At 34.1% G+C, this 144,179-nt stretch overlaps 6 protein-coding genes across 7 annotated transcripts; 4 read left to right on the top strand and 2 right to left on the bottom strand.

The window, feature by feature from the left end:
* Positions 1-4,199: 4,199 nt before the first annotated feature.
* LOC126886745 (uncharacterized) lies at positions 4,200-7,266 on the top strand. Its single transcript, XM_050653762.1, has 3 exons — positions 4,200-4,418; positions 4,501-4,816; positions 4,932-7,266. The coding sequence occupies exons 2-3, from the start codon at positions 4,507-4,509 to the stop codon at positions 5,015-5,017; spliced, it is 396 nt and encodes a 131-aa protein (XP_050509719.1). The 5' UTR covers positions 4,200-4,418; positions 4,501-4,506; the 3' UTR covers positions 5,018-7,266.
* Positions 7,267-34,357: 27,091 nt separating this feature from the next.
* On the top strand, positions 34,358-71,566 carry LOC126886739 (JNK-interacting protein 1). Its single transcript, XM_050653757.1, has 8 exons — positions 34,358-34,524; positions 41,962-42,188; positions 44,272-44,419; positions 45,466-45,719; positions 48,085-48,201; positions 58,917-59,080; positions 68,589-68,764; positions 71,406-71,566. The coding sequence occupies exons 1-8, from the start codon at positions 34,442-34,444 to the stop codon at positions 71,476-71,478; spliced, it is 1,242 nt and encodes a 413-aa protein (XP_050509714.1). The 5' UTR covers positions 34,358-34,441; the 3' UTR covers positions 71,479-71,566.
* Positions 71,567-80,385: 8,819 nt separating this feature from the next.
* On the top strand, positions 80,386-82,756 carry LOC126886741 (DNA-directed RNA polymerase I subunit RPA43). Its single transcript, XM_050653759.1, has 3 exons — positions 80,386-80,702; positions 81,867-82,202; positions 82,457-82,756. The coding sequence occupies exons 1-3, from the start codon at positions 80,512-80,514 to the stop codon at positions 82,632-82,634; spliced, it is 705 nt and encodes a 234-aa protein (XP_050509716.1). The 5' UTR covers positions 80,386-80,511; the 3' UTR covers positions 82,635-82,756.
* Positions 82,757-85,201: 2,445 nt separating this feature from the next.
* LOC126886743 (TP53-regulated inhibitor of apoptosis 1-like) lies at positions 85,202-86,823 on the bottom strand. The gene is made up of 2 exons (XM_050653761.1): positions 86,549-86,823; positions 85,202-85,536 (listed from the first exon to the last, which is right to left on the bottom strand). The coding sequence occupies exons 1-2, from the start codon at positions 86,693-86,695 to the stop codon at positions 85,447-85,449; spliced, it is 237 nt and encodes a 78-aa protein (XP_050509718.1). The 5' UTR covers positions 86,696-86,823; the 3' UTR covers positions 85,202-85,446.
* A 5,415-nt stretch (positions 86,824-92,238) lies between these two features.
* On the top strand, positions 92,239-141,872 carry LOC126886731 (inositol polyphosphate-4-phosphatase type I A). Its single transcript, XM_050653742.1, has 17 exons — positions 92,239-92,455; positions 97,778-97,926; positions 102,343-102,516; positions 102,619-102,974; positions 107,798-108,109; positions 108,989-109,191; positions 110,380-110,724; positions 113,642-114,101; positions 114,159-114,293; positions 123,013-123,275; positions 123,834-123,976; positions 124,493-124,704; positions 126,234-126,429; positions 127,845-128,042; positions 129,542-129,778; positions 135,521-135,656; positions 137,161-141,872. The coding sequence occupies exons 2-17, from the start codon at positions 97,809-97,811 to the stop codon at positions 137,291-137,293; spliced, it is 3,621 nt and encodes a 1,206-aa protein (XP_050509699.1). The 5' UTR covers positions 92,239-92,455; positions 97,778-97,808; the 3' UTR covers positions 137,294-141,872.
* Positions 98,823-100,603, bottom strand: LOC126886742 (uncharacterized). Of its 2 annotated transcripts, XR_007698758.1 has the most exons (3): positions 100,211-100,603; positions 98,942-99,679; positions 98,823-98,877 (listed from the first exon to the last, which is right to left on the bottom strand). XR_007698758.1 is itself a non-coding variant. In XM_050653760.1 (2 exons), the coding sequence occupies exons 1-2, from the start codon at positions 100,422-100,424 to the stop codon at positions 99,252-99,254; spliced, it is 642 nt and encodes a 213-aa protein (XP_050509717.1). In that variant the 5' UTR covers positions 100,425-100,603; the 3' UTR covers positions 98,838-99,251. The 2 variants fall into 2 exon arrangements, 1 of the variants encoding a protein (XP_050509717.1); XM_050653760.1 differs by having other exon boundaries at positions 98,838-99,679.
* Positions 141,873-144,179: the final 2,307 nt, after the last annotated feature.

Genomic DNA, 144,179 nt, shown 5'->3' with positions numbered 1-144,179 from the left:
ATGCGCGCGGATCGTAGGTTTTAACATATAAAATTCACCCTCATATCGCGCGTAAACAAGTATAACTTCAAAAAGTAACAACATGCAGCCGTCGAAAATTTTGACTTTTCTGTATTGCAGCCTGTGTAACTTGCTCTGGTAATAATTGCCAAAACTGTCCTCCAAATGACAGATCAAGAAGAGAAATACGCAAATGATAGTGGATGATGGAAAGGGTGGTTTTTAAGGGTGAATAAATGCATGATATCACAAAATCAATTTGTAAATAGCAAAATAAATTTAATTTACCATAAATAGACCATTTTTAAAAGTTTGAAGCCTCGAAAATTTTTTTTATAAATTTCAGTATTGAGGGTGTTTATAAGGTTTAAAAATATTAAATAGTTGCGAAATAAAACTATGAATATTTAATTGATTTCAATTCACTGTAAATTTTATTTACAATTTTTTTTAAAGAGTAGTTTTTAAGAGTTAAAAAACTAACTATATACATATAATAAAATGCATTCCCTTATGATTTCCCAGAGCAAAAATTAGAATGGAAAAGGAAGACCTGAACATCATCGGAGTATACGGCCCAGAAAATAACAAGCCTCAAACAACAAGGGAAATCTTTTATGACGAATTACAACAAGTAGTAGATCAAGTTAGAGGGAAGATGATAATACTGGGGGATTTAAACGCTCTAAATACCCGGAATTAAGCAAAAACACAATGAAAATGTTAAGAACGAAAATGGAGAACTGATGATAAACTTCTGCACAAATAACGAACTTAGAATAAACAACACATTTTTTGACCACAAAGACCAACACAAATATACATGCAATAACACCCGTAGACAAACATCTATGATATATTATGTTGTAACCAACAGAGATATACATCCATCAAAAATAACCGACGTAAGATGCGTCAACTCAGCAGATGTAGGTAGCGACCATAGCCTATAGTATTATGTAAAATAGTAATCATGAAATATTTCACACCTAAGAGGGCAACACCAATACAAACAAAGATCAAAGTCGAAGAACTACATACGGAATCCACGGAATACTTATACAGGAAAAGAATATCAGAGAAGATTGCTGAGAATGGAATATTATAAAACGATAACATCGATGAAAGCTGACAAAAACTCAAAGATAACATAATCGACGCTGCAACAGAATCACTTGGAGAGAGAAAAATAACGAATACTCACATATTAAAGAAGAAAACCCCGTGGTTTAGAGAGGAAGTTAAGATAAAATGCGAAGAAAAGAAGAAAGCCTTTTTACAATACAGAACAAAACAAACATAACAGGCATACAACCACTACAAAATGAATCAGAAACGAAACGGATACTTAAGTGAGGCAAAAAAAAGGGAGCACTGGCAGAGTTTCTCAAAACAGATGGAACACGACTTCTACGGAACACAAAAAGAAGTCTGGAGAATGATCAGAGGGCAAAGAAAGGAGATGAACGAATTAATAAAAGCGAAACACATTCAGAAGGAAACATGGGCAGACTACTTCCGATCCTATTTGGTAAAGGCGACCATAATGAACCATCAACACCTGAAGTTACGACAAATGAAGAAATAAACATCGAGGAGGGAGAGGTAAAGGAAGCATTAAGAAAATTAAAAAACAGAAAATCTCCAGGAGAGGATATAATATCGAACGAACTCCTAAAGTACGGAGGACAAGATCTAACTAAACAACTATTAAAACTAATACAAAAAATAATAGAACAAAACAGAATACCACAAGAATGGAGATCAAGCATCCTAATACCTCTCTTCAAAAAGGAGACAAATCAGACCCGGAGAATTACAGAGGTATTAACTTATTAAACACAACATTAAAATTAACAACAAAAGTGATAACAAACAAATTGAATTAAATTATAACATTAGCAGAAGAACAACAAGGTTTTAGGTCATGTACTGACGCTATATTTATAATGAGGCAAGTTCAAGAGAAATCGTTGGAATACAACAAACCGGCATATTTATGTTTCGTGCACCTTAAGAAAGCATTTGACAGGGTCACATTAAAGGACGTTATCCACTTGTTATACTCGAGAGAGGTACCTCTGGGAATAATATTAAAACGATAGAAAACATCTACCAGAACAACACAATAAAAGTAAAAGTGGAAGATGAACTAACTGACCCAATTGAAGCCGCCAATGGGATAAGACAGGGGATTCCTTGAGTCCTTTATTGTTCAAAATGATCATGGACGAAATATTAAAAAAGTAAGAACTAAAAAAGGATACCAAATGGGAGAAAAACAACTTAAAATAATCTGCTATGCGGACGATGCAATACTAATCTCTGAAGAGATTACAACGAAGATGATTTACAACGTATGCTGCGTCAATTCAACATAATCGCCAGAAAATTTAACATGTTAATTTCCTCAAAAAAAACAAAATGCATGGTTATAACAGCAGATCCAATAAGATGTAAATTGGAGCTGGAAGGTCAGATAATAGATAATAGAACAAGTGACGGAGTTTAAATACCTAGGCATCACACTATCTAGCTACGGAAGGCTCGAAACAGAAGTGGAAGATCAAGTGAATAGAGCAAACAGAGCTGCAGGTTGCCTGAATGACACAATATGGAGAAATAAAAATATCGGAAAAGAAATGAAAGGCAGAATTTACAAAACAGTCATCCGACCAATAATGACATACGCGGCAGAAACACGACCCGACACAGAGAGGACAAAGAGATGGCTCGAAACAGCGGAGATGAAAACCCTTCGAAAAATCGATGGTAAGACTCTATGGGACAGAGCTAGAAGTACAGATATACGACGGAGATGCAAGGTGTATAACATTAATAACTGGGTAAGTACCGGCGCAAATTGATCCTAAGCAGACACAACCTGGCACCGGCGAGTTGCGTAGACCGTTCTGCGCATCCTACTATCAGTTCATGCGTTCGCAGGTCGAGCTTGGGAAGGTTTAGGTTTGTCATCGACGTACAGTTTTCTTGAGCTCGGGACGGGTGACTCAGCGCCAGATGTTAATTTTTACGTGTTTTTGTTTTGCGAGATGGAAATATCTGAAATGAATAAGCGGCGATATATTTTACACTATCTTGAATGAATAACATTTTATTGCTCTGTTGTATCAATCAGCACTACTCTACAAGTTTTCGTTTATTTGTTTTAATATGTATTTTATTATATAATATAGTAGGCGCAATAGTAGGGAATATAATATATCTGATTAAAACAGTGAATTTTTTACATGTTAAGTATATAATTTCTTGTGAAGTATCTAGTTAGTGTGGCTTTAGCCAATAAATCAAAGTTATGCGTTTACAAGAGCATATTATTTGAAAAATAAGGAGTACCATAATGTGTCATAATTATAATCTCCTTTATACAGATCAAAAAATGTTTAGTATGTATTTCTAAATCCACACAATCATTGGAAAATGATTCATGGTAAAAATATTTATTAATGACACTGTTATCGACTAAGTCGCTCAATTTTAAACTTGTCATCATATATTTATTAGACTTTTGTTTATCGTTAAAAATTAAATGATGGTTGGGAATTGTATTTTTTGTGTGATTTAATATTTTATCAAAAACATAATCAGCAAAAATCCTATTTAAAACATGCGAACCGTTTTTGCAATCACAATCAATGCAGTGTTTAACTTATGCTTGTTATTATAAAGGTATGTAGAAATAGAATACTCAGTGTAAGATATCTTTTTATGCACCCGCTTATGATCAAATTCGATGTTTTCGAAAGTCATACCGCTACGACTACTAGGGAGATGTAAGATATTTTTAAAACGTTACTAGTTACCAGCGCCGGTTTAACCAGGGGTCTTTTGGGTGCTGTAGCACCGGACGGTTGAAGGTTCTAGGGCGGTACGCGCGAAGCGCGTGCTGTTCCGAAATTATATAATTATGGTAAAATAAAATTTGCATACAAATCCACATGATATATTAATAAAAATTTTACTGTTTTATCATTAACTTGAAAACTTAACAATAATTTATAAATAAATTATTATTATTAACGTCGACGTACCTATATGGTTTATGCACTGTTTTCAGTTTATGTTATCTAAATGTCAGATAACGTACAAACATGCTGCGCAGTAAAATTATATCATTCTACAGCGTTTAAGAACAATGTGCAAACACCGCAAAATACACGTTTGGGTTGGCAGACGGCCTGACGGGCGCCGGCCGGCGCACGGCGCCGAAATAATAAAACAGAAACTGCTTACTACTTGAACATTTGAACCAGAAAATAATAAGGCGTAGGTCGCTAGAGTTGATTAGTAAAATCAACTTGATTAGTAAAATTTGTTCTATCCTATTAATACAGACCAGGCAGTTGTATAAATACGAGTAGAAATAGAAATACCTACAAACGTACAACTAAACTAAGGTAAGATGTTTGACTTACATTTGAAACTGTATAGGTAATTATAATTTGTAAATTAAATATTAATATAATCAATATTCAATAGAAAAATATGGAAGGGCGGAAACAACCTGGATCTTTCTGGCGTAAAAGGAAACAAGAAAAGCAAGAAAGACAAAATAAAATTTTGAAAGGTATACCCAAAATGACAGCATTTTTTATACCTGATGGAAATCAAGAAGACGACACTACAAATATTTGCCAACCCGGTAGTAGTTCTAGTGCTACTAGTGATAAATATATTCATATTCAACCACATGAACTTATTTTGGAGACTTCAGAATTAGTGCCAGAGCCAGAGCACTTAGTATCACCTGTTTCAAAAGTATTAGAATATGAAGAAGCAACCACCAGTAACTCGGGTAAGGCATATTTAAATTTTTTTAACGAGGCTAAAATGCAAAAAGGTAACGATGCCTTTACAAATGGTAAATAAAACAGGACAATGACAAATAATTTTTTTTTATTTCTTTTCAGATCCAAAACAGGATTTACTTAATTTTAAAGATCCGGCACTTTGGCAAGATTCCCATAATTATGCAGAAATGATTCTAGAAAAATGAGTCGAACAGAATCTTACAGATATGGACTTTTCAATGTCAAAAAGAAATTTCGGGGAACAACACAGGTATGCCGGTAAGCAAATATTTTATAAAAGACTTGTTAATGGAGAAGTGGTTCGCCGCGATTGGGCAATTTACTCCGAGAGCACTGGCAATATATTTTGTCTTTATTGTGTATTATTTGGAAATAAAAAAACCAATTTAAAACAGGATTTTCATTATGGAATAAAAGTAAGGAAAGATTAGACGAACATGAAAGATCTAATGATCATATAGATAATCTGAAAATGTATATGACTCGCTTATTAAAGCAAGGAAGAGTTGATGTAGAACTCGAAAAGGAAATTAGCACTGCGAAAGAATATTGGGTGAAAGTACTAGAAAGAATCATAAGTGTAATAAAGTTTCTGGCTACCAGGGAATTGGCATTTAGAGGTACTCATGAAAGAATTGGCGAAAAACGGAATGGAAACTACTTAGGTTTACTGGAACTATTGTCAGAATATGATCCATTTTTGAAAGATCATATTAATAAACGAGCAAATTTAGGTAAGGGCAAAACGTCATATCTATCAAAAGATATATGTAACGAATTACTGAATATTTTATCCAATCGAGTCATTGATGAAATTGTTAGACAAATTAAGGCAAACAAATACTATTCTATAAGTGTAGATTCAACACCTGACATAACACACCATGACCAACTTCAGTGATTTTGAGATATTGTGACAATAAAGGGAATCCCGTGGAAAGATTCGTGGGATTTTATAAAAACACTGGGCATAGCTCACAACAACTTGAGGAAACAGTTATTGGGATGTTAGAGTCTTTGAAATTAGATATTAAGAACTGTAGAGGCCAGTCTTACGACAATGCCAGTAATATGAGTGGAAAGTATTCTGGTTTGCAAGCACGTATTAAAGCTTACAATGATTTAGCTCTCTTTTGTCCGTGTGCTGCTCACTCTTTAAATTTGGTTGTCCAAAATGCAGCAGATTGTTGTTTGGAAGCAACATCTTTTTTCATGTTGGTACAAGCTATCTACAATTTTTTCTCCGTGTCTACACATAGGTGGGAGTTATTGTCTCGTGCACTAAAGGATTCGGCTGAGTCGGGCCAGACACTGTTACCTAAGAGAGTGCTAAGTTACCTAAGCAGCTTCTCTATCGGAAAAACTTAATTTGTTGGAAAACGGAATAATTTTATCATTTTGGCTTGACGTTTTACAAAGGGTTAATGAAGTGAATAAATCAGTACAAAAGGAAAATATGGATTTAAGCACAACCGCTCATCTGTTATCATCTTTAGCAGATTACTTTGATTTCTTACGTGATCGTTTTGATCACTACGAGGCCTTAGGAATGTTGTTAACAGGGAACGAAAATTATGCTGAGAAAAGGATTATCAAAAAAAAAATTGCAATTAGGAGAAATGAATTCGGAGACAAGCTTAAGCCAAAAAGAAAAAATGCGAACACAATGTTATGTTTGTATAATAGACAATCTTAAGTCGGAGATTATTCGCCGATCTGATAGTTATAAATCTTGTTCAAGAGCATTTGAATTTTTGTTTAAACTAAAAGCTACGGAAGATGAAGATATTTTCAGATCGGCAACCGAATTACAACAAAACTACAAGGAGGATTTGGATGAGTATTTTTCCCAAGAATGTGTTCATTTAAATCATTTGTTAACGTCTCTTCCCCAATTAAATTAATAAATTAATATCTTCATTTCCAAACGTTAATATTTGCCTGCGTATTTTTTTCTCCATAATGGTCTCAAATGCAAGTGGCGAACGCTCTCTTTCGACACTAAAAAGGGTAAAGACCTACTTAAGAAATGCAACTTCCCAAGAAAATTTGAACTCCTTAGCAGTCTTATCAATTAACGAGGACCTGCTAAATGAATTAAATATAACTGATATCATCGAAAACTTCGCTTCAGTAAAATCAAGAAAACAAGCTTTTCAATAGTAAAGGTATTTGCTTACCTACCTGAAGTTACCTGTTTGAATGTTATTAAGTAAATTTTTATTTTACTTTGTGAAGTTCGCCCTTAATTTTTTCCTTGTACCTATATTGTTAGTTTTCATTTATGTTTGAAACCAAAAAAAGTTGTAATTGTTTTTTTTTATTTTAATAAACTTGTATTCAAAATATGTTTTGTTGAATTGAAATAAAGTTAAGAAATATTTTTGAGCCTGGGCGCGGCATCCGTATCAGCACCGGGCGGCAGACTGTGTTAAACCGGCACTGCTAGTTACATGTACGGAACTACCGTTTTTTAGTTGCCTAGTCAATTCAGTACAAGGATCAGATACATCAGTATTTTGCAATCAGTATTTGTACTCAGTACCACTGAGAACCGGTATCAATAGTAACCGTTACACGTTTGCACTTATTTTGCCCGTCTCTATTCGTTACGGCGACAGCCGATGGTCGGGTTGGCTTGTGTTTAATATGCGGCACGCTAGAAAAATAACTGCACAGGTCACCCGTCCCACCGGCGCAGGTTGTGACTCGCTTAGGCCGATGCCACATTATGCGTTTTGACCGGATGCGGTGAAAACGCATCCGTTTCCAACGCAACCGGACCGACCTGTCACACTATGCGTTTAGTCTGGTGCAGTTTGTAAGCGCGTACCGATGACTCAAAACGCATCCGTTTCCAACGCAACCGGACCGATCTGTCACTATGCGTTTTCACCGGATGCGGCGGAAACGCATCCGGTCAAAACGCATAATGTGGCATCGGCCTTAGGTTCAATTTGCGCCGCGCCTAAGAAACAGAAGATTAGAATCGAATGACCACATAAGCCGAATGACAACTGACAACAAATAGGGTAGTCAGGACAGCGAGAGACGGTTCCCCAATAGGAAGACGATCAGTGGGAAGACCACGAAAACGATGGAATGGCAACTTACTAGAAGCACATTGAAAAAACAGACAGTCATGTCTATATAAAAAGAAGAAGAAGAGAAGAGAGAAACATTAATAATAATTAAATAAGCATAAATCTGCAGTGTTTTATTTTTGATAAAAAAGGGTAGTTTTCTCCCCTTTAAAACAAAAACTGCACATTTTAAACACATAACTTTTGAAGAGGAAGGTAAGCTAAGCTGACTTGCACAATTTCATCAAAATCGGTGCAGTTCTTTACGATTATGAAACTTCGCCATATTTTATCGGGTAAGAATGGACTAACAATTAATTTTTTTGTTAGTTTGCACAAATTATTAATTAAATAATTGCCATAATCTAGTAACAGTTCAAACGCCATGCATATTTTACAATAATTTTTGCCTCTGAGAGATATCTCATCAAATCAATAATAGGAGGACCTACATATTATAAAAAACATTCAAATAAAAAAATATCAAAACGTTCGTCCTGATAGCTAATACGGTTCTGATATTGCGCAGAAATATAGGATCCTTAGATTGGCAGAATCAACGATTTAACGCTTTCCTTCAAACAGAAAGTATACTGTCTAAAAAACTTAGAATTTTATAAGCCATATTTTTCGATTCAGTGTTCTACTGCCTTGGGCATACAATTTGAAAGAATGAGTTTAAGGGATAAATGAGGAGAAGTTTAAAAATAACTAACGCTGTTCAAAAACATGAACTAAATAATACTAATTGAATAAACGTTGTCATAAGCAAATTTATTATTTTTTTTTATTGGACATATTTATTTAATCTAAATAATTGATATTTTTAAATTTTTATTTACGTTTTTGGTCGAACAATTTTTTTATAGTTGAATATCTGCTTTTAGTACACACGAAACAAAGCTTAAGGTAATATAAAAAACCTGGCAATATTTTCAAAATCTATCGAAACAATTTCCATAAAAATTTAGGATTAGGCTCAACTTATCCTCCACCAAAACTACACTTTATGGCCAAAACCTATAAAACTAATAATATTATAGCTTACACCTAGTAAATCGGCATAATAACTTTGACTCTTTGAAATATTTTAGAATCTTTCAACCCTAAAATCAACCCCTGTTATACACTCACCGGCAAAATTAACTGCCCACCTTAAAAATGGGTCATTTTTGATGTCTCGAATTTCCTAAACCTGTTTTCCGATTTAAGTGATTTTTTTAATATGTTATAGCCTTGTTTTTTAACAATATCGATGTAATTATATTGTTGCTCAACAGGTGAATTTGCATTGTATACCGGGTGTACCAATTAGACTGTGTTTTTTTCTTAACTTTCGCATCACCCTGCGAAATATTCTAGCATTTATAAAATACTGAAATTAAAACCCAACTATGGCCTCATGGTTTATCAACATTCTGTTTTTTATTCATTCGGTTATGTTGGACCTTAAAAAAGTTAGGTACTTTAACAACTAGCTATTTTTTTCATCAATAGGTACAGGGTGTTTTTAAATAAGTATGGCAAACTTTAAGTGGTAATTCTGCATGAAAAAATAATGACAGTTTGCTTTATAAACGTATTTCCGCAAATGCTTCGTTGCCTAGATAGGGGGTGCTGAAATTTTTCTTACAAACTGACGATTTATTTATTGCTCTAAAACCGGTTGAGATATGCAAACGAAATTTGGTGGGTTTTAAGACGTAGTTATTACGCATTTTTGACATATAATTAAGAATTTTATGTTCACCATTGGCGCGTATTCTAGTCCTGTCACCAGGGGGGGTACAACGGCCTCCTTTATTCAGATGGACTTGCCCAAGTTTTTTTTATGTATTTTGACCCGTAGAACACGAATTTTTTGGGTAACAGTTGATCCGGATGTCGATAAGATTGTTATAAACAAAGAACTTAAGGAATTACATAACAGCGATTTCTCGCAAAACAAAACATTTTTTTGTATTTTTTGGGTCATTTAAGCAAAAAATGTTTCTACAAGTTTTTTCATATAATTCATAGTTTTCGAGATAACCGCTGTTAAAATTTCAAAAAATCGAAAAATTGCAATTTTTGAACCCGAATAACTTTTGATTTAAATAAAAAATAGCAATTCTCCTTACCGTATTTGAAAGTTCAAGTCAAATTATATCGGTTTTGATTATTTGCATTGCTAAAAATTTATTTTTTTATTGTCAAACCAAGCTATAAACACATAGTGTTTCCCGTACCTAATACATGCTTTTTAATACATCCTACGTAGATATTGCCTCGCTTGCACTAGTACCTACTCTACCTACTTGTTCGATTTTAAATGAGAAATCATTGAAAACATCACTCACGCACTAGGTGTTTATTACTGTTTTTAGCTTTGTTTAAGAATAAAAAAATTAATTTTTAGCAATGAAAATAATCAAAACCGATGGAATTTGACTTGAACTTTCAAATGCAGTAAGCAGAATTGCTATTTTATTTTTTAATCAAAAGTTATTCTGGTTCAAAAATTGCAATTTTTCGATTTTTTGGAAGTTCAACCGCGCTTATCTCTAAAACTATGCATCCTACGAAAAAACTTGCCAGAACATTTTTTGCTTAGAATGACCCAAAAAATACAAAAACATTTTTTGTTTTGCGAGAAATCGCTGTTATGTAATTCCTCAAGTTCTTCGTCTATAACAATCTTATCGACATTCGGATCAACTGTTACCCAAAAAATTCGTATTCTACGGGTCAAAATACATGAAAAATACTTGGGTAAGTCCATCTGAATTAAGGAGGCCGTTGTACCCTCCCTGGCGACAGGACTATTCATGTCATATTACCCGATTCGTATGTTTGCACATCGATGTAAATACAAATTTTTGATAATACTAAGGTCTTGGTCATCAATTCCTACCTGTTGTGGGCAAGACACCTATCACTTTGTTGTGGTTGAGTTGCTCAAAAGCAAGCCCTTCTTCTCCACTGGACACCTGCCCAGGACCCCGCGATTAATTGGGGCCCCTACCCAAGGGGACTCATTGGATCAATTGGGAGTCTCTACTCTGGATCTGAACAAACAAAAAACCAAAATACTCGTAATAAGTAAACAGAATATGAAACCGTCTATATACAGGGTGTTTCTAAATTCATGCGACAAACTTCAGGAGATAATTGCTCGTATGAAATTAATATGGGTTCTTCCTATAACAAAATTTCCTCAGCCCAACCCTTAAGGGTGATATCACCCATAAAAGGTGGTAACTAAAATTGAGTTTTTATTTTTTTTTAAATTTCAGTAAAGCTAGAAACTTGAAATTCTGTAATTTTCGTGCACTCGCAAAGGACTAACCACGTGTATTTTTTCAATATTCCTGTTACATTATACGGGGGTGAAATTAGCAACCCTTACTTTATTTCATATCAAAACTTTTTTTGCGAGACGAAGTTGTATGAAATAAAATTTAACTTAAAATCCTTGTTTTATTTAAAACTTTTTTTTATTCTTAAATTTTTTTCCCAAAACCAATAGCTGCAGAGAAAAAAAATAAACATCATAATAGCTGCAGAGAAAAAAAATAAACATCATAATTTATAATTTTTTTAATAAATTGAGTGGAAAACAGTAAAGATGTAAAATGAAATACGATTCATAATAAATGCTGGAAATAACCACCTCTAGCCAAAATACATGAACGTAGCCTACGTGTCATGGATTGCCGTACATGTTCAAAGATTTGAGGTGTATTTCTTATGGTGTCACACGGTATTTGAATACGATTCTTCAAATCGTTGATATCAACTATGGGTGTCGTGTAGACTAATGATTTAAGGTAACCCCAAAAACAGAAATCACAAGGATTTAACTCTGGAGATCAAGGAGGCCAATGTTGGGGCCCTCCTCGGCCAATCCAACGGTTGGGATATGTTACATCTAAATGTTGCCTAGCAGTCCGACAGAAGTGTACTGGAGCACCATCGTGCATGAACCACATGTTTTGTCTGATATTCAGTGCGATGTCTTCAAGTAGTTCAGGGAGATCATTTTGTAGAAAACTGGTGTAAGAAATTCCTTTTAATGGCTGAGCCAGAAAATGTGGCCCAATTAAGTTATCCCCTACTATACCAATCCATACGTTCACTGAAAAAACATTTTGAAAATGGTGCTCTATAATCTCATGGGGATTCTCGTCTGCCCATACGTGATTATTGTGAAAATTTATGATAGCTACTCTTGAAAAATGTGCCTCGTCCGTAAACAATACATTATTTAAAAATTGAGGATTTTGTCGCATTTCGTGTGTTAACCATTCACAAAATCTAGCTCGTTGAGGAAAATCTCTAGGTAAAAGAGCTTGAACCCGTTGGATGTGGTAAGGATATAACTGCTGCTCTTTTAAAACTCGCCACATAGATGAATGGCTGATATTTAAGGTGTTGGCAATTATTCTAGTGCTTGTTTCCGGGTGTACATCAATTTCATCTAAAATTGCTTGTTCTACCATTACATTTCTAACTGTCCGGAAACGACCAGTACTGTTTGAATTTCTTTTTAACATACAGTTTCAGATAGCGGTTGTGAATACGTGCAAATACGGAATGATGAGGCGTTATTCGTTGCGGATATTTTTCAGCATAAAGACGTCTAGCTTGTCGACAATTACCATTTGCCATACCATACACAAAATGCATGTCGGCCATTTCAGCGTTTGTATACATGTTATAAAATAAACAATACACAGATAATGCAAAAATAACAACCTACAAACTTACAAGTAAACTCTGCAGCTATTGGTTTTGGGAAAAAAATTTAAGAATAAAAAAAAGTTTTAAATAAAACAGGGATTTTAAGTTAAATTTTATTTCATACAACTTCGTCTCGAAAAAAAAGTTTTGATATGAAATAAAGTAAGGGTTGCTAATTTCACCCCCGTATAATGTAACAGGAATATTGAAAAAATACACGTGGTTAGTCCTTTGCGAGTGCACGAAAATTACAGAATTTCAAGTTTCTAGCTTTACTGAAATTAAAAAAAAAATAATAAAAACTCAATTTTAGTTACCACCTTTTATGGGTGATATCACCCTTAAGGGTTGGGATGAGGAAATTTTGTTATAGGAAGAACCCATATTAATTTCATACGAGCAATCACCTCCTGAAGTTTGTCGCATGAATTTAGAAACACCCTGTATGTAAATAAAACCAACCTTGAGAAAGTTGATCAAACTGTTTACCTTGGTTATCAATTCAATTGTAACGCAGAGACTCACGGCGAAATTAGATCTAGGATAAAGCAGGCCAGAGCAGCTGTTAGAAGGATGTCCAAGGCATTATGTAACAGAGACCTAAAATTGTAGAGTCCTGGACTGTGAATAAAATCGATCTAAATCGCCTTGAGGTTTTCGAAATGTGGTAGATTCGAAACTTGACAATACTATAGTCTAAGAGCTAGAGCCGAAAAATCATCGTCATAAGTATTATGGAGTTTGGCATGTGAAATGTGTCTTTTGTATATTGATAACTATGACCCCTTTCAGGCTGACACCTCAGTGGATACAGGAAGTAGCAATAAGGGTTGAAAGGGGAAAATTAGTGTAGTCTTTAAAGGTTTTCACCTCCTATTTTGTTAAACCTCCCTCGATTTGAATGAAAATTGGTGACTAGTTAGAACATACCTCAGGAAATAAAAATGATTTGGTGTCAACTTGCACTTTTACCCTGGTGGTGGATACCACAAACTTCTCGGGGGTGAAAACGATTTTATTAAAAATAACCCCACAAATCGATAGAGGGACAAATTATTAGTAAAATTTGTTATTTCATGTTATTAAAGTAAATCAATACTTTTTGACTTATTAAAGATCAAAGATTTGTCTGTTTAAGAGGACATGCGTGAAGTTACGGATGATAAAAAAACATATTAATTAATTGTATGTTACTAAAATATTATTTTTATATTATTTCGGTATTATAAATTTAGCAAAAGTGTATTCGAATATGTCAAATGTACCCATTATTGGACACCCCCAGTTTCTGGACATATTCAGTTTATAATGAAAAAAAAAATTCAATTAAATATCGGAATAATATAAAGATAATATGTTACTAACATACAATTAATTAGCATGTTCTTTTTATCATCCGTAACTTCACACATATGCTCTTAAATAGACAAATCTTTGATCTTTAATAACTCAAAAAGTATTGATTTATTTTAATAACATGATATAACAAATTTTACTTAAAATTTGTCCCGGGGTTATTTTTAATAAAATAGTTTTCACCTGCGGGAAGGGGAAGGGGAAGGGTTTTCACCTGATTTTACAAAGAGTTGTCCGATACTATACGCTCCGGACAGTATGAATTGTTTATATTTAAAACCATTAAAATCAATATTTTTCGGAAACGAAACGCTAAATCGCCAGATATCGGATCGGGCTTCCCACTGCAGTGTAGGCACTACACTTTAATACCTTAAGTTTGTTTTCAATCTGACGTCGGATCGGATCTGATCGGATCGGAGAAATACGGAACCAATGTAGGTGCTCACTAAAACAGCGATTAAGTTCATACAAGAACATTAGTCAACGCTTTGGATTATTTTTTCGCTTGAAAACTCTGAATTCCGAAGAGTTGGGACAAAGTTGCAAAGAATTTGCTGAAATCTATTATGAAGACGTAAACAAGAAAGAGTTATACATGAAATGTCTACATTTAACACAATACTTGAAAATTACTCAAAGTAAAAAATGAAGGAACTGGTAGGTAGTATTCTGGAAATATATCATCTTTTAAAAGAGAACAAAATTAAAGATATCTTTCCTAATGTATAAGTGGCACCGAGAATCTTTTTAAGAAGCATGATGGTAACAAACTGCCCCCCCCCCCATTGGGATGAACTTTAAGCTCTATACGCTTAACACCATACCCCTAGAGACTCTTCAGTAGTTATAACTCCCCCCCCCCCTTAGGATCATCCTGGTTACGCCGTTGCAAAGAACAGGTCGCTAATGTCGATAGAATGTAATATGCTCAAAACATAGATTTTGAAGATGCGATTAACGATTTTGCTGAACTCAAATCTAGAAGGGTGCCTCTTCAATCAGCACAGATATGTACTTATAACTACTAATCGTGGATGCTAATTACTTTATTTTATGTGTATTACATTACTTTAATTATATAATCATAATACATAATATCTAATGTTACTGTAAACGAATAAAAATAAAGCTAAAACTTTGCGTACCTATATCTATCTATGTTCTTTTTCTATTCTAACAAAATAGTCCTTTATTATAAGCCAAGGGCTCCATTGTACTAATGTGCCCAAGGCCTCTAATAGGTGAAAGACTGCCCTAGTCAAAAGGCCTTTTTGAAGTCGATAAAACACATATATACGGGTTGTTCTATATCCTTACATCTTTGAACCATGACCTGCAAACTGAATAATGCTTCTCTGGTTGTGGTTCCAAATGTGTTTCTAACGCCAAACTGTGTTTCGATTAGTTGTACGTCTAATTTTGTTGTACTACATTCTATTCCCGACTTCAGTAATCTTACGAAAATTTTCAGTACATGACTCATGCCTTTGTTTATTTACCACCCTGTATATTTCCTATACACTCATATCGATGCAATACTTGAGCAGATATAAAATATTACTCGAAAAATCAAAAGATAAATCGTCTCTTGTTGTCAAGATAAATAAAGGTGCAACAGAACAAAGGCGTCGATGGATTTTTAGCCCAAGCAAGTCGAAAAGTGGAGTAAGTAATTTCGTGCTGAATGGAAACGTGCAGAGATAGAAAGGCCATGGTTTATTCAAGGGGAATTAATATGGGTTTCAATTACATTACCTCAAACCCTGAACGTACGATGGGATGTGCTTACCTACTCTTCTTCCATTTTCATTCCGAAAAACAAAGAGAAATAAGAGCTACTTACAATTCTGATTCTAAACAGGGAAGGATTAAGGTCAATTCGAAAAGAAAAAATCCCTTAATGTTGTTCTGAAGCTATTTTCTTGTGGCATTTTTATAATAAATTACTTCTAATGCGAAATAAGCCACAATTTTACCAAAAAAATGATTTTATTAACGTTTCGAAGCCCAAATCGGGTTTCGTTGTCAAAATACAAAATACTACTAAAATAAACAAAAATGTTGTTGCTAAGTAAAAAAATTCTTCTAATAATTTATTTAATCTGACTCATTTATATTGGCAATTCAGATGTCTATTATACATTTTAAAGTAGAAGACTTTAAAATGATATCGCCAATATTTATGAGTTGCGTTCCTGGGATGACTTTACTAAAAGATAGTTCATTTGATTACATGAAATCAATCCCAACTCAAGAATATCTGTCACAAAAAAAATCATAGCATGTGATCTGTCTTTACAAAGACAACCAAATGCAATGATGACAGTAAAATTCTCGTGTTAGAGATTCCATTGTAAATCACGAGGGAAAACCAGGAAAAAATCCTCGTGATACTATCCCGACATCGTAAGTATTTGGTCTTACATTTAATTTACTTTGAAAAAACTAATACCAAATTCTGACTTTAATATGTTTAAATTATAAATAATTTTAACAATACATAGATATACAATAAGTAATACTAAAATATAAAATTTGTACTAACTCGTATGTTATTGACTTACTAATCGTGGTATTTTCTTTCTATTGACTTCCTCTTTTAGTATGGGTAACCACATCTTACTGCATTCTACCGAGGAATTTGCGACACAATTGGTTTTATTTAGCATAATTAGAGCCGCTTCTTTGATTTTTCTGTTTTTACTATCTGATTCTTTCAGGACTATACTTGAATCTCTCCACTCAACTTTATGTTCATTATCCCATGCATGTTGACATATTTGAGATCTATCAAATTCTCTATTTTTAATATAAGACTGATGTTCACTTATTCTAACGTTTAATGGTCTTGATGTTTCACCTAAACAAAATTGTTCGCATTCACATGGTATTTTATAAATACAATTCTTTGTTCTTTCTTGTTCACTGTTAGGTTTAGTTTTAGATAGAATAGATCTCAATGTGTTTGTTGTTTTGAATGTTGTTGAAATGTTGAATTTATTTCCTATGGTTTTAAGTTTCTCGGATAGTCCTTTTATATATGGTATTGATATTTTCCTCGTATTATTTCTTGTGGATGTTATAGGATCCCGTTCTACGTTGTTCTGTTCTATTCGATCTGGTCTTGACAATTCCTTATTTATAAATGATAATGAATAATCATTTTTTAATAAAACAGATGTTAACAATTGTTTTTCTTCTAACAATGAATTTTCGTTAGAACAAGTAATTTTGGCTCTATCATATAAGGATTTAATGATTCCCATCTTAACGTTGATGTTGTGATTTGATTTGTAATTGAGATATCTGTTGGTGTGTGTTGGTTTTCTATACACTTGAGTTTCATATCCAGTATCCTTCTTTGATATTAAAACATCGAGGAAAAATAGAGTGTTATTATATTCCTTTTCCATTGTAAATTTTATTGTCTCTTCTTGATCGTTTATAATATTTAGGAATGTATCCAACAATTCTGATCTATGAGGCCATATTGAAAACACATCATCTACGTACATATCTCCACCATACTGTGGGTTTTAAATTTTGTTTAGAAATGATATTAGTTTCGAAATCCTCCATAAATATATTAGCCAATAATGGAGATAAAGAAAAGCCCATTGCTAGACCAAAATTTTGTTTATAGAATTCATTATTTAGTTGAAAATAGGTATTATTAGTACATAATGTCAATAACTCCATTATAGCTGATACATTTAGTTTTGTTCTAGTTGTCAATGTATTGTAGCGTGATTAGTGTAATTACTTCTAATTACAATAAAACTAGCGGTTCGTAATTTATATACGACTTTATTTATATAAGTTACAGACGAATTTATCTTATACACTAAACTTATTCACAAAATATGCCCGTATTTATACCCAGTTGTTATTCTGGAACAATCGACTCCCATCTCGAGCTATCGGCTTGTTCCGCCTACGTGACGTACCTTCCAGAATTCTCTGGCGAGGCCTAGCACATCCGATTACGTCATTCTCGAGGTGTTTACTGTTATACGGGGATCGGCCAAGATTTCTCTTCCGCTACACTGCTCCCCTCTTAAGATCTGAGCGTCTCGATCAGCAACTCTAAATGAAGGCCCAGGATGGCGGAATCTACACGACTCTCCAGCTCTGCATACACCCTTCAAGAAGAAATAACAGTCTACTGTCTTTGAAGGGTACGACATCTTCGGGTTCATGCAACACACAGTGATTTGTACACCAGTTCCTCTGAAGACCACTTCAAGCATGCTTCTCACAATCTTCCAATCCAGATTTTCTACTGCATGGCCTATTTTTGGTAAAGCCAAATTTTTGATGTCATAATTACACACGATTTTCTTCAAATTAGTTAGAACACGCCATATGTTCTCGTAGCTTGGCGTGTCCGTATAAGACTTTCTGGTCACCATATACAGCAAAGATCGAGGACCATCTTCCAATCGCAGTACTCTTCCAATTTTAGGCTGCTGATTTCTTAACTCGTCCAGGCGGCCGAACTTTCTATTGAATACGGACGATATTCCTTTAGTCATCTCGAGGTCTTGGGCAACACAGTGGGCCAGAGAGACGTTTTCTGGAACACCAAACAGATCTTGCTGAACTTCTGTGGTCACGCCGAATCTAGCACTCTTTCTCGCTGCGTAATTTGACATAAATTGATTAAAACTTGGCTGTGCGACATCTTTCATCTCCTGTTGGAGGACTCGTGCTTCTTCTGTTTCATTTGAGCCAGCATATGGTGCAAGACGATTTATGTGAATAACTTTTGGTTTACCGTTTGGCAACTTCTTAATTCTATATATTACGTCATTTATTTTCTTCTTAACTTCATATGGACCTTCCCATTGTCTTTGCAGTTTAGGACATAAGCCTCGACGACGTTGCGGATTATAAAGCCAGACAAGATCACCTACTTCGAAGCTTTCATTCTTGCATCGAGAATCATATTGATCTTTCATTCTGTCACTGGCTATCTGGATGTGTTGTCGGGCAAGTTCATGAATGTTGTTCATTCGTAACTTCAGGCGGTCTACGTATTCTTCGCCTGCAACATATTCCTCGGAAGGTCTGCAGCCAAACTCTAGGTCGCAGGGCAAACGAACTTCACGACCCAACATCAGGCAGGTTGGTGTTTGACCTGTAGTTTCATTCACGGCCGAGCGGTAGGCCATCAGGAATAAATGAATGTGTTGGTCCCAATCTCGCTGATGTTCAGATACAACTTTGGACAAGTGTTTACCCATCGTTCGGTTCATCCTCTCGACCATTCCATCTGATTGAGGATGCAGGGGTGTTGTTCTGGTCTTATTGGCACCAATCAATTTACAAACGTTTTGGAAAAGAGCCGACTCAAAGTTTCGCCCTTGGTCGGAGTGGATCTCCAAGGGAACACCAAATCGGCTGAAGAATTCTTTAACAAGTACCTCTGCAACGGTAGCAGCTTCTTGATTCGGTAATGCATAGGCCTCGGTACATTTCGTAAAATAGTCCATGGCTACCAGAATGTATTTATTTCCAGCATCGGTTTCTGGAAATGGACCTGCAATGTCGATTGCTACTCTTTCCATAGGACTTCCAACATTGTACTGTCTCATGGGTGCTCTCTTTTTACCAACTGGACCATTACCGGATGCACACAGTTCACATTTCCGGCACCATCTTCTTACATCATCTTTACAGTTCACCCAATAGAACCGTTCTCGAACCTTTTGCAGAGTCTTCGTAATACCAAAGTGTCCACCTGATGTACCGTCATGCAACTGACGCAATACTTCTGACACTTTACTTTTAGGTACAATCAACTGAAGCTTAGATTCTGTACCATCATCGTTCTCAAAGGTTCTGTACAGAAGATCATCTTTTAGTATCAGGCAATTCCATTGGCTCCAGTAGGCCTTGACTTCCGGACTACATGCACTAATGTTTTGCCAACTAGGTCTCTCACCTCGACGCATCCAATCCAATACTCTTTTTATACATGGATCGTCTTCTTGGGCTTCTTGTAACTGTTGTGGCTGCCATTGCTCATTAACGACGGTAGTTCGTCTCACAGGGCAAAGCTGTTCATCTACTTTAAGCCGGTGATTACAACTTTCACTGCATGGCCGTATCGAGGAAGCATCTGTATTTGAACCAACTCTTCCAGCCCTCTTCATGCGTCTCTTCGGCATCGTGTCACGAATCACCCTCCGTACCATTTCCACCAAACGTTCATCTTTTCTCTTATCGCCTTTTTCCACGGTTATTACTCGATTGTTTCGTGAAGCTTGGCTAGCTGCTTCGTGTTCCAAGGCAGTAGCAAGTGCTTCATCTAAAACTTTCGGCCTTGCTAGTCGTAAAGCTTTCTGTAGTTCATTATCTTTCAGCCCATCGACGAAGGTATCTACTGCAATTTCTTCTAAAACGCTGTCTGGCACCTCTGGATAAGCCAACCGCACCACACGAGCCACATCTGCTTCAAATTCTTGCAGATTCTCACTTGCTCGTTGACTTCTACTTCGCAGTTGTGCTTTGTATACTTGTTGTAGATGGGCATCTCCATAGCGTTTTTCTAGACGAGTGAACAAGGTCTGGTAACAATTTTCTTGACCCTTGGGAATTGACCTTAATATATCTGCAGCATCACCTCGTAAAGCAGCAGTCAAGGAAACAGCCTTTTCTTGTTCGGTCCAATGATTGGCGGTCGCAATAGCTTCAAACTGTCTAAGATATATGGACCAAGAGGACTTTCCATCAAATGGTGGTAATTTGAATCTCATATTATGCGACGTTTCGTCTCTCGGTAGTTCATCTTTCACTAAAGGATCTAACGTTGCTGCATTAACTGATGGTTGTACTTTTGTATCGGTTATCCTGCTCTCTAGCTGTTTGATCTTTTCTTCTACGGTCTCTACACTTTTCTGCATCTTATCGAATGTTCTAGAAACTTCTTCAAATTTCTCATTGTTCTGTTTACAAACTTCTTCTAGTTTTTCGTTGTTTTGCCTACAGACCTCTTTAATTATTTGAGAAGTCTCATCGAATCTTTTAGCAACATTTTCGAATTTCTCGTCGCTTTTTCTACTAACTTCTTCAAGTTTCTCGTCGCTTCTTCTACTAACTTCTTCAAGTTTCTCGTCGCTTCTTCTAGAAGTTTCATCGATCTTTTGAGAAACACTTTCAAATTTCTCGTTGTTCTGTCTACTAACTTCTTCAAGTTTCTCGTCGCTTCTTCTAGAAGTTTCATCGATCGTTTCAGAAACAGTTTTTAATTTCGATAAGATTACTTGTTCTGCTGACTGGAAGTGGAACGTCTTTGGGTCTTCTCCGTTCTTCGTGAGGACATCCTCGAGTCGTGCTTGTAGGACTATCTTGAGCCCACTGCTGTCCAGATCCCGTTCCTCGAGCTGTTCACGGAGCTGTTTTACTGTAAGCTCTTGTAGCACCATCTTTGGTCGGCACACACGTACTTTCCAAAATGTCTTTTAACAGTCTTTCCGAATACCGAACAATCAACGCACTTTAACTATTCCCGACGAATAAAGTCCAAAAGTATTTTAAAGTCTTTCCGAATACCGAACAATTAACGCACTCCGGTTGTTCCCGACGAATAAAGTTCAAAAGTCTTTTAAAGTCTCTCTGTAATTCACTTATTTATATCGCACTAAGTTAACCGAACACCGACACCAACTGTAGCGTGATTAGTGTAATTACTTCTAATTACAATAAAACTAGCGGTTCGTAATTTATATACGACTTTATTTATATAAGTTACAGACGAATTTATCTTATACACTAAACTTATTCACAAAATATGCCCGTATTTATACCCAGTTGTTATTCTGGAACAATCGACTCCCATCTCGAGCTATCGGCTTGTTCCGCCTACGTGACGTACCTTCCAGAATTCTCCGGCGAGGCCTAGCACATCCGATTACGTCATTCTCGAGGTGTTTACTGTTATACGGGGATCGGCCAAGATTTCTCTTCCGCTACAGTATTATCATTTTCTAATTTCGTTTTGATTATATTTAAAATTTTATCTAATGGCACATTTGTAAATAAACTGTTTATGTCAAAACTTACTAAAATATTATTTGGATAAAATTCAATTGATAATTTGTTTAAAAAATGTTGTGTATTTGTATGTGTCATTATTATTTGTAAATGGTTTTATAATATTTAATAAAAATGTTGATAGTTCACTACAAGGAGAATTGATGGTAGTACAAATGGGTCTAAGTGGAATATTCGCTTTATGAATTTTCGGTACTCCATAAAAATGTGGTGTCTTACTGTAATGAGGTGTCATTAATTTTCTTTGATAGTACGTTAGATCATTTTTAAATTTGAATAAAGTTTTATAGATTTTGTTTTCCAGTGTCTTCGTTGGATCCTTCGTTAATTTGGTATACGGTCCATTTGTAATTAGATCTGTAATTTTGTCCTCATATTGTATTTTATCCCTTATTACAGTTGCATTTCCTTTATTGGCTGGTAGAATTGTTATGGAGTCATCATTTTTTAAAGTTTTTAAAGCTTTCATTTCCTCTTTGCTGATGTTCTGTTCAATTTTATTAGATTTTTCCAATTCAAGTTTACATAGTACTCTATATTGTTTTTTTTCATGAGTTGGTAAACACTGGGATATTTTTCAACTGAGCTAATTATGTCTAATTTTGGAATAGATGGATGAGTAACAGCATAGTTTAAACCTTTTGACAATACCAAATTTTCCGTTGCGTTTAAATGTCTATTTGATAGATTGACAACTGTCGCTAATATGTCATTATTTCTATTTAGGTTATCAAAAGTATGTAAACTATTTTGTTCTAAAAGAATATTAAATTTATTTAAATGTATATTTCTTTGTTTTTGATATGAATTTTGATAAATTATTTGTAAACTAAAAATAATTCGATTAAAATTAGAATTTGATATCATTCCGAAAAGCAAATCTTCAATACTTACGATGTCTTGTTCAATAAAAAATAAATTTGACCTATGAAATTGTAACCTTTCCCGGATCATTGATAAACTGGCTCTATGTAGAATATTTTGGAGTCTTTTGCTTGAGTATGCTGGCCGTAATCTCAAGCCCTTTGGTATTAAATTGTTGTCCCTACATCGTCTTAAAAATTTAATTGAATTTCGACAGTGTGCCAGTTTCTCGTACAATGTTTCCAATCTCCTAAAATTTTGACAAACGCTAGGCCCACACCGGTTTCTTAATGTTGTTCTGAAGCTATTTTCTTGGGCATTTTTATAATAAATTACTTTTAATGGGAAATAAGCCACAATTTTACCAAAAAATGATTTTATTAACGTTTTGAAGCCCAAATCGGGTTTCGTTGTCAAAGTACAAAATACTACTAAAATAAACAAAAATGTTGTTGCTAAGTAAAAAAATTTTTCTAATAATTTATTTAATCTGACTCATTTATATTGGCAATTCAGATGTATATTATACATTTTAAAGTAGAAGACTTTAAAATGATATCGCCAATATTTATGAGTTGCGTTCCTGGGACGACTTTACTAAAAGATAGTTCATTTGATTACATGAAATCAATCCCAACTCAAGAATATCTGTCACAAAAAAAAATCATAGCATGTGATCTGTCTTTAAAAAGACAACCAAATGCAACGATGACAGTAAAATTCTCAGTAAAATTCTCGTGTTAGAGATTCCATAGTAAATCATAATAAATAAATCCATAAATATAAATGACTCAGATTAAATAAATTATTAGAAGAATTTTTTTACTTAGCAACAACATTTTTGTTTATTTTAGTAGTATTTTGTAATTTGACAACGAAACCCGATTTGGGCTTCGAAACGTTAATAAAATCATTTTTTTGGTAAAATTGTGGCTTATTTCCCATTAAAAGTAATTTATTAAAAAAATCCCTGTGGACATTCAATAAATATACAAAAAGAATTAGAATCTTATTCGACAGACATTGTTTAAATTAAAAACAATTAACTAAATTTAGTGACATGGACAATGTTCCCTCTAAAGATTTTAAAAAAGTAATTGTTTTATCAGTCCTCTTGATTCAAAAGATACAAAATGTAGTGCTCTGGTCTGCTAGATTTTTCCCATATTTCTAAACCATTTGTTGTGTTTGTCTCCGGTCTCCTATGTGTTTATTTATTCCGTTCTATATCGTTTGTAATCAAATCCAAAAAAACCAAAAAAACCTTTTCAATCTTAAGGGGATGGGTACGTAGTTTCGGCTCTAATGCTATTTAAATGGGATTAATTTTTTTCGAATCCTGAGAAAACTAACAAGTATTTTGGAAAAATTTAAACGCAGAATGAAAGATTACGTTCTTACCGAGGGCCGAAAGTCCATGAAAATTTCTATATTTATTTTAATAAGTTACAGGGGTGAAAAACTAAGAGAAAATGTAGTGTGATTTTTAAATTCAAGTATCTCATTCAAAAGAAAGTTTTTATTTATTCTAAGTGACTTTCGGCCTTGGTTAATAATTCAGTATTTCATTCTGTGTATAATTTTTTTTTAAATATTTATTAGTTTTTTCAGGATTCGAAAAAAATGGACACCATGTCCGTGGTGATATTTTCCAAATCGAACATTCGCTATCTTTGTCATACAACGCACTGAGTTGAATAAAATATGGTGACAAGACAGTGACAATTTTAAATATTTGACATTGCATCGGGAATATTTAAAGTTGCTGATTAAATAATATTGATAGTGCATTTGATAAATAATTGATTTAAGACGTGAACTTAATAAAAAGTTATTTATTGTTTATTATTGATAGAAGATCCAAGCAGAGAATACAGCAGGATATATTCTGTGATCCAAGTATTTTGTTAAAGATGTTCAAAATTGTAAGGGTTCCATAGTAACAATATATTATTATAAAATCACTTTTCCTTTTTTTTTCGATTGAGTATTAGTTTTTGTTGTACAGTATTGGAACCGTGAAAGTTCGAAAAAGCGACACCTGGTTTCTACGCTCTGCAACTTTATTCGCACTTTTAATTGTATTGGCCAATCATATGGTCCTGGTTGCTGGATAATTGTCAAGGCCATAGTCCAAAAAAAAATAATAAGAAGAAAAAATAAGATTCAGGTTATGTTATTAAAACGTAAACAATTGTATGTATTAAATAAAATTAGGTATTAAAATGCACTACTGCAAGCAAAATACAATTAATTAAATTTACCTTTATATAATAATTGCATATCATATCAATATTGTGGAGCAATATATAATTTTCCTTCTTCAATGACAGTAGGTATGAAATATACGTCAATTTGACAATTTCAATTAACCATTGATAATATGAATTATTTAAGAAAGTTGCAAGATTTCTACGCTATTCGCGCACGATCGTTTCTTGTGTTCCTTCCAAGTACTTGCACACCTGCAATATAAATTATTACATTTTATATGGACTGTTTGACTCAACTTTTTATGCAATATGAAAGTCTTAAGGCCATTTTCGCAAAAGCTATAGCAAATTTTTTATTTTGGAAATTTTAGTTTTATTTTGAAATTTCCGAAGCAACAAATGATCGGACCAAAATTTAAAAAGCGATATTTTAAACCTTTGCTCATCTACTAAAAGAAGGATACTATAAATAAGATATTTAATTACCGTATTTTTACCTGTGGCGACTTAAACGAAAAAACTGCCATTTTTGATAGTTATTTGTTAAGAACTAAAATTCTCCTCCGAACTGTGACGGGCATTTTTGTATTTATAATGGATTAGGTATATAGTACCCAGAAAACCTATTTGCAACCTGGTTGCTCAAGTGTAAAAAGGTCACAGAAGATGGACGTGGAAAAGCCCAGATGGTAAGACCAGAAACGAGATAGACTACATAATCAGTGACAAAAGATATATATTCAACGATGTCACAGTCCTTAATAGCTTTACCACAGGAAGCGATCATAGAATGGTAAGAGCCATACTAAAATTAGACTTAATAACAGAAAAATCCAAAATTATTAGGAAGAAAGCCAACCCAATATGGAACGACCCAAAGAATTTAAATGAATATCAATACAATATCAATAAATTCCTACAACAAAATGAATGCATGAATAATGTAAATGCCCTAAACGAAAATATCGTAGAAGCTATTCGAGAAGCTCAAGTAAAATGCTGCCCTAAAAGACGCCAAGACGAAAAATAACCATTGAAACAAAGCAACTAATGGAAACTAGAAGAAAAATCAAAGGAAACGAAAGCATTGACGAAGAAGAACTGCGAAAAATAAACAAAGAAGTATCAAAAGCAATAAGGATAGATTTAAGGAAATTTAAGAATGAAAAAGTCCAGCGAACTATAGAAGAGAATAAAAGTCTGAAAGTCCTGAGAAGACGGCTAAACAATGGAAAATGCGAAATATATAAACTAAAGAACAAATAAGCAGTCCCCACATCAAATAGAGAAGAACTACTACACATAGTTGAAGACTTCTATCAAGAACTATACACAAGTCAAAGAGAAGACCAAAAGAATTTGGAAGCCGCTGCATCACGCAAAATTATCAACCAGGGTTCAGAGCTCATGCCAGAGATCACACTAAGCGAAATTCAGGACGCAATGAAAAAGATGAAAAACAATAAAGCGCCAGGAGAAGCTGGAGTCGTAATAGAAGCTATAAAGATGGGTGGACGTGCCCTTATCAACCAAATAAAAATTTTGTTAAACCTTTGTCTAACAGATTATTGCATACCGGAAACATGGAACAATACAGTAATAATTTTACTTCACAAGAAAGGAGACAAGGTGCACCTAGAAAACTATAGACCAATCAGCTTATTGAACCACATCTATAAAATGTTTACCCGAATAATTGCGACAAGACTAGAAAAAAATTTAGATTTCTACCAACCCCGAGAACAAGCTGGATTCCGCTCAAAATTCGGAACAAACGATCACCTACAAACAGTAAAAACCTTAATAGAAAAGTCGATAGAATATAACAGACCACTGGTACTTATCTTCGTAGACTGAAAGTAGTAGTTGTGAAAGTCTACGAAGATAAGTACCAGTGGTCTGTTATATTCTATCGACTTTTCTATTAAGGTTTTTACTGTTTGTAGGTGATCTTCCGTAATAATCTTTCTTATTCTGGAACATTGTAATATTGTATAAATAGGGGTTTGTGGAATTAGTAAGTCAGTTGTGAAATTGAATACGTCGGTGTACTTTGATATGTATCGGGCGCGGTCTACTTTTGAATTTGTAATTATGTAGATAAAGTATTAGATTTGGGTGTAATAAATAAAATAGATATCGTAGTTAGTAAAATAAAAGGTATAAATTCAGTGTTTTTCATTTGTTTAGTTGTAATTTATTAAAAATAAATAAAGTCAACTAAAATTAAACATTAGTGCCTAAAAGATCGTAGAAAAGAAAAGACAGTTTTGTAACAGTATATTGGTAAAAGCAAAATTAACAAAAGTAACAAAAATCGAAGCAGGTAGACGAGCTTAAACAGTAGATATATGTAGTCTTGGAAACCATAACAACCGAAGACAGAAACTGTTTCAATTATGTGACGATAATGAGTTGTTTGGCAATATTCCCAAATCTTCAAGAAATCAAATAGATGACGGCAATAAATTCTAAGCAAAACTACATATATGTTTTATTACTTTCAAATGAATATACAGAATGGGCGAAACAAAAGACTCCACCTCGATATTTGGCAGTATTTATTAGATTTTAAGGAAATAAAAACAGGACAATTTTTGATCTAAGGGGACACATTTTTACGGTACATACATCAGTCATTTGTCAACCCCTTCCGTTCCACTTCCCCCACCACTTATTTTTAAATAGGGAATAGGGGTCGTGTGCTAGCTCATTTAAAAGATTATTCAATTATCTATTCAGTAATAGCAACATTAACATAATTATTTATATAGGGTGTCCAAGAAAAAAATATTTTAATTAAATTAATTGACATAAAAAGAAGAAATTATGTAATTTATTTAATTCAAAATACATTCTATTGTCACAAAACAGAAAAAAAGTTTTTTGATAAATAGACATTGCTTTTCGCTTAATTTCAATGTTCAAGCCGCCACCCATCTGCCTCTTGGTAGGTTGAATATTGAATTTAAGCAACAAAAAATGTTTATTTGTCAAATAAACATTTTTTTCTGTTTTCTGTCCGCACTACAATCTGATAAATACTGCCAAATATCGAGGTGGACTCTTTTCTTTGGCCCACTCTGTATATCAAATGCAATAAAAATGAAATATTAGTTTTTTATAACACTGACAAAAATTTAATTTTGAAAAAATATATTATATTATGAAATGGAATATACATAACAAACAATAATTGAGTTATATGTTGATAAATATAAATCATCTGTGGAATATGCGAACTACTTTTTAGATTAATTGTTTCATCCGACAGTGACGAATTATTCATACATGTCTAACCCAAATAACGACAAAACGGCAGTTTATACTGGGTCAAAGATGAAAAGCGTCGAATAATATGGAAACAATAGGGCAAATTAAAGGGATGCTCAAAGACCGGATAATCTAATATAGATCTAACGTCTCTTATATCTAAACTTCAATTCAATGCAGAATCTATGTTGATTTTTCGCTTAAATGAGTTATGATGACAGACTCCTAGTTAGTTATCTCCCTCCAGCTCCTCGAAGTATCTCAAAAGACTTCAAACTGACTTTGAGTCGGAGTTGTTCTAGATTTATAGTGGTGGCAGGAGCGGACTCATAGGATGTTTATATGCGAATTAGCCACAATTATTGGTGAAATGAAAATTATATTTTTAATTAACTTTTCACGTTTCTCCACTCAGTGGCGCACCTAGAATTTTGCTCTGAGGGGGGGTGGCCTGGGCACAAATTTCTGTGGGAAACTGTGCACGGGCACAGAAATTTGGAAGACAAGTTACATTTTCCTTCTATTCTTTATATATTTTTATATGTCCTGGGGCAACAGTTAAAGTTAAACCTCCTCTTTATAGATTTCAAACAAGCTTACGATTCTGTGATAAGAAGGCGTTTGTACCAGGCCCTAAGAGTACTTGCAATTCCGGAAAAGATGATCAGACTCGTAAAATGACCTTAGTGAAGACCGACAATAGAGTAAGGATAGAAGGTTGTATCTTCGGCGCCATAGCCCATTTTCATTTACTCCCCAAAAATTTTTGTAAGAATATTTCTCTCAAAAATACCAAGAAGTCTTTCATCACTTTGAGATAAGGTCTACGTTTTTATAATACACACAATAAACACTTTTATAATATTCCTATACGTTAATGGAACAGTTAAAAGATACGAATGTATAATTTACCTGGAGTCTTCGACTTCAGTGGAATTGGCATCATCGTAGGATACAGAAACATTTTTGACTTCTTGCTGTGCTTACCGCATACATTACTTGCATTTTGAACAAACTATGGTTGTCTTTGCCCACTTATTGGCCGTTTTTCTTTTAGATTATGCTAATTTAACACATGAATGATATCGTCCCTTTCCATTTTGGGATGGTGTTGAAGGTATTCAAGGGGATTATTTATAGTGCACTGTCAAGTTTTTATAAAAGTATGAGGAATTGAATTAAATTATAGAAATGCTAATTATGCCATCTAATAGGGCAGTAGTACGCCGACAACTACTAATTAATTATTTTGACATTTTTAGGAACAAAGGTATTTAGAAAATCGGATGTAATGCAATGTTGTGGATACTTTTTAACCCTCCTTGGTCCTTCTAGGGTTAAGCTCGAAGTGACAATAAAAAACGTACGTCCATAATTATTATACACAGAACTTGAAATTATCACATTATTATTAGAACTATTATACACGAAAAATATGTATTCGTTGAAGAGTATTTCCATATTAAAACGACTTATACTAATAGTCCAGAAAGCCACTGCGCATCCGCTAGGAAAAATATTCTAATTCGGATTTTTTGCACAATCTTACTCAAAAAGGACCCCTTTTAACAAATTTGCATGTTGCCAGGACCAAAAGTTGGTCAAAAATTTTTTAAACGTTTTTTTTTGTTTTTTCCCTAAAATTATTTTTTTTGCATGGAACAAATTTTTTTTAGATTTTTTGGATCATTCCAAACAGAAAAGGTACTTGGTGACTTTTCTCTAAAGTTGATAGTTTCTGACATATAAGCGATTAAAAATTGAAAAATTGCGAAATCGGCCTTTTTTAACCCTCAAAAACTATGTGAAAAACTGAAAATTTGAATGTTGCCAAGGTAGGTAGATATTCTTTAAACATCGATTGATGAAATCCCGAAGAGTTTTTTGCAATACAATATTCAAAACTCCTTTGTTTTTTAATTGCTAATCAAGCGTGCGCGACACTATTTTCCACCGTTGCATGTGTGTATGCAGTATGGTGCAAATGAAAGGAATAAATTCGTTATTTCGTAAACCGGCCACTTTAAGGAAAAATCCCGAAACAGGTCGATTTTTATTTTTAAGTTATGATATTATGACATATATGGTATACTAGTGACGTCATCCATCTGGGCGTGATGACGTAATCGATGATTTTTTTAAATGAGAATAGGGGTCGTGTGCTAGCTCATTTGAAAGGTTCTTTAATTCTCTATTCAGTAATATAAACATTTACATAATTATTTATACAGGGTGTCCAATAATTTAATTTTTTTGTCAATTTGCCAAATGATTTAATTTAATAAAAAAATTTTGGACACCCTGTATAAATAATTATATACATGTTTATATTACTGAATAGAGAATTGAAGAACCTTTCAAATGAGCCAGCACACGACCCGTATTCTCATTTAAAAAATCATCGATTACGTCATCACGCCCAGATGGATGACGTCACTAGTATACTATATATGCCACAATATCACAACTTAAAAATAAAAACCGACCTGTTTTGTAATTTTTCCTTAAAGTCACCGGTTTACGAAATAACGAATTTATTCCTTTCATTTGCACCATACTGTATACACATGCAACGGTGGAAAAGAGTGTCGCGCACGCTTGATTGGCAATTAAAAAACAAAGGGGTTTTTGATATTGTATTGCAAAAAACTCTTCGGGATTTCATCAATCGATGTTTAAAGAATATCTACCTACCTTGGCAGCATTCAAATTTTCAGTTTTTCACATAGTTTTTGAGGGTTAAAAATGGCCAATTTCGCAATTTTTCAATTTTTAATCGCTTATGTATGTCAAAAACTATCAACTTTAGAGAAAAGTCACCAAATACCTTTTCTGTTTGGAATGATCCAAAAAATCTAAAAAAATTTTGTTCCATGCAAAAAAAATAATTTTAGGGAAAAAACAAAAAAAAACGTTTAAAAAATTTTTGACCAACTTTTGGTCCTGGCAACATGCAAATTTGTTAAAAGGGGTCCTTTTTGAGTAAGATTGTGCAAAAAATCCAAAATAGAATATTTTTCCTAGCGGATGCGCAGTGGCTTTCTGGACTATAATAGATGTATAATTAGTTGACAATTACAATATTTTAAATAGATAACCAATCCATGATGCGAATAAAGATAATGTGAAACAAAAGTAATATATTCTGACAGTACTTTCACAATATTAACGGATAAAATGACAATTAATCAAACTAGGTTAGACATTAGTCAACGACGTAAATATAAATATTTTATGTCATTGGAATATTCAGACATTGTATAGTGACATTGTATTCATAGACCTAAAAGCAGCATTTGATACGATAGAAAGACAAATTATAGAGGAATTCTCGAGAAAAATAGATGTACCAAATACTTTGATAAAAATTATAAAAAGTACTTACAAAGAGGTAAAAGGAAGATTACAAATAACAGGGGAAAGATCACAAGAATTTAATTGGAAGAGAGGTATTAAACAAGGAGATAGCCTCGGTCCTTTGCTATTCATAATCGTAATGAACGAATTAATAAAAAAAGCTAAAGTAAGAACCAACCAACAACAGACAATAATAGGATACCATAGATTACAACCGGTATCAATACAGTCTTTAACGTATGCGGACGACAATATGAGTATATGGGTAGAGCAAATAGAAGAACTAAACATGAAAATAAACGAGGAAAAAGTAAGATAATGATAATCAACGGCAAAGAAGATAATGAAATAAATATAAAATGTAAAAACTCAGAACTGGAACTAGTTATAACTTACGAATACCTGGGAAGTATCATTACTAACGTCGGAAAAATAGACTGAGAAGCAACAAATAGAGCACAGAAATCAAACAAGTTATACTATGCGTTAGCCCCAATACTGGGAAAAAGAGAACTTACAAGAGAAACAAAAATAAAAATATATAACACAATAGTGATACCGATCTATGCAAGTGAAAACTGGACAATTCTGGAAAAACATAAGAGAAGAACATAAGGATAAATGCAATGGAGTTGAGACATTTAAGAAGGATAGTTGAAAATACAAAACGGGATAGATTAAGCAACGAGACTATTAGGAGAATGCGCCAACCAAGAACCAATAATGAATAAGCTAACAAAGAGACAAATGAACTGGTATGGGCATTTGATGAGGATGCAATCCAACAGAATTACAAGAAAAGTACACGAAGCAAAGAACATCGTACAAAGAAAAAGAGGTAGACCAAGAAAAAAATGGATACAGAAAGTAGCAGAGGCGGGAAAAGTTGAAGAAAAATCACTCGAAGAACTGAAAATAATGGCAGAAAATAGAAAAGAATGAAAGAGATGGGTGAAAGGAAATTAAAATAGCGAGCCCAAAACCGACACCCTCATAGGGTAAAAGTAAGGAGAGAAAGAAAGAAAGAAAGAAAGAGTAGAAAAGAACTTTCCATATAAAAGTATTTGAGTTTTTCGATGTTGTTACAAAGTCAGTTTTCCATAGAAACGTATAACAATGTTCTTACAAGTTTTTTCGTAGGATGCATAGTTTTCGTGATAAACGCGGTTGAACTTTCAAAAAATCGAAAAATTGCAATTTTTGAAACCGAATAACTTTTGATTAAAAAATAAAATAGCAATCCTGCTTACCGCATTTGAAAGTTCAAGTCAAATTATATCGGTTTTGATTATTTGCATTGCTAAAAATTTATTTTTTTATTCTTAAACAAAGCTATAAACACATAGTGTTTCCCGTGCCCAATACATGTGTTTTAACGCATGCTTCGCAGCAATTGCCTCGCTTGCACTTGTATACCTATTCTACCTACTCGTTCGATTTTATGAGAGATCATTGAAACTATCACTCAAGCACTATGTGTTTATAACTTTGTTTAAGAATAAAAAAATAAATTTTTAGCAATGCAAATAATCAAAACCGATATAATTTGACTTGAACTTTCAAATGCGGTAAGCAGAATTGCTATTTTATTTTTTAATCAAAAGTTATTCGGTTTCAAAAATTGCAATTTTTCGATTTTTTGAAAGTTCAACCGCGTTTATCTCGAAAACTATGCATCCTACTTGTACGAAAAAACTTGTAAGAACATTTTTTGCTTAGAATGACCCAAGAAATACAAAAAAATGTTTTGTTTTGCGAGAAATCGCTGTTATGTAATTCCTTCAAGTTTTTTGTTTATAACAATATTATCAATATCCAGATCAACTGTTACCCAAAAAATTCGTATTCTACGGGTCAAAATACATAAAAAAACTTGGGTAAGTCCATCTGAATAAAGGAGGCCGTTGTAGCCCCCCTGGCGACGGGACTAATTGTGGACATTTTGAAAATCATTCTTTTTTAAAGGATAGGAAATATGGCTGTCATTAATTATTTTTTAGGTACACTTTTTGCATTTATAAAGCATTAATTTTTTTGATTGAATTTTTGCTTCGTGTATATTCCATATTTGTCAATAAATTGTTTTTCTTTATATTCGGGTTTTTATTTTCAATTGGCTGCCATGAATCTAAATGCAATACAGAAGTAAGATATGAAGCACAAAAATAGCTCTGAGAGATTCTAATTTCTAAAATTGATTAATTTTTAACTTTTATGAATAAGCAATGAATGAAAATTTTAGTAAATAAATTTTGGATATCACAACAATATTATATTCTGCACTAGGACTTCAAGGACTGTTAAGCTTTCGAGATAAATAATGGCATTGAGAACAGTATCTATTATCTTTACATTGATCTGTTTTAGATGCGCCAATTTTTAAAATCCGCAAATATATATGAATTTTTGGGGAAATTCGTTTTATTACGTTGAATCGCGAAAAAGTTATTTTCACCGCGGAAAATCCATCGGGCCAGACTTTTATACCTTAGCGGCGTCAACAGTCAATGTATTTATCTAATAATCCTATTAATGGCCTCATATATATATCGCATTAATCCACATTTTATTCGAAAACACAATTAAATTGAATTTGCCACCCCCAAGGAGGACGTAAAAGGCCGCCCCTTGCGCACACTCGATGTCCATTGTAGATCAATAGTCAGGGGTGAAAATAAACATGGCTGATACGGAGTTCGAAGAATTTAGGCATAGTTTTGAGAAATTGCCATCGCACACAAAAACAACTGCACCTTTTTATTCGTAAGTACGAAATCTACAGATCTTATTTTATTGTTTGCGAAAATTTTGCCTCCCTTAATGTTCTTATATAGGCTGCACACTTGCGTAGTATGTGATGCTGCGGATAGCTTAATTGTTCAATATATTCACATGTTATATTATTTACATTTGTCTAAATCACTGAACAACAATTATTTGTTGTTGTGTGGGTGGTTCTGCTATATATTTTCCAGAAATTGGTGAAAGGTTTTTTATATCATATGTCATATAGTATCAAGTTTTCTTTATTTACAATAAACAATAAAAGAGAATTTGATACAATAAAATAATTGAACTTAATTAACATAATCAGTAAAGTCATATTTGTTTTTTTACATACGGCATTATTTTTAGATGTCTGGATCTGTGATCGATTTCTGCATCACCTGTCTGTGTTTTCCAAGACATTGCAGCCAATAGTTTCCTTATTACCCACTCGCCAAGAGGTTTTTCCTTTAGGTAGAATACTAAAAGAAAAACATCACAAAATTTATAACAGAACTTGAGTTTTGAATGAAATATTGAAAAAAAAAATTAATTATTTGCTTATAATGTATATGTTACCGGCCAAACCCGATTTCAGGCCAAACTAGTTTGTCCTAAGCGCGTTAGGATAAACTAGTATGGCCTAGGCCAAACTAGTTTGTCCTATCGCACGTAGGCCAAACTAGTATTGAGTTTCCTTTCCTATCTTTATTTTGTTTTTTGTTATATATCTCAGCATAGTGTGAATAATCTTTTGTAAAATAAAATGTTTGCATAAAAAAGGATAATCTCGCTACAATTTTTGCTCCAAAGTTTTAAAAACATCATGCAATACATATATCCAGAGATAGTTTTTATAAATAAAAACAAGTAATTGAACTTCGTAAGTCCTAGGTTTTCACCCAAAGTAATCGAAAGCAGAACTGCAAGTCAATATTTGAACTCTTCGTGTAACTTTGCGACGATTGATATACGATTTTACTAATTTTGAGTCATCTTTATTTACATTCATATCATATTTTGAGTGATTTTAAAACAGTACTTACGGTTGCAACTCTAAAACCGAAGTCTAATGTCAAATTTCTCATCTTTAATACCATCCTTGGGTTATAAGCTTTCATTCGACAGCTCATTTTTCATTATATCTGTATTAATAACGGAGGAGTTGTATTCGCGGACGGAGGGACAGACAGTCATGAAACTGGAAGTATATATAATGTTTGTTCTCGTCTTGCGAAGTCGCGTCGAATAATATATCACTTGTAATATTCCGGTGACTTTAAAACAGTACTTCCGGTCGAATTTTTACAACCGGAAGTCCTAGATCAAATTTAGTACCATCCTTGGATTATAAGCTTTCATTTGACACCACATTTGTCATTCTATCTGGTATACTGCCGTGCTAAGCCCAAAGGCGGTAACTGATTTTTTATCGAAAATGAGATTTTTGTATTTCTATGTAGAAGAGAGTATTTAGAATATATTAACAGAGTCTTTGGAGTTGTAGAACCAATATATTTTAAATAAAATTGCTATTTTGTTAGCGGTATCTACACTTTTCAATTAAAATACTAAGGCATTTGGCGGCAAATGTTAAATACTATGGCGTTTTGACGGTATCTGCTACAGTTGCCGCCCATATACCTTAGCATATTGCACTTACCGCTAATATACTCTCAACCCCGAGCTTTAGAAACCGCCAAATCGCCTTTACGCCAAATTTAAGGAAAAATCCCGAAACAGGTCGACTTTTATTTTTAAATTTCGATGTTTGGCATATATATCATGCTAGTGACGTTATCCATCTGGGCGTGATGACGTAATCGATGATTTTTTTTTAAATGAGATGGGGTCGTGTGATAGTACATAATGTTTATATGAGTGAATAGAGAATTGAATGACCCTTTCAAATAAGCTATCACATAACCCCTATTCTTATTTTAAAAAATCATCGATTACGTCATCACGCCCAGATTTATGACGTCACTAGTAGGATATATATTATGTCAAAAAATTGTAATTTAAAAATCGATTTGTTTCGGGATTTTTCCTCAAAGTCGCCGGTTTACGAAATAATGAATTTATGCGTTACGTTATGGACGCACTGTATATTATTTTTTATAAGAGTACTGTGTACTTATTGTTTCCTTCAAAAAAATCTTGGTAGTTGTAGAATAAATTTCATAGTTTTCCACGTTGAAATGTGAAGGAGTGGTTGATTATAATATTTCTACCCTGGGAACTTTGATAAAGGCGCTTACAATATTTCGCACGACGCGCGACGGCGCCAAAGTTACTTAGCGCGTCCCTGATTCTGGTCAGCAGCCTCTGAAAATCCCTAATATTTTCGGCTAAGATGGCAGTGTCATCCGCATATCTAATGTTGTTGATGGGAACTCCATTTACCTTTATTCCAGCTGTTTCACCCCCGAGAGCTTTTTCAAGATCTCTTCCGACTAGGCATTAAAAAGAATTATTGGCGACAACACGCATCCCTGTCTCACTCCACGTCTGATTTCAATTTCCTCTGACAGCGATCGTTAACACGTACTTTTTCTCTTTGCTTATAATGTAAATTCGATATAATCCTGAGGTCCCTGTAGTCTCTTTAATATATTTTTACCGGTCCCTAAGTGGAAAGTTTGATTTTCCACCGTCGACCCATATGTCACTGAAAAGTGACGGTATAGTGCTCATATGTTTTTTTTTTTGAGTTCTACTATTTAAGTTATGGACTCTTACGGTACCTTAAATGATTAGCAATTTTTTCCTATGCGGCTTTTAGTTTGCAGATTTAGCACATGGAAGATTATTTGCGCGTCGGAAAACCGTCATCGTTTATCAAAAAGCATTATGTTGATTCAACTTTTTTCATACATAATATTTTTGAGTATTTTTTTGCATTCTGTTAACTTTTAGTTAGTGAATTTTGACAGATTATTTAATTCTATAGGCGATACGAAGCTAGTATTAGGGGTCGCCTACTTCTTGAAAATTTCAAGATCTTGTCTTGATCTTGTCTTGATTTCAAGACAAGATCAAGACAAGAAGTAATTTTAGATTTCAAGACAAGACAAGAAATTTTATATGAATACCAAGATTTCTTGTCAAGAAATAAAGAAATCTTGAAATATCTTGACTAATAATAAAAAATCTAAAACGTATTTATTTGTGAAAAAGATAACATTATTTTAACATAACATATTTTAATTTATTGATAGTACGTTCTTTAAATTAAAATATTGCAAAACCTCTAAATTATAAAGAACCATTTGGATTGACATGAAATTTGGCATACACATAGCTAACAAGTCAAACAAAAAAAGTGATATTGTGCCGATGTGTGCTTCTGCCCCAGGGGTGAGTTTGACCCCCTTTTGGGGGTGAAAAATATATGTTCGAAATAAGTCCGTAAATGGATAAAATGACTAATTCCAAGCAACTTTTCTTCCATAAAGTTTTTTCACCAAGTTAATAGTTTTCGAGTTATTTGCGAGTGAATATGTTAATTTTTCTACAAAATAACCACGTTTTCAGACGGTTTTTCGCAAATAACTCAAAAAGTAAGTATTTGGTCCAAAAAAATTCTTATCAAAAATATAGTACGTAAAAAAGTGAAAAACATGGTGTATATAATAGGTCACTATACCTAGTAGAAGCAGAGTTATAGCTAATGAAAAATAGGTTCATATTCGTCAAATTCCAAGTCGAATATTTGAACGTGCCATAACCAGAAAACGGAGCACTTTTTTGGGGAAAACTAATTTTAACTTTTTTATTAAAAAATGCTTATTTTGGTTTTTAAAAAAAATTTTAGCATCAAAAGTAAATAAGCTACGCTCAAAATAAAGTTGGTCCCTTTTTTTTGGTAAGAAATCGGGAAAATCACCCCCTAATTAGCATTTCAAATGAACTTAATTGTAACTACTTCACAAGTTTTTTAGTCCTGTCGCCAGGGGGGTACAACGGCCTCCTTAATTCAGATGGACTTACCCAAGTTTTTTTTATATATTTTGACCCGTAGAATACGAATTTTTTGGGTAACAGTTGATCCGGATGTCGATAAGATTGTTATAGACAAAGAACTTAAGGAATTACATAACAGCGATTTCTCGCAAAATAAAACATATTTTTGTATTTTTTGGGTTATTTTAAGCAAAAAATATTCCTACAAGTTTTTTCGTAGAATGCATAGTTTTCGAGATAACCGCGGCTGAACTTTAAAAAAATCGAAAAATGGCAATTTTTGAACCCGAATAACTTTTGATTAAAAAATAAAGTAGCAATTCTGCTTACCGCATTTGAAAGTTTAAGTCAAATTATATCGGCTTTGATTATTTGCATTGCTAAAAATGAATTTTTTTACTGCTGAACAAAGCTATAAACACATAGTGTTTACCGTGCCTAATACACGCGTTTTAACGCATGCTACGTAGAAATTGCCTCGCTTGCACTTGTAGCTACTCTACCTACTCGTTAGATTTTAAATGAGAAATCATTGAAAACATCACTCACGCACTAGGTGTTTATAGCTTTGTTTACCAATAAAATAATAAATTTTTAGCAATGCAAATAATCAAAACCGATATAATTTGACTTAAACTTTCAAATGCGGTAAGCAGAATTGCTACTTTATTTTTTAATCAAAAGTTATTCGGGTTCAAAAATTGCAATTTTTCGATTTTTTGAAAGTTCAACCGCGGTTATCTCGAAAACTATGCATCCTACGAAAAAACTTGTCAGAACATTTTTTGCCTACAATGACCCAAAAAATACAAAAAGATGTTTTGTTTTGCGAGAAATCACTGTTATGTAATTCCTCAAGTTCTTTGTCTATAACAATCTTATCGACATCCGGATCAACTGTTACCCAAAAAATTCGTATTCTACGGGTCAAAATAAATAAAAAAAACTTGGGTAACTCCATCTGAATTAAGGAGGCCGTTGTACCCTCCCTGGCGACAGGACTATTTTACTCACGTATGTATTCATCATATTATCTGTAAGTTTCATCGTTTCAAGGTCTTTATTTTAATATACTTTAACGTGAAATAACCAAAAATGAAGCACATTTTGGGGAAAACTTATTACAACTTATTTAAAGTGTTTAAAAAAGCTTCATTTTTGTTTTATAAAAAAATTTCTAGCATCAAAAGTAAACAAGTTGCGCTCAAAATAAAGTTAGTTCCTTTTTTTTTGGTAAAAAAATCGGGAAAATCACCCCCTAATTAGTATCTCAAATGAACTTAATCGTTACGACTTCACAAGTTTCTTGACTCGTGTATGTATTGTTTATATGATCTGTAAGTTTCATCGGTTCAAAGTTCTTATTTTTGAAAGGGCTGTAGTTAAAATGGGTTGAACGGGTCACTGATCACCAATGTATGCAAATTTAGAAACATCAAATCTTAATCAATTTTTGTCTAACAGAAAAACAAAAAAATACATGATATTCAGAAAAGTAAAGCCGACGTTTTTTATTAATTAAGATTTTTGGTATCTCTAATAATTTTTAAGTTATTTTGAAAAAAGCATTTTTTTCAAAATTAAAATTTTTAAAAATTTTACTTTAAAACCAAATTTTTTCAAAAATAAGCACTTTGAATCGATGAAACTTACAGATCATATAAAATCAACATAAGTAAAGTAACTTGTGAAGCGGTAACGATTAATTTCATTTAAATTACTAATTGGGGGGTGATCTTCCTGATTATTTTTGCCAAAATAAAAGGGACCAACTTTATTTTGAGCGTAACTTGCTGACATTTGATGCTAGAATTTTTTTTATAAAAACAGCCATATTTTTTTAAACGCTTTAAAAAAGTTGTAATTTGTTTTCCCCAAGAATGCTTCATTATTTGGATATTTCACATTGAATTATTCTATTTGGAATTTTTCAAATATGAACCTATTTTTCATTAACTATAACTCTGCTTTTGCTATGTATAGACCTAATATATACACCGTTTTTTTTACTTTTTTATAGGCTATAGTTTTGATAAGAATATTTTTTCGACAAAATGCTTACGTTTTGAGTTATTTGCGAAAAACCGTCTAAAAACGTGGTTATTTTGATGAAAAATGAACATATTCACTTGCAAATAACTCGAAAAGTATTGATTTGGTGAAAAAACTCTATAGAACAAAAGTTGCTTAAAATTAGTCAGTTTATCCATTTCGGGACTTGCCTTGGATATATTTTTCACCCCCTAGATGGGGTGAAACTTACCCTCAGGGCAAAAGCACACATCGGCACCATATCACTTTTTTTTTCTTTGACATGTTAGCTATGCGTATGCCAAATTTCATGTCAATCCAAGCGGTTCTTTAAAATTTACAGCAAAAACCGAGAAAGAATGTAGGTACTATGAACACATTGTTTGCTAAAACGATTTACAAAAATGTAAATTAAAAATAATAATTAATGATATCTAATCCTGTTGAAAATAAAATTGCAAACTAGATTTTATTTTCAATAACAAATTTAGCACATTTTAAATCGGAATTTATAAGCCATGAATTAAGGCAGATAACACTTCCTCTGATAGAAAAGTTGCTCTGTTGTTAAAGCTGCTCTTGAAAATATATATTTTTCAATTTCATACTTCCAAGATTGTAAGTTATCATTGTCAGCGTTCTTAAATGGGAAAGTAGTATCTGAATCAAATTCGTTATCTTCTTTTTTCAGACTAAGCGCTGGCTCTGGTATTGGATTCTGTAGATCATTCCGGAATTAATTAAAATAGTAAGCTTTAAATATTTCTTCAAATTTTTGTACTGTCTCTGATTGTGAAAGCTTTCTCCAAGATGAAGAGGAAAATGCCTCTACTTTATTCCCAGGATCCAAAATAAGAGCTATACAGTGCAATTAATTTTGTTATAGTGTTTCAGTATTTTATCTCTCGCAGCTTGAATGAAGTAAATTAATTACTCGTCGGTAGTGTCTCTATCAATTTAATTATCAAGTTAATGAGCCCAATATTTCCATTTTGTCTAACAGAAAGTTTACTCCAATTACCACCAATGGGAATGTGCAATATTTTTTCCCTTCGAGCCTTCGAGTATTGAAGAAAGTGTTTTAAAGCTTCTCAGGTACTGACAAAATTTACTGATCAGAACCCATTATTTATCTAATATTTTACATTTATTTAGATTTTCGATCGGGACTCCCTCCAGTGGCCTTGTTAGCACGCAACGCAATAAAAAGGTCGCCGGGGGCCGGGGAATCACCGGACCGGGTATTCAAGAAATTTCAAGATCTTGAAATTTCTTGAGTCAAGACAAGATATAAAATGTCAAGAAAACGTCAAGACAAGATTTTTTAAATTTCCTAATTTTTCTCAAGACAAGACAAGATATATTTCTTGTTGTCAAGACAAGAATTCTTGTCTTGTCGACCCCTAGCTAGTAGGTATGTGTATATATTTTTTCTAGCCTTGTTCATGATGTCGCTGTCGACGAAGACTCGCCTACGTCTTCCAAGAGTGACCTAGACAATTACTGTGATATCAACGGAGATGGTTTGGACAGCAACACCAGCGAACCTCTATCGTTCGGTAGTAAAAAGGACAGTGCAATCACAGTCGGCGCATCGACCTCGATACCTTGGTCTGGTGAAAGAAGACGTAGAAAACTTCCTGAGATTCCTAAAAATAAAAAATGTAAGTTTTTACAAGATATATAGCCTTGACGAACATCTGAACTTTATTAACATTCCAAACACATTAATTATTTCTTTCCCACAAACCGAATTTTATTTTAATCGAAAAAATATAAAAATTTACCCAAAGTTTACCCCAGGTACCTGATTTATAATAATTTTTCAACAAATAATTTTTTTTATTTAAAACCAATTTATTTTTTGTTTATAATAGTGCAGTCAGTGAGGGTATTTGGCTCCGAATTCCATCCTACTGCATGGATTTTAATGAAATTTTGGGAATATCTACTTATCTCCTAATTAAAAGTCTACCCTATATCGATGTGTGCTTTTATCTTGGGAGTGGTTCCCACCCCTCCTCGGGGTTGAAAATTTTTTCGTTCAAATAACCACGGAATTGGCTAGAGAACGTAATTCTAAGCAAAAACTGTTCTACAATTTTTTTTTTGAAAATTCAATACTTTTTGAGTTATTCGTGGTTGAAAATTTGCTATTTTCATTGAAAAATATCACCTTTTCGGACGGTTTTTTTGCGAATGGATTAAAATTTATGCATCTACCGAAAAAAAACTATGTAAAACATTTTTGTAGCTCATGAAAAATCAAAGAGATTTGTTTCTTTATAAATCTTCTAGTTATAATATAAAAAGAGATGTGGTAGGCGAAAATGATTTTTTTGGTGCATGCTGAAATCGGTGTGTTCAACTTAAAATAACAGAGAAATGGTTGATTTTAGGGGTATAACGCTACAAGTACAAATACCTTTTGTAGTGGTTGAAAAGACCTTTAAAATGAGTACCTACTGTTACTCCATTACCCTCATACTGAGGTTAAAGTATATTTATCCCCTCATCCACTAGAATTTAAATGCATCGTTTTCCTTTTACAATGCCTTTTATTATAGTGTTATTTCTATGTTGAAAAAGTTGGACGGGTTTAGAATGAATGGTTTTTGAAAAAAAAAATAAGATCAAATTATAGAGCGAATTTTTATTATTTTTTAATCTTCTTTTTCTCCATGTAACTCGAAAATGATAAGAGATGAATAAAAGATACAGTACAAAAATGTAGAATTTTTTCAGATAACAATTTTGTTTTTTCTTTCATTACTGTATCTCTTTATCATTTGCGAGTTACATAGAGAAAAAGGAGATTTTTAAGAAAATCTAAAAATGCGCTCTATAACTTAATCTTATTTTTTCAAAAACCATGCATTTTAAACCGGTCCAACTTTTTGAACATAGAAATAACACTATAATAACAGGTATTGTAGAAGTAAAACGATTCATTTAAATCTGGTGGATGAGGGATTAATATACTTCGCATATTATTTTAAAATAAATTAGTCATCAATTTGTTTGCACCATATCTCGCTTAGTTTGAATGTAATCGCACATTTAACAATGCTCGTTTTGAAGGTCTTTTCAAGCACTACAAAAGATATTGGTAGCATTATTCCTTTAAAATCGACCACTTCTCTGTTATTTTAATATCTCTTTTCGTATTATAACTAGATAATTTATGAAGAAACGAGTCTCTTTGATTTTCAATACGCTAAAAAAATAATTATTTATATACTCAATTAGATTTATTTTCATTAGATGCGCAATTTTTAAGTTATTCGCAAAAAACCGCCCGAAAAGGTGATATTTTTCAATGAAAATGGCAAATTTTCAACCACGAATAACTCAAAAAGTATTAAGTTTTCGAAAAAAAAATATAGAACAGTTTTTGCTTAGAATTAGGTTCTATAGATACCTACTTCCGTGGTTATTTTGAACAAAAATTTTTTCGAGAAGAGGTGGGAACCATCCCCAAGATAAAAGCACACATCGACATTGGGTAGACTTTGAATTATAAGATAAGTAGCTATTCAAAAAATTTCATTAAAATCCATGTAGTAGAATAGAATTCGGAGGTAATATCTTGTTTTTCCTCACATTGACTGGCGTATAATAAGAAGGTTCCCCTGGTAGTCAATACTCTCACAATCTAAATACACTCAATAAGTTTTCAAAGCGACAAGTCAACGATTCCATGATCAAATCGATACCCAGCATTTTGATTTTGGTATTTTATTCCAGCTGCTGTAGTTACAATGTACAACGCTCAATTACAGTTATCCAGAGAAATGTCTCTGGCTGACGAACTAGGAAGTAGCAACAGTGGACCAAGCTCAATCCTAGTATTAAAATGCGGGTATCTATGGGATGACTCGCCAGAATCTGATAGGTAAGTCTTATATAAATATGCCGATAAATCTAGATCACAAATATATATTTTCTTTACTGCTTGATGTTTTTCCAGATCGTTCTTTAATTGTATAAGATATAGTCGTTGTGAAATGATACTTCCTCGTTACATTGTATTCGTTCTTTACATCCCAGTATAACAGTAATGACACTATGCAACCTTGATGAAGTCACGCATTTTTTTCCGCGCAGAGAGATTGCGGTGAAAAGTCGCAGAACCCACTGCTCTTCTGCATACTATCAATCTTGAAGGTTTGACTAGCAACTTAGATGCTTAGTAGCACAGTTGCTGCTGGTTTAACCTTGTACATTCGCTTTAATACGTTGCCTCTTGAAGCTGTTGGAACTACTGAAATCATTCAAAGATTTGATAATTTATTTGACCTATTTAATACGTCTAATATTTCTAACCCTAAGCCCTACAATAGGGCTTTTAGTAATTCTAATTACCGGAAAGATTTTTCATTCAGCCAGTCCGGTCGTAACATTTTGCCTCAGATGATAGATAACAAGATAGCTGCCTCTACAAAACGAGACTTCAAAACTGCCGACGAGAGTGTCACTACTATTTGTTTTTAATATTGTCTACTGTGATTATCTGTCATCTTGCACATACCTGTCATACATACCTGCACCTGCGTATACGTTAAGTAGTTTGGCCCCTAAATGAATAAGGCCCCTTTGGCATGACGAGCAACCTCTTTTCAACAACCCCTCATACGTCACGATCTGACGAGCCGTTCTAACCCCACCACAAAAAGCGCCAAAAACAAGCAGAATGGACCTTAGACTTTTTTCAAAATTTCCCTAGAATCCGGAAATCCGGGAAAAATTTATTTCATATCTCGCTTTTACACAAGGCCATTATGGAAGGCGCTGTTGCCAGATGTGAAATGTCCAGTTTTTTTAGCCGGCGAAGGAAGCTACGTATCAGACCACCAGATTGATATCTTTGATGATATAATAGGCTATCTCTAATAAAATTTCCTTTACGTGTGTCACTAAAATAGTGAATGCTGTTTTCAGACTTTTAACTGACGCCGACAGCGGTCACAGTACAGCACATTCGCCGACAGGGACGGACGGGCCTAAATCGATGTCTCCAATTTTGGGCATTTCCCCTTCCGTGATTGGAGGAGTAGTTTATAACGACGTAGACATGCTAGAAGCCACGCATAGAGCACTTCATAAGTTTATTCCAAGACACGAAGACGAAATAGAAATTGAAATAGGCGATCCAATCTACGTACAAAAGGAAGCTGATGATCTTTGGTGCGAAGGTAATTGGTTTACTGTTACTCTTTTTTTTATCGGTGATTTTGTTGAAATTGCTTATGGCGGCACCACACTTCGCTATATGTTATTTGTTATGCGCCTTATTCGGCCGTACGCAGTGCCGGTTTAACCTAACTTCGGGCCCTGGGTGCTGGAGGTTTAGGGGCCCCATTCATTGCTATTCGTTGTCAGTTTTTTAACAAGAAAACACATGCATTAACTATAAAGGTTTATTGTAAAATCCATAAAATAATTTTTTTAAACAAGCAAGAAGAATAGCCAACATAAAAAATAATCCCGGGCCGGCGTAGCTCAGGCGGTAGTATGCTTGACTCGCGTGCTGGTAGGCCGTGGTTCAAATCTCAGCGTCGACAAGAACAACTAGACATTTTTAAAATGTCTATAGGCCCCAGGTCGACTCAGCCTGAATAAAAATGAGTACCTTGGGTAAAACCAGGGGTAATAATAGGCGGTTGAAGTGGAGCACTGGTCCTGTTACCCTCCTTGTATACCGTAGGCCCTAGATATAGCAGACTACCCTGCTATAATCCCAAAGGCGCGTCAGCGGTATAAAACGGGAGACTATTATTAAAAAAAATATTCCAAAAAATACATTTGAAAACATAAATCAAAAACAGAAAGTTTCACAAAACAACATATGACAAACAAAAAACATATTTGAAAAAATACATAAAGACAAAAATTAGATCACTTTTTTTCTTGACTTGGGATTCGCAAACTGTCATATAATATTATCCCAATTCAGTTTCTTCAGTTCTTCATTCTCTATATACAATAGTGATAATGTGTCTAGGTTTTCTTGACCCAAATTTGACCGCAAAAATGTTTCTTTTTAAAGCCGAAAAAGAGCGCTCGCCTGAAGCATTAGAAATTAGTATCGTCAAATAAATGTGCAGTTAAAATATGGGGAAAAGTTGCCTATACATCCTGGATGACATCAAATTTTTCAGAAAATGTATGTTTATTTAAATTTTGGCATAACGTTACAAAATGGGTAATTTCATTATGCAAGTTCTCTTTGGTTTCATCAATATCTTTTTTATATTTCTCGCAAAAAGTATTATTTGACGTCTTGACTTCTTCTTTATCTAGCGTAAAAGAACATCTAAAAGCTGATGTTACATTCTTGTAGCTTGTAGTATTCAATTCTCTTTAAAAGATCTTGAGTAATATTGTCGCATATAACATTAAATACTTCAATTCTGAATATCTCTTGCCCCTTTAAAATTATTTGACTTTCAGCTGCTTCTTCGAAAAAAATTTTATTTTTTTATTCTTTGAAGGTCAGTTGTATGGTAAATGTTTGAGATATCCTCGCCTTCGCAAAAGAAAGTTTTCGCTTCTTGTTCAATTTCGCTAAACGTATTTCTTACGTCTCCAACAAAGCTCAAAAGAGATGTCATTAATTCTACTCAAATTGACACGTCTAAGTCCACAGTTTCTAACGTTTCGCTTGTTGCATTCACTGCTTCCAAAATTCTTGCCCAAATCAGTGTCAATAGAGCTGTCTCAAAGGTATCCATTTTATTGTACAGTGACTTGGCTTCACTTCTATCTGCTGATTTTTCATCTCTATTATTGTTTAACTGGAAAAAATATGTTTGATGGATCCGTAGTTTTTAAATAATGCATTTGCAGTGTCAAATCGGGCGGACCATCTAGTTTCAATTAATCTTTTTACACAACATTTGCCGCTTTCTTTCAGTAAATTCCACCTTTGAGGAGAAGCCGAAAAAAACGTGTAGATACTTTGAACAGTTCTGAAATAACTAGTTGCTTTCAAGCTGGATTCACATGCAAAATTCACTACAATTCGAGACATCTTTCTGACAACTTTCTGTTGCTTTTGGAAAAGGGCCCCGCCACAAACATTGACACGGGGCCTCTGTGGGGCTAGGCTACGCCAGTGTGTATAGGCGTGAAGAGATGTAACAATAGAACATAGTCGTTTGCAGTGTATTTGCGTATGAGATTATTTTTGGAAAATATGTAGATTGTAGATTATTTAGCGAATTTACTTTTTTATAATTAAAAGGAACGGGTCCCTGGGCGCCCGCCCCATGCGCCCAGTGGATAAACCGGCACTGGCCGTACGGGACGAATTATGGAGGGTTCATTCGTCAATATTCGCTTGATGCGCGCGCATAGTGAGTAAGCACGCATAGCAAATACGCCTATCCGTCTAGTTGTCGGTTTTTACACACTTCAAAGGAAAATGTTGGGGCGCATAGAGCGTAGCCGCCTAACAAATAACATATAGCGAAGTGTGGTGCAGCCATTTTACAATGGAATTTAGAAATGTTGAGTAAGATACCCATTTATGATTACTTAAAAAGTTTTCTTTTATAGGAGTAAATTTACGGACAGGTCGAATGGGTATTTTTCCTTCAGCTTATGCTGTTGACTGTGATTATAGTGACTGGGATACATCTTGTGAACATGGGCGTCGAGAACGTTATCTGTTAGGTAAGTATACAGGGTGAGGCAAATAAAGGGCCAATTAGAAATATCTCGAGAAGTAAAGGCAACAGAATCATGAAAATCGGAATGAAGGAGTTTTAAAGAGTGGTCTGTTTAATGAAAATATTTTTATCTATTGCTACTTCCGTTTATAGGTAACGGAAGTTGCTTATAACTTCGTTTTTTTTAATGGGATACCCTGTATATTTTTACATTTTTGGATTCTCCTCGATGTCTTCTTTCTTAAAATGTGAGGTTTTGTAATGTTATACAGTGTAGCCTAAAAGATAATTACGTTTTTTTATTAATTTCGAAACAACTTTCACACCCTGTAGAATTGTAGTAGTTTGACATCAAAAACTGTGTTTATGTTTATATGATTTTTAATATATTCTACTAACGTTAAGAATTTTTAGTAGAGCTAAATTTTTAATTTTAGTATACAGGGTTGGTCGAAACTCGGAATGAGTATTTTCTGAGTTTTCTTAAATGGAACACCCTATATTTTAGTATTGTAGTGAAATGATATTTTGTGGTACTTGTTTATTTCTTGAGCATTCCTTATAGCTAACTGGGCCGTGAAAATATTCAATCACAAATAATTTTTCGGAAATAAATACATAATAATGGTTGAGTTGTCAAAATACTTACGTAGTTAAGATTGTTGGTGCGATTAATAATTAAGCCCAAATTAAAGCAGTTAGGTATAGGGAACCTTAAGAAATAAAAAAGTACCATAAAATATCGTTTCAATACAATATTAAAATACACGGTGTTCCATTTAAGAAAACTCAGAAAATACTAATTCCGAGTTTTGACCAACCCTGTATACTAAAATTCAAAATTTAGCTATACGCTGTGAGCTTCGCTGGTGTCGCTCCTAGCGGACTACTAATTCAACTTTCACCGGTAATTTTTAAATTTATTATTTAATTGTTATCACTTAATATTTACAACGCAAAAAAGTAATTAAATTGTAATCGATTTTTTTAAGATTTTGCTAATCATTTTGACGTTCTATTAACAAAATATGAATTTCTTACTTCGGATACTTTCACAATTATCGTATAGATGGCGCTAAGATTAATAGATTAATAGATTAATAGAACATTAATAAACTTAAATTCAGTATTTAAAACGTAAGTATATTTAAGGTAAAAATATATACCACAGCTTTGACCAACAGATATTTTTTATAATTAATGTTTTTAAATTTAATTTTAAATTAATCACTTTGACATTTATGTCAAATTTCCGGTAAAGGTTTACAGACTTGTCACTACTGGCGCTCGCGAATTTGTAAATATCCCCTCTACGTACGAACTCACAGTGTATACTATAGTTGATTTTTTTACCAAGAGGAGTAAACTAGAAAGACAGATTCACACCCAAAAAAGTTAGTAGAAAAGTCACCAAATTCATCTTCTTTTTTCGTTGATCATATATATCAGCTTTCGATGATAAATCCTTACATATTGTAGCGGAAGAGAAATCTTGGCCGATCCCCGTATAACAGTAAACACCTCGAGAATGACGTAATCGGATGTGCTAGGCCTCGCCGGAGAATTCTGGAAGGTACGTCACGTAGGCGGAACAAGCCGATAGCTCGAGATGGGAGTCGATTGTTCCAGAATAACAACTGGGTATAAATACGGGCATATTTTGTGAATAAGTTTAGTGTATAAGATAAATTCGTCTGTAACTTATATAAATAAAGTCGTATATAAATTACGAACCGCTAGTTTTATTGTAATTAGAAGTAATTACACTAATCACGCTACAGTTGGTGTCGGTGTTCGGTTAACTTAGTGCGATATAAATAAGTGAATTACAGAGAGACTTTAAAAGACTTTTGAACTTTATTCGTCGGGAACAACCGGAGTGCGTTAATTGTTCGGTATTCGGAAAGACTTTAAAATACTTTTGGACTTTATTCGTCGGGAATAGTTAAAGTGCGTTGATTGTTCGGTATTCGGAAAGACTGTTAAAAGACATTTTGGAAAGTACGTGTGTGCCGACCAAAGATGTTGCTACAAGAACTTACAGTAAAACAGCTCCGTGAACAGCTCGAGGAACGGGATCTGGACAGCAGTGGGCTCAAGATAGTCCTACAAGCACGACTCGAGGATGTCCTCACGAAGAACGGAGAAGACCCAAAGACGTTCCACTTCCAGTCAGCAGAACAAGTAATCTTATCGAAATTAAAAACTGTTTCTGAAACGATCGATGAAACTTCTAGAAGAAGCGACGAGAAACTTGAAGAAGTTAGTAGACAGAACAACGAGAAATTTGAAAGTGTTTCTCAAAAGATCGATGAAACTTCTAGAAGAAGCGACGAGAAACTTGAAGAAGTTAGTAGAAGAAGCGACGAGAAACTTGAAGAAGTTAGTAGAAAAAGCGACGAGAAATTCGAAAATGTTGCTAAAAGATTCGATGAGACTTCTCAAATAATTAAAGAGGTCTGTAGGCAAAACAACGAAAAACTAGAAGAAGTTTGTAAACAGAACAATGAGAAATTTGAAGAAGTTTCTAGAACATTCGATAAGATGCAGAAAAGTGTAGAGACCGTAGAAGAAAAGATCAAACAGCTAGAGAGCAGGATAACCGATACAAAAGTACAACCATCAGTTAATGCAGCAACGTTAGATCCTTTAGTGAAAGATGAACTACCGAGAGACGAAACGTCGCATAATATGAGATTCAAATTACCACCATTTGATGGAAAGTCCTCTTGGTCCATATATCTTAGACAGTTTGAAGCTATTGCGACCGCCAATCATTGGACCGAACAAGAAAAGGCTGTTTCCTTGACTGCTGCTTTACGAGGTGATGCTGCAGATATATTAAGGTCAATTCCCAAGGGTCAAGAAAATTGTTACCAGACCTTGTTCACTCGTCTAGAAAAACGCTATGGAGATGCCCATCTACAACAAGTATACAAAGCACAACTGCGAAGTAGAAGTCAACGAGCAAGTGAGAATCTTCAAGAATTTGAAGCAGATGTGGCTCGTGTGGTGCGGTTGGCTTATCCAGAGGTGCCAGACAGCGTTTTAGAAGAAATTGCAGTAGATACCTTCGTCAAAGGGCTGAAAGATAATGAACTACAGAAAGCTTTACGACTAGCAAGACCGAAAGTTTTAGATGAAGCACTTGCTATTGCATTGGAACACGAAACGGCTAGTCAAACTTCACGAGGCCATAGAGTAAGAACCATTGAAGAAAGTGACGAACACAACGATGAACGTCTGGAGGAAATGATACGGAGAGTATTAAGTAATCAGATGCCAAAGAGACGCGAGCCTAGATGTTGGAATTGTGGAGACGTAGGCCACATTCGTCGTAATTGTAAGAAGATCGTACAGCCGTCGGAAAACTAGAGCGGGTCGACACCAAGGGGCAACTGCCGACCTCGAGAACTAGAGCCCCCATAGTAACTGTCAACCTTACGTCCTCCGGTGGAATCCACAACTTATACATCGAAGGTCGTATCAGTAATAGATGTAGATCATTTTTGGTGGATACAGGTGCAACGAGAACTATCGCACGTCCAGATGTAGTACGAGACCATAATAAATTATCACCTGCAACAGTAAAGCTTAGAACAGCGACTGGTGAGCTAATTAATACATATGGCGAGGCTAATATGTCAGTATCCATTGGCCAGACCACAGTTGAACATCAAGTATTAATTGCCGAGATCTCCGACGAATTCATATTGGGGATGGACGTACTAAGGAAAGTGGGGGCAATATTGGATGTTCAAAATGGAGTTCTCAGGATCAACGGTGAAGAGTTGCCCTTTCACGACGACAAAGAAGATGTCATCCGCTTACTAACTACATGCGACGTAACCATACCCGGTAATAGTGAGAAAATTCTGATGACCATGCTTGATGGACACTGCCGAGAGGGAAGTTTAAGGATGGTCGAAGATGTAGAAAATGTCGAGTTCCTAACGGCGAAAACTTTGGTAAAAGTTCGAGATGTCATCCCTGTAAGAGTTATGAATTTAAGGGAAACTGCTATTAAGTTAAGTAGAGGAGCTTTGATTGGACAGTGTGTTCCCGTGGCTTCAATTTGCTCTATGAATACCAATGAGAAATCATCAAAGTCAAAGTATCCAAAAGACCTTGTCGAGATGATCATTGAAAGATGCCAAGACCTTGACTATGAACGAACGGAAAAAGTAAGGTCTATGCTGATAGAGTATCAAGATGTTTTTGCTATTGATAAGAAGGATAAGGGCAAAACAAGCATAGTAACGCATAAAATAAATACCGGAGACGCTCAGCCAATCAGACAACGGCCTAGACGACTTCCATTTGCGAAAAGAGATGAAGCCGAAGAGATTATCAAGGATATGGACAAACAAGGGGTAATTGAACCATCGAACAGTCCATGGACATCACCAGTAGTTCTGGTAAAGAAGAAAGATGGTTCAACGCGTTTTTGTATCGACTACCGCCAGCTCAATGCGGTAACAAAAAAAGATAGTTATCCTTTGCCCAGAATAGACGATACATTGGATACTCTCTCCGGTTCTCGTTGGTTTTCCACACTCGATTTAAAAAGTGGATATTGGCAAGTAGACATGGAGCCAGCCGATCGGGAGAAAACCGCATTTTCGATAGGATCAGGGCTTTGGCAGTTTACGGCTATGCCGTTTGGTTTATGTAATGCCCCTGCCACATTTGAAAGATTAATGGAGGCAGTTTTAAGAGGTCTAACATGGAAAACATGCCTGGTTTACTTGGATGATGTAATTGTGGTTGGAAGGTCCTTTGATGAACATGCCAAGAATCTAATAGACGTCTTTCAACGATTGAGGGCAGCGAACTTGAAGTTAAGTCCGAAGAAATGTCACATGTTTCGACGAGAAGTTAAGTACTTAGGACATATTGTATCGAGTAATGGTGTAACAGCTGATCCTGAAAAGATTGATGCAATTAAAGATTGGCCAGTACCAAAAGATAAACATGAAATTAGAAGTTTCCTTGGCCTATGTACATATTACCGACGATTTGTCAAAGGATTTGCCAATATCTCCAAGCCCCTAACAAAGTTGACGGAGGAGGGCAAAGAATATACATGGAGTGAGGAGTGTCAAAAAGCTTTCGAACAACTACAAAGGGCTCTGATCAGTGCACCGATATTAAGCTACCCGGGACAGGCAGGAAAATTTGTTTTGGATACCGATGCTAGCAACAGTGCCATAGAAGCTGTTCTCTCACAAATCCAGGATGGACAGGAAAAAGTCATCGCTTATTTCAGCAAAGTCCTGTCGAAACCAGAAAGAAACTATTGCGTTACCAGAAGAGAACTGCTGGGTGTAGTGAAGGCTTGCGAACATTTCCATAAATACTTGTACGGCAGAAAGTTCCTTCTTCGAACAGATCACGCTGCTCTAAAATGGCTCATACAATTCCGTAATCCAGAGGGCCAGATGGCAAGATGGTTAGAACGATTACAAGAATATGATTACGAGATAGAACACAGGGCCGGAAGAGTTCACTCAAATGCTGATGCCCTTTCGAGACGACCATGCAGTGCGAATTGTAATCACTGTGCCAAATTAGAGGAACGATTTTGCCCCGTGAGACGAACCACCGTAATTAATGAGCAATGGCAGCCCCAACAGTTACAAGACGCCCAAGAAGATGATCCATGTATAAAAAGAGTATTGGATTGGATGCGGCAAGGTGAGAGACCTAGTTGGCAGAACATTAGTGCATGTAGTCCAGAAGTCAAGGCCTACTGGAGCCAATGGAATTGCCTGGTACTAAAAGATGATCTTCTGTACAGAACCTTTGAGAACGATGATGGTACAGAATCTAAGCTTCAGTTAATTGTACCTAAAAGTAAAGTGTCAGAAGTATTGCGTCAGTTGCATGACGGTACATCAGGTGGACACTTTGGTATTACGAAGACTCTGCAAAAGGTTCGAGAACGGTTCTATTGGGTGAACTGTAAAGATGATGTAAGAAGATGGTGCCGAAAATGTGAACCGTGTGCATCCGGTAATGGTCCGGTTGGTAAAAAGAGAGCACCCATGAGACAGTACAATGTTGGAAGTCCTATGGAAAGAGTAGCTATCGACATTGCAGGTCCATTTCCAGAAACCGATGCTGGAAATAAATACATCCTGGTAGCCATGGATTATTTTACAAAATGGACTGAGGCCTATGCATTACCAAATCAAGAAGCTGCTACCGTTGCAGAGGTACTTGTTAAAGAATTCTTTAGCCGATTTGGTGTTCCCTTGGAGATCCACTCCGACCAAGGGCGAAACTTTGAGTCAGCTCTTTTCCAAAACGTTTGTAAATTGATTGGTGCCAATAAGACCAGAACAACACCCCTGCATCCTCAATCAGATGGGATGGTCGAGAGGATGAACCGAACGATGGGTAAACACTTGTCCAAAGTTGTATCTGAACATCAGCGAGATTGGGACCAACACATTCATTTATTCCTGATGGCCTACCGCTCGGCCGTAAATGAAACTACAGGTCAAACACCAACCTGCCTGATGTTGGGTCGTGAAGTTCGGTTGCCCTGCGACCTAGAGTTTGGCTGCGGACCTTCCGAGGAACATGTTGCAGGCGAAGACTACGTTGACCGCCTGAAATTACGAATGAACAACATTCATGAACTTGCCCGACAACACATCCAGATAGCCAGTGACAGAATGAAAGATCAATATGATTCTCGATGCAAGAATGAAAGCTTCGAAGTAGGTGATCTTGTCTGGCTTTATAATCCGCAACGTCGTCGAGGCTTATGTCCTAAACTGCAAAGACAATGTGAAGGTCCATATGAAGTTAAGAAGAAAATAAATGACGTAATATATAGAATTAAGAAGTTGCCAAACGGTAAACCAAAAGTTATTCACATAAATCGTCTTGCACCATATGCTGGCTCAAATGAAACAGAAGAAGCACGAGTCCTCCAACAGGAGATGAAAGATGTCGCACAGCCAAGTTTTAATCAATTTATGTCAAATTACGCAGCGAGAAAGAGTGCTAGATTCGGCGTGACCACAGAAGTTCAGCAAGATCTGTTTGGTGTTCCAGAAAACGTCTCTCTGGCCCACTGTGTTGCCCAAGACCTCGAGATGACTAAAGGAATATCGTCCGTATTCAATAGAAAGTTCGGCCGCCTGGACGAGTTAAGAAATCAGCAGCCTAAAATTGGAAGAGTACTGCGATTGGAAGATGGTCCTCGATCTTTGCTGTATATGGTGACCAGAAAGTCTTATACGGACACGCCAAGCTACGAGAACATATGGCGTGTTCTAACTAATTTGAAGAAAATCGTGTGTAATTATGACATCAAAAATTTGGCTTTACCAAAAATAGGCCATGCAGTAGAAAATCTGGATTGGAAGATTGTGAGAAGCATGCTTGAAGTGGTCTTCAGAGGAACTGGTGTACAAATCACTGTGTGTTGCATGAACCCGAAGATGTCGTACCCTTCAAAGACAGTAGACTGTTATTTCTTCTTGAAGGGTGTATGCAGAGCTGGAGAGTCGTGTAGATTCCGCCATCCTGGGCCTTCATTTAGAGTTGCTGATCGAGACGCTCAGATCTTAAGAGGGGAGCAGTGTAGCGGAAGAGAAATCTTGGCCGATCCCCGTATAACAGTAAACACCTCGAGAATGACGTAATCGGATGTGCTAGGCCTCGCCGGAGAATTCTGGAAGGTACGTCACGTAGGCGGAACAAGCCGATAGCTCGAGATGGGAGTCGATTGTTCCAGAATAACAACTGGGTATAAATACGGGCATATTTTGTGAATAAGTTTAGTGTATAAGATAAATTCTTCTGTAACTTATATAAATAAAGTCGTATATAAATTACGAACCGCTAGTTTTATTGTAATTAGAAGTAATTACACTAATCACGCTACAATATTATATTATACTAAACATCGCTAAAGAGTTCTAAAAACAACTGTTTTTATATAAAAATAGACTAAAAATCTAAAAATTAAAGGAATAATGCAGAAAACACAAAAAATCGCCGATATACTTAATTAACCTATAAAATGACAGAAGTGCCAAAATTTCATAAATGTCACTAGTGTCAAATTTTAATAACAGTGGAGTAAACTCACGAGTAAACTTGCCTGCGGTTGGACCAATTAGAAACAAACATTACGGCGCGGTAAATTTGAATCACTCCTCTTGGTTAAAAAACAAACAATAGTAATTTTCAACAATATTAGACTATATTAAAAATAATTTGAACATAAATAGAGTTTTGGATCTACAGGATCTACAGGATCTACAGGATCTACAGAAATTACAATTCTATAGGGTGTGAAAGTTGCTACGAAATAAATTAAAAAACGTAATTATCTTTTGAACTACCCTGTGTAACATTACAAAACCTTATATTTTAAGAAAGGATACATCGAAGAGGATCCAAAAATGTAAAAATATACAGGGCGTACCATTTAAAAAACGAAGTTATAAGCAACTTTCGGTATAACCGAAAGTAGAAAATAGATGAAAATATTTTCATTAAAAACATCACTCTTCAAAACTCCTTCATTCCAATTTTCATGATTCTGTTGCCTTTAGTTCTCGAGATATTTCTGATGTTTATTTGCCTTACCCTAGATAAGTAGGTAAATATCTAATGTACATATACAGGATGTTTCATTAAGAATGTCCAATTACTGAGTTGTAGATTCTAGACCTTAAAATATTAAGATTTAACCCAAATCACTTAAATAAAATATGGCTCCTTGCTGCGTTACAGGGTGTTTTATTTGTAAATTTAAAATAAATTTGTACCCAGTAATTTAAAACTATTTGACGTATCCTTGTCATGCTTGACAGGAAGTGTAGGTACTATACATTCTACTAAATTATGATAAATAAACAACCCTGGCTACTAGTGATGTTGAAAAAGTAACTATTCGTTACAAAGTACTTGTTACTTACGAATACCGAAAGTAACGATTACTATACAGAGAGGTAAATCGTTACTATGATTACTCTGATTACTTCGTTACTTCGTACCAATCGTATCAGAGCGAGTAACGACTACTATATCTACTTTGATTACTTTTATTACTCTGATTACTTCGTTACTTCATAACAATCGTATTAGAGCGAATAACGACTATTGTATCTACTTTGATTACTCTGATTACTTCATTACTTCGAACCAATCGTATCAGAGTGAGTAACGACTATTGTATCTAATTTGATTACTCTGATTACTTCGTACCAATCGTATCAGAGCGAGTAACGACAATTGTATCTACTTTGATTACTTTGATTACTCTGATTACTTCGTACTTCGTGAAGGTCGTTATTATATCGGAATACCTATACAAAATACCTACCTACTGAGAAATACGATTCTCGATATGATTACCGGTACCCAAATACAAAAGTAATCATAGTTATCAAATCATTTTTATCTCTTAAACAGATTGGTGAAGGTCGTTGTTATATCGGAATACCTACATATACAGACCTACCTACTGAGAAATACGATTCTCGATATGATCACCGGTACTCAAATACAAAAGTAACAAAAGTAATCATAGTAATCAAATTATTTTTATCCCTTTAACAGATCGGTGAAGGTCGTTGTTATACCGGAATACCTATATAAAATACCTACCTACTGAGAAATTCGATTCTCGATATGATTACCGGTACTCAAATACAAAAGTAACCATAGTATTTAAAGTAACGAATACTGTAAATGATTACTTTATACAAAATACCTACCTACTGAGAAATACGATTTTCGATATGATTACCGGTACTCAAATACAAAAGTAACCATTGTAATCAAAGTAACGAATACTGTACATGATTACTTTATAGAAACTACCTACCTACTGAGAAATACGATTTTCGATATGATTACCGGTACTCAAATACAAAAGTAACAAAAGTAATCAAAGTAACGAATACTGTAAATGATTATATACTTTATAGAAAAGTAACGATTTGTAACGAATACTCGAAAGTAACTATAATCAACATCACTACTGGCTACTACCAGAGGCGTAGGTACGACAGCGGACAGTGAATGGTTGGCCCTTCCCAAATTCTACGCCACTGGCCGAATTGCTATTTTGTCTATGTAAATAATATACCTATTTGAAGTTTAACATATAACGGCACAGATATTTTGATTTATGTATTATGCCGCTTAATTTTAAACTTCAAATATCTCGAAAACTTATGACTTTATTGTTAAGAATGAAGAGTATATTATTCATTCTTAACAATAAAATCATTAGTTTTCGAAATATTTGAAGTTAAAAATTAAGCGACACAACACATTAACCAAAATAACCGTGCCGTTACATTATTTTGCATCTTTTTTGGGGTCCCAAAAATTGACATTCTCAGCAAAATTTAACTTGTTCGTATCATTTTTAAAGTGTAGAGTAACTGTACGATTACGACTTTGTGCCTTGTCCAAACATTCAAAAGGCAGACCTGGACAATACAATACTTTTTGTCTTGTAATGGGAATAAAATCCACAACATTCGGCAGCAAATCGAATATACTCACGCTCCCTATATATGCAATCTATATTTTTCTGAATTGTTTTTATAATATTTAATTAACATCTTAACAATCCTCGTCTTTTCCTTTTGAAATTCCTTTTAATAATTATAAATCACTTTTTAACCCCATAAAAAATCTTCATGTATTGATTTACTAACGAGTTGTTTATTTCCTTAGGTTATATTGGGTCTGTGGAAACGTTGGCCCATAAGGGCACATCAGTGGTGTGTCAGGCCGTTAGGAGAGTTATTGGAAATTCAGGAAATGACCCGGAACTACACCCTTGCACTCTAGAAGTTTCCGATCAAGGTCTTCGAATGGTAGATAGGAGGAAAAGAAATGTAGGTTACTTTCCACATAACTTTATTAATTTTCATTAGATGCTAAATTAGAGTGTACGATTTAAAGGTGTTTATTTAAAAGGATCTGAACGACGATTTTTTGTTAAAAATTAAATATCTATAATATATAATTACTAATAACTAGAAACTTTGATGTAACCGCCAGAAAATATAACATGTTAATTTATCCAAAAAATACAAAATGCATGATTATAACAGCAAATCTAGTCTAAAAAGTAAATTAAAGCAGAAGGATCAGATAATAGGTACAATTATCTAGCTACGGAAAGCTCAAAACAGAAGTGGAAGATCAAGTGAACAGAGCAAACAGAGTCGAAGGTTACATGAATGAAACACTATGTAGAAATAAAAATATAGGTAAAGAAATGAAAGGCAGAATTTACAAAACGGCCATCAGACCAATAATGAGATACGCGACAGATACACGAGCTGGTACAGACAGGATAAAAAGAACGCTAGAAACAGCAGAAATGAAAACCCTTGGAAAAATAGATGGTAAGACAATATGGGACAGAGGTAGAAGTACAGATATACGACGGAGATGCAACATGGAGAACATTAAGAACTGTGTAAGAAACAGAAAAGTAGAATGGAACGACCACATAAGCCGAATGACAATAAATAGAGTGGTAAGGACGGCGAGAGACGGTTCCCCAATAGGAAGACTGTTAGTGGGAAAACCACGAAAACGGTTGCTCGTTCAGCAACCCTGTTAGCAATTACCTTTTTGTGTCCAAGACAAAAAAAGATTGTCAGAGATATCAAAAATATGTACAATGGTGTTACATACTGGTTATATTTATTAATAGCTGAATTATAAATGACAATCTTCTGCTGACAATCTTCACGCAGATTTAATAGAACAAAAAGGCAATAATTATATTTTAATTTCGAGGGTCTCATACAAAAATATGAAAAATATAACCCAGATGCACTAGGATATTTTAACACTACCATTAACCACTGACACGATTTTATTATTTGTAAAAATGAGGTTTTTTCATAGAAAATTTTAGCTTCCAGTGTTTTATCAAAAAGAAAAACGAAACAAAAAATATTATAACTATCAGTTTCTCCTGCTTTCATCAAAACTTCATAGACTTCAAAAACACTTTTTACCGGCATACTGCAACTAGATCTCTACAGAATAACTTGCCGGCAAATATTTGACTACCTGCTCGTATTATTTTAATGACTGAATACTATCACCCAACAACGCTACTGCCAAAGATACCTTTAATCTAAAAAAAAAATTCTCAAACATCGTCCTACTGGCGAAAAAGGCGGACACCGGCTAACTAGCAGACCCTATTTGATCCCTTTCATATGCAATTATTTGATCTCCTGCGAAGAGTTGAGTACGAGAGCAATAAAGTTGGTCTGAAAATCAATAAAGCTAAGACAAAAATAATGGTGATCGACAGATCCGACACTATTCAACTAACTAACATGTTACAGGAATACTAGATAGTAAATACCTTTGTCTATCTCGGGTCTAGTATAACTAACGATGGTAGATAACTCTGAAGCAGAAGTTCGGAGACGTATATTGGTATGGCAAAAAATGCAAACAGTCGCCTAACTAAAGTTTGAAAAGACAGATCTATCTCTTAAAATATCAAGATGAGAATGGTGAATGCTCTTGTATTCTCAATATTTCTATATGGGGCAGAGATTTGGACTCTTCGCGCACGCGAGTGCCAAAAAATTGATGCCTTTGAGATGTGGTGCTGGAGAAGAATGTTGCGCATACCTTAGACAGCTCATAAGACAAACGTTTCCATTCTAAAGCAACTCGAGATTAAAAAAGGCTGTCCACAATATGTCTGCAACGAATTTTGCAATTCTTCGGTCACGTGGTTCGCAGAGGTGACGATAGTATGGAGAGATTAATTGTTTCTGGAAATGGAATGACCAATGAAAACAGACCAATGGAAGACCAATGGAAAAATTCGGTAACAGTAATGGGGAAACGACAATAGAGTAAGATGTAAGATATCCAATTCGGAAATGTATTCAATTCATTTATCAGTCGAAATAATAATATAGTAAAATAATCGAAAAAATCATAAAATCTAGTTTAAATAATTTTTTAAAGAAACATAATATATTATCTGAAAATCAATATGGATTTAGAGAGGGACGGTCTACAGAAGATGCAATTGGTAAATTGACCAAAAATATTTATAATTCTTTAGACAACAAAAAAGCTTCCTTATGTATATTTGTAGATCTTTCTAAAGCATTTGACACTGTACACCACAAGATATTGGTAAACAAACTAAATAATTACGGCCTAAGAGGTGTGGCATTAAATTTGTTAGAGAGCTACTTAAGTCACAAACAGCAACAGGTAACTGTGGATGGTAAAATGAGCGAGACCAGAACTGTGACTTACGGGGTCCCTCAGGGAACGGTTTTGGAGCCGCTTTTGTTTACTGTCTACATAAACACCTTACTTGCATTACAGACCTCAGGCCAAATCATATGTTTCGCTGATGATACAGCAGTAACAACTGGGAAAATTTGAAGAGAAATGTCGAAATAGACTTTGTAAAAATAATAAAATGGTTTCAACATAACCAGTTAAAAAGACTAAGTTTTCACTCTAATGGCATATAAAACAACATAATGCTATTCTACATCCCACCAGAATGAAAACAATGGGAACCTTCTCTGGTTACACCTCCGAGGCTTCTACAATTTGCAAGCCATACGGATGCTGAGACTAAGGAAGATGAGGGAATTCTACAATTTACAATTCACGTCCCATCTGCTCAGCGCGGTAAAATTCCAACGAGAATGGTTCCCTTCATACTCCACACAGAGTAAATGTAAATAAAAAAATGAATAACCATTTTCAATTTCGTAGCAAAACGAAAAAACACAGCCGAACCATATTCTAGTAAAATCAGAGAGTGCTGCAAGCACCCCTACCGGTTTCGAAACTTATTAGTCTCTCATCAGGAGGCACATATGCTGCTCTCCCTGATCCAACCAAAACAGACCCCAGCGTGCAGTCCCGGATTGCAACGAACGAAATGGCATAGATGCCCTAGCGGCAACTGCTAGCAAAAAGACTAGGTTTTCACTCTAATGGCATATAAAACAACATAATGCTACTCTACATCCCACGAGAATGAAAACAATGGGAACCTTCTCTGATTGGACTAGAATATGGTTCGGCTGTGTTTTTTCGTTTTGCAACAAAATTGAAAATGGTTATTCATTTTTTTTTATAACCAGTTAACTTTAAACGTTGAAAAAACTAAATATTTGCCATTTTCATCATATACCACTGGGTTGCCAAGCTTCAACCAACTGGAAATTGACAACCATACAAAAATTCCACATGCAGAAAGCATTAAGTACCTTGGCATTATAATAGACAGGCACCTAAAATGGGATAACCATATAAAATATGTAGTCCAAAAAATACGAGGATTATTATCAAAATTTAAATATCTTCGCGACTTCCTGGATGTTCACCACTTGAAGACTTTATACTTTTCTCTAGTACAATCACAATTGGTATATGGGATTATTGGTTGGGGTAGTGGAGCCTACAATGCTCACTTTAAAAATCTAAACATTATACAAAATTGGATTATTAGAGTAATATATAGAAGCATAGGCGCCCATACACACGGGCAGGGGGGGGGCCGTGGCCTCCCCCTAGCTTTTCGGGAAAGAAAAAAATTAAATTTATATTACATAAACGCATTTTTGTCAAAACATTATTGGATAATTTTGAGAGATAAATTGGAAACAACATATTTATTAATAAAAAAAATTCACATATTGGGTAGTTATTAATAGTTTAACAGAAAATCTTTGTGTCTGCGACAGTGGTCTATATGGAATGTGCATAATACACATTTCCCACAATCACGGTATGCTACTAACGAAAACATTGACAGAGATTAGAGGAGTGGGAAACATATACACTGTAATCGACACCCAAAATTACAAATTAAATGAATCATTTATACTGCAAAAAAACCATATCAGCAAGAATTCCGATCTCTGATCGATAATCACTAATGAGCCATTTGTCTTTAACAACTGGTATAAAGTAATTATATTTTATATTTTGAAAAAATTCATACTGAAAAATAATTTTTTAAATTTATTGAACATAGTCAAATTTTAGTTTGCAAAAGTATTTTTTTAGTAAGTAGATTATTTTTAAAGTGTGCATATTATGATGAACAGAACAATTTTATTTAAATGAAAAACAGGTGATCTTTCATGATGAATGAGTGTTATATACAGGGTGTCCCAAAAGTAGCGGCGAATGATTCGCGAAATGAACATCGGATCGAAAAACTGAAAAATACGTGTTCAATAATTTTCAAAAATCTATGCGATGACACTAAAGAAGTCCACCACTTCAACCCCTGGGTGTGGAGCGGGGGGTAACTTTAAAATCTTAAATGGAACCCCTAACTTTTGTTGCAGATTTGGATTTTCCTTGTAAAAATAACCAAATTTTATTCGAGCCATTTTGCGAATTGTGCATACCTAGATAGCGCTATAATCGGAAAAAACGGTATATCGTGATACCACAGCAAAATTATAGAAACGGTCTAATATCTCGAGAAATATATGTACTTCCAAATAAAACTAAAAAACACGTGTTTAATATTTTTCAAAAATCTATAGAATGACACCAAACAGGATTTTTCATTCCACACTCTGGAGGTGGGGTGAGAGTTAACTTTAAAATCTTAAATAGGAACACCTGTTTTTTCTTGCAGATTGAGTTTCCTCCTAAAAAAATAAGTAACATTTATTCGAACTTTTTTAGAATTGTTGACGGATGGCGCTATATTCGGAAAATGCGATTTATTTGCGCCATCTATCAACAATTCTAAAAATGTTTGGAATATGTGTGCCTTATTTTTCATAAGGATTCTATATCTGCAAAAATAAAGGGGGCTCCTTTTTAAGATCTTAAAGTAAAAACTTGGTTCGACACATACTCTTGGTTAGTCTGCTCGCCAAAGTTGAAGGGAAGGCTTTGCAAGCATTGTATTCTTTTCAAACGGGTTTTAAAGAGAGGCTCAACTTTTGTGGTAACCATGATATTTCCATTTAAAAACTTGGTCTAGTGTTTAAATGTATGAATAATTCCTCACATCAGGGTTCAAACTAGGTTTTTTAGGTGGTTTAAACTACAGTAGACTCCCTCTATAACGAGAACTGAAATGGTGAATTAATTATCTCGTTATAAGCGGATCTCGTTATATCAAACAATAATAATATTGAAATCTTTTGATGCCTCTTACGTAGTTTATTATGTGTCGATGGTCAACCTGAACAGTGATCAATGAGACTTCGCCGCCATAAATTGTAAATTTCCTATAGTATTCAATATCGGTCGATAAACAGGCAGATGTTTATTACAGGTGGCCGAGTTTATTATAGCACTGGCCTCGATAATAAGACAGATGTTGGGCATTTCTATGTACAGGTAGTTGGGGCATTTATTTATTTATGACCATTACAACGCTAAAAACAGGTAAAGACAAGTATTCTTCGATTTAAATTTTCCTCGTTATAACCAAATATGCCTCGTTATAGAGCGTTATAGTTCAATAGGAATTTCATGGGACACCTAATGTACCTCGTTATAAGCGAAACCTCGTTATATCCGTGTTCGTTATAGAGAGAGTCTACTGTATATATTGTCATCCGAAATATACAAAATGTAATGTGCAACATCTTCACGTTTAGCCCCCCCCTAAAAATTTTTATATGGGCGCCCTTGTATAGAAGGGGTATAAGGTCTTCAGTGGACCAATAATTATTTACAGACAGTCATTTCATAGATCTGAACCAGTTGTACTCCTACAAATCTTTGTTGTATTTACACAGCGAGAAATCATTTCTGGATTGTACCCACTACACATACCAAACCAGAAGTAGAAATTTAACGACATTATTACCAAAAAAAGAAAAACAATCGGCCAACGTTGCGGTAATTTTTTGGGACCAAAAATTTTCAGTAACCTACCTTCTACCATTAAAGTAATACACAATTATAAAGAATTAAAAAAAAAAAAAGAGTTAAAAAAGTGGATCCATGGTAACAGATATACATTACATGAATTAATGAATAGGTAGTAATGAGCTGAAATGTTAGATAAATAATTTTGTGTTTTACTAGTTTTAATCTGTCAAAAGATTCCATATTTCTATTTTAAAGTTGTAAAATTGTTGAAATTTGTAATTGTTGTATGTTGTAAAAAGTAAAAAAGTAAGGAACTGAAATGTTAGATAAATAATTCTTTTTTAAAGTTATACTTCTTTAGGCGCGATAGGGAGTGACTTTTTGATTAATTATTTATATGGGAAATAAGCCACAATTAAAATGAAAAAAATAATTTTATTAACGTTTCGACGCCCAAATCGGGTGCCTTTTTTTTCATTTTAATTGTGGCTTATTTCCCATATAAATAATTAATCATAAAAATGCCACAAGGAAATAGCTTCAGAACAACAATGAGTGAATTTTTATTATTCTGCGCGCATGCGCACAGAGACAGTATGTTGTTCGTTGCTAAATCTTCTAAGTTACATGTATCAGTCCAAAAAAGGTGTGGAAAAAATATATTAGTGTTTTTAGTAAATATATTTATTATAATTTTTGTGTCTTTGGATTTGTCTTCCTCGGGAGTAAGGTAATACGTATTATTAAAACATTTTTATTTAATACCTACTTCACTTTGTTTATTTGTTATCGTGGTTTGTCATAATGTCCGAGAAACCGTCAAAACAATGCCTTCGTAGCCTCATTGGTACAGCATTCGACTACGGATCGAGAGGTCCCGGGTTCAAATGCGGACAATTGCTCTCTTTTTTTTAATTTTTGGATATTTGGAAAGTGGTAAATAACTATTAAAATCAGTTTAATATTTAATAAAATAAAATAAACTGTTAAAAGTATTTTATTTCGCTGAAATCATATAATAGAAGTATAACTTCTTAGGTGCGTACAAAGTACACACACATTCATTTTTTTTTACTAATTTTAATTTGAATTTGTCAAAAGTTTCCATATTTGTATTTTAAAGTTGTAAAATTGTTGTAAAAAGTGTTACAATTTGTACTTTTCTATCAAAAACAGTGTTAAAAAAAAACAAAAAAAAATACAAACCTCACGTACAAGTTGTACAGCCGGTTCCTAAAAAAACTGATACGACTCTTAGTAAGATTTCATGATGTTGAGCAGTGTATTTGATTGATCTGACATTATATTTATTATGACAGACAAATAATAAAATAAACAAACAACAAACAACTGATTCATGAAAAAACTAATAAGTATTTTAGAAAAATTTAAACGCAGGATGAAAGATTACATTATTACCGAGGGCGGAAAGCCCCTTAGAATAAACAAGCAGTTTCTATTGAATGAAATATTTGAAATTAAATATCACACTTTTTTTTATTTTCAGCCCTGTTTATTAAAATAAATATTATAGAAGTTTTCAGGGACTTTCAGCCCTCGGTAATAATGTAGTCTTTCATTCTGAGTTTAAATTTTTCAAAAATATTTATTAGCTTTCTCAGGATTCGAAAAAAAAATGAATACAATTAAAATACATTGAGAATTTTGACATGCGTCACAATTTTGCATTAACTCAATGTAAAATTCTAAACTGTTGAATTCCAGCTTCCCTAATTATTTGACATCAAAAGACATTAGAAACTATTTGTAGATGATTCAAATCTGTATTGAAAACAACTGTTAAAATTGGTCTACGTAATTAAACATATTCCAAAATTTTGTAAAAATGTAATACATTTTAGTTTTCAGCCCAAACTTAGGCCACACACAATGCAATAATGTTCACATTTTTGAACTGTCAATATTTTTATTTTATCATCTATTGTTTAAAAACAATACAGTTGATAAGATATCCTCAGTTGCGGAGAAAATAATAATAAAGATTAATAATAAAGTCTAATAACCGTGGAACATAATAAGCTATCTGACAAATTTTAAGATTTGGCAGTGACATTGACAGTATGTAAATATTAAGTATTTATCCTTCAAAATACACTGCTCAATTTTCTACAAAATACGCGTCAAGAGTCGTATACTACATTCGCTCTCGCGAGATTTTTTTTGACACTGACGTTAGTAATTTCTTTTTTGAAAAATTCAGTTGTCAGAAGTGACTGGAAATTACTGCAAAACCAACGCACCTGCTCATATCCAATATTATTAATAGTAAACAGACATAAAAATAACATAAACCTTACGCCAATCAATATTTATTTATTTAAACCATTATAATGTATTGATAGCAAATGAGAAAATTATTGATTGTACAAAATAAAAATATTTTGTAGAAATAAACTTCACAAAATTTTATGAGATTAGTAGACACTCCCACTATTTCTAATAATTCTTCTTTTTTTAATGAAAGATTAAGTTGATTTGAGTTGATTTTAGCAGTTAATAGTGTGAGGTAGGAATTTTTGTGTTGTACGTTTCCTATTCCGAATGTCTCAAAAAAAATCTCGCGAGAGCGAATGTAGTATATCAGTTTTTTTTGGAACCAGGTGTACCTAGTCCATGTGGCTCACAACTTCTGTGAGAAACTGGGTTTATTTATATTTTATATATTTTTTGTATTGTACAATTTTTTTGCCATAAATAAACTCTATATTATTTAAAAAAAAAACAAAACTCTTAGCCGGCGGTTGGATTGGAAAACGAGCTTACGAGAAAAGGAGAAAAGCAAGTGAAGATTCAAAAGCACGAAACTGAAATTAGAAATTCGTATTTGTCGATTACATTTAGCGAATTGTAATACTCATGAAAGACATTAAATACAGAGGCGAATATGCCTGACCTGGGCAGCTTTTTGCAAACTTAGCTATATTTTAAAATGTTCAATTCCCATATGTCTCAAGTGAAAGGTTTATAACCAATGTGTTTTGCTGTACAAACTTATGGAGCAGAGACTTTAACACTGACTCAAAAATCCTCGAATAAACTCGACAGTTACACAATAAGCCATGGAACGTGCAATGCTGAACGTGAGCCTTCGAGACCACATAACAAACCAACAAATCTAGCAAAGATCAAGAGTTCAAGACCTCATCGAAAGAGCTACGACGCTTAAGTGGAACTGGGCAGGGCACTTAGCTAGATCACAAGATGCACTATGGACAAGACGAATCATGGAATGGAGGACCAGAAACTATAAAAGAAGCCGAGGACGACCACCAACTAGAGGGATGGATGATATAAAAAGTGTAGCGGGAAACTGGCTACAAGCGGCCCAGTGTAGAGAACACTGGAAAGAACTGAAGGAGGCCTATGTCTAGCAGTGGACGCGGTTGGCTGATTGATGATGAATACACACGCTAAAATATTACAGGTTATTACATTATAAGGTTTTTTAACCATTATTACAATGTTGTCATCTTTACATAATACATATTGTATTCTTTTTTGTTTTTTTAGCAAAACGAACCCTGCATAGACTATTTTTATTCCTTGAAAAACGTATCTTTTTGTGCATTTCATCCCCGAGACCATCGCTATTTAGGTTTTATAACGAAACATCCGACGTTACAAAGGTTTGCTTGTCATGTATTTAGAGGCCCAGATTCAACTAGGCCTGTTGCGGAAGCTGTTGGGTAAGTTATTATCATAGACATTATAAGAGTAGACTAGATAAGGCATGGACACTCTGTGAATAGAAGTCGTTTCATCTCTATTCACATAGTGGCTATATATGGTTCGTACAGTATAACTACCGTTGCACGTCATCCGGATGATAGCAAGTGACGTCACATGATACCAACACAAAATATTTAAATCGTAAGTATGTCACTTCTTAGAATCTATTAACCAAGTACACTGGAATTACAGCCACTTGACATATTTTTATATATATCCCAGGCCACCAACTGACGTCATATAACGTCGAGAAAACGTCAGTTTTGGTTGAATATATACACGTATTTGAAAATTACGTCATATAGACGTCTTTTGTAGGTGACTTTAAATACGTAAGATTAATGACGTTAAAGTAACGTTTAAAAAACGTTTTCTTTTCAGACAGTTTAAGTCTGACGTCACAAAATTGGGAGGAGCTTGTTTGTATTACTCCAAACAATGTCGTTAAATAATTTTCATAAGAAATTTCTCATTTATTGTTTACGTGGTTTGTGTCTTGTGTGATAAAATAAGACTTTTCGTTTAGATATTTAGTTGAAGAAACGTGTTAATTAAGAGATTTGTATTCGTTTTTGCTCAGTGAGTTAGTTTAATGCAGTATTCTTCTTGACAACTGTTTGAGGTTATGTTTATTTTCTGTTAATGAACTAATTATGTGTTATCGACTTTTATCGAGTAATTTGTTAATAAATTATTTATTAGTTTGTATGTTTTTTCAGTTTTGACACAGTAAGTAGGTATACTTATATAAATAGTGAAAATTCTATAATGCGAGGGCTGGTACAATCATGCAGAATCAATGTTAGATTACTTCTAATGCACAAGCGATCTTAAACAAATAGTAGTATATCTTCATCTACACCTGAGACGAAGACCTATAGCTTTCATGTTACCTATTTTTTATACTACCTATTTTGAAACACCTGAAAGAGGTCACTTTTTGAAAGTATTAAAGACGTGAATATTACCGACGTATAAAAGACGTCACTTTTTAGACGTTTTAAAATCGTCACAATTATGACGTCAAATCGATGAGACAAATACACGTGATTTTCAACGTCGATACTACGTCATAGAAACACGTCAATTGGTCATTTTTATGACGTGTTATCTACGTTATAAAAACGTCGTTTGGTTGCCTGGGATACGAGTAGAAATAATGTTTGAAGATTTCAATTAACGTAACCTTAAAGAAATACACCATAACTTGTTTCATTTAATTTGTATAAGTCGATTATAAAACGTTTTTATGAAGCACACTTGTCCGGATCACGCTTAACTGCAATCAAACGCAGGTGACATGTTGGCATACATTGGTAACACTTAAGGCCGCGTCTCACCATCAAATAATTTGATCAAACAGTTTGAACAAACTTGACGTACTTGAGGAAGTACGTCAAAGTGACGTCACAATTGCAGTTTTTTGAAATTCTAAAAATCTGTGCTCTCACTATCAGTCTAGTTTGATCAAATTTTTTGTATTGAGTTGTCTAACTTGTTTGTACTTTATTTAAAATTAAAATTTTTCATTATTATTCACAATGAACACTCAGGATGTGACGTCACTAACTGTCACTTTCAGTTTGCTCAAACCAGTTTGATCAAATTATTTGATGGTGGGACGCGGTCTTTATTTGACAGTTTCGGTGTTCACATTTCAGATTTGTTTTTATTATTTACATACTACATTGAATATTTTATATATTGTTTTATAGTTTATTGTTTTTAACGCGTCCTAATGGGGATTTTGAATTATCTTTCAGATTCCCTTTAAATTGATGATCCAGCTATTTTTCGATTCAGAGGAGTGCACGCCAACGAACGCTGCTGATGACGCCTGCAATGGTAGAAACAGCCTGTCCAGCGGGTGTGCATCCCTCTGAATCGAAAACAAGCAAAACCATCATTTATTATTTATTGTTTTTAATTATTTGCATTGAATATTAATGCGTTTTGTTGTATAATTCACTTCTGCAATAATTATTGTATAGGTATTTCATTTAAAATGAATTCAGGATTTTTTTGTAATTTGGCAACAATGTCAACTTAGATCTCTGACGTAGATAATGACGTGAAACGGTATTTATACTGTACCAACCATAGCTATACAAGCCTGATATATTCAGGTGTCATAAAGACCTATCGATGGGAGGTGGAAGGTATGTTTCCCACAAAAATGGCGTGCTCGTTTATTTTATAATGAGTTTATTTTGTCTTTGTCAAAAGGAAATCTATGAACAAAAAAACTAGTTTGTTATAATAGGTATTTATATTTAAATGATTTTAATAAAAAAACCAAATATTTAATTGAAATTATTATGTATTCAGTATAAAGTATAATCAATGTATAATTTATTTAGTAATGTATAATTTAATTTACATTTCAAAAATGACTTACTTGAAAAGTGATAATATTTCGCTTTTCGAACTTCTGCTACAAACAAAACATTTAAATGGCATTTTACTAAAATATTAAGTAATTGAATCTCAAAGATTAAACAAAATTATTTTTATAGCGTTAGCTAGGTCTACGTATATATTCTACGTTTATTCTTTTAATAATTTGTCTGAATAACTAAAGATATTTTTCTTTTTTAGTCGTGCCTTTCAAAGGTTCTACCAGAAGTTTATCGAGACTGCTTATCCAGTTGAAGATATTTACATTGAGTAAATGTGTTAGTGCAATAAATAAATTCATCTATAATAATGTATATATACTATAAAACGCTGTCATCAATAAAGAAACTATCTACTTTTAATTTAATAATTATTTTTATAACCGATATAAGAACCGTATAAATTCACTGCAAACCAGTGGCGGATTTGCTGTCCCACATCAAGACATCTGCTTAAGAACACTAAGTAGCTAACGCCGTTTACATAAGTAAAACAACGTGTAACGAACTTATTTCATGCTGTGCAACAGCATGAAATGCAACAGTAAGAAACTCACTTGGTACTATTGGCTCCGTGCGTCTCCCCTCTACGTACAGTCACGTGATACGCTGTCAGATTTTGTAAGGACGTTTTAACATTGAGTCTTATGGGATTATTTTGTTAAACTTGAATATTTTATTTTGTAGTGATAATAACCGAATACAATTGTTAGAATTCATTAGTTATTAATTTATACTGTAATTTATAGTGCAACAAAATATTGTCTTTTTCGTTAATAAATATTTATTGACATAAACTGCGATAGTGAGGTTATGCATACAAAATCAAACTGATAATCAATATTGGAAAGTGAAGAATTTATAGTGCGTTTTTATTTTCTGTTTATATTAATACATAATATCACTAGCGTGACACGACATTTTTTTAAATGTCTCATTTAAACATACACAAAACGTCCTTATAAAATTTCAAAAAACCGCCACCATGAGCAGGTCGGTCGATTTTGCTTTGACACTTTGTTAACGCTCGGAGCGAATTGAAGAAGTAGTATCGTTTTTTACAACGTCTAACAAGCGGTTCGTAACATTGCAGACTCACATAAAAGACTCCTTGCAGTCAGAGGTGTTACCAGGATGATCCTAAAGGGAGGGGGGGTTACAACTACTGAATGGTCTCTGGGGATATGGAATAGTAATGGTTTTAAGCGTATATAGAGCTCAAAGTACAACAAAATGGGAGAGGGGGTTACAACCCCCAAAATCACCCCCTGGTTACGCCTATGTTTGCAGTCACATTGTCAAACGAGATAGGTTGAGCGACTTGATGTTGTTATTAAATTTTCAACTGATGTCGGAACTGTTTGCAAAGTTCTTAAAGCAATACAGTGTGTTGGAGGGATAGAACAATGGCTGCCAAAGCCAATATATTCTCATTCGAGCTGCCTGTAATTGCGAGTTTTTTATTACGCTGTTTACAATGAGTGACATTATGAGTATAACATATCCAGTCAGCTCTAGCTTGGACGTCGAGATGGCAAAGACAAAATTAGATTCGACGCTCAAAGTGTACGACGCGCGACGGCATGAGAGCTAATAATGCTGATAGTCACTTCCTCACTTCACTCGTATTGTTGAAGAGGCGAAGGCAGTTATGGATGGAAGAGTCAGACGTGTAGATAAGTGTTCCCTGTGTTTTCGTCTTACAGGCAGACAAAGACACCGGGAAAACTGCGATCATAATAATGATGCTATAACATATTGGAAAAGACTTGGTTTTATTCCAATATTAGACGATGTCACCTACTACTGATAGGAGAGAACGTTTTGCTGAAGAAAATATTTATTTAAGGTAAAGGTATGTAGTTCAAGATATTTTTAGCGCCCCCTCCTTGAGTTTTTTCTGTATCCGCCACTGCTGCAAACTAAACAAAAGATTTTACTACAAACATCGATGATTATAACTCCCTATTAGCACAAAATACTATCAAAATATAAAAGAAGCAGATATAAGAACGTATCTACATATCTTCTTCTTCTTCTTTGAGTGCCTCTCCTATCGGAGATTGGATATCATTAGGGCGATTCTAATTTTATTTACTGCTGTTTTGAACAATTCGTTAGTGGTACAGCCAAACCACTCTCTCAAATTTCTCATCCAGGACATTCTTCTACGGCCTGGATTTCTTCGTCCTTGGATTTTTCCTTGCATTATGTTTTGTAGGAATGTGTACTTTTGTCCCCTCATCAGGTGGCCTGATGAGGGGACATATTATTATGAGGGGACATATTATGAGGGGATAAGTATTCAAGTTTTCTCTTTTTTATATTCAGTAGAACTTCTGGCTTGTTATTTATTCTACGTATTACTTCTTAATTTGTAATTTTATCCACCCAACTTATTCTTAGTATACGGCGGTAGCACCACATCTCAAAGCTTTCAAGATTTTTAATATTCCTCTGTTTAAGAGTCCATGACTCAACACCGTAGAGCAAAGTACTGAATACATAGCATTTTAACAAAATACAAAATATTTTTTTCATTTTTATAAAAGTAGACCTGGCAATTTCAATACGTCTTTTTATCTCGTGATTTTGGTCACCTGTTTCATTGATAAGGGTTCCCAAGTATTTGTATTCGTTTACTTTTTCAAGTTGGGTACTGTTTATTGTGATACTAGTGTCATTTATTGGATTCTTACTGAAGGTCATATATTTGGTTTTTTTGACGTTCATCCTTATGCCGTAGTTATTACATATCTCATTCATACTTTCAACTAGATGTTGTAGATCTTCCGCTGTTCTTGCCATTATCACAGTATCGTCAGCATATCGAATGTTATTGATAACTTCTCCATTGACTATTGTCCCTTCGTTTGCATATGAGAGAGCTTCTTGGCATATTTGTTCGCTGTAGATATTAAACAAGAGCGGTGACAATATACAACCCTGTCGTACCCCTCTACGTATTTCTATTTCGTCCGATGTTTGGTCTTCTATTTTTATATTAGCTCGCTGATTCCAGTACAGATTTAATATTATTTGTATGTCTCTGGTGTCAATGTTCTTACTCTCCAGGATTTCTTTGAGTTTACTGTGGCGTACTTTGTCAAAGGCCTTTTCAAAGTCTATAAAGCAGGCGTGTACCTCTTGGTTAACATCTAGGCATCTCTGTGTTAGAACGTTCAGGGCAAAGAGAGCATCCCTTGTACCTAATCCTTTTCTGAATCCCATCTGTGTATCGTTAATATCGATGTCTAGATTTTGATAGATTCGGTTGTGGATGACTCTAAGAAATATTTTAAGCAGGTGACTCATCAAGGAGATTGTTCGATGATCTGAACATTGCACTGCCTTAGTTTTCTTCGGTATGGTGACAAACGTAGACAGCAACCATTCTTGTGGTATTATACCAGTACTGTATATTGTATTGAATATATGCAATATTATGGTTACGGATTGAACATTCAAAAGCTTCAGCAGTTCTGTAGGGATTTCATCAGGTCCGTTTGCTTTTCCATTTTTAGCGTTTCTTATTGCGTATTCTACTTCTTCTTTCAATATGTCTGGCCCAGTTGCATTGATTATCTGAGTTAAGTTGTTTCTATCGTCTTCAAATAATTCATTCAGGTATTCTGTCCATCTTTTTATTTTATTCTCTAGATCTACAATAAGGTTTCCATCTTTGTCTTTAAGTTTACCTATTTGGCATTTCTTTATGCTTCCTGTTATCTCTTTTACTTTTTTGTGCATATTGAACGCATCGTACTTTTTCTCATATGTTTCCATTTCTTCACACTGTTCTTTAATCCACGCCTCTTTGGCTTCTTTTATTCTCTTTTTTATGTGTTTGTTTATTTCTTTGTATTTGTCTAGGTAATTCTTCATATTTATTTTTTGTTCCATCAAGTCTAGTATGTCCTGTGTCATCCACCCCTTGTTCTTTGTTGTCGTTTTTGTCAGATGTTTCTTTCCTGCTGTTTGTATAGCTGTATTTATGTACTTTAATTTTTGGTTAACGTTATCTGTATCGTTAATTTCTTGTTGCACTGAACTGAGGTTTTCATTTATTTCTTCTCCTGTTTCTTGTTTTATATTTTTGTTTCTAAGTTTAACTAAATCTAGTGTCTTTCTTTGTGGTCTCCTTATCTTTTTTGGTCTCGCCTCTATCACAGTAACTACCGGATTATGATCTGAGCCTATATCAGCTCCTGGGTACGTCTTAGTACATTTAACAGCATTACGATACCTCCTTGCTATCAGAATGTAGTCTATTTGATTTCTCACTATTTTTTCTTTGGTATGTTGTAGAGATGTCCATGTATATAATCGCCGAGGAGGTAATTTAAGAAGGGTGTTTGTTATTACGAAGTCTTCGCTCTGGCAAAATTGAATCAATCGATCTCCTCTGTCGTTTCTGTTTCCAAGTCCATAGTTTCCTACATGTTCTCCTACCTTACTTTGACCGACCTTGGCATTAAGATCGCCCATTATTATGTTAATGTGTTGCTTTTTTATTGCTTTCAGCATTTCTTCTAAGTCGTTGTAGAATTGTTCTATTTCATCGTCATCTTTATCTGCTGTTGGTGTATAGGCTTGAATAAGATTTATAAAGTTATGTCTTTCTTTAATTTGTATTAATATTAAGCGTTCTGAGTAAGGAGTACAGGTAATCAGAGAATTTTTCCATTTCTTTGAAATGATGATTCCAACTCCGTACCGATGGGTGTTGTTGTCGATTCCGGAGTAATAAAATACGCCATCATTTCGTGTTGAACATTTCCCGGATCCTGGCCATTGTGTATCGCTGATTCCTAAAACATCGATGTTTAGTCTATTCATTTCTTGTTCAACATTATCCAGTTTTCCTGCAGAGAACAAACTTCTCACATTCCACGTTGCAACTCTTAAAGTTGTTGGTTTCTGCATTTTTGTACAAGGATTTTGCAGGTTTACGACCGAGTGAGCCTTGTAGTCTTGTGCTTTTCTCTCTCTGCCGGATCTTGGTATCCGATTCCCATGATCAGTAGAGTTTCCACTATTTTTGGTGTACACCATAATGACTTAACTAGGGGTACTCTATGAGTCTTTCTGAGTCTATCTACATATCAAATCACATCAAATCTAAGATAAAACTGGGATAAACCTCTAAGACGTTCAGACCTATGATTTTGATCTTCACGAGCTCTAAGGGAACATCCCGAGTGGATGCAGAAAAGGGAACTGAAAAATAAAACAACTGAATCAACCAAAACTTATGAAAAAAATAGCGACATTATCACGTGACATAAAAATAGATGGAAAGGTCAACGGAGCTATAATGTGAAATATAGGTTGCTAAAACGTTATGTTATCAGTAACTGGATGCAAGCCGCACAAGACAGAGACAGATGGAAAGAGCTGAGGGAGGCCTACATCCAGCAGTGAACGGGTACAGGTTGATGATGATACGTTCATTATTAACGAAGATACGATATATTTGGCAGTCATTGTACCTATATTTTCTAGTTATTAGCGTTGATTGAATACACGAATACACGATTGAATACTTCGTGTATTCAATTAACGTTAGTCGCCCGCTTTCCGACCTTTTCAACATGACTGGTGAGAAAAATGATTGCTTTATGCCTGGTTGCACCAAAAAATCTTAAGCCGGTTACTCACGGTACTGCGGCGTCGTTCAATTTTGTCGAATTCGACTAATTGACAAAAATGTTGATCATGTGTGACCGTGCATTCAACAAAATCTTACAATTTAACCACAAAGAGACTGGTCTATCTGCTGCAGTACTGCATAATTGGTATCATCGACGATCTTGTTGAACGACACCGCAGTATCTTGAGTGGCCGGCTTTAAGCGCCAACTTAGCTCAGCTCAACTTATAGATAGGGCCGCTTTAACTCTCATTATACGCATAAGGGTGGCTTTTATACCCAAACCTGGCAAAATCGGACAGGAAAAGGCCAAGTCTCTGCGGCCATTAAGTCTCTTGTCATTCGTACTGAAGACCTTAGAAAAACTGCTCGATAGGCATATCAGGGATGGTGTATTGGTTGAAAGTCCAATACATCAGGGACAATATGCGTATCGAGCGGGAGTCTCCACAGAAACGGCACTGCACCATCTTGTACAGAGAGTGGAGTACGTTCTAGAAAACCAAGAGGTGATGTGGAGTGCATTTTTCGATATTGAGGGAGCATTTGACAACACCTCTTACGAAGCGATCACAAGGGCGATCCGTCTAAAAAGAATAGACGAAACTAGCTGTAGATGGATAGACTGCATGCTGAGAAGCCGTGTGATATATGCTACGTTGCTAGGGGATACAGTGTCAGCTCAGGTAGCCAGAGGCTGCCCACAGGGAGGAGTCTTATCTCCTCTATTGTGGAATCTGGTCATGGATGGCCTGATAGCTAGACTCGACAACGATAGGCATCACGTCCTGGGCTATGCACATGACCTAGTCATCTTAGCCCACGGAAAATATAATGATACAGTCAGAGATCGAATGCAACAGGCTCTGACCGTAGTTACAGAATGGACTTCAAATGTAGGGCTTAACATCAATCCTCTAACGTCCACAATCATGAAATTTACTAAAAGAAGGAATTCAGAGTAATTGGGTCCTCTAATTCTAAATGGTATACATTAAAATCTGGTGAGTGAAGTAAAGTATCTCGGGATAATATTAGACTCAAGACTTACTTGGAATGAGTAGATAGAAAGAATAACGAAGAGAGCGGTATCTACGTTAATGGTAGCCAGACGTACTCATGGAAAAATGTGGGGTTTGAGACCAGACATGGTACATTAGACTTATAACATGGTAGTAAACCCCACAATTACATATGCATCAGTGGTATGGTGGCCAAAAGTGCAGCAAAAAAGTGCCATCATCAAATTAAGCAAGGTGCAAAGACTTGCTTGTCTCGGGATCACGGGGGCTATGAGGGGCACACCTACGGCAGCTATGGAGGCACTACTGGATCTCCCTCCTTTATATATAACAATAAGAGGTGAGGCGAGAATGGGATATTATAGACTGCGAGAAAACCTGAGCAACGTACCAGTTAAATCAGGACATAGTAGAATAACGAATGAAACTAATGATGCCGAATGGATGATGATTTCTGACCATATGACATCAAGATACAAGCCTGAAGTACTTTTTCAAGTGGACATTTGCCCACGAGACGAATGGGACAGAGGAAACTCTCGACCCAGACTGCAGGGTTGCACCTAGTATACGGACAGGTCTAAAACTACAAACGGTTCGGGCGCAGGAATATTCTGTAGTGGTGGAGATTTCAACATTTCTATTCCACTGGGAGAATGTACCTCCGTATTTCAGGCAGAGATTTTTGCAATCTTGCAGTGTGCAAGAGAAAACAGCCTGAGGGCATTCGAACTGCAGCGGGTTAACATATGCACAGATAGCCAAGCAGCCATTGGGGCTCTTATAAGCCCTAATGTGAACTCTAGGCTGGTGTGGGAATGTCGACAAGAACTTGATAGACTGGCACAACATAACAGTGTTATACTGGTATGGGTTCCAGGTCATCGGGGCATATACAGCAATGAAAGAGCTGATGCACTTGCCAAGAGAGCATCAGCTACAAAATACCTGGGTCCAGAGCCGGCCGTGGGAGTGCCAAAAAGCACCGTCCGTGAACGAAAAAAAGCCTGGATCCGAAGCCAACACAACTCACACTGGGAGAGTGTACCCGGTCAAACACATGGCAAGATGTATATCAGACGGACATGTGCTAGTAGAGCTGAGTTACTGCTGAAAACAAGCAGGAATCAGCTCAGAGTCATAACAGGTTTCCTCAATGGACATGCGCCAGTTAAAGGGTCACCTACATAAAATGGGGCTGTTTCATGGAGACTTGAGCTGCAGACTCTGTAACAGAGAACCTGAAACTGTCAACCATATTTTGCATGACTGTGAGGCATTGGATCGGAAGCGGCAAACACTTTTCAGAGACATCGAAGTGACTCCAAATTTATAAGGCATTCACCCACTAGACCTGTACAAGCTGGTACAGGGTTCCAGAATTCTGGAATAAGTTTCATAAACGAATGGAAGACGTACAATAAGCCAAGTGGCTGCAGTATAACCGGTTCACAACAGACGGCTTCCAGGGAAAAAACCATCATGACATGACTAGTGAGAAAAATGATTGCTGTATGCCTGGTTGCACCAAAAAATCTTAAGCCGGCTACTCACGGTACTGCGGGCGTCGTTCAATTTTGTCGAATTCGACTAATATTGGCAAAAATTTCGATCATGTGTGACCGTGCATTTAACAAAATCTTACAATTTAACCACAAAGAGACTGGTCTATCTGCTGCAGTACTGCATATAATTGGTATCATCGACTATCTTGTTGAACTACACCGCAGAATCTTGAGTGGCCGGCTTTAAGCGCCAACTTAGCTCAGCTCAACTTATAGATAGGGCCGCTTTAAGTCTCATTATACCTACGCACAATACTTTTCGATTCTTATCTAAGCACGTCTTAACTGAGACGAAGTTTAAGATGCAATCCACTGTGGCAAGCTGAAAATTGATCTAAGACTCAATGGTGCAAAGCGTATGTTTCGTAAGCTCAGCTTAAGCCTTAAGCTGCGTTGCCTTAAGTGTTGGCTTAAGGTCAGCTTATGAAACATACGCGTTGCACTATTGAGTCTTAAATCAATTTTCAGCTTGCGAATGGATTACCAAGTGGTTTGCATCTTGCATCTTAAACTTATCAGTTAAGCCGTGCTAAGATAGACGAACCCTATCTATAAGCTTAGCTAGGCTAAGCTGGAGCTTAAGATTTGTTGTTGCAACCAGGCATTCTATTTTTTGACTCTATTGGCAAATTTATCCGCTACTCTATCAAAGTTCAAGTGCCAAATTTTCTAATAATTAACTGCAATTAATATCTAAAAAAAAACAAATAGGCATTCTTTCGTGTTTTATATATATTTAAAAAATGTAGAATCCATATATAAAACAAAAATGTGCTTTTTAAAAGCTCTCTATTACTCTATTTATAGTTGAAGCATAAATCATATACATTTTCAGGATATGGCAACATTGTCAAACACAAATATTTCGTGTAATTTCGTTCTGTGAACCTTCATTTGGAGCTATCTTCACTCTACACTATTTTGAATGACGTTTAGCCATTTCTCTTTTTTTTTTCTAACGGGAACGGAAAAGAGGACAGAAGAATAAATAAGGTTATGTTCAACAACTTAAGGATTTTAAATTTAAAATGTGTATAAATTAAATTTATTTTAATTTTCGTTGGACAAGATGGTGAAACTATCTAATGCACGTGTTAATTTTAATCCAAAATTACTGAAAAAGCTTACACAGAAGGAAAACTCTGGAGTGGAAGTTCATACAACAGTTCAACATTTAGCAATATACCCACATCAATTAAATAATTTCAATGATTCTGTTAAAGGACTGTTGAATGCGAAAATAGCTAAATACAATAAAACGTAAGTACCGTCGTAACATTGTTTTAATTCAAACGTTTATTACATTTTTATCATTCATTTTCAATTAAAATGAAAAGGTTATTTTGTAACACTAGCATTAATATGTCTTAGATGTAGTTTTCTGCATTGCTATATATGGTCAATAATGTTGTATGGAACGGAGGCCTGGGCGCTCAACATAATGCTGATGAACAAATCAAAAGCCTTTGAACTTTAGCTTTATAGAAGGATCTTGAAAATACCTTGGATAGCTCACACCACCAACCAAAATGTCCTATGATAATAGGTACAGATAGAAAGCTGATAAATTAAAGATAAGCGCATGACAAACATTGCAGAGCTAAGGGATGTAAAAAAAATCATTTCAAAAGCTGCTAGGAAACAGTAACACTAAAAAAGCCTAGAAGTTCTAAAACGAAAGTTGAAGAGAGGAACGAGGAGTATTTTTAAGTTAAAAAATAAACAAGGACTTTCCATATATGAAAAACAAAAAATCCTGAAAATCATCAATGAGTACTATACTCAAGTCGCTTAAAAGATGGAATCCAAGGACACGTGGTCACTGCTGTTCGAAGCCAGACCTTCTAACAACTGTTTACACTGTCATTATTTGTGTTTCGCACTTCCGCTGGTGAATTTCGTTAGGCAGTGCTCTAAATTCGGTTTTGTTGAGCAGTGTAAATGTGGTGACATCAGGAGAGGAATGTTTAAGAGTGGGTGCCATTCACTTGATCAGTCCATCTTTTCAGCGACTACACGATATTATATAACATTATTTAGTCGAGATGCTCAAATTCCAGAGGTTGAAATCCCAGCAATACAAAATCAAGGATCAGAGGAACTTCCAAATATAACCGAAGAGCAAGTTTAATCAGTGTTAAAAGGTATGAAGAACAACAAAACATATGGAGAAGATGGCCTTGTATGTGGAATGATAAAACTAGAAGATGAATTAAATATTCTTTATAATGCCTGCCTCTTTGAAGGAATTACATCAGAAAAATGGAATAATACTGTTATGATAATAACAGTCAGGAGTTCTTAGTTTTAGGAAAATAATCTTCAAAAATGTTTTATATTTCTTGATTCTATAAATTATCTAGTTATACAATTACTTGTTAAGTTTTCTATTCTATTAACTACTATCTTTGTGCATTTTTTTAGATTTAACGGTATTTTGCTTGGCTACAAAAACATTAAACTACTAAAAGATGGTGGAGTTATTCAAGATGATTCATACTACATCCACTTCGACTTGCAAGCTGATTTCTATATTTTCAAACCTGAAATAGGCAAAATTATGGAAGGTGTTGTGAAAAGAAAAAGTAAAGACCATATTGGAGCTCTTGTATATGAAGCATTCAATGTCTCAATCCCATTAACAAGTGATGATGATGAAGAAGAATTAGGGAATACAGTGAAGGTGGGAGATACAGTTACTTTTCAGATAATATATATCAATCTTACCTCACGTTTGCCGTATATTCGTGGAAGACTTATGTAAGTAATAATTTATTTTTGACACATTTTGCCTGATTTTTTGTAAGAAATAAAGATGGTAGTGGTGAATGAGATCTATGTCCTCGTTCCCTTGTTAATTTTCTAATGACTTCAATTAAAATGGTATGAGTTGCCATTTTTTTACTATTTGAAGAGACTTCAGATATTATATATCTTGTATTTGTGAAGTTATATAGATATTTATGTCTTCAATAGTGTTCTAATATTTTTCATTTATTAAATAAATGTTGTAGGTCAGAAACAACTGAAACAGAAACAAATGAAATATCAGAAATAAAAATAAAGAAAAGGAAGAAGAAATCTAAAACGGAAACAACTGAAACAGAAACAAATGAAACAACAGAAACAAAAGTAAAGAAAAAGAAATCTAAAACCAAAGAGAAAAAAGTTGAAGAAATGGAAGATGATTAGTATGTGTTTTATATACAATAAGAAAAATAAACATTTTGCTGTGATTTACTTTCTACACTCTTGCATTTAATTTTTGTATATGATCAATAAGAACATTCTTAATATAATTAATTTTCTATTTACCTGTAAATAATTTTTATTTAATTTGTATTCTGTTTTAAAATTCCTTTAACACTTTCAGCTCTGGGACAATATCAGATATTTGTCTAGTGTGCCTATTTATACAGTATTTGGAATATTGTTAAAATATAAACATGGTAGCTGTATCAGCAGCACCTGATTGATAACAGTGTGAACACATGAGCCGTGTCGGTGAACTTAAAGTGTTTAAATCCCCAGTCTATATGTGAGAAAATAATCAGTTTCATGTAAAAAACAGGTAATCAGTTTCATGTTCCAAAAGGTATATGAGGGATAGCTATTGACAAATTCTTGAAACAAGTTTTCTTTCAATTGCTTTGGTCAGAGTCCATATCTCTCACCCATACATGAGCACCTGTCTAATCACTATCTTATATACAGGGCGTAACAAAAATACAGGTCATAAATTAAATCACATATTCTGGGACCAAAAATAGTTCGATTGAACCTAACTTACCTTAGTACAAATGTGCTCATAAAAAAAGTTACAGCCCTTTGAAGTTACAAAATAAAAATCGATTTTTTCCAATATATCGAAAACTATTTGTGGTTTCTTATTGAAAACCGACATGTGGCATTCTTATGACAGGAGCATCTTAAAATAAAATTATAATGAAATTTGTGCACCCATATAAAATTTTATGGGGGTTTTGTTCCCTTAAACCCCCCCCCAAACTTTTGTGTACGTTCTATTCAAATTATCATTGTAGCACCATTAGTTAACAACAATATTTCTTAAACTTTTTTGCCTTAGTACTTTTTCGAAAAGCTAGTTTTTATTGAAATATTTTGAATATTTGTCAAATCCACCACATATTTGTATATGTACTGTTTTGTATGATTATACAGACCTGGTAATATGAAAATGTATTTATAATAATATAGTTAATATATATTATATTATATTATATAATAATATATAATAATACAGTTTGAGGTATATTTTGAACCATATTAGAAAAGAAGCCACATTTCGATAAAAGGTGCCTTATCGGAAAAATACTAAGAGGCAAAAAAGTTTTAAAAACACTGTGTTTAACTAATGTTACCGCATTAATAGTTTAATTGGAACGTACACAAACTGTTGGGGGGTTTAAAGGCACAAAACCCCCACAAAATGTTTATGTAAATATATTAAAAATAATTAATTATTTATATGGGAAATAAGCCACAATTAAAATGAAAAAAATAATTTTATTAACGTTTCGACGCCCAAATCGGGTGCCGTTTTCAAAATACAAAATATTACTGTAATATTTTGTATTTTGACAACGGCACCCGATTTGGGCGTCGAAACGTTAATAAAATTATTTTTTTTTTTCATTTTAATTGTGGCTTATTTCCCATATAAATAATTAATCATAAAAATGCCACAAGGAAATAGCTTCAGAAAAACAATATTAAAAAGAAGCTGCATCTCGATTAAAACTGATTTATCGAAAAATTACTAAGAGGCAAAAAAGTTTTAAAAATACCGTGTTTAACAAATGGTACCACAATAATAATTTAATTGGAACATACATAAAAGTTGGGTGCGGGGGGGGGGGGGTTTAATGGAACAAATCTTCCATAAAATTTTTATGGCGTGCACAAATTTCACTATAATTTCTTTTTAAGATGTTCCTGCCACAAGAATACCACATGTTTATTTTCATTTTGTAACTCCAAAGGGCTGTAACTTTTTTTGTGCTTATTTGTACTAAGGTAAGTTAGGTTCAATGGAACTAATTTTGGTCCCAGAATATGTGATGTAACTTATGACCTGTATTTTTGGTACAGCCTGTATATTCTGATCTTTAATGTTCATGTTAGGCTCTTAGATTTATTAGTATTGTGGAGGCTATACATACATCTGTTTGCTGCCTGAATTTTATTAATCTCTTGCGTGATATCATTATCTGCAGTGATTGTGGCTCCGAGATATTTAAAACTCTCCACCCTTTCAAGGTTGTATGGGTCTATTGTAACATTTTTTCCTATTATATCTCATCCATTTTGTCTGTTGATGCACATGTATTTGGTTTTCTCTTCATTTGCCCTTAAACCAATTTTCTATGCCTCTACCTCCAATTTATTGAAAGTGAAAGTACTTTTACTGCTTATGCACCCCACTCAGTATTTAATGTAAGTTTTTGACCATGGGTTTATGAAGATGTCTTATTCCCGAGAAAGACAAATCCAAAGACACAAAAATTATAATAAATATATTTACTAAAAACACTAAATATATTCTTTTCACACACACCTTATTTGCACTACATAAAGATGTAGCGACTAACATACTGTCGTTGTGCGCATGCGCCGGGAATGTAAAAAATTCACCCTCGTGCCTAAAGAAGTATAACTTCAAAAAGCGCAAATATTAAACTTTAAGACTTTTGTGATCAAAACATACTTCAAAAAACATGATAAATTAAAACAAATAATCTCAATATCTAAATAAATTATTTATTAGTGTATAAAGGTGTTATATAACATGTTTTCATCTCTCTAATCAATTTCCCAAATAACATCACATTTTTCCTAACAGTGAACAATGATTGCCCTATCTAAATGTAGTGAAATCCTAGCGAAGAGCTTGTTCATCTTGATGGTGAGTTTATAATTCTTGAATATTTTGTGATTCCCTGTTCAAAGGATTTTAAGGTGATCAATAGTGCATACAAGTGCATTATGGGGTTTCTATTTTCTTTTCCTTAGCACCACCAAGAACATCGGCACTAACTTCTTGGAGGTCAATTTTCTGATCTTTCATAGCTTTCTACAACAAAAAAATACTCATTCAGAATATTAAAAACAACAAAAATATTTCTCATTCTACACTTTATAGTCTTTAACTGAATAAGTTGAAAAGTGGGGAGCTGTTTGTCTCTAGTTGGTCATTCAGAATTATATCTGTATTTTTTAATTTATTAATTTTCATAGATTATATAAGGATACCTAAACCACATTCAAATAGAAAATTCCCAACTATAAACAAACGCATGCGTTACTATTCGCCCGCTCATTTGTCAAGAGGCTATTAAATCTAATTTATTGCCCTAAATGAGGCGGATTCTCATTTTACAGGTCCAAACTGGTCAGTCTGCAAATTGAAATTGTAGGCAGAGTGTTGGTTTTTAAGATACACTTCAGGACGACCCTGTTTAGCTTCCATGTGTGTTTGTTTACAGTTGGGAATCTGTAAAATGAATGGACTTTATCTTAAATCTAGAGAATTTGAAATTGGTAGTTAAAATAATAATAATTATGAACTAGTAATATCTCAATATTATTATTGAAAACCCCTTTTTGTATCTACCGGCAATAGTGAATGCTTAGTAAATCTTCCAGAGATGTCACCTGAACCCTACCGCTTACTCAGCCGCTGAGGTCGTCTGAACTTAACCTATGTAATGGTTGGTTTTTCTATGGGAACTTGTTTGTAAATAGAAAATTTTGGTAGTTGTAAAATACAAAATGGTAAGGATCGTGTCAATCAAGGATTCTGTAAGAGGAGGATTCTCATCATCCAGTAAGAATTTGTTAAATGTTCTGTCATAAGTAAAACTATTTTGTGAACCATAGTTGTATTAAACTATTTTATTACACAGTTGTTGGCGAACATTTGCCTATGTATGTACCTATAAAGGTGGTTTTTCAGCTTCTACTTCTACTTTGTGAGAACATCCTAGCTCCTAGACAAATTTTCATTAATTTAATTTTATTTTGAGGAAATGTGGGGTGTGTTTTTCGAATTGATATAAGTTAAGATATTCTATAGACCTACTGACCTTAACACATTGCTGATATACTCTAAATAAAGGTGCACACATAGAATCATTAGTTTTGCCTCTCAAGAAATGATCTGAAAACCAACTGTTGAAACAGGCGTCGTATTCCTTTTTAAGATCATTGCAAGCCTCTCCTATGCTGTTCATTGCAGTTTATTTAAGTTAAATGCTTTTCCACGTGCGATGTATACATGACCTAAATGAGTCGTAAATTTAATTACGATTACGAGAACGAAACGAGGGTCTTCTTATCAATTAATCATTAATCATAAATCAGCTGTCAATTATCACATTATAGATTTAAAAATGTCAAAATACCTTTCATTATAGCCCCGTAAAACACGATAATTTGGCAATACTGAATAGAAGGCCTATAAAAATATCTGTGCTAGGAACACTTCTATGATCCTATGAAACATTTTCTTTTATACCTTTTATTGAAGATGATTAATTTTCCCTAACTATTAAGATCTTAGAACACTAAAGTTATCTAAAGGAATATGGTAGGTGTTCTGAAAATTAATCCAGGATACTTTTCCAAATTGAAGAAGTCCTTTCACAAACCATACATACTCATAGACGTTTCACGACCATGTTAATCTTTCGGATCGAATTAACGCCATCTCTTGATTGGAATGGGAACTAAATTGACAAATTTTAGTTACGTGGGAATTTCAAATTATAAATTTTGCGGGATTTTTGATGAAATTTCGCAGAAAATTAAAACAACAGAAAGACAATTCAATGTTTTATTCAATATTTTACTGAAAACTTCAAATATTCCAATTTGTTTTCAAAATGCTAAACACTACTGCCATGTGTCACGTGAAAGCACTGATGTGTAATATTGAGTTAAATGAAAATTTTTGAAAGAATCTTGTAGGATGATTGTTTAGATAAATATTACCTTATAATCTTTTACAACCTTCCAAAAATATATAGGCCCGAAATGTTGATGACACACTTGTCTATTAAAATAAACTGTTTCAGGATCTATTATATTGTTTTTTTTAATGTGGAGAAACACAACACGGGATGATCAATGTAAACTAAAAATTCTACTCATTAAAACGGAGAGGAGATTAATACAATTGATTAAAATTGTGATTAAACCTAATTAAAAACGTAACACCACTATAATAAAATAATTAAGCCACAAACTGTAAAATTAAAAGTAAATAACAAATTAATTTAATTGTCAACTGTCAGTTGTTAAATTTGACAACAGAATTGACTGACAGCGACATCTCTGGATTGGAATGGTAACTAATTTGCTGTCTTGACCTTGACAATTTACGTGAAACGTCTATGAGTATGTATGGTTTGTGAGCATAGATATAACAGAATAGATTAGGCCAGTTCGAAAAATAGCGTAACGCGGAACAGTTCGGGTCGGTGGTCTATCTATCTCTCTCTACCGGCGCTTAGCTTTCTCTCTCTAGCATATGATGGCCGCCGCCTGTGTGTCACTGTTGTTCCGTTATTCCCACCTCTTGGTAGATACGCTCACACTCGCACGACAGACAAAGATAGCTAGACCACCGTACTTGATATCGGCGTTACACCCCGATGCATTGAGTGGCATATGACTAGCCTGATCTATTTTCTTTCGCTGTGTCTAGGTACACGCTAACGTGTACGCAAATAAAAAAGTTAGGTACACGCTTAAACGTCATTAAGTCAGTGACGTCATTATTTAGCGTGTACTATGACTGGGCTTTTTGGTACACGCTAATTTGAGCCGCGTGTATGCTGTGGTATTAAGTATCTGTAAGTATCGCGAGTCTCAGAGTGTGGTTAGAATTTGTCTAATCGCGTTTATGGCCCTGATTCTAAATCAAATTTCGACACTAAACAAGTCGCTTTCAATATGGCGATGGCGACTGTCGAAATTATTTGACACGGAGATGAATGAATGGCCAAAAGCGAGGTTAGGTTTAGTTTAGATGTGTTTTGTTTATTTCTTGCAAGGAAAACTAAATCAAAAGGTATTATAATATAGCTGGGTTTAATTGAAATTTGCTTGTTTTGAGGAATTAGATAGAATAGTATTAAATTAGAAATATAATAATTGAGAATGTCCACAACATGAATCATCAACTCAATGAAAGATGTGAGGTAATAATCTGGGAAAATTAGTAAAAAACAAGGAAAATTAATTACCAGCTATTTTATTGCTGGACATGCTGAAATAAAATCTTCAAGATTTCCTATATTAGTAATATAGCTGTGCAAAGTCCACAGAAAGTGTGCTATTTTGTTTATAAACAAATTAGCGCTCCGAAATCTTTTTTTTTATTATTGCTCTAAAACTCCGAAAATTTTAACTTTAAACCAAAACACTCACATAAAAATTGACAGTAATTTAATTCTGCACATTAATAATTTATTCCAATTTCCTTCGACGGAAATTTTCTTCGGAAAATTCGGGTTTTCCAAACAAAATCTTTAATTTTCAACTAAAATTTGAGGGAAGTAATTATTTATCAATAATTAAATAATTTGGTGACAGTGACATAAATCTTTTTTGTTATGAGTGTCTTGAAGATATGAAAATTTGTATGTACAAAGAAGACCGGAATTAAAAGGTATCTAATGGTTCAAAGATTAAAATCCTGTTGTTTATAACTCTGTCGCAAATGCCGGTCAAATTTGACCGGTTATACCTGGAATCACTCCTCGCAATTCAATTTGTTTTTCTTCGAAAAGGACACAGAAGCCGTGCTCTTTTCAACAGCGTTAACTTAATTTAATTTAATCTAATATTTTCTGAGGGGTTCTATTTGCTTATAAGCCAAAAAATTGTTTCTTTATAACATTCCCGAGACCGCTCAAATGGTCCAATTTCAATCCTGTAAGGTACGTTGAATAGGTATAGTGCTTTTTTATATGAAAATCATAGTTATTCTGGTGTATCATAATCTTTCTGGTTATTATTTCGACCGAAATTTTTTAATTAACATTTTAATTATTGCTAAACTATTGGTTAGATTGTCGCCGGTCTCCTGATATACAGAGAGGGGCTAAATTATGGAATAAATTCATTTTCTCTAAAATGGACGATTTTAGAGAAAAATCCCGAAACAGGTCGATTTTTATTTTTAAATTAAATTTCTTGGCATATATTTCAAACTAGTGACGTCATCCATCCGAGCGTGATGACGTAATTATTTTTTTAAATAGGAATATGGGTTCGTGTTGTAGCTCATTTACAAAGGCGTTCAATTCTCTATTCAGTATTATAAACATTAGTTTCATTATTTATACAGGGAGGCCAAGAAAAATTTTGAATTAAATTAATTGACGCAAGAAGAAGAATGCATGTAATTTATTTAACTCAAAATACATTGTATTGCTGTCAGAAAATAGAAAAAAATGTTTATTTTGCAAATAAACATTGCTTTTAGCTTAAATTAAAAGTTCAAACTGCCAATAGGTAGGAGGGAGTCTGTTTGTGATTTAATTTAAGCGAAAAGAAATGTTTATTTGTGAAATAAACCTTTTTTTCTATTTTCTGACAGCAGTACAATGTATTTTGAGTTAAATAAATTACATACATTCTTCTTTTTGCGCCAATTAATTTAATTCAAAATTTTTTTTTGGCAACCATGTATAAATACCTAATGATATTAATGTTTATATTACTGAATAGAGAATTAAACGCCCTTTCAAATGACCTACCACACGACCCCTATTCCCATTAACAAAATTATCGATTACGTCATCACGCTCAGATGGATGACGTCACTAGTATGAAATATATGCCAAAAAATTGTAATTTAAAAATAAAAATCGACCTCTTTCGGGATTTTGCTCCAAAATCGTCCGTTTTAAAGAAATGAATTTATTCCATAATTTAGCCCCTCTGTATAATCTACTATAATAAATCTTTCATGTCTTCAATTATTTAATTATTGATAAATAATTAGGTACTTCCCTAAAATTTTAATTGAAAATGGCAGATTTTTTGGGAAAACTCGGATTTTCTGAGTAAAATTTTTGTTGAAGGAAATCGGAAAAAAAATAACTTTGTGCAGAACTAAATTACGGTGAATTTTTATTTGAGTGTTTTTGGCTCAAAGGAAAAAATATAGGAGTTACAGACCACTAATTGAAAAAAAAAGAAGATTTAGGAGTGCTAATTTGTTTATAAATAAAATAACACACTTTCTGCGGACTTGTCATACCCCATATTACTAATATATGCAATCTTAAGATTCGATTTTAGCAATAAAATAGCTGGTAAATAATTTTTCCCAAAAATGGTATTTTTTCGATAATTTTCCCAGACTATCAACAAAATCCAAGAAACCGAAGCGCCAACCCAAATTCTGAGCAGTCTCAACATAATAAGGTTAATATCCCCAAGAATCGCGCGGTGTCGAAATGAAATTGCGACTGTCGAAATGAATTAGAATCAGGCCCTATGTTTACACTTTAATATTGATTTATAAAGAGTTTCCTTATTTTTTACTTGTTTAGTGTGTTTTAATTAACTATGGAGTGTGGACAATTATTTAGTTCTTTTAATGAGTTTAACAACATTCTAAAACAGTATGAAAAAGATAAAAGACAAAAATGCGTGATTAACGGTAGCAGAAGTAATAAGATAAAATATACGGGGCGATTGATTAGTGTGATGAAACTCAGTAGATCCGCTAGAGTAATAGATAGCAATAAAAGTTAGTAACAAAAATTTTAGCAAACTTTAAGCTTCATATTACAAAATTACTAAAATTAGTTAAAATGTTACAGGGCGTTCGATAATATAGTGACAGATCAAACTTATGTTTTTTAAATGGAACACCCTATATTTTATTTTATCTCCGAAATCTTCTTAACTTTCATATCCATATCACCAAAATATAATGGTTTATTATGTTATACAGGGTATTTACAAAGTTATAACCAATTTTCTATTAAAATCGTAACAAGTTCAACTCTCTGTATAAATAAAAATAAACACCACAGGAAAATAAACACCAATATAAACTGGTATAATTAACTTACGTATAAAAATTATTTTAGCAGTATTTTTTATATATCATGTTAACTAATATTTATTTTGCTAACCTGAATATATACTTTTATATACATATATACATATTGTTTTATTACAATTAAGTTTAAAACATCTGAATAGTTTTGCTTCCCTTCCACTTCCCTTAATAAAAATATTTTCTATCAAACAAACAACAAACACTAAACATATCAAAATAGCGTGTACCCAAATATTAAGTCATTGGACACGCTAAATAATGACGTCACTGGCTTGATGAATTTTAATTCGCGTGTACCTAACTTTTTTATTTGCGTACACGTTAGCGTGTACCTAGACACAGCGATTTTCTTTACATATCTCTGTTTGTGAGTCCTTTCTTGTGGCATAGCACAATGGACCGTGATAGTCGTGACGTCAAAACGTCAAAAAAAAGTTTTCCAAACACGTTGTGTCTAGGTACACGCTAAAATGTACGCAAATAAAAAAGTTAAACTTCATCAAGCTAGTGACTATTTAGCGTGGGCAGTGACTGTATATTTTGATACACGCTATTTTGATATGTTTAGTGTTTGTTTGATAGAAAAATATTTGTTATGACGTTTAATTCTACCTAACCTTTTTATTTGCGTACACGTTAGCATATACCTAGACACAACGTATTTGGAAAATTTAGATTTTTTGACGTCACACTATCACGGTCCATTGGCTCAAACTTCATTTAGTGTCCGTTTTAAAAATATAGGCGTCAAAATTGACACTGACATTGGACCGGCTGTTTTCTGTCAAAAATGAAAATGTCAATTCTGGTGTATGTGTAAATATGTTTTAATAAATAGTTTAAATAAAGTGAAAATTTCTTCCAATATAAAAACAAAAACTTTATGAATAGCATGTGAACCATTCAAGTAAGTAAATTATGGTTATATATTACAAGGTTCTCAATAATTGATGTTAACAAATTATCTATTATGTATGGACCCCCTGGAAGTATGTTTACTTGAAATAGGAATTATAAACATATACAGACTTTTATAAGTTTTATAGCATCTATTTTAGATCCTTTAAGGCATATTACTGTCTTGCTAAACCTTTCTCCAAAGACATGTAGTTTGTTAATTTGGGTCACATGTAAATAATGTTTTTAACATGTAGGTATAATTAGTGTTTATGTAATTTTTAATAATTGCGCATGATGATGTTATTAAAATGTTATTTACTTTCATAGAAAATCGTAGCTTCTACTTTAAATGAACTAAAATCCATATGAGCTATCCAATGTAATAAGATTTAATAAGTTAGTAATTTGCCCTCTGACAGACAAAAATCCTAATCTTATTGATTTTGCTATAGTAAAAGCAATATCACATACCTACCTCCAAATTTCTCCTTCATTTGACCTCTCATCATATACTACTCTTCATTGAACTACAAAGCTAAACCGCAGTTATTGTCCTAAACTTTTAACACTTTCTCATAAAAGAACAAACTGGAGCAGATATAGAGAAGAAATAAAATCATCCATTAAGGAAGTCTCATCCATGCTGAGGGAAGTCTCAGTTGAAGAAGAGGAAGCTATTCGTAAAGTTGTAAATGCACCATACCCAATGGCTCTGTCTATTAAAACTGTTAAGAAATATAAAATCAAAGAAGTAATTGATAACCTGGGAATTAAAAAGTCACCTGAATATGATATAATTTCTAGTTTAGTACTAAAAAATCTACCCAATGAAGACGTAAGTTAAATCACTTATATATTTCATTCAATATCAAAAACAGGTTATCTTCCATTGCAATGGAATTGTTCTTCTTCCAGAACCTAATGGCTCCAGTACACGTTGGGCCAACTAGTTGGCCAATGAGTTGGGCCAATAAGTTGGGCCAAGTAAGAACAGTGAATACATGGAGATTACACGTTGGTGGAGTTATCAGTCTGCATTAACCTTTCTTAGTGGATAAACAAAAAACAAACTGATTATGGATATGGATGTGGAGACTGTAGCAGCTGCCGCAATTAATTTGTACAATGCGTTCAATGCTTATAGAAAAGTGTACCAAACAAGAGTGATTAAAAAACAATAGCGCAAACGACGGTGCTTTTACACCGAAAAAAGTATTCATATTAAAACACAACCTTAAAATTAATACAGTATTATATAAATTATAAACAGTATCAGTATTATGAGAAGAGAAAACAAATATTTTAAACTCAACGACAACAACGTGTTTAGTGTTCATAACCAAACAGCTGTTTGGCAGATCGCGCAAGTCCCAAAAATCCTTTGATTTGTGCACCAAATACCGACAAGATTCGGTTTGTAGACCAACGCTGACCGCCAATCGCAAACTCATGCCAAGTGGTCCTGTACACGTTAAACCCAACTCCTTCGCCCAACTGATTGGCCCAACGTGTACTAGCCCCATAATAAGGATCATACAGAAATATCTTCATATCGCCCAATTAGCTTGTTGCCTATAAAGTATTTGACAGCCTTTTCTGGGAAGACTGGAATTTATTTTATATAATAGTACTTAATGCTTTGTTTTACCAGTAGCTTTACCGAATTATCAGTTTGGATTTAGTAGAAGTGAAGAAAATAGAAGGTACAAAATGGGTGATGAGAGATAAAAATACTCTGTTACACTGATGACATTATGTTAGTAGTAGAGTGTAAAGACAACCTACAACCTTACTGCATGAATTCCACATTAACGCAAAAGAAATGAATATGAAATATCAGCCCAAAAAACAAAAAGCTTAGTAATAGCCAAAGAACCAATAAAATGCAAATTGAAGTTAGAGAATCAAAGTATACAACAAGTAATGACTTTAAAATACCTGGGAATTAATCTATCAGCCGATAACAATTATCGAAGAAGAAATAAAAGACTAAATAATTAAAGAATATAAAAGATTAAATAAACACCTAAGAGTGGAAACAAAGGCCCGAATATATAAGTTAGTTACTAAGCCAGTTATGACTTACATGGCCGAAACAAGACCAGACAAAAGCAAAACACAAAGACATCTGAAGACCAATGAAATGAAGATCTTTAGGATTGCTAGAAAAGGACTACAGGACAAGGTAAGAAGTGAGGAAATCATATGCATATGTGGGGTAGACAATACAAATACCTGGGCAAAGAACAGAAAAGAAGACTGGAATCAACACATAAGCAGGATGTCTGAATCAAGAATAGTAAGAATAGCCAGGGACAAGTCACTAATAGACAAAAGAAATATAGGACGCCCAAGGAAAAGATGGAACAACAATTTAGGGGCATATATAAAAGGCACCTTTGAAGAAAAACAGGCAGTACTGCCTACATAAAAGAAGAAGAATATTTAGGAAACAACATGGTACCATTGAGGAAATTCTTGGGGCAATAAAGACTATCAGAAATTTGCTTGAACACAAAAATTTCTGTACAGTGTAGTCGAATTGTTCCAGTTTCCTATTTTTATATTTATTTTTGTATATGTAAATATGTCAAGTAAATATTATGTTCTATTCAACATCCTTAATGTGTCTAATGTGTTTATTAAGGGCCGGTATTTCCAACCTCACTTAAGCCAAAGCTTACTTTAAGCCTTTGCTTAAGCTTAAATGCCTGTATTTCCACTTTAATTTGAGGCTTAAGCCTATGCTTAAACCAAATAATTGTAAGCTCGCATGGGAGTTGGTTTAAGCCTTTGCTTAAAATTTGTTTTCTGTTTTTGGAGGTTATTTCTATAGATTATCAATTATAGTTAAGTTATTTTGAGTTATTTTGAAAACCAACTTTTGAGTAGTAACGTTATTATTAGATTATTAAATAATAATCTAATGATCTATTACAGTGGTTTTCAATGTTTTTGAGCCATGTACCACCAAAATTCTTATAATTATTTTTGGTACCACCTAACTGAAGTATCTACGGAGGTAGATAATCTAATTAACAGAGTCAGGCAAATATGCAATAGTGCATATGCATATTTTGGTAGTTTCTTTTGAATTTTGCATATACTGGTATATTTAAAAATAAAGTGCATATAATAGGTTTTCAAAGCGAATTTATTTGTTTATTCATGGTTCAAATACCTTCGTACCTAATATTTCTGTGTGGATCAAGGCATCCAGAATTGGTCATTGATATGGGAAAATTATTATGCTCAGCATGCAGTAAGTAAATACAAAGTAAACCTAAATATTTTAAATTGCATGAAAATAATCAGAAAACCAAAAAATATACATTTTTAATTTAAAATGCTTTAAATAACCCCCGATCTAAAAATTATTTAGTTTACTGTAGGGATTTTTTGCAGGTTCCCTGCGAAAAAAAAATCCAGATAGTCCAGCATTGCAAAATTGCTTTACTCAAGTAGAATACATCCTGCTTCTCCTGCTCATCGTAAAAGGCAACAAATTGAAGCAGTTTAAAAACAGCCTTGGAGGGGCAAGGGCGCACTGGCCCATGAACCGATCAGCACGAACCAACTCATGGAAAGAAAAATGGGACAAAAAAAGAAAAACAATAAAGGTGGAAGAGAAAGTTAAAAAAAATAAATTAGAATCGGGAGAGAAAAAGCAAGATTCGATATCTAGGTGCTTAAAATCAACTAATCGGAAATCAAGTGAGCAAGAGACATTTAACCATGATTTTTTCGAAGCATTGTTAAGCTAAAATATATCTTTGTCCAAATTATCAAAAGAAAATTTGAGAATATTTCTTGGAAAATACTGCAAATGGAATATTTCAAGTGAAAGAAGCTTAAGAAGAAATGAGGTTGATTCTGTAGATATATTCTGCAGTACTGAGTAACATAAAATTAGAGACAATAGGAGACGATTATTTTTATGTATGTGTGGATGAAACAATTGATTCTTCTGGACATTACATCGCACATTTATTAATCGGATCTCTTAAAAATGGGCAAGCTTGTAAATCGCATGTAATTTCTTCCAAGAAGTTGAATAAAACCAACGCACTAGTTAACAGTTTTAAGGTTTTTGCAAGATAGTTTAGCAATTTGTTTTCTTCCTTTAGCTGTTCCCAACGAAAATTTTTTATTTTTCTTTCAGATGCTGCACCTTACATGGTTAAAGTAGGAAGCAATTTGAAAATTTTTATCCTCGTTTAGTACATACAACTTGCCTAGCACATGGTTTAAATATGGTTGCAGAAGAAATTAGAAATAAATTTCCTCTTGTTAATAATTTTATTTCAAATATGAACAAAATATTTCTTAAGTCACCTATAAGGTATCAGTTGTATAAAGAACATTTGCCGAATGTTCCTCTTCCACCAAAACCTATTGTTACTGGATGAGAACTTGATTAGAGGCTGCAATGTTTTATGCAGAAATTTTTGCTGAATTAAAGCCAGTAGATTCTTCCGAACCACTTATACTTTTCAAAGAATGGGTGAAAAATAAAATAGTACCACAGCAACTTTCATACTTAAAATATGATGTACATACAATACATGCATTTTTGACACAAATAATACATGCATATTTGACATAAATAAATGCATATAATTGCATATTTGATACAAATAATATGCATATATATGCGCATATATCTTCCTTTTCAGCCTGCATATTTGCCTGACTTTGCTAATTAACTACAAATATGCTGAATTTTGGCTGTGGTTTTGCGTTTTGTCTACCACCGCTCTTAATGAAATGTACCACAGATTGAGAACCCCTGATCTATTAATTTATTAATCGTAATAAAGCTAAATAACATTCTTACTACTTTTGAAAGGTGTGGGCACATAAAAATTATTTTTTCTACCATGCTTGGTAGGTATATTTATTTTACAAAAATAAACTTTCCAATTTGACATTTCCTATATATGCAATAAACAAAATTACAAAGACGGATCTATTGATTTGCAACATAACAATAAAAATATAACCAGAGAAAATATAGACAATAAACTAACAGCACATGTACCATGCACACAAAATTAAGTGAAGTAAATGACATTGATACAGATGACAAGATAAAATTAAATGTCAACAGTAGTGGTTTTTACCTCAGAACAGTTAGTTATGGCATTTTGACGTATTCAGAGGTACCAAACCAATTAACTTTACAGTTGAGCATCAGTTTAGTTAAGGAAGTGATGGAAATACGGCACCCAGCTTAAGCTTCTCCTTAACTTTTGACATAGACTTAGCTAAGCAAAAGCTTAAGTAGCTATTGAAATACCGGCCCTTACTGTATTATGTTTTTTTTCAGGTTTTTCAATTAAGGACATCCCAGTTTATCAATGCGTTTCAACAAGCAAGAACTGGTCACATTGGCCACACAACCATCTACCAAATTTGAAAAAGAAGGAGTTTTAATCCTGCGTGAGAAACAGGAGGGCTTTTTCAGAAAAACAGAAAGTAAGTAGTAGTAGTGATGTAACCAATAAAAAACGGTACGGTTTTTTTTTTAAACCGTTTTTATTGCAAAAAAAAACGAAGCCTTCGTTTTTTTTTGTTTTTTTTTCGTTTTTTTTTATTTTAATTTTTTAAGTGGGTACAGTTTATTTAATGACAAAAACATATAATAAATATAATATTCTGTATAATTTTATAACAAAATAAGTATTATTTCGTTTCATAATTAATTTCGTATAAATCCTTTAAATAAAAAGACCATGGGTATAAACAAAATAAGAAGAGTTTATTCGTTAACTTGCAAAATCAAAGCAAAAATAAGTAATAAAAATTTATCAAATAAAAAAAACAACGTCTTAATGATTGAAAAGGTTCAATTAATTAACCGAATCCCTTAAATGAACACTGATCCGTCCCGTCGCTATCTGCATTTTCTTCAGACTCTGAAGCTTCCTCTTCATCACTTTCAAAGACAGACTCCGACTGATCTGAATTGGATATTATCATTGGTTCCGGTTCAGATTCTAATGCAGGATTGACTGTGAAGCTAGGGCCAGCAATTGATTCTGAACTGGATGATTCACTTGGCTGTAGTTCAGCCATTAATTTTAAATTATGAGCCACATACACGATTTTTGACGCTCGAGTATTGGTCAGCCTGTTTCTCTTGTTGGTGTGAATTCCCGAATATGAAGAAAAGGATCTTTCACATGCTGCTGATGTCGCTGGCAACTCTAGAAAACGAATCGCCAACTTGGAGAGTGCGGTATTTGAGCAAAGACCACTCCACCAGGCAATAGGGCTGATAGCTGCAATTGTGTCCTCATTCCATAGAAAAGCCTTTTTGAATAGTCCTTCTTTTGCAATAAAATTGACAACGTCAGCTAAGACGGCTGCTTCATCAACATCTGGCATCTTCTGTGCTACCTTGTATATGACTTCTGTCGCATCAGTCTACATTAAATAAAAAAATTAATATAAATATAAATAAAACCCACTATAACCTAAAAAAATTTACCATCTCATCTGAGCTAAGTTCGCAGCCACGATATTTTGGATCCAAAAGGTTAGCTACAAAATGAACACTATAAATAGCAAACTTCTTCCGATTTTCAAAAATTGCCCTTGTATCTGCTTCCTCTTTGGATAACAATGGACTTTTATGACATTTTCTAATGAGGTGTTAACCATTTTTTTAAATAAATGCAGACATTTTGAAATCGTTGGTGTGTCACCTTCTACAGAGGTAATTGTGTTAGCAATTGGTTCCAGAAGCATAATGTATCCTTGTACCCGGTCCCAAAATATATCGCTTAGAGCATTTTTTTTTAAGATGGGTGTTTGCTTACTGCCTTTTCAACTTCTTCATTGATAGCCATCCTTTTTATTATTTGTTTGTTAACAAGCAATGATTGTAGACAAAGAACTAATGATCCCCATCTGGTAGGCACTGGGAGTTTAAGACTGCAACTTATTTTTAATTCGTTTTGTTTTTCCTTTTCATTTTCAATCAAGGCCCAAGCAGCTTTCATGTTTGCTGCATTGTCTGTGACTATACCAAATACCTTTCGGGGACCGATTTCACGTATTACTGCACCAAGGGTTTTTGCCATATATTCTGCAGTATGAGGTGCAGTGCCTGTGGGCATAATTTTAAAAAGGAATGGCTTTGGAGTTGTTACAACAAAGTTTGGGACAGCCTCGTTCCTAATATTGGACCATCCATCCACCATTAGTCCAACAGAATGTGCTCCAGCTTAAAGTAAAGAGATAATTATTTTTAACCTACTAGCATAATGTAGGTTTACTTATATTAAAGTCGGGCCGTTCTAAAATTACTGAAATATATACGACGGACGGTGTGGTACAACACTATACCGCATCTGGTTGCTGTTCAAGGTCTTTCCTGTTAAACTTCGTCCGTAGTACGTTGTTCAGTGGTAATTTTACAGCGGCCCGCCTATATATTGTCAATGTTTTAATAAATATAATAACAGTAAATTAAATATTTTTTTAAAAATTCCAAAATTCCCCAAAGTACATTAGTTTTAATGAACGAATACGGTTCCAACCGAAGTCGATGCCAAATTACATCATTTTGTACAACACTCCTTGGTAATGATGCAATGGCATCGAAACCGGTTGGAACCGTATTAGATTATTATTAAAACTAATGTAATTTGTGGATTTTCTAAAAAATATTTAATTTATTGTTATTACGCAGAATTTCACAGAGTAAGGGCCGAAACAATAAATTTTAATAAATATGGTAAAACTTAAATCTTACCAATGTTTTCCGAAACCATAGCCTTTACACGTAGGTGCTCACTGTCTAATAGTGGGCCTGATACAAGGTGTCGGGTTGGTATCTGATAAGCAGGTCTGAGAAATTTAAACAACTTCTGCCACTGTATATTTTCTACTAAAGCCAGTGGTGCTTGACTTGAATAGATAGCCCGGCTAAGCAGTTCATCGGCTTTTACTTTTTGTTCAGGTGTCATTTTATCCAAAAAACACCTCTTTAGATTGTGATTTCGGTTTTTCTGTAAATAAAATTCCCAAATTTATTAAATTTAAAAATAAGTCTGTAAAGTAAGGTTATCTTTAGGAATTTCTACTAAATAAAGAAGAGGGAAATTTGGAAATACTTTTAGAGCTTTGGTACATACCTTTAACTTTTTCCTCCCTTTTTTCATGTATTGTTTGTAATAGTCTAATGTTTCGTTGTTTTCTCTCCGTCACTCCATACTTTATTTTAACTTCCTCTGGACATTTTAGGCATTTTTTAATATGTTCCAACAAACGTGTCCCATTTTTTGATAGTTGAAGTGTACAAAAAGTACACTCTACTTGAGGAGTTTTTTTCTGTGTTTTTAGCATTTTAAACAGGGAACTTACTTTGCAACTTTTCCTTCCCCGTGATTCCCGCGAAGAACAAGAACTCGAATTCGAAGACATTATAAACATTCAGTTTTTGTCACTAATGTCACTACAGTAGGTAACAAATAATTTATTATCATAAAACACAGAAAATATAATTAACAATAATTAATTTATTTAAACACACTTAAATAAGCACTAAACACAAATATTTCCGGCACAAGGCAAGTAAATCACAAAATAACAACAGAACACCTGCAAAAGCTAATCGGTAATTCCCCGGTTTTCTCAGCGCCAACGAATACGAGCGTCCTGCTAAATTTCGGTGATTCCCAAAAGCAACGACGTAAAAAAATAATAGATAAAGGCAGTAAGGGTTTAATGTTTCAATATTTTTTAAAAAGGAACGTCAAACACTGAGTTTCTAGATGTTTTGGATATAATATTGAAATATTGGGTTATTTTTAGGCTTAAAAACAACTCCTAATATTGATATTGTTAATATTACGTTGAGAAACTAATAAAAAACAATTAAAAACAAAAAAAACACGTTTTTTATTGTTTTTTTTTTCGTTTTTTTAGAATTAAAAAAAACACGTTTTTTTACATCACTAAGTAGTAGCATTGAAGTATTGATTTACAGTATTTTTTTGTTATTTTTAATTTGATCTTGAGAAACAGGCCTTGAAGATCTGTTGAGAGTCTCTTCAATCATCCAATGTTTTTCCTATCTATTTTTTTCTTTTTAGGTTTGTGTTGCTGATGGTCAGTGATTCACTTCTTTGTGTATTAGTGTATTCCCACATTTTGTCAGGGTCTCTAGTAGTCATTGCTAGGTCAGCTTTTGCTAATGCTTCTCTAAAATTTTCTGGATGTTTTGGAACCAACTTTTGTCTTTTATTTGTAATTGTCATAACTCTGTGTAGCTTAATGCAGAGTTCTGCTTGTAACATTTTGTGGTCAGAACTACAGTCTGCAGCTGTTTTTTTTTATCTTTAAGTTTATTACTGAGCTCCTCCATCGTTTAGTGGCAAGAATATAATCTATTTGGTTTTTGTAGCATCCTTCAAGTGAAGTTCATGTTGATGGACTTATTATATTATGTTCATATCTCTGTTAAGATATAAGATGTAGTATGTGGTGGTACACATGGCGCTAAAAATCCACTGTGTTCGTATATGGTACACATGGCAGTTCCAAGTGTTAAGGTTCTCAGCATTATAATAATCATTCCAGCCTTGAGCTGGAAGTGATGTGACATTCCAGATGGATTTAGACTGTTTTAAAACTCTGTAGAATATTTTCTCTGCAAGATTTTCAACGAATATTCCCTGTTTGATCTTGTGATGAATTAACCCTTTTGGTTTTCTTCATTATCCTTAAACACTGTTTTTTTAAAGTGACACCTTTGTTTTTATTTCTCATTCACTGGATTTTAGTGGTTCTTAGACGGATGTGTTTTGAAAAAAGTTATATTTTGAACAGTTTAAAAAAACATAAATAGTATTACATTATGATAAATTTTGTCTTTCGTTTCAGTTAGTTTAGAAAGATGGTGTCGCCTGAGAGGAAATTTGTTGTTTTACTTCAAAAATCGAGATCCGTGGTCAGAGCCATTAGGGGTGATTGTACTCGAACAGTGCCAAGTTAGAATAGATCCACCAATGTCAGGTTCAGCTTTTACCATTGAAGGATATTTTCCATTTTATCTGGGTAAGTTTGTAAACATTGAACTTTATACAAAAAGCTGCTTCCAAGCCATCTTCTCGCATACACACATGCATTTAGCCAAACTCTATTTCACATCTGTTTCAGCTTTTGATGGAGGTCTTAGCCAGGCTTTAGCGTCAGTATCAGATGCTGAACGATCGAGTTGGATAGACGCCATCAGACATGCCAGTTACGAGGGAATAAGAGCCGAGTTAGGCGCTCTGAGACAGTGTATAGAAAGAAGAAGAAGTCACAAACCAGTAGTCGATCTTCAGACGTGGAGATTACAGCACACACATACGCTTGATGTCACTGAAATACCATTGTGTGAAGTATCCTTTTCATGTGATAATTTACTCTGTGATGGACATGGTAGACCTCCAAATCCTTCTCTAGTCGTAGATGTTTTTATACCTTCTTCCAAGTTTTGGGTGCAGTATGGCAGGACCGAAGTTATAGAGGTAAGTTTGTTAAAGTTGACATTTATAATTTTTGTAGAATTAAGGCATTTATGTACCGGGTGTCCCAATAAGAATGGCTCTTGGCCATATCTCAGGAACCGTTTATAGTACAGCTTTGAGAAAAAAATATTTATTACAAAAGTTGCCTCGGAAAAAGCCTGGAAATTATTTTCATAATTGTAGGTCCACCGCTAGAGGGCGTAATTGAATATCAAAATTTTACAAAATTTACCTAATGAAGGGGAACTGGAAATCCAATCATCGTATTCTTCATAAAATTCTGCGCATATTTGATTTCACAAGTTTAAGTCTACCTTTGCAAATAAGAGGTAGGGGTGAGTGGGAATCTTCTTATGAAAAAGTGGCTGTAAGTCCGGTTCTGCTAAATCGAATTTTACCTACTTGGTCTTGTTGAAAACAACTCTTTTTCGTCAATTTAATAGTCTTATTTTCGAAATAGCCTAATAAGTATATGCTAGCTAGTAGGCGTTATTTAATTATTTTCGAAAATCTAGTTTTCTTTGGAAAATATTAAATACAAGTATGCATTTTTATTCCTGTATTACAAAATTAGACCAAATTAGCAACATAATACCAAAAACCGCATGTCGATACATTTTTTCTATCTCGAGATATCTTAAGAAACGTGTAAATTTTAAACAACTGGTAATGTCACCGGTAAACGACGTTAAGAAAAAGTAGTGTGCTATGGAAAAAACGAAACATTTTCCAGATGTAAACGTATATAATTAATTATGATAACTACAATAAGACAAACAGCACTATAAAATATAAGAAAGAAATAAAAGCAACTACTTACTTATTGACGACCTAAATGTTCAAATTGTTGCCCATCATTTTCGATGCAAGCGTTTACTCTTTCAAGAGTAGATTGAACAGCAGTCTCAATTTCTGCTTTCGCAATGCTTTGAATGGCGTTTCGTATTCTCTAGATTCTAGATCATGTTTTCTCGAGTAGTGGGCCTAGCGGCAAGAACAAGGTCTTTAATCCGTCCCCATAAATAAAAGTCTAAAACAGTTAAATCTGTTGCTATTCAATCTATTCTTGAAAGAGTAAATGCTTGCATTGAAAATGATGGGCAACAATTTGAACATTTAGGCAGTCACTAAGACTAAGTAAGTAGTTGCTTTTATTTCTTTGTTATGTTTTATAGTGTTGTTTGTCTTATTGTTGTTTTAATTATTTATATACGTTTACATCTGGAAAATGTTTATTTGTTTTTTCCATAGCACACTACTTTTCCTTAACCTCGTTTACCGGTGACAGTAACAGTTATGTTTAAAATTTACACATTTCTTAAGATATCTCGAGATAGAAAAAAGGTATCAACATGCGGTTTTCGGTATTATGTTGCTAATTCGGTCTAATTTTGTAATTCAGGATTAAAATGCATACGTGTATTTAATATTTTCCAAAGGAAACTAGATTTCTGAAAATAATTAAATAACGCCTCCTAGCTTGCACATTACTTATTAGGCTATTTCGAAAATAAGACACTTACATTGACGAAAAAGAGCTATTTTCAACAAGACCAAATATGCAAAATTCGATTTAGCAGAACCGGACTTACAGCCATTTTTTCATAAGACGGTTCCCACTCACCTCTAATTTGCAAAGGGAGACTTAAACTTGTGAAATCAAATATGGCAAGAATTTTATGAAGAAAACGATTATTGTATTTCCAGTGCCCTTTCATTGGGTAAATTTTGTAAAATTTTGATTTTTTAATTTTTGATATTTAATTACGCCCTCTAGCAGTGGACCTACAGTTATGAAAATAATTTCCAGGCTTTTTCCGAGGCAACTTTTGTTATAAATATTTTTTTCTCAAAGCTGTACTATACCCTATTCCACGAACATACGCCTGTTTTGGATTACTTCGACAACGAATATTTTACTGTGCAAAATAAGAAGAACGAAAGTAAATTGCAAATTACATTGTTGTTTATTGGTATAATTATTAGCGCCATTTACTTTCGTACTTCTTATGTTGCACAGTAAAATATTCGTTGTAGAAGTAATCCAAAACAGGCGTATGCTCGTGGAATGGCCTATATAAAAGGGTTCCTGAGATATGGCCGAGAGCCATTCTTATTGGGACACCCGGTACATATGAAATTATTAAAATAATTTAAGAGTTTGCAGATTGTTGATTGTTAATTCAAAATTATTTTTGCTCAATACAGACACGCAGTTAGGCCTGAATCCTCCTTGACACCGATTTGTAGAATGCTTGACTATTTTACTGTTGTTTATTCCTTTCCATTTCTTAATATTGCTGTTGTTCATATTTTCGTTTTTCTCTCTAATCAGTTTTCTTGCTTCTTGTCATGATGTTTTATAGTCTTCTTTGCTTTCTGTTATTTCTTGTTGAAGTATAATGTTTAGCTTTTTCTGTTTTTCTTGTAGTTTTTCTTGGCATTATTTATCAAACCATTTTCGTGTTCTCATCCTACTGTTTCCTATTATTATTTTTGCTGTCTCTTCAGTCCTGCTGTCTCTGCAATTGATTTTTCCATTTGTTGCCATAGCCTTTAGACATGATTGCTCTGGTCTACTATATTTAGATGTTTCATTTCCTTGTACGTAATTTTCTCAGGTTTCCTCATTTTTCATTTTCTTGATGTTCCACTATCCCATTGCTTCGTTCGTTTTATGTTTCTGCGATGATATTCTCAACCTGATTTTTGCTCTCACTAGGCAATGTTCTGTATCTCTATCTTTTCCCCTGAGGCTTCTTACATCCTGAACATACTTCCATGTCTAGCATTGACAATTACATGGTCAATTTGGTTTCGTGTGGAGTTGTCATTAGAGACCAAGTCTCTTCGCCCATTATCGTTTGAGATATCGTGGAGGCTATTTTGTCCTATTATCGGTCTTAGGTTAGGCTTTTTGACTATTTTTGCATTGAAGCCTCGACACATATTATTTTCATGTCTTGTTTGGAGATTCTCTCCAGCATTCTTTCGAGTTGTTCATAGAAGTGATCTGTGATTGTCGCATATTTTAATGTAGAAATTAATGAGTTCGAATTAAATGTATATACAAACAAGCTGAAAATGCGAGCAATATCATAACGAAAACTTTGTTTATTTACGTATTTAAATTCATAATATGGAAAATTACTATTACGAAAAGTTGTTTAGAATTAAAAATTATGTTTCAATTTGCAATTATATCATTATAATTTAAATTTTGTGAACTATAAAGATACTTCACTCAAAATTCATATTTTTTATATACCTCGTATAAAATTAATAAAATTTTATATGTGATGGTTGCATCATAAATCTTAGACCATGAAGAATATTTTATGAAGAATAACGTTTCTTCGTCAAAATAAAAATGCAAGAGTTATAAATGAAAATGATGATTTAAAAAATAAACCTTATTTTCGTTTTCAGCACCATCAAAACCTTGGTTAGACGAAAATTAGCCATTCACCACACCGTGGTCAGTATCTTGAGAAATAAGCGTTATTTTAAGAGTGCCACTTGTCTATAAAGCCACATAACTTTTTTCTTATTGCATACTTTGACTTGAAATTTTCCAAAAAACTTCTTCATGAATTATATTTTATTCCTGTGTTTGTGAAAATTATAAACTAAAAAGTTTGTCACTCAACTTTTTTAAGTAAACATGAAACTAACGAAATCTGACGACAAAATGTTTAAAAATTAACAACTCCTCTTTTAATTTGTTTAAACAGTTTGAATAAAGCACATTGTTATTTAAATACTTCAAAGATGACACAGTAAAATTTTCAAAAGGAAATATTTACAGCGACCAAAGATACAGCGAGGTAAAGTCGAAAAATCATTAAAATTGATTTTTCGCATTTTTGCGTAAAATTTTATTTTTTAACATGTACCACCAAGTCTAGATAAAAATAAACTTCATATTCAGATTCAGCGGTATCGAAAATATAAAGAATCACCAAAATTGGTCATTCATCTTAAAGTTGATTTTCGTGGTCGGTATAACATAATTTTAGGAGTTGCTACCGCTCGCCTAAAAATGGAACAGTCTATTTATCATTAAAGAGGAGGCCGTATACTCGTACAAACCTTTGTTGTTAAAATACATTATTTCTTTCAAAATATACTCAAATTGTATTTTTAAACATCTTATTTATTTTATATAATAATTAAATTCACTATAAAATGTCATTTATATTTTATTAATACCTAATTTAAAATTTAGTTTGACATTCACGAAGTGTCAAACTTAAATGTAAATACCAAGTATCATATGCTTTGCTTAACAAATTCAGATTAAAACTAGCCTACTTACTAATAGCAACGATTTCAGATGACCTTTAGTGTGTCGGACGAAAATAAAAGGATTGTGACGTCACATTTTAGACTTTGAGGTCGGTTATCTCGAAGATAGTTAGAGATATCGAAATGCCGTTTTCAGATTTGAATTCAGAAGACCAAACTACATAAGAGTCCATCGGTAAATCGGCTCTAGGTATTACAGGAGCGGCGACGCTATAACACACAGACTTTGCGAATTTATAAACGAAAAGTTTTCGTTGAAAAAGTATATTATATTTCACTATAATCTACTTGCTTATTTCTTTTATATTTCGTAATATACATACTCAATTCTGAGCTGAGGGGAGAAGCCAGCGTTTTTCTAGATTGAACATATATACCCAAACTCCCTTTCTGGTGTCCTTATATATTATATAGAGACCATCGTATGTACAGAACGCAACAAGGGATCTTTTAAGACATACGCACTGAAGAAAAGTTGTTAATAGTAGAAAATAATATTATATTGTCTATTTCAGAGATGTAGTAACCCAATATTTCTTTCAACCGTGAGCTTCCGCGCCTCTGACGGCCTTTCTAGAGACACTAGAGTCAGATTCACTGTTTTTGACGTACGAGAAAGAGTGTCTGATACAGCCGTGCCTCTAGGATCAGCTTGTATTCTTCTGAGTGTCATGCAAGATTCAACCAGACTGCGAATACCCGTATTATCCAGGTCGCAAAGCACAGTAGGATTTTTAACGATCAACGCTTGGTTTTTGGAAGGTGAGGATAAGGGGAGTAGCACTGAACATACGCCATGCAAGAAACCTCTACATAATCCCACCCAGGTATATTACAACTATTTTGTATAGATAGATATAGCTAAATAAACATAGTTTCAAAAGTTATGTATTACCCAAAATTTTCGTCGCGCATACGGGCCATATTACCCGTATGCACGCCAATGGTGAATATAAAATTCTTAATTGTATGTCAAACAATGCGCAATAACTACCTCTTAAAACCTACCAAATTTCAATTTCATATCTCAACCGGTTTTAGTGCAATAAACAAATCGTCATTTTGTAAGAAAAATTTCAACATTCCGTATCTCGGAAACGAAGCATTTGCGGACATGTTTATAAAGCAAGCTGTCATTTCTTTTTCATGGAGTTGTTCATGTTCATGGAGTTTCATGGCTAGTTGTTAAAGTACCTAACTTTTTTATTATCCAACATACGCAATTAAATCAAAAAACAGAATGTTAAGAAAATCTGAGGCTAGAGTTGGGTTTTAATTTCAGTATTTTATAAATGCTAGAATATTCCACAGGGTGTGGTGAACTTTGAGAAAAACACAGGTTGATTGGTACACCCGGTATACAATGACAATTTACCTGTCTAGCAACAATATTATTACAGCGATATTGTTAAAGAATATGGCTATAACATATTTAAAAAAATCACTTAAATCCAACAACAGGTTTAGAAAATTCGAGACATCAAAAATGACCCATTTTTAAGGTGGTGCGTTAATTTCTTGGAGTAGTGTATTTTATATAAAAAAAAGGCCCATTAAATGTGTAATAAGGATACGGATTTATAAAAGTGTAAAAATAGTGAATACGAGGGATGATGCATAACTTTTGAAACTATATGTAGTAAAAGAGGACCCAACGAGCCCCTTATAAACTATATATTGATATATTTTGCTTTTTTTTCTTTCAGGCTTTTGCCCATCGCAGATCCCAATCTCTACCTCCAAGACTAGGTGTTAAAATGAAGCTTCCTAATCAGTCTGAATTAAAGTTAATATTTTCGTCGCCATATTTGCAAACTTACCGTTTTCATTCGGGATTAGGAGGGGATATTTGCGTGCACGAATACATGGCTGAGAGTAGGGTGTGTTTCTCTTTACCTCGTCAAGTTTTGTAAGTATTTATACCAATTTTGTTTTATTATTTATTAAATTAACAATGCACCTAATCCTAATACTAACCAGCATTTTACATTTAACTTAACCTACTACTGTACTGTCCTAGGTATTCCCAACGGTTCACCTTAGAATCTAATAATTATTGAAGTTATACTTCTTTAGGCGCGATTGGGAGTGAATTTTTATTATTCTGCGCGCATGCGCACACAGACAGTATGGCGTTAGATGCTAAATCTTTCAAGTTATGTATAAATTTATCATATATCAGTGCAAAAAAAGGTGCGAAAAGAATATATTAGTAAATTAGGAAATGGTTGAATGCTCGAATAAATGAATTTTAAAGTCAAAAGGCAGATATCGAGCACTGAATTTAATTAAATCTTGCCCAAGTATACTTTCGCTCACAAGAGCATCCTCAGGGGCATTTCGTCAATAAAAAGAAGGTATCCTCGAATGTCATTTTATTAATAAATAATTTTGGTGGCAAACTTAAATTAACATCTAACTAAACACTGAACAAGGGACAAAACAGATAAATTAAATTGCCAGTAGGTTCTACATTTTACAATATGGAGGCAGAATGAAGAATGAAGTGGCACTTCTGCCACTTTAACTTGCTATCCAAATGTAACCCTAGGTATTTAACTGTTTAATTGTACGGAACGATTTTATTGTTTATTCTAACTGGGTAATTATTTATTTTTTTGTAAGTGAAATCAATATGGGCAGATTTCCCTTCATTAATTTTTATGCGCCATTTATTATTCCAAGTGTTCACTTCATTTTGGAGGTGTCTAGTTGTTTCTTCGAATGTTTCACCGACTGCGAGTATTGCAGTATCGTCTGCAAATATGCCCGGTTTAATATATTCAGCAACATGATGTCACAGGTATGTAATAAATATAGTATGGGTGGGTCCCAGAACACTCCCATATGGGATTCCTGCTGTGATTAGTCGTAATTCGGAATATTCGCCTTCCTGTTTAACTCTAAAAGTTCTGTCTTTCAAATATAATTTTGGCAATTATAGCAATTTTGTAATGTCATTAATGGCCACCAAAAAAATGTTGGTCTTTCGATTCAAAACCCAATTCTTTATGGGTCTATGATTGTTTTTGTCTTAAATTGATAATGATTTCTGTAATAATAAATTGTATGTGAAATAAACCAAGTCGCGTTTTAGAGATATCTGGATCCAGCAAGAAAAAGAACTTCTCCAAGAAGTGGCCGGTATGGGGGAGCTGCGCGAACCGTGGCACTCTAGACAAGTAGAACTACTAGATCGACACTTGCATCTGTTACGTCTCTATTCGCAAGCGAGGGAGAACTTACAAGCTCACAAGGGAAGCCTGTTCAAAGCCAGTAGCCGCAAGGGGGACAGGAGTTTGGAGTTCGCTCCCGTTAACTTACATTTACAACGAATGTGGGTGCACAACGATACGCTTAACAAGTCCGGGTTTTACGATTGGATCACCGTTGGAGCTTTTACGGCGCATTCCCATAAGTCCAAGAATGGAGGATTGATCAAGTAAGTAAAAATATAGTTTCTTAAATATAATACGATATTTTTTTGACTTAACTAGATTGTAAATTTTAAAGGGTTTGTTTGTCTAGTAGATCTTTCCACACTGCCACCTGAAGAATCGTTTTTATACGATAGATCTATCTTTGTGAATTTCGGATAGGTCTTAGCACCTACTGTCAAGTGCGGCAAATGCGGTACAGTTTTCCAGGTATTGGTAAAGTTATCTCAGTAATCCGGTTAGGGATCATCCATTAATCACGTGATGTTTTTTTGGCATTTTTTAACCCCCCCTCCCTCTTGGTGATAGACGGTGAGGTTTAAGACCGTTCATATCACGTGTACTGTGACCTTTCGTGATTTTTTTTATGGACCCCTTCCACCCTTTCGAGCATTATGTGATTAATGGACAGTCCTTTACTACTTCATTAATCCTTCTCTTCGGAGGGTAAACGTCACATGTGTTGATTTCAATCCATTTGCTTTAATACGCCATCTTTTTAGCCAGTTTTGGATCTTGTTTAGACTCGTTTGCAGGTTCCTAGAGGCTGATGTTGGGTCAGTGTGGGACGCCAAAATGGCTGTATCATCGGCAAATGTCGCAATAGTGCTAAGTCGTGTTGATGGCACGTCTGCAGTATACAATAGGTACAGAATCGGTCCAAGTACGCTACCTTGTGGAACTCCTGAATTTATTGGATGTAGCTCTGTATATTCACTTCCATGTTTTATTTGGAAGTGCCTATCTGTCAGGTATGATTTTAGAAGTTGAAAGTGGGAATGGGGCAGTAGCTTCTTTAGTTTAACTTGCAATCCTTCATGCCACACCTTGTCGAAAGCCTGAGATATATCGAGGAAAGCTGCTGAACAGTATCTTTTGCTATTCAGGTCCTTATTGATTTGATTTACCACTCTATGAACTTGTTCTACTGTCCCGTGTTTATTGCGGAATCCGAATTGGTGATCTGGAATTATCTTCTTATCGTCGTCTATTATAGTTTTTAGCCTTTTAACATATAGCTTCTCAAAAACCTTGGAAAGAATTGGCAGTAGACTTATCGGTCTGTAGGAAGACAACTCTTCTGTTTTCTTCCCGGGCTTGGCTATCATAACGATCTGGGCCCAGATGCTAGGGAAATAATTTAGTCGTAGTATAGAATTAAAAATGTAAGTAATAAGTCTATAGCACTTTTCGGATAGTTCTTGAAGAATTTTTCCAGTTACCAAATCGAAACCAGGAGCTTTTTTATGGTAATTTCTTCCATAATTGTTTGTTTGACTTCTCTAATAGTGAAGTTGTTATGAAGCAGGTCCATTTGGAAGGGTACATTTAGATAGTCGGTGATTTCGTGTTCTTTTTCAGCAGATAATTCTGAAGGAAAGGGCATGAAGACTTTTTTCAGATATTTGCCAAAAGCTTCAGATTTTTCTTTATCATTTCTGGCCCAGGTGTTATCATTTCTGATTGGTGGATTAGGCAAGTAAGACCTTTTTAATTTTTTCGTAGCTTTCCACATCGAATAATATGTGGCCTCTGTAGGTGTAAAGCTTTCCAGGTGCCCACCTGTTCAATTTATTGATTGTCAACTTCCACAATTTGATAGCGCCAAATACCTCGGAATGCACTTGGATCGACGACTGACTTGGACAAAACACATATTCACTAAGCGCAAGCAACTTGGCCTCAAATTAAGAAACATGTATTGGCTCATCGGTCGCAGATCAAAACTCTTCATAGACAATAAAATATTATACAAGACAATCTTAAAACCTCTGTGGACCTACGGCATCCAGCTATGGGGAACTGCTAGCAACTCAAACATATCCATCTTGCAGAGGTTCCAAAATAAAGTACTACGAAATATTGTTGATGCTCCCTACTACGTCAGTAACGAAATCATTCAGCATGATATCCCTTTAGAATCCATCAAAGATGCCATACATCGTTTTAGTGTCAACTATAGTGAAAAAGTGTCAGTGCACCCGAATCGGTTAGCGGCCCAACTAAACGTGCGCGATGCCAATGAAATCCGTAGGCTGAAACGTCTACTGCCATCCGATCTATCTGTATCACACAGACTTTAGTTTAGTTTTTTTTAAGGCAAATTATTGTAAATTCATACCAACAATGTTTAACTTAGGTTTAGATATATTTAAGAGATATTATTCATTGGAATAATACTCTACATGTCATCAGCTTCATTGTCAAAAAAAACGCTTATTGCCTAAATAGGCAGATTGCAGATCTCTCAAGGAGTTAATAAAAAAAAATAATCCTTAGTACAGAAAATATCTAATAACACTCAATTTTCATGCTGTCACTGACGGTATTAGAATACGATTTAGACCTCGTTTGTCAGCATCAAGTTTACCTGTCAGCGCTAAGTTGAAGTTAATTTTTGTATAACTGGTCCTTCGAGCCGTATAACTATATATATAGCCAAATTACGTTCTTTTCCTGTAAGGGAAATTAAAGGGCTAATTTGTAACGAGTAAATTTGAAGCTAGTTCAAATTGGCAAGGAGGAAAAGTCCTGAGCCCTAAGTTAAACTAACATTAGATTTCAAGGAATAAAGTAATTTCAGTAAATGAATTATTTAAGAAATATGCTAAGACAGTTACAAAATTTCTCCGCTACTCGCGCACGATCGTTTCTTGTACTCCTCCAAGTACTTGCACACAGCGAATACGAATACACCTACAACTTGAATGATTCCCGCTTTCTCATAGACACCGCATTCAAGGTCCAAGCTTCCATTTCATAAACCAAAGTCGAGAAGACATAGTACCTCGCCAAGCTAACTCTTAGTTCCAACTTTAAATCTCTTGTGCAGAGCACTCTTCTCGTTTTATTGAAATATGAATACAAAAAAATAAAACTAAATTAGCAGTGTACATTAATTATTTGTATTTTTTTATTTAGATTAGTGCAACAGTTAAAAGAATCTCCAATAAAGAGTGCGAATTGCCAAATAACAACAAAAATTTCTATGGCGAACGACGCCATACAAGCGATCAAACAGCTGCGAAAAGAAGTGGTGGAAGCCATGAGAAACCTAATGCGATTAGCTAAAGAAAAACAAACCAACGGCATGTTACCCATATGCGAAGACATGATTAACAAAACTCGGATACTCCTTAGTCTCTGGGACTCAGGTCTGGTCGAAGAGGCGCTGAATTTTATCGAGGAATACAAGTTATTGCCGAACGAGGATTCAGGAGTAGGAGACGATGACTCCAGTATGGATAGTTTGGGGAGACCAAACGTTTTGTCGCCGTTCAAGAGAATCACTCAACAACTTACATCGCTAGATCTAAGAAGTCCGGAGTTGGAAGACTTTGCGACTCCCTGTACGCCAATTAATGATGATGACATATGGAAGGTTTGTTTTAAAGACAGTTAATCAGTTGGTGGTTATTATGCGTGCAATTTTTTGTAGGTGCAAAATCACAGCGACACAAATTGCAATTCGTTGAATTCCAGTGAGGTAGTGAAAAGTCTTTGTTCCAATATGCAGACACCTGACGAAACCAATTTTGTTCTATTTCCTGAGTGTGAGGATAGTCAAAACGAGGTAAGAGTTTTCGTAATTCAGAAAATTTGTAGAGTTTTACAATCATTTCTAGTTTTTTAAGGTAAGGGAAAGTTAAAAATAAGAAGGACAAATAATAATCATTAAGGGCATAGGCGCAAAATTTCGGCTCCAGTGCTTTTTAAACGCACTAATTTTTTTTCGAATCCTGAGAAAACTAATAAATATTTTTGAAACATTTAAACGCAGAATTACATTATTACCGGGCCGAAAGTCCCTTAGAATGAACAAAAAGTTTCTTTTGAATGAAATATTTGCAATTAAAAATCACACTAAATTTTCTCCTTTTTTTTCACCCCTGTAACTTATTAAAATAAACGCTATAGAAGTTTTCAGGGACTTTCGGCCCTCGGTAATAACGTAATCTTTTATTCTGCATTCAAATTTTTCAAAAATAATTATTAGCTTTTTCAGCATTCGAAAAAAATGAATGTATTTAAATAGCATCAGTGACGAAATTTTGCGCCTACGCCCTTAAAAAACAGATTCATTAGGTTGTGTCATTATTTCTTTAATTAACACATTGATCGTCAACTCGGACTTATATGGCCGACATCCACAATGCTTATTAGACCACGCTCATATTATATGAAGACTCTATGAGTGACCAAAAGTAAATTTTGAGTAAACGCCGTTCAAAATTGAGCCTTCACTCTAATTGCCATAATTTTTTAATTCTAGTTTTTCTTTTCCGGTTTAGTAACTGTTAGACATTATTATGATTATTTGTAACCATTATGTTATTGACGACTCGTTTTGAAGCTATTTTTAGGTTACTTAGTAGCACTTGTACCCTTTTACTTCTAATAAATGCAACATAAAGGTTATAAATGAAAAAAGATCATAACGTTTTTGTAAAAATTTATTCTTCACCATAACCTCCTCCTCCTCAGTCGTTTCCTCATTGCTGAGTGTCGTGATTCCCTATAATACGAGCAACTATCTCTTTCCATCGGCTTCTGTCCTGAGCTTCCCTCATGGATTCAGAGAATGTTTTTCCACTGGCTTTCTGTACTTGATCCGTCCATCGAGTAGGTGAGCGACCTCTACTTCTGCGCCCTTCAACGTTTCCCGAAATTATAAGTCTCTCAAGATTATCATCACTTCTTGCAATATGGCCGAAAAATTTTAAGACGGTGGAGAAGCAAATAGATGAAAGTCGAGTCTGAATATTAAGCTCTTGTAGGATTGAGTGATTTGTTCTGTGTTCCGTCCATGAGATCCGAAGCATTCTTCTCCAGCACCACATTTTAAAGGCGTCAATCCTTTTTCTGTCGTCCGATTTCATTGTCCATGTTTCGGATCCGTAATTAAATATGGGAAAAATTAAGGCACGTACTAATCTTATTTTGGTGTTCTTCGACAAGGAGCGATCTTTCCAGATTTTCGATAATCGACTCATAGCGTTTTTGGCCATGCCTATTCTCCTACGTATTTCTGTTTCACAAGATCCTGTATTACTGATGTAGGATCCTAGATAATTCAACTCGTTAACCACTTCAAACTGGTCTAAGGCTCCTGTTGTCTGAAGTGAATTTGAATAATCTACTATCATAATTTTTGTTTTTTGTTTATTGATTTTGAGACCACGTCTATTGCTTTCGGCTTCCACTAGCTGCAGCAGGCTGGACATTTCTTCTTCGGATGCAGTTATTAATGTTGTATCATCTGCATATCTGAGATTTGAGATCTTCTTTCCTGCGATAGAAATACCGCCATTCCATTTGTCGAGTGCTTTTCTCATTATATATTCCCCATAGAAATTAAAAAGACTTGGAGATAGAATACATCCTTGTCGGACTCCTCTACCTATTTTAAAAGGATCGGACTTATAGTTTTCAATTCTAATTCTGGTTTCACTGTTCTCATATAGGCTTTTCACCAGAGCTGACAGATGATCAGGAACCCCCATCTCATGTAGAACTTTCCACAAAACTGTCCAGTCTACACAGTCAAATGCCTTGTGATAATCCAGAAAGCAGATGATCATCGGAATTTTAAATTCTCGTGCTTTCTCAATGATTTGTCGCATATTAAGAATTTGCTCCCTTGTGCCTTTACCCTTTACGAAGCCTACCTGTTCTTGTGGTATTTGTCTATCCAGGTATGTCTGCATGCGACACTTGATGATTCTCAACAGAATTTTACTTGGGTGTGAAATTAGTGAGATGGTTCGGTAGTTACTACATTTTGTGGTTACGCCTTTCTTATGAATGGGAGTAAATAGTGCGGTACACCAATCACTGGGCCATTTGCTGAATCTCCATACATGATTGCATGTATGGAGAATGGTCTCCACATTAATTGGAGACCATGTTCTGTAAATGTTCTGCCGTGATGTCATCGCAACCAGATGATTTATTTTTTTTAAGGTGTTTTATGGCTTCATCGACTTCAGACCTTAGAATATCTGGTTCTAAGGTTGTTGTTGAGACTTGCAGTGCTGTTATATAATTAATGTTAGAGGTTTCAGCTTTATAGAGTTCTGTGCAGTATTCCTTCGAAGTCTCCAGAACCGCATCCATATCGCTTACCATATTACCTGTCTCATCCTCTATAGCGTAATTTCTGGGTTTGAATTCCCAAGCCAGTAACTTTACTTTCTGAACGAGATCTCTTGTTTCATTTCGATGTAAGTGGATTTCTACTTCCTGGCAAATGTTAGACACATATTTGTCTTTATCTTTCCGGTAATTTCTTTGGATTTCTCTTGATAAGCTTCGATAGTCGTTTAAATCAAAACTGCCAACTTTAAGTTGCCTTCTTTGTTCTATAATTTTCCATGTTTGGTCACTGATCCATGGTTTACGACTGTTGTTTCTTATGGGTTGGCGACTTTGCTTAGCTGTATCTAATATATCTCTTTTAAAACCTCCCCAGAAAGTCTTGATATCATATATGGGGGTAGTACTTGTCCCAGTTAACACTGGGTTTATTCTTTCTTTGAAAGTTAAAAGTTCAGTCTCTGTAAACCAGGGAGTTCTAGGAGTGGGCTTGTGTTTGTTTCTAAAACGTATTCGGAATACAGCTACAAGGAGTTGGTGGTCGCTTCCACAATCTGAACCTGGATAAGTTTTTGAAATGATCATTATGAAATCTATCTGATTTCTGGTTCTGTCGCCCGGGGATTTCCAAGTGTAGAGTCTTCGTGGGTGGTGTTGGAAGTAGGTATCCATTACAGACAATTTTCTTTGGCCACAGAACTCTATTAATCTATCGTCTGGTTCATTTCTTTCCCCAAGACCAAAGGTGAATCTCATATGATGATCAAGCTGAGTTCTACCATTTTTGGCATTGAAGTCGCCTATTATCATCACAAGTCTTTGTTTGATATTTTGTCGAGTGTTGTCTCCAAAGTTGTGTAAAAATTTTCCACAGCTATGTCGTCTGATGTTGATGTAGGGGCATATACTTGTATAATGTGTAAGACCCAAGTTGAGCCTAGAATCCTAAGGTGAATGATTCTATCATTAATTGTATCGTATCCACAAACAGAGTTTTGGAGTTTTGAGGAAACTATTATTGCGACAACATTTTTGCCTTCATTTTCATTACCCGAGAAATATACGATGTTTCCGGAAATGCTACGAAAGTGTCCTGTTCCCTTCCAGTGGGTTTCACTTATACCATTGATTATAAACTTACCCATAGATAGCTCACCTCCTGGTAACCGAAAGACGTATCGGCAACTAGATGGCGCTACTCGAAAACCGTATCGAGATTTCTCAGTCGCTGTCTGACTTGCGAGTAGTTAACAGTGGCGTCAGAGCCGAACTTACCCTATAGGTGTATTACCTTCTATTAGCTGCGTATTGTGCTGTGATAAGTTAAAGCGGAATTTAAGACAACAACCACAAATTTAGAAACGTGTGCTGTTACATGTGCATGTTACTGGCTATATTTACTATAAGATTATAAAGAATTCGAATTGGATTAAATGCCATGAAGATTTGCAAGACACTAAAACTCTTAATGTTGTTCTGAAGCTATTTCCTTGTGGCATTTTTATGATTAATTATTTATATGGGAAATAAGCCACAATTAAAATGAAAAAAATAATTTTATTAACGTTTCGACGCCCAAATCGGGTGCCGTTGTCAAAATACAAAATATTACTAAAATAAACTAAAGTGTTGTTGCTAAGCAAAAAAATTCTTCTAATAATTTATTTAATCTCACTCATTTATATTGGCAATTCAGACATATATTATACATTTTAAAGTAGAAGACTTTAAAATGATATTGCCAATATTTATGAGTTGCGTTCCTGGGACGACTTACTGAAAGATAGTTCATTCGATTACATGAAATTAACCCCAACTCAAGAATATCCGTCATAAAAAATTATAGCATGTGATATGTCTTTAAAAAGACAACCAAATGCAACGACAGTAAAATTCTCGCGTTAGAGACTTCATAGTAAATCACAAGGGAAAACCAGGAAAAACCCTGTGATACTATCCCGACATCGTAAGTATTTGGTCTTACATTAATTTACTCTCAAAAAATAATACCAAATTCTGACTTGTAACATGTTTAAATTATAAATATTATTAATAATACTAGATATATAAGTAATACTAAAATATAAAATATGTACTAGCTCGATATTATTGACTTACTAATCTTGGTATTTTCTTTCTATTGACTTCCTCTTTCAGTATGGGTAACCACATCCTACTGCATTCTACCGAGGAATTTGCGACACAATTGGTTTCATTTAGCATAATTAGAGCCGCTTCTTTGATTTTTCTCTTTTTACTATCTGATTCTTTCAGGACTATACTTGAATCTCTCCACTGAATTCTATGTTCATTATCCCATGCGTGTTGACATATTTGAGATCTCTCAAATTCTCTATTTTTAATATAAGATTGATGTTCACTTATTCTAACGTCTAATGGTCTTGATGTCTCACCTAAATAAAATTGTTCGCATTCACAAGGTATTTTATAAATGCAATTTTTTGTTCTTTCTTGATCATTGTTAGGTTTAGTTTTAGATAGAATAGATCTCAATGTGTTTGTTGTTTTGAATGTTGTTGAAATGTTGAATTTATTTCCTATTGTTTTAAGTTTCTCGGATAGTCCTTTTATATATGGTATTGATATTTTCCTCGTATTATTTCTGGTGAATGTTGTAGGATCCCGTTCTAAGTTGTTCTGTTCCATTCGATCCAATCTTGACAATTCCTTATTTATAAACGATAAAGGATAATCATTTTTTAATAAAACAGATGTTAACAATTGTTTTTCTGCTAAAAAGGAATTTTCGTTAGAACAAGTAATTTTGGCTCTATCATATAAGGATTTAATGATTCCCTTTTTAACGTTGATGTTGTGATTTGACTTGTAATTGAATTGCCAATATAAATGAATGAGATTAAATAAATTATTAGAAGAATTTTTTTTGCTTAGCAACAACACTTTAGTTTATTTTAGTAATATTTTGTATTTTGACAACGGCACCCGATTTGGGCGTCGAAACGTTAATAAAATTATTTTTTTCATTTTAATTGTGGCTTATTTCCCATATAAATAATTAATCACTAAAACTCTATTACAGAAATACGAATTAATTTAACTTCTTAGAGAATATGGTGCAAATGAATAAAGATTCTTCACAGATAATCAGATTTGTTTGTTACTATTACTACAATAATGTTAGAAAAAGTTTCGCGGGGCCTTTAATTCATTTAAAGTAGGTAATGCACTTTTTGACAATATTGAAACCTATTTGGCTAAGCATATTTTATTAACTAAAAATTGGCTTGAAAACTGTAAAGACCATAAAAGAAAAAATATAAAATTCTTGGTGAAAATCAAACTTTTAAAAACTTGTCAGTGGTATAACATTAATGAAAGCAAACAAAAAACAGAAAATTACTTATTTTCGATAAAAGTAAAGTTAAACAAACATGAATATAATACAATAAATAGTCAATTTAACAAGATCTGGAATTATGCATTTTTTGAGTTCTGTTACTTTTCTTCCCGGTGAGCGATTATTGAAAACTTTTTTATAAAATTTAGGGAAAAAATGCATTCTTGATAAAAACCTATTTAAAACCTATGCATATTTTAAAACTCAAAATGAAAGAATTAGATGTCCTCGGCTATTTATATTTTGGAAATTCCCTGTCATTTTATCAATATTATTCATTTAAACGTTGACAACTTGTGGTGTTTTGTCAAAGAAAAATATAATCCATTGTATTTGGTACACATCACTATCTGCTTTTAATAACCTCTTTGAAGTAATTCCATCAAAAAGGTCCTCAGAAATTGTTAAATGAAATAATAATAATATCGTAGGGCATTTTTGCCGGAGGGATCCTTTCGGATTGTTCCGGCGCCATTTACATCTCAGTATCTTTTTTAAAATGTTTAAAAAAAGTTTTATTTTTGTTTCTTTTTTAAGTTACTAGCATCAAAAGTAAGTAAGTTACGCTCAGAATAAAATGGTTCCTTTTTTTTTGTAAAAATAGATCGTAAAAATCACCCCATAATTAGCGTCTAAAATTAAATTAATCGTCACCGCTTGATAAATTAATTTACGTATGTAGTGTTTATATGATCTGTAAGTTTTGGAAAATTTTTAACAGCCATATTTTAACCTATTTTGTCTTAAAAAGAACAAAAAATATAAAATATTCAGAAAAGCACAACCCCCTTTGTAGTCTAAAAAATTCTTTTTTCAGAATTTCAAAAACTTGTTTTTTACTTTAAAACCAATTTTTTCAAAAATAGGCGCTTTGATTAGATGGAACTTACAGACAATATAAAAAAATAAACAAGTTAAGTAAGTTGTAAGGCCGTTTCGATTCATTTAATTTCGGATGCTAATTAGGGGGTGATTTTCACGACTTTTGTACCAAAAATAAAAATAGGGGCCAAATTTATTTTGATCATATCTTGCTTACTTCGATGCTAGAAACTTAAACAAAAATAAAGATAAACTTTTTTTTTAAACACTAAAAAAAGTTGTAGTTTTTCCCGAAAAGTTCTTCATTTTTTGGTAATTTCACGTTGAAATATTCAATTTGGAATTTGACGAATAAGGACCCACTTTTCATTACCTACTACTCTGTTTCTGCTGGATCTACAGACTTCATACGTATACCACTTTTTTACTTTTTTAAAAACTATAGGTATTTCTGCTACATATACCTTTTTTCGATTAAATACTTATTGAGTAATTTGCGAAAATCATATTTACCCGAAAATAACTCGAAAAGTATTGACTTATTGAAAAAACTCTATGGACCAAAAGTTGTTAGTATTAATCAGTTTATCCAATTCTGGACTTATCTTGAACGTATATTTTTTCACTCCCGAGAAGGAGTGATACTTAACCCCAGTGCAAGAGCACACAGTGGCACAATATTACTTTTTTCTTTGATATTTTAGCTATGTGTATACCAAATTTCATGCCAATAAAATGGATTCTTTAAAATTCGGAGGTTTTGCAATATTTTAATTTGAGTGAATGGGTTAGATCTGGAAAGAAATTCTGTATATCAACTTCAAATATTTTATTTCGCATTAGTTCTGAAAATTAATTTCTTTTACAAATTGCAAAAAATAATTTACATGTGAATTATCACTGCTAATTTTATTATGTATTTTCTATTTTGTTGTTTTTTTTTTGTAGTGTATTAATAATTAAATCATTTTTAGGAAACCTCTTCACTATTTTTATTAATCAATATTTAGCGTTTTATCTGAAGTAAAATAGGAATTCCAAAATAGAGATTACAAGCGCGTTAAAATTATTTGTGAAAATGCTGAATACTACCCTTATATCGTTGTCTATTACGCCAGCTAAGCACCTCAAATTTATTTTTCAATCTTGGCAAAAATTTCAATAAATGTCGCCACCGTCCAGTCAGGTAGTACTTAGACTTGAGGGGCAAAGAGGTGTAAGTGGGCGGAGTTTAACACTGAATTCGGTTATACCTTAAGGTGAGGTATCTATGTGTTTATTAATCAATGCTTATACCAAGAATCGAAACGCCATGATCTTTCATTTCTTTCTCGACTATATGTAGTTTTCCAGGATGCTGTACTAAACCTTGTATGTTCCAGGTTCCTATTTTGTGGGTCTTTCGGAAAATCATCTTGTTATAATTGGATGTTCCAGTAGCATATTTCGCACTTGCGACCTGGTCCCCTATCGTATTGTGCCCGGTAGCACATTTCACATCTCCCACCCCGGACGTGGGATAACGCCGATTGTCAATCGGATCGCCTGACTGCACACATCTATTCCGTCTATCACTCATATACACAGGGAATTCTCTTAGGAAGGAATAGTGCAGTGGTTTCCTCTTGCCTTCTGCACCGCAGTATCAACAGCCGGTTAAATCATTATTTGATTGCCGCCTGTGAATATGTGTAGTCAAACCTGAAAGAAGGTTATTTTCCTTCAGCCTTGAATCACTAATGACATAGCTGCTGCCCTATGCCATATCCTCGGTTGATCCGCGGGTGCTTATTTGGTAAGACCTTATTCACACCTGTCCTATATATCTATAGGAGCTTTCCTTTGCAGGTTTTCGGGTTTTTCCTCCTTACAGAAATCACAATAAAGTTTGTAGGTACTTGGCTTATTGCTAACTATTTAAAGAGAGTGGGGAAACAGATCCGCCCTGATCTAGATATGTCTCTTATGTATACTATAATTTACATTATATTTACAGAGTTCCTTAGAAACAACAGCAGAACTAAATAACGTTACGCCAGTACCTACGATTAATATAAACGATAGTGATAGCACCAACCAACCTCACTCTTTGGAACCGGACACGGGACGTACCTTTCTCGATACCAACATCATGTGCAGTTCTCCTTCGGCTAATTATTATAAACCAACGGACGAACCCGAACCTTGGGACATCACTCAGTTAAATATCGAGGCCAGCGTCATGTGCCTTGTTAGCAAAGTCAAGTTTTTGTGTGGAAGGTGAGTTTATGACCTTCTATGACATTTTTATTTGTTAATAATCCTATATTATTTGTTTGCTAATCCAGGGCCTTCGGCCTTCGATAACGTAAAATGGGATAAAATGTGGCATATACTTACAGAAATGGGTACGCCAGAACATCTAATCTTTTTATTACAAGAACTTTATGTAAATAACACTGCTAATATAACAGTTAATAATGCCGTTTCGAAAAACTTCAAATTATAATCTGGAGTTCGATTAAAATCAGGGATGTATAATATCCCCCATTCTATTCAATATACAGGGTGTCCAGAAACTCTACCGACAAACGAAGACAGGAGATTCCTCAGATAATTTTAAGACAATTTAACCCAATTCACCTAGTCCGAAAATCCTTCCTGAGGGAGCTAGAGCTCTTTGAAGATGGCGTATACATCAGTGAAAAAAGTGCCGTTAAAGGGGAGAATAAAATTTTAGATGCATTTGTATAGAAGAAGAGGAATTTGTATATTTACAAACTATATCTTTATTTGATAATATAATATCACTTATTGATTTCCAATTTTTGATTATAGATGTAATAGTCCTGCTGTCAGATTGAAGCCGAACATGAGGAATAACAAAAAGACCGTCATCGTTGACCAACCTACAAGAGGAAACATCATCGATAAAGAAGCTGAGGCTGTGACAAAGGTTGTGAATAAAATTGTTAAGAACGGTAAGTCTAAGTAATACTAACAATTTATTCGCTGTGTTTCGCCGGTAGCGCTCTCTCTTGGTTTGAAACTTATACTTTTTTAGTAAAATTGGTGTATGTGAAATATGTGTATTACAAAACGAGAAAAATAGATATTTATCTAGAAAAACACAAATTATGAACTGAAATATTATTGTAAACTGATTACTGAACGAATACACAGAATTAATAGTAATAGTAATTATGCTTTCTCATTTTATTCATAATTGTAATATTTAATATATAAATCCCTGCCACTGGATGACTGCTAAAAATAAAATGTTAATTTGTAAGAGATGTAAGATGTAAAATTGTTCAAATTAAATGCGCAAAACTGCAAAACTAACAGTGCTGGCGAAATCTATTATATTCCTTCTGCTCATTGGCTCACAACGAATAGTGTCCCTATAATGGTATATGATGTGACTGTACCAATTTTCCCATCATAGCGATATTCCAAGATACTTTTCCACTGTTTTAGCTTATTTTTAATTGCAGGCAACAAATTCACCGACGGTTTGGACATCAACAAAATCAGTGATTGGGTCGCAGAGCTAAGACCCAGCATGCGGAAGCTACGATTAGCCATGGACGGTTTACTGAAGACAGCACGATTGACACACTCTGTTTTCAGGGTTCAAGAAAGTCCAAAAGTTGCTCAAAGGTTCTGTAATGTGCGGTACAGAAGGGATGTGTGCTTCTCACAAGCGGTAAGTATACTCCTTCTCAGAGGCATCTTTCAGTGCGTCACAAGTGACAGAAAAAAAGGTAGGTCCATGATACATACACATTTATAATATTTATTCCAATTGTTGATAGATGGCGCTATAATCGGAAAAAATTTTATAAGTATTTACCCATTATTATTACCTATTACATCTATACGAATATAATTTAAAGTTCTTCTCAGGCTTTCAGTCTGTCATTAATGATTTAATATATGATTTTGAGAATTTAGGAATCATAGCATGACATTTTAGTTAAATCTGACAGTTGTCAGAATCGTAATCGTAATTTGGTATAAAAACAAATCAATTGTGTTTATTTCATTTATAAATAGGAACGTTCTTTGATTTGTATAGTCTTATAAATTGTACAGATTATACTCGTTTAGATAATACATAAATCATTTTTTGTTCGATTACAGCGCCTTCTATCAACAACTAGAATAAATGTTATAAATTACTTTAATCACGGACGTACCTTTTTTTGTCACTTACAACTTACTGAGTTAGAAAGAAATAGAAAAACTGTGACGCACTGAAAGATGCCTCTGAGAAGGAGCATACGAAGAAATGTTGTTATAAATTAAATACTTTCACGTATTCTTTAATTGCACTACTACGTTAATGATTTTATTGTAAATTAGATCGAACTGTTCATGTATGTTACTCAAATTTCACACAATTTCATTATCGGTGTTAGGATTTGATGGGTCTATGAGGTCAGAATTAATTACAAGCTTAAAAACTGTGAGTAATTTCATTCTCTAAAGCTAGTCATCCTTCTACCAGACAAATTTTTCTTATCTTCTTCGTCAACCATTTTCCATCCACTCCCTCAATGTAGGTCTCCGTCAATTGTTTCCATCTTTCTCTATCTTCCTCCAATCTAACCCACTGTTTGTCTGTCACTACACTTATATCATCTACCTATCTCTTTTGAGGTCTTCCCTTGATTCTTGTCGTCCTCCTGGCTCCATTCTAGGATTCTCCGTGCCCACGTGTTATCATCATTTCTGACTTTATGACATATTTGTAATTTCTTCCACGATATACTAGATCTTTGTTCTAGTCTCTTCTCGGTGTTTCTAATCTTGCCTCTTAGTGATATTCCTCTCATGTTTTGTTCTATTCCCTTTACGGTATTTCTAATTTTTTAGCAATTTTAAGAAAAAACTATCTGATATACAAACAATTTTGATATCTGCAACTTGGTTTAAAGTATGATCCGTCGAATGAAGCTTTGAGGAGACCGATTATTAATCTTAATGGATCATTAAAGTGAAAAACAGCTATAACTTCCACGGGAGTGTACAGCTTATATACATATTATACATGATCCGTCGATGTTTATACCCTTGTTGTTCCATTCTAATTGCTTAAAAATGTCTTCTACTCTAGAGCAAGGGTGAGTAGTTTGGGAGAAAAGGTGTCTCCTTGTCTCACTCCCCGTTGTTGTTATATATGATTCGTTTTTGTGCTTTCATCCAGCTTTATTGTGTTTTTTTCTTTTGTAGTTAACTTCCCTGGTCACAGCTCTGATGGCAAAGCTTTGGTGCCATAAACCAGATCCGAATTACGTTACGATGTTGAATGGACTGGGACCTTTGGCGCACTTCGAAGGGCTTCTCAGCTATTACGGTAATGAAATTGACATGTGGGGAGATATGTCAGTTGCTATCGAAGATTTACGAACCGTGCTCTTCATACTAGGTAAGTTTCAAGCTCCAATATAAAACAAAAAATAATACAAAATAATAAATAAAAAATATGAAAGGCTAAAGTAAAGTGGATGCCGGATCGATGTTCAGGAATAGAAGAATTAAAAAAAAGCATGACATGTTCAATGTGCACACGAAAGTTAGTGAAGTGGCTGACCTGTATAATAAGAAAAATACCAATGTTCTAGTGGATAAGGTAGGGAAAGTTATTATTGATGAACGAGAAACGTTTGAAACACGGAATAATTATATAAATGAATTGTTCTAAGATGACAGGCCAAATATACAGATTAATATAAATCAAGAAGGACCTGAAATGTTAAAATCTAAAATTCTTCTTTTAATAAAATCAGCGAAAACCAAGAAAGCTACTGGACCAGATAACATTTCTGTTGAACTCTTAAACATTATTGGGACCGTGCAAGTTCGGCAAAGCGACCTCTATTTCTACGCTCTGTACTTTTATTCGCACTTTTAATTATATTGGCCAATTATATTAGTCCTGGTTGCTGGATAATTGTCAAGGCCATAGTCCAAAAAAATAATAAGAAGAAAAAATAAGATGCAGGTTATGTTATGCAAACGTAAACAATAGTATGTAGTAAATAAAATAAGTTATTAAAATGCAGTACTGCAAGCAAAATACAATTAATTAAATTTACCTTTATATAATAATTGCATATCATATCAATATTGTGGAGCAATATATAATTTTTCTGCTTCAATGACAGAAGGTATGAAATATACGTCAATTTGACAATTTCAATTGACAATATGAATTATTTAAGATAGTTGCAATATTTCTCCGCGACTCGCGCACGGTCGTTTCTCGTTTCCCTTCCAAATACTTGCACACCGCGAATACAAAAAGGTCACATCAGTCCTCTACTTAAATTTTTTAATGACGTTTATACTACTGGTTAAATACCTGAGGAATGGCATAAGTCTGTTTTTATAGCAATTTCGAAGAAGCAGCGGACAAAAAGATGCGACGAATACAGGTTAATTAATCTAATGAGCCACATATTCAAAATTGTTCTTCGCATTATACATGGAAATTGCGAAAAAGACTTAGATGAAACCCAGTTTGGATTTAGGAATGCGCTGGGTACACGTGAGACTCTTTTTAGCTTAAATGTAGGTACTTCTTCAAAAATGCCGCGACCAACGTAAAGATATTTATGTGTCTTTCATCGATTACGAAAATGCTCTTCACAGGGTACAGCATGGAACGTTTTTGAACATATTACGAACCAAAAGCAGTCGTACTTGTCGATGGGAGATTAATCGATGAATGTTACAGACAGCGATGCATTATTTCTCTGCTGTTATTTAATATCTACTCCGATATAATTTTCAAACAAGCTTTGCAAGATAAAGACTTTATTAATATTATTAATGTTTCAGTGAGGAGTCCTAGTCCATCAACAGAACCATATCCAACTCCCAGGGTGACAGGTACAAGAAATTCTCTGGTGGTATCTTTACCTGTACCAGATTCTCTGCACAGTCTGATACCCTCCCGCCAAACGGTATCTTTCCACGTTACGCCAGTATTTTTTAACATAGGAATTAATGAAATGGCCACCTTGGCTGAAAGTTTGGGTAAGTTTTCGAAAATTGAACGTAAGATGAACGCACACTGTAAGACCAAACACAGAACAGTCAGTTTTTAACTAAATATATTGTCAATAATATTGTTAATAATATTGTTCCGTGTAGATCGACCCATATTATTATACAGATAGGCGAAGCAACGAAGCACTAAAAAGCCCAAAACCTAGGAATTTTGTGCAGTAAAATAAATCATTACGCAATTTTTTGCATTCGATTCAGGAGAGTGTCAGGAAATTTTGTGAACTAAATTAATCTCCAGGAGATGAATCTCCTGGTGCCCAGGGTGGAACTCGTCGCCTGGAGTTCTATGTGATAATCATTTAAAATCAGTCAATAACCATTACTCTGGGGGTTTTGGGAGTCGCCGAGCACGAATTTCATGACGGCAATGGTTTCCGAGGTACCTGGTATCCAGAGTGGAACTCATCGTCTGGAGATTTGTGTTATAATCATTAAAAATCAGTCAATAACCATTACTCGTAGAGTTTTGGTAGTCGCTGAGCACGAATTTCATGACGGCGATAGTCTCCGAGGTACCTGGTGCCTATGTTGGAACTCGTCGCCTGGAGTTTTATGATATAATCATTAAAAATCAGTCAATAACCATTACTCGGGGGGGTTTTGGTGGTCGCTGAGCACGAATTTCATGACGGCGATGGTCTCCCAGGTGCCCAGGGTGGAACTCGTAGCCTGAAGGTTTATGTTATAAACATTCAAAATATAAAAATATAACCATCGCCGTCATGAAATTCGTCCTCAGCGACCCCCAAAACCCCTGAGTAATAGTTATTGACTAATTTTGAATGATTATAACACAAAACTTCTGGCAACGAGTTCCACCTGGGCACCAGGTACCTCGGAGACTATCGCTGTCATGAAATTCGTGCTCAGCGACCACTAAAACCCCCCTAGTAATGGTTATTGACTGATTTTGAATGATTTTATCATAAAACTCCAGGCGACAAGTTCCACCATAGGCACCAGGTACCTCGGAGACCATCGCCGTCATGGAATTCGTGCTCAGCGACGCCGAAAACCCCTCAAGTAATGGCTATTGACTGATTTTGAATGATGATAAAATAAAACTTTAGGCGACGAGTTCCACCATGGGCACCAAGTACCACGGAGACCATCGCCGTCATGAAATTCATGCTCAGCAACCCCCAAAACCCCTGAGTAATAGTTATTGACTGATTTTGAATACCTGAATGAAAACACCAGTCGACGAGTTTCGTGTTTCGAAATTCGTGTTTAATGATCTCCAAAACCCCTGAGTACAAAATTTGAACTCATTTCCGTCAGTATTTCCTGAGTTCTAAATTTTTCATTTTCCATCTCTTCGAGATGCACTTTGAATGCATTTTCTTATGGCAATTTTCATCTCCCGTAGATCAATTTAGTTCACAAAATTCCTAGGTGTAATGTTTCATTTCCTCGCCTAAGAGTATAATCACCCGCTAATATTATTATTATTAATAATATTTTAGGTTCCACAAAGCCGCAAGAACGATCTAATATCGATAATTTCGAAAGACTAAACGAATATTATTTAAGATACAAGAAATTGAAAATTTTAGACAACGCCCGAAGAATATCTTCCAGCGCCAGTCAATCGAGACCTGTCAGTGCCATTATAGAGGATCTTCGATTATCTGTACATAGTTCCAAGGCCAAAAACGTTGAAATCCTCCATTTAGCAGCACAAATATGTAGACAATTGAATGGTGAGTCAAAATAGTTCAGGGGCCAGGGTTGTTTCGTGGCCGATCAAAATCCACGGAATTTCAGAGTGTATTCTTCTTCTTCTCTATATTATATAATGTTCTTGAACTCCTAAGTGGAGCATAGAGCTTCAGTGAAAACGCGCCATCGGGTTCTATTTTGCGTTAGGACCTTCACCTCATTTCAAGACTTTCCTTGGCTTCTTATCTCGTCCATGCTGGATCTTCTCCAAGTTTGTGCTAGGCGACCTCTTTTTCTTTTTCCTTGGGGATTCCACTCTAGGGCAGTTTTTGCAATACTGGAACTATCTTTTCGGAGTGTGTGACCTATCCAGCCCCACTTTCTGGACTTTATTTAATTTTCTATCCTCGTCTGTTGGGTCAGGTGTAGCAGATCTTCGTTTGTGATGGTGTTTGGCCAGAAAATACGGACAATTCTTCGTAGACATTTGTTAACAAAGACCTGCAATTTGTCTGTAAGGGATTTTGTCACTTTCCAGGTTTCACATCCATAGAGTAGAACAGACATAACATTTGACTGGAATATTCGGATATTTGTCCTTGTAGTATATTCCCCAGACCTCCAAACAGGGTTAAGCATGCTGAATGCTTGTTGAGCTTTTCGTATCCTCATACGAACATCCTTTTCGTATCCTCAATCTGCATGTTGTCGATATTAAATAGCGTGTTATTCCTTGCATTTATTCTCATGAATTTGGTTTTACTAATATTGATTTTCAAACCTATTTTATTGGCCTCAGTGGAAAGTGTTTCCAATTGGTTGGCCACATCCTGGAACCTTTGTCTCAACAGGCAGATATCGTTGGCGTATTCTAGATCACTTAGGCGTGTGGTTAATGTCCATTATATCTCTTCTGTGTCGAAGTCTAGTTTGGAGAGAACATTATCTAGAGCTATGTTAAACAGAAACGGAGAAAGCACGCATCCCTGACTCCAGTAAGTACGTCAAATTCGTCACTGTTGATCCCATTGTGTGTCACGCTGCATGTCGCCTCAGTTTACAGTGACTTTATGTATATTCTTCTCTAAGGAGGTTGGTAATCATCACAGCTATTTTCACTTTTGAGATTGCTACTCTGAACAAGTTGATGGAACTGCAATTATACCACTTTATCGGATTGTTGAGCCAGGAGATGCGTCTTCTTCCAATACTTCGTTTTTCCTGCGTTATGGTTTGTAGCAACACATATTTATCCCCTCTTATAACGTGGCCGAGATACTGTAACTTTCTTATCTTAATAGTATTGGACAGTTCGATGTAAACATCAGGATCGAATTGTTTTCTAATGCCCCTTTGTTCGATTCTTCTCGATCGACGATGGTAAATAAATGTTGGAAGTGTGGAGTAAAAATATGGTTTTATTGACAGCTACTGAGTATTACACTATAGATGTTGGTCAGGTAACTTTCTATAATAGACTGCCCTTAGTAACAGCTACTAATAATAATTACACTCTGCGTAACTTCAAGCAATGACTTACGCACTTGTTAACGAGGTAACTATTCTAAATAGACTGCGACTCAAAATAGTCCATTTGGCTAATTTATAATCTCATCAAAATATACAAATCATCAATAACTTGCGTGGTAACAAGAACAATGAAATTGCAAACTGCAGTTTAATCAAGCTATTGCAAAACTTAGGGAGTTCAAATGGAAATACTACGATTTGGCAATTTATTTAGGTTGCAAAAGGTTCACTGGACTCTAATAATTAAAATATTACAATGTTTCAATTATACACGGTGAAACTATAAAAGTTTAGGAAGTTAAGAATAATATGAGATTACAAATTAAGGGATTAATTTGAGATTGAACACGTATTCATGATTTCCTTTTCCTTTTTCATCTTTCTAAGGACCTCAACATTTGTTATTCGGTCTACCCAACTTATTTTTTATATTCTTCGGTAGGTCCACATCTCGAATGCTTCAACTCGATCGTTTATTTCTATCTTTAAGGCCAGGCCTCGACCCCATACAGCAGCACCGAAAACACATATGAACGTAAATTCTTATTTTGAGTTGCAAGCTAAGGTCTCTACTGCATAATACTCTTCTCATCTTGTTAAATGTTGCTCTAGCTTATCCAATTCTCATTTTTATTTCTTCTGTATACTCGTTATTTTCATTAATAATTGCACCAAGATATACAGGGTGTCCCCGAAAATAGTGCGTTCCTTTAAGGTATGGATATAATACACAATTTAGAACAAAAAAGTCCTATAACATTTTCCGTTTAGGAAAATTTTATAGGACCTTTAAGTCCATAACCGTTTCCAAGAAAAAAATTACATTGTTCTCCATATAAGTGAATTTTTATTTTCATAAATTCAAATGACGTGGCAACGTGTTGTGGAAGAACATGTTGTGACTGTGGAAATTTAACCTAATCCAACCCTTGTGTATTTACTATTTGAGGTGTGATTTTTGGGGTTGTTGACATTACTAGGTACCTACCTGCAAAATAATTATTACTTGCTTTAATAATGTCATTTTTGCTATTATCTGAATTAATTAAGGTTTTATAATTAAGGCTCGAAATTTTACATAAATTATATATATATATATATATATATATATATATATATATATATATATATATATATATATATATATATATATATCCCGTTCACAGCGTAATACGCCTTTGGGTTCCCGTTCGCCAAGCCTGTCTATTCTGCCAGTCTTCTTCAGATAGATTTCTTGCTGACATTGCTTTTGAGATTCCTTGGATCCATGTTGTTGGTGGTCGTCCTCGTTTTCTTTTCTCTGGTGGTACCCATTCTAATATCTTTTTGGGTAGTCTTTCTTCCCCCATACGTCTAACATGTCCGTACCATATTAGTTGTTGTTTTTCGATGTCTTCTATAATTGATCTTTGTACTTTCATTTGTCTCCTGATGTCCTCATTTTTCACATGTTCTAATCTAGACTTTCCCGCTGCTCTCCTCCAAAAATCCATTTCAACTGCCAATAGGTTACCTGTCTTTAAGTTTTTGTGATAACTGCCACACTTCTGAGCCATAGACGATTACTGGTTTTAATATGGTATTATATATTCGCTTTTTCGTTTCCGGTCTTATATTTTTTTGCCATAATACTGAATTCAACGCACCTATAACTTGTTTTCCTTTGGTTATTCTGTCTTTTATGGCTTCATCACTTCTTCCTGTCTTTGTCAGTTTTACCCCCAAATATGTACATTGGTCACATTTCTTAATAGTTTAATCTTCTAAGTCGAGGTCATCTGGAGTATTTTCTCCTCCTACGCAAAGATATTGTGTTTTTTGGACATTTACTTCGAGGCCCCATTTTTTGTACTCTACCATTAGTTTTCTAGCCATATACTCCAGGTCTTTGTCTTGGGCAATAACTACCTGGTCATCTGCATAGTGCAACGTATATAACGTTTCATCCCCAATAGATAGCCCCATCCCTTTACACTTCTTCTTCCAGTGCCTGAGTGCTTCATCGATATATATGTTGAACAGTATGGGAGATAAACAGCAACCTTGCTTCAGTCCTTTTGTTACCTGAAAACCATTAGATACCTCTTTTCCTATTTTAACTTTTGCTATTGTGTTCTTATAAAGCTCTTTAATAGCATCGATTAGTGTAACGCTGATACTGGTTTTCTCCAATACTTTCCACAACTTCGCAACAGGCACGGTGTCATATGCTTTTGTTAAATCGACTAAGAGTAAATGCACTTCTCGAGATCTCAGTGTTATTTTCTTAAGTATTTGGGATAAGCAGAATATACTATCTATTGTGGATCGTCCTGCTCTGAATCCGTTTTGTTCTTCTGACTCAAAAGGACGGTATTCTTCGCATATGCGTTCTTTTATAATTCTTCCATATAATCTGCTAAGCGTACTCGTAACAGTGTTACGAGTACATAAATTATAACTTTTTAAATTATAATTTTAAACGAATTGATAAAATGTCAATTATTTACAATAAGAAACACTTTATCTTTTTACTAAACTAGTATTGTGTATTTATTAAGCTTTAAAGGTGTTGAACACAAGGGGTTTTAACTAAATTACATAGTTTACAGTGGTCGGACTATCAGTAGTTTGTTTACTTGGTGGCCACAGAATGAGTCAATTCCTACCAATTCAACGATGAGAATAAGTGGTATCCAGAAGATTTTTCACAGCTCTGGGGCTCCGTCATGAAGAAACCACATTTCACGTCGTGTTTGCAAATGCACTTCAAGAAGTACCGGCAAAATATTTTACAAGAAATTTATAGGCCTCTTCGTTTAGTGCTCTGGGTAATTCATAAAATACTGCACCCTTTACCCGTTCTGTATCCTTAAAGGCCCGTTTTCACGCTACGTCTTATTGTACGTTGTGTGATAGGACAAATCATACAATAAAATGTGGCGTGTAAACAACAAAACGTACGTCTTGTCGAATCGAAAAATGAAATCCACGTATTGACAAAACGTACGTTTTGTCGTACGTTTTGCATGACACACAAAACGTACAATAAGACGTAGAGTGAAAACGACCCTTTACAAAGTAACTGATATAATATTTGTTTAATACCCAAAATATCTACTTGGTAAGAAATAAGAAATACCCGTTCTTTTGGTATACAATAATACTAGAAAACCAATAATTATGCAAAATATCCAATGTCAATAACATCAAACAAACCAAATTTTTGGTTTGTTTGATGTGAGGGGACGACTACGGACAGGGTGAAAAAATGTAAACACTAGACCCCTGCAGAAGTGGTTGATATTTACATTACTTTACCTACCAGATACAATTGACCTACAAACCTACTATTTTTAATTGTGACTGTCTATTTTTAAATTTTTGAATAGCGCGTTGTTGCCAGACTTCAATTTGCATATCAAAATGTATTTTCGTTTTTTGGTCAAACGGCTGAATTTAGAAAAAAATGTTATAAGACTTTTTTGCTCTACATTGTGCCTTCTACCTATGCCTTTAAGGAACGCACTATTTTCGGGCACACCCTGTATATCTGCGTTTTTAAAATTTTTCTATTGGCACCCCTCTTATGTTTAAAATGTCTTGTTGTGTTTTGGAAATTGTCATAAATTTTGTTTTATTAGCGTTAAGCGTTAGTCCGCTCTCCTCACTAGCATTTACTACATTATCTAAGATACCTGTAGGTCTTGTATATTCTGCGCAATTAGTATAGTATCATCGACAAATCTGATATTGTTGATGGGTCTGCTGTTGACTTTCTGTTACATCTTCGATTGATTTTTTAATTATGTCTTCCGAATATAGATTGAACAATAAGAGCAACTGTATAAGACGGTTGTGTCGTACCTTATCGAACGCCTTATTGTAATCAATAAAACAGAGTGGTTGGTTTACATCCATACATATTTGCATGAGGACGTTAAATCCAAATATTAGTGTATTCTAAGTATTTTAACTCGCTTAATTCGAATTTCAAACTTGCTTTTGTATCGGAAATGTCGGGAATTTGTTATAAAAGGTTTAATTGTTTAAATTATTATAATCCGTAAACTAACAAATATAAATAATTTTTACAAAATCCAATTTGTTCGTTTAAGAAAAACCTACAAAATGATGTTTGGTAAACCTTGATCCACTAATTAGAACCGGAGATATTGTAAAATTAGTGCAAAAACATTGCAAAAGTACGGTAATATTTAGGCGATTTTTCATATATTGTGAAATTAGTTGTATTTATGATTTTTTTTGTTTAGGTTTAAGATTTACGAGCTGTAAAAGTGCCAAAGACAGAACGGGAATGTCCGTGACATTCGAAGAGTGTCAAATCTTAGCTGATGAGTATCATTTAGCAGAACATGAATTCCAACGAGTATTAGATTGTTTAAGAAGGTAAATTGTTTATTTTATTTATGTATGGATAGTATTTCACGAATTTGTGACTATTTTGGATTAGGGATGAAAGCTTTGACATAAACGGTCCGCTATGCTGAGAAAGACTAGCACTCTCACACCTGACTTTCTATTGTCTTCCATTTTGAACTTAAATCCAATCTCTTTGAAAACTCTCCAGAGACTTACCCTGGATATTTCGAATGTATGTCTTTTAATTTTTTTAAAACCGTCCCTACAGAAACATGTTCTTTCTTTTCACACATTTTATACATATTGTCTCGTTTTTCAAGCTTACAACTCTCAAGAAGATCTTCAGTCTTAGGGTGTGGTCTAGGTTTATATTGTGCGACCTCTACTTCACTATTTACACTGTTTCTATTTTTCAAAACTGACTTGAGTTTTGTCTCACTAATGCACAATGCATCACACATTATGTTTATATATTTTTGTTAAAACGTACTTCGTTTTATGCGCAGGAGCGTGATCGTTACATGACAGTTTTTCGTTGTGTTGGAACAAACCTATTGTCCTTTTCATGATCATTTTTCAGTGCGTAACAAATGATAGGAAAAAGGGTAAGTCCGTGATAATACACATTTATGACATTTATTCTAATATGACATTTTAGTTAAATCTGACAGTTGTCACATTTTATTTTCAATTTGGAATAAAAACAAATCAAATGTGTTTCTTGCATTTATAAAATGGTATTTTCTTTGATTTGTATAGTCTTATAAATTATACAGATTATATTTGTAATATTATTATCTAATTAAAAAAAAATTATTTTTTTATTATGGCGCCATCTATCGACAACTAGAATAACTAGAAGAAATATTATAAAAATGTCACCGACGAAATGTAATCACCGACGTGCCTTTTTTTCTGTCACATACAATTTAATGCGTTAGAAAGAAATCGAAAAACTGTGACGCACTGAAAGATGATCATGAGAAATACTGTATTATTGTTATATTATGTATATGTATTATATTTTACTTTACATTATATTTTAGTAAAATATATATTAAAACATGAGCTAATCAGAATATGAATATGCAAATTTGTCGGTGAGTAAGTGTTATAGCTTACAATCCCATGTAAATAATAAATATAGCGTCGCTCGAATTATCTCGAGTGTGCACAATTTGGCCAGTTTAGCACGCTCGAGTTCACTCGAGCGTGCACGTTAAGGGGTTAATGTCATTGTGACAAATACTGGGCGCTACAATTGGCTGCCAAGAGCCATATTCCGTACTTGCACTTTAACCTTTTCAGCTCCGGTGACGCGTACGCGCGTCCAAATATGACTATAGATCAGTGACATGGACGCGTAAGCGCATCCATAGCACGTAAGTATTCAAACGAAATTATTTCTGCCGGCACTGGAGCTGATGTTGGAAATATTGAAACGGAGCTGAAGGGGTTAAGGCAAGAAATATTATCTACATGGTATACATGATCTACTTGTGTGATTAAACATATTTCTATTTTTTTGTAGTGAGGGTTGCCGCAGGGAAAACGCTCTGAAGAATATCGGAATAAAAAAATACGCTTTCAATTCTATCCAGCTCCTGGCATATCCAAAATTCTACAGACCTCCTCCAGGGACGTACGGATCTGCACTAACTTAAGGCACTCGTGTGTCGTAGATGAAAGACACACTATTCAATGTTATTCATATACATTTTTGTAGTTTATCGGGATATTTCGGACGAAGATGTTTTAGGTTTTTAACTGTTGATTTTATTTAGAACTAACGACAAAAATGCAGTAGATGAGACTATTTTCGATATGCAAGAGATTTGTTCAGAGCAGCTGTCCCGAAGGTCAGAATAGCCATGATGATTGCCAACCGTCGTCGCGGAGATGGCACTTAAAGCAGAAAAAAAGTCGAAAGTCAAGGAATCTTGGTCTTCAGCTAACTAATTTCACGTACAACCAAAAATTTTGTGATGCATACCGATACGAAAAGGATCTTTTTTACTATAAATAAAGGTGACCTTGCAGTAAAGTGTAAAAACTTATATTTTGGTGGGTTTTTCTAGAACTTATATCTTTCTAGTTTATAAGAGTTCCTAAAAGAGCGAGAATCCTACTACTGATTGCCTATGTTTTTTGAACTTGGAAACTGTTTATAACCCTAATAACACCAAACATTCCAGGATGTTTTGTTCTGTTCTGTTCCTAGAATGTACACACAGGATATTGAGAACATTCCTGGAATATCCTCAAAAGCACAAGAATGTCCCATAAATGTCCCAGGAAAGTCCTCTGTCAGCATTTTAAACATTACTTGATTGTCTTGTTGGAACATTCAATGAATGTCTACGAATGTTCTTTGGACATTCACAGTATATTTTTTATACATTCCCTGGATATAGTCACTGATGTGACATAATACCTCCGATTTGTTTTTTCATGAGTTTTGTAAGAGAGACTAAAAACTTTTTTTACAGTCACCTCCTATTTTCATATGATATTTTTTGACATGTTTTGTAGTAAATTCAACTATCTATTTACTACAAAACCTGTCAAAATTTACATGTGAAAACAGGAGATGACCCTAAAAATGGTTTTTCGTCTCCTACAAAATTCATGAAAAAGCAGATAGGAGGTATTGTCACATCACCGACGATATATCAGAAGTATATGTGGCCATACCAAATAATACATCCTTGACAAATATAAACATTTTTATTGCACAAAATCTTGTCATATATTTTTTTCCATAATCATCACTACGATGATAATTCATTGTATTGAATTGTACATTACAATTACAATCTGGTCATAACTGGCCAATGAGCAATTTTAATTTAACCTAAATTACTACTGTTCCTTAAAATGAAGAGCTTACCCCATAGCGTCTGTTATCTAATCTAACAAGATCGTGCACTATTCTAACATACCTACACAGGCACACAAGCACTATGCTCTGCTTGTCACTATCACCTATCACTCAAACTAGTTCAAAAGGCTTTGTCCTCGTCAATCTTCTAGTTTGCCCAGTAGTATTGAGGAGCTGGATTTCCTCAATATTCTTGTAGGTACTTATGAAGTTGTTGCTCGTGACTTCCAACTTTACTCCAACTTTAAAAACAAATCCAGCTGTAAAATATTTATGTGCTTGAAGGCTTTTGTATGCTTTCATCTGCTGCTTAGAGTAGTAACTGTGAGACTCCACCAGATATGTATAAATATCTATAATAGTAATTTGGTGGAATGCACTTTACTGTAAAATCCAATTCTGACTGAATTGTATATGGATCTAAATCCCGAATTATTTTCAGCTTCAATAAATATCTAAAACAATAAAAGAAATAATGTTATTGCTTGCAAAATTTATCAATATTGATAAATATCAGGGAAAAATGAACAGTAAATAAAAATTGTTTCTCCTACCTTTCTCCAACATCTGGAGTTTCCAATAATAATTTCCTTAAATAATCACTTTGCATTGTGGTAAAGTTTATAAAGTTCACAAAATACACCAAACGAAATCCAAATGAATCCAAAATAGACAAAATACGACGATAAACAGTGAATATCAAAAATAGATATTACAAACATCACCTCTGTAACTTTTTGTATGCCAACCAGAAGTGACGTGGTTTGGATTGCCTAATACATAGATACACGCGCGTGGCAAATTTAAAAATGAACGCAAATGAAAAGTAAATGGCCTCTCTTAAAATATAGGACATTGGTAGTATGTTCATAGAATGTCTTGTGGTAACATTCCACCAATAATTTAATCAGATGTTCACCGAATGTTCCTTGAATGTTCAGGACATTCAAACATTAATAGAACTTTGATAGTATATTCCTGGAATGTTTTGTGTTGTTAGTTAATTTTTGAAAGTGTTCTGGAACTGTCTATAACTTTTTACAATGCCTCAAATGGTAAAATAGCTGTGAGATAATGCTTTTTTAGCTGATAAAATTGACATCGGATAGTTCTCCGAATGGCAATACTGCCATAATCATCAAATAAGTTTTAGAATGAAACGTTTGCCGTAAAACAATGCTCCGAACATTAATACAATTCTGAAATAATGCTTTAAATGGCAAGCCAGCAGTAAAATAACGCTTCTAACTGCAGAATTGTAGTTCGATAATGCTTCTAATGCAATACAGTATTGAGGTAATGATTCAAATAGTAGGATCGGTATGATATGATAAATGCAGCATATGATTGTAAGAGTCTTGGGATAATGCTTAGAGAAACAAGATTGTCGTGAGATAATGCTTTAAATGGCAATATTGGTAGAAGTTAATGCTTCAAATGTTAAAACTGCTCTCCAGAATCAATGACAAAACTGTGCTGGAATAATCCTTTAAGTATTAGGAAAGACCTGACATCGCTTCAAATGATACAGTTGCCGTTAGATAATGCTTCCATTGGTAGGATTGCCATAAGATAATGTTCCAAATGACGTCGACGTCATATAATACTTTATATAAAAGGATTGCATTAATAAAATGCTTCGAATCATTAGATAGCCACGAGATATTGTTTAGATTGACAAGTTTGCCATGAAATAATGCTCCAAATATCAATACTGGTCCGATATACGGCTTCAAATAGAAAGTTGTCGTGAGATTATATTTCATGATAAGAGAATGACCCTTTAAATGACATCGTAGTGATAGATTCTTCGAATTGTAAAATAGTCAATAAATAAGCCTTCAAATGGCAATATTTCCGTGACAAATGCTTATATCGATGAGGTAGCCATGAGATAATGCTTGGAATGCAGGATTGTCATGACATAATTTTTGGGTCGGCAGGATTAAGGAGCTATTTGAGCAATAAAGCTCGTCTCAATGTGATTAATTTTAATGAGAAATTGATGAGAAGTCTGCAAACTTGGAGAACCATAATTTGGGCACAAAAACAACAAGAAATTTGTGGAAAAAAATTCTATAGATGAAGTTGTAGAAGTTTATTGCTAAATAAAAAAGTCAAAGCCAAATTTTTTGAAAATATTCAAGAAAAACTGTAATATTGTTTTAAAAAACTGTATAAACAAATAATAATTTAGTAGTTCTCAGCCTATTGCATTTTTGTTAATCGAAATAGCTTAATTTTATTTTAACAAATCAATTAACTATTAATTATCTTTGAAAACCTTTTGATATTATATTCTAAGACGTTTTTATATATTGTTGTTGTATATTCTCCTTTTTTTTAATGCATCTGTATATTTTGTATGATTTTTGAAGGAGTATGATAAATTTAAATTATTAAGTACCATTAATTGTTAAAAAGATTGAATTACTATAACGTAACACCATTGATTCTTAAAGTGTGACAAAAGCGCCACCCACAAGTTGGTATTGGAATTAAAAAGAAGCATTATTAGACATTTTTGCCAATAAAAATGCCTTTTATGTGAAACAAACCGAACAAATTCCAAAAATCCACTCTGAGATACGAGGGAAAGGTGAAAAGTTTTCGGTCCAGTTCATAGATGGCACTGTTTTTTATGCGTGAGAGGAAATCTTCATAAAACACCTTTCGACATGTGCCGGATGATAGTGTGGGAGTTCTATCCACTACAACATTGTATTTGTTTGCTTATGAATTCTCTCTCTTTTTTCATCACTCGCTTAACCGTAGAAATCAAACAAGATGCATTGTTACGAGTAAAGTCGCTGGTTGTTTCGTATATGTACCTTGAAGTATGCAGAGCTCACAATACTTGTATGTTTGACCGTTCACAGAGGACATTTGCAGCGCTGCTAACAAGTATAAGTTGTCTTCGACATTAACTATATAAATCATAATTTTGAGCAAATTGAAATCGCGTCCCAATGGAAATTTGGATCTTTGAAATTCCCCTTAAATAGATGGTCGAGCTGTTTTTCGATTTAGAGGTGCGCATCCCTCTGAATCGAAAACAAGCAAAACCATCTTTTACTTTTCTATCTTTACTCAAATTTGAGTACTAGGAAGTCCTAGACGAATGAAAACGGAATGTGATTGCATACAGGGTGAGGCAAATAAAGGGCCTATTAGAAATATCTCGAGAACTAAAGGCAACAGAATCATGAAAATTGGAATAAAGGGGTTTTGAAGGTTGATCTATTAAATGAAAATATTTTCATCCCTTTGCAACTTCCGGTTATACCGGAAGTTGCTTATAACTTCGTTTTTTTTTAAATGGCACACCCTGTATATTTTTACATTTTTGGATTCTCTTCGATGTCTTCTTTCTTAAAATATGAGGTTTTGTAATATTATACAGGGTATTTTAAAAGGTAATTACGTTTTTTTATTAATTTCGTATCAAAATTAACACCCTGTAGAATTGTAGTAGTTTGACATCTTAAACTCTACTTACGTTCAAATGATTTTTAATATACTCTATTATTGTTAAGAATCATTAGTATCGCTAAATTTTTAATTTTAGTATGCAGGGTTGGTCGAAATTTGGAATGGGTATTTTCTGAGTTTTCTTAAATGGAGTATTTTAGTATTGTAATGAAATGATATTTTATGGTACTTTTTTATTTCTTAAGCATTCCCTATACCTAACTGCTTTAATTTGTGCTTAATTGTTAATCGCACCAACAATCTTAACTACGTAGGTATTTTGATAGCTAAACCATTATTGGTAATTTTAAGGACCGGTCTGGATTAATATGTATTTATTTCTGAAAAATTATTTGGGATTGAGTATTTTCATGGCCAACCTAATAAAATTTTACGTATTTTTTGGTGCAATTAATGTATAGCTTGAATCACCAATAACTCACAAATTAAAGCAGTTAGGTATAGGGAATGCTTAAGAAATAAAAAGTACTATAAAATATCATTTCATTACAATACAAAAATACAGGGTGTTCCATTTAAGAAAACTCAGAAAATACTCATTCCGAGTTTCGACCAACCCTGTATACTAAAATTAAAAATTTAGCTGTACTAATGATATGATTCTTAACAATAGTAGAGTCTATTAGAAATCATTTGAACGTAAGTAGAGTTTTAGATGTTAAACTACTACAATTCTACAGGGTGTTAATTTTGCTACGAAATTAATAAAAAAACGTAATTATCTTTTAAAATACCCTGTATAATATTACAAAACCTCATATTTTAAGAAAGAAGACATCGAAGAGAATCCAAAAATGTAAAAATATACAGGGTGCCCCATTTAAAAAACGAAGTTATAAGCAACTTCCGGTATGACCGGAAGTTGCAAAGAGATGAAAATATTTTCATTTAATAGATCATCCTTCAAAACCCCTTTATTCCAATTTTCATGATTCTGTTGCCTTTAGTTCTCGAGATATTTCTAATAGCCAAGTTATCTGCCTCACCCTATATAGTGGAGTCCTCTTTGTTTTCTATGTTCGTCGTCTGCGGTCTTATAAATTGTAAAAGTCGCAGATTAAGGACCAGAAAGAACTTTCAACAAGAAAAGTTTCAGATTTAAATAATTATTTACCATTTTAATTTTTATTATAATGGTGAATTCTGCATCTGAGACTTTTCAGTTTGTTTAAGAGATGTCGCTGGATTGCATCCCAATGGGGATTTCAATGATCTTTGAAATTCCCCTTAAATAGATGGTCGAGCTGTTTTTGGATTTAGAGGTGTGCACGCTAGCGCTGTTGAGGAAGCCTACAATGGTGGAAACAGCTGTCCAGCGACTGTGCATCCCTCTGAATCGAAAACAAGCAAAACCATCTTTTACTTTTCATAATTTTGAGGTTTGAGCCAAGTGGTCTTTTTCGATTATCTGAAGAATCACTCGCTTGCAAAATTGTATATGTCCAAATTGATTCCATGATTAAGGGTTATTATTTGAGATTACAAGTCAAAATAGTATGAATGTTTTTATCAGACATTTTTCCACGATCTGTAATTATTCGTGTGGCGATCTTTCTTTGAATTATACAGTAAGCACGTAAAGGTTGGAATAAATTCATTATTTCGTAAACCGGTGACTTTAAGAAAGAATACTGGAACAGGTCGATTTTTATTTTTAAATTATAATTTTTTGGCATATATATCATACTAGTGACGTCATCCATCTGGGCGTGATAGCTCATTTGAAAGGTTATTTGATTCTCTATTCAGTACTATAAACATTAGTATAATTATATATACAGGATGCTCAAAAAAAAATTTTAATTACATTAATTGAGACAAAAAGAAGAATGTATGTAATTTATTTAATTTGAAATACATTTTACTGTTGTCAGAAAACAGGAAAAAATGTTTGTTTAACAAATAAATATTGTTCTTCCCTTAAATTCAATATTAAATCTGCCACCTACCCGCCTCTTGGCAATTTAAACACTTAATTTAAGCGAAAAACAATGTTTATTTTTTAAATAACCATTTTTTCTTTTTTCTGGCAGCAGTAAAATGTATTTTGAGTTAAATAAATTACATGCATCCTTTTTTTTGTGTGTCAATTAATTTAACTAAAAAATTTTTTTTTGGATACCCTGTCGATGGTATAGTTCACAAATGTGGTAAGTACAATTTTTTTAGAAAATGAG

Source organism: Diabrotica virgifera, chromosome 6 (assembly GCF_917563875.1).
Source record: "Diabrotica virgifera virgifera chromosome 6, PGI_DIABVI_V3a".
NCBI classification, from domain to species: Eukaryota; Metazoa; Arthropoda; class Insecta; order Coleoptera; family Chrysomelidae; genus Diabrotica; species Diabrotica virgifera.
The sequence above is the reverse complement of the archived record's forward strand: the minus strand, read 5'-3'. Positions and strand labels throughout refer to the sequence as shown.

Excerpts from the sequence above, each read along its gene's own strand:
- LOC126886745 (XM_050653762.1), top strand. The coding sequence starts at position 4,507 with ATGGAAGGGCGGAAACAACCTGGATCTTTCTGGCGTAAAAGGAAACAA. Across the intron at positions 4,817-4,931 it reads AGCAACCACCAGTAACTCGG|ATCCAAAACAGGATTTACTT; the intron begins GTAAGGCATATT and ends ATTTCTTTTCAG.
- LOC126886739 (XM_050653757.1), top strand. The coding sequence starts at position 34,442 with ATGGCTGATACGGAGTTCGAAGAATTTAGGCATAGTTTTGAGAAATTG. Across the intron at positions 34,525-41,961 it reads ACAACTGCACCTTTTTATTC|CCTTGTTCATGATGTCGCTG; the intron begins GTAAGTACGAAA and ends TATTTTTTCTAG. Across the intron at positions 45,720-48,084 it reads TGATGATCTTTGGTGCGAAG|GAGTAAATTTACGGACAGGT; the intron begins GTAATTGGTTTA and ends TTTCTTTTATAG.
- LOC126886741 (XM_050653759.1), top strand. The coding sequence starts at position 80,512 with ATGGTGAAACTATCTAATGCACGTGTTAATTTTAATCCAAAATTACTG. Across the intron at positions 80,703-81,866 it reads ATAGCTAAATACAATAAAAC|ATTTAACGGTATTTTGCTTG; the intron begins GTAAGTACCGTC and ends GCATTTTTTTAG. Across the intron at positions 82,203-82,456 it reads TATATTCGTGGAAGACTTAT|GTCAGAAACAACTGAAACAG; the intron begins GTAAGTAATAAT and ends TAAATGTTGTAG.
- LOC126886743 (XM_050653761.1), bottom strand. The coding sequence starts at position 86,695 with ATGAACAGCATAGGAGAGGCTTGCAATGATCTTAAAAAGGAATACGAC. Across the intron at positions 85,537-86,548 it reads TATATCAGCAATGTGTTAAG|AAAGCTATGAAAGATCAGAA; the intron begins GTCAGTAGGTCT and ends TTTTTGTTGTAG.
- LOC126886731 (XM_050653742.1), top strand. The coding sequence starts at position 97,809 with ATGCGTTTCAACAAGCAAGAACTGGTCACATTGGCCACACAACCATCT. Across the intron at positions 109,192-110,379 it reads TCTTTACCTCGTCAAGTTTT|AGATATCTGGATCCAGCAAG; the intron begins GTAAGTATTTAT and ends GTCGCGTTTTAG. Across the intron at positions 129,779-135,520 it reads AATATGTAGACAATTGAATG|GTTTAAGATTTACGAGCTGT; the intron begins GTGAGTCAAAAT and ends TTTTTTGTTTAG.
- LOC126886742 (XM_050653760.1), bottom strand. The coding sequence starts at position 100,424 with ATGACACCTGAACAAAAAGTAAAAGCCGATGAACTGCTTAGCCGGGCT. Across the intron at positions 99,680-100,210 it reads TATGGTTTCGGAAAACATTG|CTGGAGCACATTCTGTTGGA; the intron begins GTAAGATTTAAG and ends CTTTACTTTAAG.